Source organism: Nyctereutes procyonoides, unplaced genomic scaffold, assembly GCF_905146905.1.
Source record: "Nyctereutes procyonoides isolate TBG_1078 unplaced genomic scaffold, NYPRO_anot_genome, whole genome shotgun sequence".
Lineage (NCBI taxonomy): Eukaryota > Metazoa > Chordata > Mammalia > Carnivora > Canidae > Nyctereutes > Nyctereutes procyonoides.
Window position 1 is genome coordinate 48681844 of NW_026575131.1, and position 139635 is coordinate 48821478.

At 52.3% G+C, this 139635-nt stretch overlaps 5 protein-coding genes and 1 long non-coding RNA gene across 7 annotated transcripts; 1 reads left to right on the forward strand and 5 right to left on the reverse strand.

Moving 5' to 3' along the window:
- Positions 1 to 987: 987 nt before the first annotated feature.
- On the reverse strand, positions 988 to 4035 carry NANOS3 (nanos C2HC-type zinc finger 3). Its single transcript, XM_055344626.1, has 2 exons — positions 3352 to 4035; positions 988 to 1312 (listed from the first exon to the last, which is right to left on the reverse strand). The coding sequence occupies exons 1-2, from the start codon at positions 3803 to 3805 to the stop codon at positions 1242 to 1244; spliced, it is 525 nt and encodes a 174-aa protein (XP_055200601.1). The 5' UTR covers positions 3806 to 4035; the 3' UTR covers positions 988 to 1241.
- A 23689-nt stretch (positions 4036 to 27724) lies between these two features.
- On the forward strand, positions 27725 to 34141 carry LOC129521804 (uncharacterized). Its single transcript, XR_008666862.1, has 2 exons — positions 27725 to 27836; positions 32885 to 34141. It is a non-coding gene; the product is annotated as an uncharacterized LOC129521804 (long non-coding RNA).
- A 1699-nt stretch (positions 34142 to 35840) lies between these two features.
- Positions 35841 to 54528, reverse strand: ZSWIM4 (zinc finger SWIM-type containing 4). The gene is made up of 14 exons (XM_055343625.1): positions 54205 to 54528; positions 52009 to 52210; positions 49637 to 49993; positions 48847 to 48995; positions 48576 to 48726; positions 47347 to 47514; positions 46327 to 46686; positions 44651 to 44788; positions 44076 to 44330; positions 43333 to 43468; positions 40711 to 40865; positions 39302 to 39465; positions 38253 to 38334; positions 35841 to 37869 (listed from the first exon to the last, which is right to left on the reverse strand). Exons 1-14 carry the CDS (start codon positions 54355 to 54357, stop codon positions 37010 to 37012), a joined length of 3330 nt encoding a protein of 1109 aa, XP_055199600.1. The 5' UTR covers positions 54358 to 54528; the 3' UTR covers positions 35841 to 37009.
- Positions 54529 to 61986: 7458 nt separating this feature from the next.
- Positions 61987 to 64686, reverse strand: CUNH19orf53 (chromosome unknown C19orf53 homolog). Its single transcript, XM_055344395.1, has 3 exons — positions 64492 to 64686; positions 64359 to 64414; positions 61987 to 62438 (listed from the first exon to the last, which is right to left on the reverse strand). The coding sequence occupies exons 1-3, from the start codon at positions 64592 to 64594 to the stop codon at positions 62295 to 62297; spliced, it is 303 nt and encodes a 100-aa protein (XP_055200370.1). The 5' UTR covers positions 64595 to 64686; the 3' UTR covers positions 61987 to 62294.
- On the reverse strand, positions 62396 to 71123 carry MRI1 (methylthioribose-1-phosphate isomerase 1). Its single transcript, XM_055344394.1, has 8 exons — positions 70909 to 71123; positions 70590 to 70828; positions 69613 to 69788; positions 68152 to 68328; positions 67850 to 68074; positions 66081 to 66210; positions 64359 to 64414; positions 62396 to 62438 (listed from the first exon to the last, which is right to left on the reverse strand). Exons 1-6 carry the CDS (start codon positions 71038 to 71040, stop codon positions 66083 to 66085), a joined length of 1077 nt encoding a protein of 358 aa, XP_055200369.1. The 5' UTR covers positions 71041 to 71123; the 3' UTR covers positions 62396 to 62438; positions 64359 to 64414; positions 66081 to 66082.
- Positions 71124 to 72332: 1209 nt separating this feature from the next.
- On the reverse strand, positions 72333 to 84808 carry YJU2B (YJU2 splicing factor homolog B). Of its 2 annotated transcripts, XM_055344785.1 has the most exons (11): positions 84751 to 84808; positions 82279 to 82366; positions 81995 to 82200; positions 80501 to 80554; positions 79304 to 79386; positions 77847 to 77902; positions 76512 to 76572; positions 75596 to 75738; positions 75341 to 75513; positions 73165 to 73303; positions 72333 to 73034 (listed from the first exon to the last, which is right to left on the reverse strand). In XM_055344785.1, the coding sequence occupies exons 3-11, from the start codon at positions 81995 to 81997 to the stop codon at positions 72553 to 72555; spliced, it is 1194 nt and encodes a 397-aa protein (XP_055200760.1). In that variant the 5' UTR covers positions 81998 to 82200; positions 82279 to 82366; positions 84751 to 84808; the 3' UTR covers positions 72333 to 72552. The 2 variants fall into 2 exon arrangements, with proteins under 2 accessions (XP_055200760.1, XP_055200761.1); XM_055344786.1 differs by lacking the exon at positions 82279 to 82366 and having other exon boundaries at positions 84751 to 84795.
- Between the last annotated feature and the right edge of the window lie 54827 nt (positions 84809 to 139635).

Sequence of the window (139635 nt, forward strand, 5' to 3'; positions counted from 1 at the left end):
GTTCAAGTCCAAAACACCAAGGGCAGAGGGGACCTGCAAAGTCCAAATCCTGCTTCCACCCAACTTTGGAAGACAGTGTGGGCTACTAGGGATGGAACCCAGGGTCCCCAGGCCAGCCCTTTGCTTGGCAGAGAGAATTTGGACAGACACTTGCCACCTGCTGCCCTCTGGGAACAGGGATTCCCACAACCACAGCCCTGGCCCAGGAGAACTGGATAACACTACCTGGGTGGTGATGGAGCTCCATCTCCCTCCCATTTCTGCCCAAGCAGAGCCAAGGTCTTGGCTGGCCCAACCCCCCAGGACATATTCCCACTTTGCCTAGCCCTGCTCCCCTCCTATGCCCAACCCTCTAGGCCTTCCCTTGCTCTGAATGGTTGGACATGTGACTCCATGGCCCTGGTTGTTTGGGCATTTGTGAGGACTTTAATTCACTGAGGGCCTGCTTGGTCAGGATGATTTGAGGGAGGGGGAGGGAGGGCTTAGTCTAATTGTGTCTCAGTTCCCCTCTCCCATCAGGCCCCCACCTCCAGTGTGGAGGCTTCTACCCATTTGGTATATACTGTGTGAGAGATGGTGGAAGGGAGTTTGAAAATACCAGACATCACAGAAATGGCTTCATGGTGCTAACCTGGCAGTGGGTGCCCTGCCCAGAAGTGCTAGGGCTGGGGTAACCCCTCAAAACCCTATAGTTCACCCTGTGGTACCCACCTCTATTTCTTGGCATAAAGCAGCTCAACTAGTGCTCCAGTATAAACCAAAATCCAAGTAACAGGTGGGGAATGTGCGGGTCAGAGTAATATGTGGAGGCTAATGGACACAGCCAGGATAGAAAAGAGGTTCCCCCCCAAAAAAAATAAAATAAAATAAAAATAAATAAATAAATTAAAAAGAAAAGAAAAGAGGTTCCTCAGCTCCTCTGGAGCTGTTCCCACTACATCATCCCAAGACCCGGCCTTTCACGCTGATCCATTCGTAAGCATTTATTGAGCGCTGACTGGGTGCCCAGTGCTGGATAGGGAGGGCCAGGGTGCCTGAGGGCCACCTCCATCCTCATGGGGTCTCTTTCAGCTGTACTCTCAGGCCCTGCTCTCTTACCAGGCCTCCAGGCTGGGGCAAGGGTCCAGAGGCAGGTCCTTGGCAAGGTGGGATCTTCCCCCAAAATACATCCTCCATAGAGCTTGGGTCCCCACACCCAGGGGAAGGCAGCATCTCCATCCTTCCTGCACCAGCCTCCTCTCTTAGGCCGAAGTGGAAGGACAGAAGGAAGAGGGTGAAGGTCCAGAAGACTTCCCAGCACCTTTGGAACCTGGATTTTTAAAGCAGGGGGGAAAGGAGAAAAATAATAGGGTATGATTCAGTGCTCCCAAAGTAGTTTCAAACTTCAGGACTGTTGGGGCTCTGGCGCCACCTGGGGGCTGCTCCTGGAATAGCATCCTTGTGATACTCCGGGCCAGGCCAGCCCAGGGTGGGACCCTGACCCGGACACAAAGCGCAATCTCTAACTCTGGCTGGCTGTGCTGCCCCCTTGCGGCCACAGGGCACCGGGGACCCCAGATTTGTTATACCCAAAATGTTACAGGAGGCTGGCCTTTCTGCCAGGATTGTGGTGAAGGCTGCTCCACCTCATCCTCCACGCCTAGGGAAGGGAGCGCTCCTGTTCCCTCCAACTTAGAACAAAAGATTCTGAGACCATCATCTCTATGTCCCCTCAGCTTCCCCCATCTGCCAGGTAGAATCTTTTGGGGGAATCGGATCTACTCATGGAGGCACACAATTCTTCTAACAAATGTTCACTGCACAGCTGCCAGGGGTGAGGATGGGGTAGTCCTGCCCAGTCTCTGCCTCTCTCTGTGTCTCTCATAAATAAAAGCTTTAAAAATAAGTAAAACCCCACAGAAGCTGAGGCCCTTCACATCTATAGTAACAACTGCTGCCATGTGAGCTCGAGCTACTCAAAGCCTGTATGCAGCCTGCCTGGTCCTTAGCCTTCTCACAGGGCTGGGAGCTAGTTAGAATGCAGGCAGAATTAGAATCCACATTTGATGAGACAGGAGTGACCCCATGTGGTGGGCCAAGCAGTGTGGGGAGAGCCATTTTATTTTATTTTATTTTGCTTTATTTAAGATTTATTTATTCATGAGAGACCCAGAGAGGCAGACACAGGCAGAGGGAGAAGCAGGCTCCATGCAGGGAGCCCAATGTGGAACTCGATCCCAGGTCTCCAGGATCAGGCTCTGGGCTGAAGGCAGGAGCCAAACCTCTGAGCCACCTGGGTTGCCCAGGGAGAGCCATTTTAGACCTCAGGGAGGCTTCGGCTAAAGATCTCTAAGTTTTCACCCCAGGTGCCCTCCTGAGCTGATCCACACACCGCAAACTCACCATGTTCCTCCTCCATCCTGTTCCTCTCCATCCTGAGTGCCAAGACTCTCTCCCTCCTTGCTGCCAAGGCCACTTCTGGCTGGAGGACTAGTGCACTGCCTTCCAACACTCATATCTGTCCCCACAGTCAGTCAGGCTTGATCTAACACACTTTAACACACAGACTTGGTCTTGCCCCTTCTGTGGCTCTCTAGTACCCAAGTCCAAGACCTATAGGCCCTTCCACTGTCCCACAAATATCTGACACCTCCTTCTCTACTACATATATGCACACACATATTATCCCAGATACACTGCACTTCACTAAGTTCCTGAATGAGCCCTAGTGCCTGGGCCATACTTCTAGCACTCCATCAAACTGAATTAGATTCCCAGAAGTCACTTCCTCCAGGAAGCCCTCCTGGACCCCTTCATCTGGATCAGGTGCTTGCCACAGACTCCCTCATTCAGCACTCATCACACTGTTTTAATTGCCGTTCTCCCTTCTACCTTTTTCCATTGCTGGTACAGCCCAGTGCTTGGCACAAAACAGTCATACATGCTACTTGGCAAATGAGGGAACAAAGGAGGAGCGTGAGGAACCTGGGGTTCAGAGAGACTGAGAACTTTTCTCAGGCTACACAGCTCCTAAGTGCCAAACAGGACTGGAGCCCCTGCCGTACCTAACTGCAGATCCCGTCACTAGTCCCCGCACTTTCTCTGTGGGCCCAGAGAGGTCCCCTGCCCAAGGCCACAAATTAATCCCAGCCCCACTTTATTCACACCGGGCAACCCTTGTAGAATATCCTTCTAAATTTTCCACCCTATCTCCCCACCCCCAACCCTCTAAAGTGGGCACTGGGGTTAATCCCATTTCACAAGGGCCCTGAGGGCTGAGCCATAAGCCTAGGGTAGCCCCCCCCCATAGCGGGTCCCCCCAGCCACCTGTGCAGGCTGCTGCTCCTCCTGCTGCTGCTGCTCCCGCTGCTCCTGTTCCTGCTCCTCCACGGCGATGCCCTGAGTCCTGCATCCTTGCCTTGTCAGGCCGGGACACTCTCTTGCCAGCGGAGTTGCGGGTGGTGTAGCTGTAGACAGAGGTGTAGCCCTGGCCAGTGAGCGGGCAGAAACGGCGAGTGTGGGCACGCTCGCGCGTGGCACCGCACTGGGGGCACACGTAGTCACGAAGGATGGGACACAGCACCCGGCCCGCCTCATCCTTGAGCACATGGGACTGGTAGATGGCCCGAGACTCGCCGTTGTGTTTGCAGAAAGAGCACAGGCGTTCAGGAGCTGGTGAAGATTCCGGGCTGGGCCTCTGACCCCCTGGTCCTGGAGCTGGCTGTGGCTGGGGGTCCAGCCTGGTTTCGGACTCCTCTTCCCCACGCAGCGCCCCCACCAGGCGTGCCAAACCCAGGTAATCTGTCCACAGGTCGAAGGTTCCCATAGCTGGGCAGTGTATGCCAGGCAGAGAAGCAGAGAGAATAACCCTGCCTGCCCAAAGCTCGTCTTTCTACCCCTTCCCTCTCTGTCCCTCCCTCCCTTCCCCTCTCTGGAGCCTAGGAGTCTAGGCTGTCAGTTCTCTCCTTATACCTCCAAGGGGGTGTGAAGGGAGGAGCAGGCTGTGGGAGGTTTCTTATTGTCACAGGGGGGCTTGCTGCCTCTCCCCCATAAATGCACCTGCGGGGGGGAGGGGGGTTGCATGGTCTGTGGGTGGGCTGGGGCCAATGGGGGGGTGAAAGGGCACAGGCTGCAGGGGGCACCCACAACTGGGAGGCATCCCCCCAGAGGGCATTGGGAGGGCTACCCCCGCCTACCCCTCCTTGGAAGAGGTCTGGGAGGCTTGCCACTCCTGCCCCACAGGGTGATGGGTGGGGGTGTGGAAGCCCCGCCCCAAAGACTAGTATTGATCTACTCAGTAATTTAGTAACTTCTTTCTTCCTTCCCTTGGCCTGGGGGAGGAGTCAGGTGCCCCTGGGCTCTTTGGGGGAATGGGTGAGCTGCTGATGCTCCAGTAGTCTCTGGAAAGGGGGATGGTGCCTGGCTCATGGGGTTCGGGAAGGGACATGGATTAAGGCTCCTAGCTCAGGTCTCCCTCAGGGAGCTTTCACACCCATTATCTCAGTGGAACCCCCATTTAATGGATGAACTCACCAGGTAGAAGGCCTCCTACCCATACTTACCCACAAACACAAAAGCCTGTCTCCCCCACCCAGTTACTGTAGCTCTCAAGGCTAGGTGCTGACCTGACTGTGTGTAGGGGGGAACGACAGGAGGTGAGACAAAGCATTATGGGGAGAGCAGAGGTACAGGTTAGGCTAATGGGGGGTACCCCCAGCACTCAGCAGTGCCTCAATCCCATCCCCTCAAATGAAACCTCCAGGAGTTACCCAGGTGGGGCAGAGACTGGCAGATGGAGGATCAGCCCGCACCAAGGCGCTGAGTGGGCAGTCGAGGGTAAAGCAGGGGTCTGCGGGTGCTGGGCAAGAAGAGGGAGAAAAGCTGGGCCCAGGACTTGGACATGGAGAAGAGGAGCTATGCTGACTGCCCACCCCATTCATTCATTCATTCATTCAAGAAACCTTTACTAAGCCCTCTGGGAACAGGGATCACCATTTCCTCGGAAAGGTTTTTCAGGTGCCCAGCCCTGAGCCAGTGATCTGTACCCCCAAGTCCTCCCTGCCACCCAAGGATTTATTCCCCAAATCAGGCGCCTGTGCATCAGGATCCCAGATGCCAGCTCTCCCCAAGGGGTGAGAGGCTGAGGTCAGGCATTGTGTGAGTGGGTCTTGTCCCCTAGCCGATTCCCCTCAGGCTGTGTCTGGCCCAGCCACAGTGACATTCATCCCTCGGTGGGTCTGGCCTCCGTCCTCACAACCCACCGACAACAATGAATGTTGATTGTGACCTTCGCTGCGGCCTAATGGAGAGGACGCTCAGGTCGGATCTGGGAGATACCCTGGCCCCAGATCTGGAACGTAGGGGTCCTGACGGGTGGATGGCAGTTCCAGGCCTCGGGGTCCACTCAACGGTCGATGGTTTGCCTGAGCTGCCCAAACTCACCGACAGGTTGAATGTTCCCCCAAACCCTTGGCAACTTCTCCAGGGGCCAGGACTGGGGGTGGGGTGGGGGTAGGGGGCAGAAAACACAGATATCCTGGGGGAGGAGAGAGAAGGGAGGGGGGAGGGCCCTATTGACTCAGTAAGTCAGCAAACAGGACCTGTCTGCTCCAGGACCTGGAAAAAGCACAAGATAAATATAAATAATAATAATAACTGCAGATATTTATGTAGCCTTTGCTACACAGATGTAGACCAGTACTGGGCGCTGGGCTTGCTTCTTGTCACATTTGCTCAAGTCCTCTTCAAAAGGGCCCTAGAAGGTGCAGATTACTCCGATTTGTCAGTTTGGGAGTCCAGGCCAAAGGGCACGCTAGAGAGAGACAGAGGAGGGATTCCTCGTGGCCCCAAGGCTGCCAGGGGGTTATTGCCCCCAGGGACACTGATGCAACAAAGAGATAAACAAGTCATTTTAATACAATGTAATACCTTCCGTGAGCTTCACCGTGTTCCTGGCAGGATTGTTTATGAATCACAACAACCCCGGGGGTTGTTCTCCTTTGCAAATGCGGGGCCAGCTGTGGGGCCATGGCCAGGTCCACTCGCCCAAGGAGGGTGAGAGTCCAAAGGACTAGAGGGGGCACGCCCTGGCTGCCGGAGCGCCTCAAGACTTCTGAATTCAGGCCCTTCTGAGGTGAGTGCCCCCGCACACGCGGGGCTGCCCCCTTGATGTGGGGGTGCAGAGTCGCTCACCTTGGGGCTTCAAAACAGGCAGCGGTCAAAACCCTGCTCCAACTCCGACTATGCCAAGATACTGCCCCTCCCCATTCCCTTACCTGTAAAACGGGGGGGGGGGGCGCCCAGTCCGTCCTCCTAGGGCCCGCCGATTTGGACGCCCGTCCTCTGGACTCCGCTCCCCCGCCCCTACGCAGTCTCAGGATAAGGCCGCCCCCAACTTGGGCCTGGGGACCTCCGGGACTGCCTGGGGAGGGGCTTTCGCATTTCCAGTCCCTTTCCACTTCACTGAGGAATATCAAGCCCTAGAGGAACCCCCTGGGGTAACCCCAAAGCGGATCAGGCATCCCAAGCGTGCTGAGCTTAAGTGAACCCCAGAACCCCCCCTGGCGGCGGCGGACTGAACCAGCACAACTCTCCAGGCCTGGTCCACGAGACCCGCCCTTCGCAAGCCACTGACCCAGGCCCCTCCTTAAAACCTGCCCCTGAACCCGCACCCACAGGTGGCCCGCTCTGAGGACCCTCCTCTGAAGCCCGCCCCGAAACTCAACCCTTATAAAACCGCCCTCTGAGCCCATCTTCCAAAAGCCCAGCTCCCCTAAAGCCTGCCCCAGGCCTTAGGAGTCCCCCAGAACACTAGGCCCCGCCCCTCAGGACCCGGCTCTAAAGCTAGCCTGCCCAGACCCCCCACCAGACCCACGTCCCTACAGAGGCCCCAGAGCCACTCCCATGAAGCCCAAGCCCCCTAAGGTCAGCTACGACAGGACCTGTCCCCAAGTCGGAACCCCTGGAGCCGGACCTCTGAAAACACTTGCCCCCCTGTGGAATTCCCCTAGCTCAAGCCCCTTCCCTAGAGCCCTCTCTTCCCCTGGGCAGGGGTCCAGCCAGGTTCCCACACTTCCCCAGAGTTCAGGGTGGGCAGCGCTCCCCCATCGACCATCAACCCTGCCAAAGGACCCCATTCAGGGATGGGGTGAGGGTTCCCCTTTGCCAGGCTTAGGAGATGTAGGTCCTTCTAAGGGAGCATGTGGGGTCTCCTGCCTTGAAGATCAAAGTCCTAAAGAGCAGAATGCCTAGAACTCTTGGGGAGAAGGGAGATTTGGGAGGGCAGGGTTATAATAATAATGCTTTACATACATCCCTCTATTATCAGGACACCCATGTAATCGATGAGGATAGTGAGGCTCTGAGAGTTTGGAACAGAACTCACCCAGGTTCCTCAAAAGCTTTGCTTGTGATGACTGTGGAGCTAGAATGAGGGGTCATCAGGCATGAGGTACTGGCCACATTGGTGGGGGACTCCTCCAGATACACTTTTCCTCCTGCGCCTCTTCTCTGTCTTGCTTCCTTGAGGGCTCTGACCTTGACCTCAAGACAAGGGAAGGGCCATCAGAGGGTGCCTGGTCTGGAGGGTCAGGACTAGGACAGGAAGGGGAGGTTTCCAGCTGAAGGACGGGGTGGGAGGAAACCTATGGCATAGGGGCTGCCTGCAGCCTGCCCTGGGTCTGCCAGTCTCCCGTTGTCTGTGGCGGTCGGTGCAGGCTCCTGCCCTTGCCCTTGGTGTCTGTCTGGGTCTGACTGTCCCTCATGGCAGTATTTGTCTGGGTCTCCGGCTCTGAGTGTGCTCCTGTTTCTGGCTGTCTGGGTCTGCCTTCGTGTGTCTGCCTCTTTACACCTGATATGTGTCTGTAGCCTGTCCCCTCCATGTCTAGGGCTGGCCCTTGGCGAGGGGTGGCCTCTGCTCTGTCGGCATCTCACTGTCCAGACTTGGGGCCCTTGGGGAGGTGGGAGGGGGATGCTGACCGTTCTTCCCATCGAGCATCCTACTCGCCTTCTGGAGTGCCAACTGGGCTTCCATCTGACTTTGAAGCCCAGCACAGTGGAGATGAGGAGCCATCTCCTCCTACCCCCAACCCCAGGCCTTGGTGCAAGGAAGGGGCACTCTTCAGAGCCTTTTAGGCCTAGTCTGCCTCTTCCTGGTCCTTAGTCCTGGCACAGCCCCCCTTCCCCCCGCCCCCCCACATACACACTCTGTCACATCCCAGCTGAGAGGATTTGTCTAGGCAGGGGGTTGGGAGTGATGGGGTAAGGGGAGCCATCCAGAAGCCACACTGACCCACCCCACCCCACCCCCACCCTCATCCTGAGCTCCAGGAAGGCAAGGCAGCTGGCATGGGGTCAGAGCTGGAGGCGAGAGGTCCCAGTGGAGCCAGATGGGGAGACGATGGATGGAGGCAGCTCTGCTGTCAAGTTGAAGAACAGGGGGCAGGGGCATGAGGTGAGAGACACAGAGCTTCCAGAGGGTGTCTGGCAGCCTGGGTGTCCCTGTATATATGTCCATGCATGTGTTCCTGCTGGCATGCCCCTGTATATGTGTCTCCGTATGTGTGTGTCCCCTTGTGTGTGCCCTTGTGTGTGTGGACAGACGGGGGGGGCGGCATGCAGGAGGAGCTGGTCAGGGCCTGGCAGATAAAGAGACCATTATGGAGTGAGCAGCAGAAGTGCACTTGGGGGTCCCCAAGTGGGGTCCCATTGATGGTCCAGGCTGTGTAGGGGAGGGGGTTCCTCATTCCCCTGATACTTCCATGGCCTCTCAGGTTCCTACCTGCCCTCCCCTTGTGATCTTCCTGGCTTCCTCTCCAGCTGCCTGGCCTTTCAGGTGGGGTCTTCAGCCAAAGGATTCATCTGTCCCACCAAGACCTGGGGGCCCCCAGTGGGCCGGGAGCCTGAGCTTCTGTCCCAGGACCGCCAGCCATGGGGCCAGGGGTGGGGGAGGCAAGAAGTCTCTGGCTTCTCTAGGGCTTGGGTTGGGGCTTGTGGAGAGGCCTAGGGCAGGTTGATGGGAAATTCAGACATTTCTGCTGAGGTTCATGGTGCAAGGTGACCCTGGGTCTAGCTCAGGGTGGCCTCCATCTGCCAGCAGCTACCGATGGACCTATTACCAGAGGGGCTGCAGTGGACGTGGGTTCCAAGCTACTCTGGTGGGCTATTTTGGGGGGTTCTGTGGGTGTGTGCTATAGCGGGTGCCTGTCTCTATGCCAGTGGTGTCTTGGTGTTGGCACATGTGTTGGCACTCCCGTGGGCTTCTGTTTGTGTGTGGATGTCAGTGTGACTGTGGGTGTGTGTCAGGCTAATTGTGGGTAATTGCAGGTCGACGTGTGAGCCAAGGTGTGTGGGTGTCTGGCGTCTGTCAGTGTCACTGTGGGTGAGTGTAGTCTGTGTTGTCAGATTATGGTGCCCCCCATTCCTCTCACTAAAATGTCAGCTCCAGGAGGGCAGGGATTTTGATCCCTTGCATCCCCAGTGCTAAGAACAGTGCCCCAGCACATAAAAGATGCTCAATAAACAAGTGGTGGATTCATAGCCATCCAGGTGACTATGGATTTCTGCCTGTCTCCGTGTCATTTTCCTGTGGGTCTGTGTGCCATTGTGCATATGTTATTCCACCTGTCTGTGTGTAGGTAGGATTGGAGGTGTCCAAGTGTATAATCAAGTGTCAGGGTGACAACAGGTATAGGTACTGTTGGAGTGTTCATATCTGTTTGTGGGTGACTGTGTCATAATGCGTGTCTAAGAGGTCAGTTTTACCACAAACCAAAAATGTGTCCGCACGTGCAGCTGTGTTATGGACAGTCTGTATGCCACGATTACGATGACCTGAGGTCAGTATCTATATAGGTCTTGTACCTACCATCTCTGTGTACGTGTGTCCAGTTGCCTGGGTGGCTGTGGTGACTGTAGGGCCTTGCTTGGGCAGGCGCGTGGATGCCAGTTCTTGTGGATAATGGTATCTATTTGTACCCATGGCTGGGCCTTTAATATATTTGTGGTAGTTGTGGTTACTTTGGGTGCCGGTGCAACAGTGAGTGTTCTGTTTGTGCAGTAGAGAGCTATGTGTGTGTCAGTGTTACATGCAAAGCTGTGTCCACGCTGTGGCCACCGTCAGTGGTGGCTGGCTTTTTCAGTGTAGCAATGTTTTCCAACTGTCAGCCCTGGATGTCCTCATCATTATGGGTGATGCGTGTGCCCACGTGGCAGTATTATTGTGAGTGACTGTGTGAATGTATGAGCATTCCTGCAGGTGATGTAATCATGGGGATGATATCTGTCCACGTATAAAGTGTGGACTGGGAGACTGTCAGGGATTTGGAAATATCTAACTATGGCTCTGCAAATGTCTCTGTGAGTAGTCCAGGGCAGTGGGAAACGGGTGGGAAAGGAGATGGGGGGGACTGAAATGCACGGGGGTGCGGCGGAGGGGGCATTTCCCAGCTCCTATCAGCCAATGAAAGATCTTCATCGCCCCCCCCACCCTCAGCATGCCCTCCAGGGTAAGTCCCTGTGAAAGGGGTCCTGTCGCTTTAAAAGGGCTCCCCAGCAATGGGGATTCTGGGCCATTTTTCCCTTCTATGGCCAGTTTTGGAGGGCGTGTTCCTGTTAGCAAACCTTGGCCCCCGTAAATACCCTGCAGCCGCCGCGGGTAATGACAGGCCGGCGGGGAGCCCGCGGAGCGCGCCGGGGCTCAGGCAGGCGGCGCCGCCGCGGCCCCGGGGCCCCGCCGGGATCGACCTCCGCAGGGCTCGCGCGGGCCCGCGCGCCCGTGAACTTGGCCGGGGGCGCCTCCCCGAACGCGCGCGCCGGGCCGGAGCCTCTCCCAGCCCTGGATGCCCAAGCCCCCACCCGCTCCGGCCCCCAAGAACAAAGCTCGCCGCCGCCGGGCCTTGGGGCCTCCCCGTGGTCAGGTGTCGGGCGGCCTGTGCTCCGCTGCCCCTGCGCCCCCCATCGTGCGTCCCCGCCCCGCGGGGGCACCTCGGCCCGCCGTCCCCCACCCCCACCCCCAAGGCGCAGGCTCGGGGACTTGAGGGCCTGTCCTGCCTGGGGGGGTCTGGCCTTCCCGGCGCCCCTTCTCCGAGAGGACGAGACGCAGAGATGCCGCTGGGCCCTCCCCGCCCCCCTTCTCCAGCCTCCGCAACAATGGAGGGCCGGGCCGCAGAGGCCGGGGCGCCGGCCCCCCGGCCGCGAGCAGGTGCGCGAGGGGGCCGCAGCCGGGTCCCGCCGCCGCCCCGCCCCGCCGCGCCCCCTCCCCGCGGGCGGCGCCCCCGCCTGCCCGGCGCCCGCGCTCACCTCGTTTTGGGCCGCCGCCGCGTTGCCCCTCTTCTTTCCAAACCAGCCCGGAAAAGCCCCCTGAGTCGAGGCGCCTGCACGGGAAATTGCATTTCGGCGGCCTCGGGGCTGGGCGGGGGCCCCCCAGGCCGCGGGCCGGGGGAGGGGGCCGCGGGGCTCCGGCGCCGGCTCGAACCCGCGGCCGCCGCCTCCCGCCCGCCCGCCCGCCCGCCTGTCTGTCTCGGTGACGTGCCCGCGCTCCCCGCCGCCGCCGCCCCCTCCCTCCTCCCCGCGCCGTGCCGGGCGGTGGGTCCGGCGGCGGCCGCGTGTGCCCCGGGGCCTCCCGCCGGGCGCCCCGGGACGCACGCGGGGATGCCCACGGGGCGTCAGGACGCAGCTCCCGGGGCCCGCGCGGGGGACACGGGGGCGCGAGCGGGCACACGCAGGGACCCAGACGCACGTAGACCTCAAAGGCGCACGGGGAGCACAGGCGCACAAAGGCACGCGGACCACAAACACAGGGAAGGGTGTGCAAAGGGTTTCCAGGCACATACCCACGGGAGCGGATGTCGGGACACGTTGGGACACTGGGGTACCGGCCACGCGAGGATGTCCATAAAACCGAGCTACACACATACACCCAGGGAGCACCCAGACGCATGCAGAATACAGACACATCACTTCCACAGGACAGGAGGATCAGGATCGTCCTCAGAACTGAAATATGCCTAGAGGGGAGTCCGGGGCACACACACAAGATACTGATAGGCACGTACACAGACTTCACCTCGCAGGCACGGCCACAGAACACACCCCCCACACAAGAACACACACAAGATACACAGATAGACGGAAATACACAGAGAACCGACAAACCTCCCCACCCACCGGGTGCACGGTCATGGGAACACCCGGACACACATGGAGCTATACATAGAATAGAAAAACGCCAGGCACACACTCTCAGGGGCACACAAACACACAAAGTTCACAGACACACAAATATGTGTACAATTATTCCTGTACAAAGGGCAGAGGCACGCTAGAATTCATAGAACAGACACTCAAACCCACAGACACTGCCCCCCCCCCAGGCAGGGCCACAGGGCCACAGGGTTCTATAAGGACACAGGAAATACAGGGACACTTGGGGACACGTGTACCTGCGACCATCTGGCATAGGCACACACACAAGCCAGACACACAGGCCACATACAGGAGGTAGACTGAGAAGTTGTACACAGGTCGGGCTCCCCTGATCTCCTGGAGATGCTTACACGGAGCCCCCCCCCATTCCCTTACACACACACACACACACACACACACACACACACACACACACCAGGTACACAGGCATGCTCAGCAGGAAACGGACATTTGCAAGGCTCCCTCCAGGGATCTCTCTGGGGACCCCACCAATTCCCCAACACGTACATAGTCCCTGTCCCTGTCTGCTGTGGCCGAGGTGGCTGGTGGAAGGTCACCTCAGGGCAGACTGTGGAGCCAGGTGGCCTCCCATTGGCCAGGGCTGAGCTGACAGATTTCTCATTCTGTTTATTTATCCATCCCCCATCCCAGACTGACAGGGGGCCGAGAAACCTTCCTACACCCCACTCAGACCCAGGCTTTAACCCTTGTCGGGCCATGGCCCTGCTCCACCTGGCCCTGCCCCTCCCCATCGGCTCTCTCACCACAGCCCTGCCTGGGTTGTCCCTGGACAGGTCCACTTGCCCATACCTGGCCCCCTTCCTCAGAGAAAGCCAAGCTCTAGCTGGCCCAGGCAGGCGGATGTCCCTAGGACACCCCCACCCCCACCCCGCCCCCGCAAAAAGAAGCTGCTAGGATTCAGCCCTGCTCTATCCCCAACTCCCCCTAAATGCCTGGTGATTGCTGGAGAGAGAGGGCAAGCAAGGAAGAGGATGGGAGGAAACAGTAAGGGGGCCTTTGTGGGTGGAGTCATCTCCCATGCCCACCCCTCCCCTAACTGAAAACCGGGAGAGGGTCGCTCTGGAATAAACAACATTCATTTCATTCATTCATTCGTTCATTGACAATCATCTCAGACTCTCCCCCGCAAGCCCACGAAGTGACTATTGTCCTTTTTACAGACGGGCAAGTGAGGCCCAGAGAGGGTCGGCCCCTTGCGCCAGATGGCATAGCCTGGAGCCAGCAGAGCTGGAATTCTGTGCGAGGCCTTTCCCCTCCTCCTTCCTGCCGGGTTGGCCTGAAGAAGCGCTCCAACGACCTCTCCGGCCCGCCGAGCTTTCCCCAGGCCACCAGCAGGGGGCAGCAGACTCCAGAGCCCTCCTCTGCGAGGGCGGGCTGGGAGCTCCGCTCGGGAGGCCTCCCACACCCCCTGCTTCTCCGCAGCTGGGGGCTCCGCCTGCACCCCCCAGGCTGGAACCTCCACTGCCAAAATGCAGAGGCCCCAGAAGCAAGGAGCTCTTCTTAAATAGAAGCCCCCAAACCGAGGTCCCCACTAATGCCTCACTTACACGTGGTCCCTCTTAATGGCTAACTCTATGCCTTCTTGCTGCAACACGTTTGTTGGGCCCGCAGCCTCTGCATTCCTGAACTGGGTCAGACTCAGAGAGGGTTCCTGGAGCCAAGTCCAGTGGTCAGTACCCCCCCTTCCCCACTTCCTCCCCCCCCTCCCCAGAGTCCTCTGAATATCCCCTAGAGACCAGCACAGGATGGGAGAGGCAGTGGGGGAAGCCCCAGTGCCCCAACCGCCTGGTTCCTCTGGGCGTGGGAACTGCCCTCCCCACCCCATCCCCCAACCCCCAGTTCCTGGGGCCCCTGCCAGTGCTGACTCATAGGGGACCCATGGCTGTGACTCAGCAGCGGCTTTTCTTGAACCTCTCCCTGAGAGACTTCCCACCCCATGTCACCTTCTGTCCCCTCAAGGGTCTCCTTAGAGACCCAGATGTTGGCCAGGTGGGTGTGTGAGCCAGAAGGCCCTTCTCAGCAACGAGGGCTCAGAGCCCCAACCCCAAGAGGTCCCCAAGGTTGTGGCCACTAGTGCACCAGCCTGGTCAACAGGAGTCTTGGGTGCTGGCCGCCTGTGCCCACTTGGGTGTGTAGCTTGCACGCTCAGGAGCCAGCCAAGAGAGAAGCTCCAGAAGGCAAGGCCCAGGCCATGAGGACACCTTCCTTTGCACTCCAGCAGAGTCTGGACAGGGACAGTCTGGAGGAGGCCCCCAGGTGGGACCTTGCTCCCTCCAACTACAAACCGACTCCTCCAGCCATCTTCTCAGTCCCCGGAAATGGCAGCTCTATCCTTCCAGCTGCTCGGGCCGCAACCTTTCCTAACACAGTGCAGCCCATTAATAAATTCAGTTACCTTCCCTCCTAAATGCATCAGACTCCTACCTGTTCTGGGGTCCCCACCAGGTCTCCCCCTGGCCCAGTGCAGTCACTGACCTCCCTGCTCTCCTGCTCCAGCTTCACACAGTCCGTTCCACCCCCAGCAGCCCGAGGGCGCCGAGAACACGGGAATCAGGTCGTGCCCCTCCTCTGCTCAGAATTCTCCATGGCTCCCTTTGCACTCAGACCAAGCTCACATGCTCCCCACAGCCCTGCATACCTGCATACTCTATCCTGTCCCATCCGGGTCCTCACCTCCTCCACTCCCCACTGCTCGCTCTGCTCAGTGTACATGGGTCTCTTCACTGTTCCTCAAACACCCCAGGCATAGTCCAGTCTCAGGGTTTTTGCACTGGTTGTTGCTCCCTCTGCTAGGGACTCTCTTCTCCCAGATAGCCACGAGGCTGCCTCCCTCAGGTCTCTGCAAGATAGCACCTCCTCGGGGTACCTGGGTGGCTCAGTGGTTGAGCGGCTGCCTTGGCTCAGGTCAGGATCCCAGGGTCCTGGGATCGAGTCCTGCATCAGGCTCTCCGCAGCAAGCCTGCTTCTCCCTCTGCCTATGTCTCTGTAGTCTCTGTATCTCTCATGAATAAATAAAATCTTAAAAAAAAAAAAGCACCTCCTCAGTGACACCTACCCTGACTGTTTAAAATCACACCCCCCTGCTTCATCCTTCCCAGCCTGTTTAAAATCACACCCCCTTGCTTCATCCTTCCCTGCCTGTTTAAAATCACACCCCCTTGCTTCATCCTGCCCTATTTTTTTTTTCATCACCCTATCACCTTTGACCACACTGTATGTTATACTGCATATCTCATTTCTTGTCTGTCTCCTGTACTCACGTGTCCATTCCTTCAGGGCAGGAAGCTTTGTCTCGATCCTTGTGGCACTCGAGCAGAGCCTCAGACGATATCTGTGGCATCGATGTATTGATAATCACCACGCTTCTGGCGTGCTGGGGAACAATACAGACATGGCACCTCCCTGCCCCTGTCTGGTGGGAGGACAGTCACATAGCTAGCTGACCTAACGAGGAGTCTTCAGTGCTGAGATCTGAGGCACCAGTGAGTACAGAAGAGGCATGGGGGCCAGCCTGCAGGCCAGGATGCAATCAGGAAAGGCTTCTGGAGGAGGCGGGGCCATGCAGGGCCTTGATGGCCAGTGAGGAGTTTGGATCTAAGTAAGACAGGAAGATTTGGAGGGTTTTTATTTTTAGCTTGGTTTATTGAGGTAGAATTTACAGAGTAAAATTCAGCCTTTATACAAACGATGAGCTTTGATAAATAAATATAGCTGTGCAGCCACTGTCTGAATCACGAAAAAGCAGAGTCTTTGGGAGGTTTTAAGCAAGAATATGAGGTCACGTGCACCAGGCCATGCACCCTGCCAAGGGTACAAGGTTGGAAGCAGAGGGCCTGTGGGGAGACCAGTGTGGCTGTCCTGGAGAAAGGTCTAGGGAGCGGGGTTGGGAATGGGCAGTGTCAGGAACTGGGGCCAACAGGGCAGAGGGATGGACCAGGTGTGGGGGTGAGGAACCAAGGAGGACAGGTGGGGGCCCACTGGGGCAGGGTGAGTCAGAGGCACCTGTGGGGCACTCGGAGGAGGTGTTCAGAGGAGGAGTCCTCAATATACAGTGACCAAAGCTGTGCCTGGGGAGCATAGCCCTCGGGAGGCATTTGACAAAAGCAATTGAAGAGGAGGAGGGACACTAGGAGAAAGCAGGGTCCTGAGGCCAAAGGCAGAAAAGAGCAAAGATGACAAGAGATGGAGGACAGTGATGACTGGGGAAGTTGGTTTGACTGGCCAACCTGGTGTCAGTGGTGTGACCAGGCAGCTGCTGGAGAAGTCCACGAGAGGGAAGGAAACAGGCAGCCAGTCCAGTGGAGCTCTCTCCAGTAGCAGGCTACGGCAAACCACAAATGCAAGCTGCCACTCGTGTAACTTTAAAAACTTTTAGTGGCCCCATTTAAAAAAAAAAAAGGGATCCCTGGGTGGCGCAGCGGTTTGGCGCCTGCCTTTGGCCCAGGGTGCGATCCTGGAGACCCGGGATCGAATCCCACGTCGGGCTCCCGGTGCATGGAGCCTGCTTCTCCCTCTGCCTGTGTCTCTGCCTCTCTCTCTCTCTCTCTCTCTCTGTGACTATCATAAATAAAAGAAAAAAAAAGTAAGAGGGAGGGGCACCTGGGCGGCTCAGTTGGTTAAGCATCTTCCTTCAGCTCAGATCATGATCTCAGGGTCCTGGGATGGAGCCCGGCATCCATCCACCAAGCTACCTACTGGGGTGGGGGGTGGAATCTGCTTCTTCTCCCTCTGCCTCCCCCCCCACTGCTCATGCTCTTGCTCTCTCTCTCAAATAAATCTAAAAAGAAAAAAAGGAACGAGTGAAATGAATGTTAATAATATATTTCATCTACCCCAATACATCCAAAATAGTATAATTTCAACATGTAATCAAATTAAAAACAAAGAGAGGGATCCCTGGGTGGCGCAGCGGTTTGGCGCCTGCCTTTGGCCCAGGGCGCGATCCTGGAGACCCGGGATCGAATCCCACATCGGGCTCCCGGTGCATGGAGCCTGCTTCTCCCTCTGCCTGTGTCTCTGCCTCTCTCTCTCTCTCTCTCTCTGTGTGACTATCATAAATAAATAAAATAAAAAAAAAAATTAAAAACAAAGAGATTGTTTACATTCTTTTTTAAGTCATCTCTACGCCCAACATGGGTGTCGAACTCACAACCTTGAGATCAAGAGTCATGTGCTCTATCAACTGAGCCAGCCCAGGCACTCCTGTTTACATTCTTTAAGAAAAAGCAAAAATCCACACTTAAGACATATCTCAATAGCCCTGTGTGACCAGTGGTAACCTCCCTGGAAGGCTCAGGTCTAGGCAAGACCTGATTTTGCCCACTTATGACTCACCTCTCTCACATTTCCCTAATCCCAGCCCTATCAGATCCTGTCTTTATTTAAAATGTTGATATTAAAAATATAATAATAATAAAAATAAAATGTTGATATTTGGAGGGCACCTGGGTGGCTCAGTCAGTGGAGTGGGTGACTTATGATCTTAAGGTCATGAGTTTGAGCCCCATGTTGGGTGTAGAGATTACTTAGAAATAAAATCTTTTTTAAAATTAAATAAAATATTGATATTTTGTTCGTTGTGGATTTTTTGCATTGATTTTAATTTTGATTTTCAAAAATATTGCACTCAGGGGCTGCCTGGCTGGCTCAGTTGATAGAGCATGCAACTCCTGATCTTGGGGTGGTGAGTTCAAGCCCCAAGTGGATAGTAGAGTTTACTTAAAAAATAGGGACACCAAAAAAAAAAAAAATAGGGACACCTGGGTGGCTCAGTGGTTGAGTGTCTGCTTTTGTTTTTTTTTTTTTTTTTTTTTTTGAGTGTCTGCTTTTGGCTCAGGTCATGATTCCAGGGTCCTGGGATCAAGTCCCACATCAGGTTCCCCACACGGAGCCTGCTTCTGCCTCTGCCTGTGTCTCTGCTTCTCTCTCTGTGTCTCTCACGAGTAAATAAGTAAAGTCTTTAAAAATAAATAAATAGGGATCCCTAGGTGGCGCAGCGGTTTGGTGCCTGCCTTTGGCCCAGGGCGTGATCCTGGAGACCCGGGATCGAATGCCACGTCGGGTTCCCAGTGCATGAAGCCTGCTTCTCCCTCTGCCTGTGTCTCTGCCTCTCTCTCTCTCTCTCTCTCTCTCTCTCTCTCTGTGTGACTATCATAAATAAATAAAAATTTAAAAAATCTTTAAAAAAATAAATAAATAAAATAAAAATAAATAAATAAATAAATAATGCTCTAGGGGCACCTGAGTGGCTCAGTCAGTTAAGCATCTGCCTTTGGCTCAGGGCATGATCCCAGGGTCTTGGGATTGGCCTGTACAGCAAAGAGCTTGCTTCTCCTCCTCCAGGCTTGTCACTCTGTTTCTCTCTCTCTCTCAAGTAAAATCTTAAAAAATATATATTGGGACGTCTGGGTGGGTCAGTGGTTGAGCGTCTGCCTTTGGCTTGGTGCATGATCCGGGATCCCTGTATTGAGTCCCACATTGGGCTCCCTGCCGGTAGCCTGCTTCCCAGTCTGCCTGTGTCTCTGATGAATAAATAAATAAATAAATCTTTTTAAAAAACATATTGCTCTCAAATCTTATTCAATCTCTGCCACAAAACGTGTACAGAATGTTCACAGCAGCATAATTCATAACAGCTCCAAAGTGCAAACAACCCAAATGTCCATCCACTGATCGATGGACAAAGAATATGTGATGTATCCACACCACATACTATTCGGCAATAAAAAGTCATGAAGTAGTGATATGTGCTCTGACAAGAAAAAGCCATGAAGGCAGTGCCAAGTCACAGTGTATGAATCCATTCATACAGAAAATTGATTAGGGGTGCCGGGGGGCTAGGGAGGGTGAAGGAGAAATGGGAAGTGACTGCTGATGGGTACCGGGGTTTCATTTTAGGGGTATGAAAATGTTTTAAAATTGATTGTAGTGGTGGTTGCACAACTCAGTGAATATGCTAAAAACACTGAATTGTATACTTTATTATTTAGTATTATTATTTTTATATTTTTAGTAAAGATTTTATTTATTTATTCACGAGAGAGGCAGACACAGGCAGAGGGAGAACCAGGCACCCTGAGGGGAGCCCGATACGGGACTTATCCCAGGACCCCAGGATCATGACCTGAGCCAAAGGCAGATGCTCAACCACAGAGCACCCCAGGGGTTTCCCGAAATGTATACTTTAAACTGGTTAGTTGTATGAATGTGAATTTTATCTGAATAAAGCTGTTATAAAAAATGTTTCGGGGTGCCTGGCTGGCTCAGTCAGTAGAGCATGTGGCTCTTCATCTTGGGGTTTTATGTTCAAGCCCCATGTTAGGTGTAGAGATTAGTTAAAAATAAAATCTTAGGGGCCCCTGGGTGGCTCAGCCAGTTAGGCATCTGCCTTGGCCACAGGTCATGATCCCGGGGTCCTGGAACAGAGCCCCCCATCAGGCTCCCTGCTTGGCGGGGAGGCTGCTTCTCCCTCTCCCTCTGTCTGCTGCTCCCTTTGCTTGTGCTCCTTCTCCCTCTCTCTCTCCCTTTGCTTGTCTCTCTCTCTCTCTCTCTCTCTCTCTCTCTCTCTCTCTCTCTCCCCCTTTGTGCTCCTTCTCTCTCCGTTAAATGAACAAATAAAATATTTAAAAGAAAAAGAAAGTCTTAAAAAGTTTCCTCTTGATTCCTGAGTGTTTGGGTGGCCCTGTGGGTTCTGGGACACAGCCCTGCAGTGTGCCCCACTCCAGCGCGGGAGCAGCAGGGCCGCTCCTCCCACAGCAAGCTCAAGGACAGCTAAGGTGGGGAGAAGGCCCGCCGCTGGGCAAGAAGGGAGGCCTGGGCAGAGAGGTGGTAAAGCCAGGGGAGACGTGACCAGATGTGCCCACCGCACCCCGTTTCCTGCCAGAAGCCATGGGCTTCTGAGCGGCAGGTTCCCAAGCACAAAGCCTGAGTCCAAGGGCCCCCTGCCTGCCCTCCTTACCAGACAGCCTGACTCAGTTTGTCCACTGTGTGCATGTGACCCACTGCAGTCCCCGGAGTGACTCAGGCGGCCTGGAAGCCCCTTCCCGGGGGGACGCCAGGCTGCCCACGGTGACTTCTCACAGACATGGCGGAAACAGGCTGTGGCCTCCAGGCCCAGGCACAGTTCCCATTTCCAGGGGGGAGCCCATCAGGGTCTTGGCCCCACGTCCCACCCTCCGGAGGGCCTAAGGACTGTAGGAGGGGGTGGGGAACTCTTCTCAAAGGGCCTTTGTGGGAGCGGCTGGGGGGGCTGCCGGGGGACCCCGCCCTGGGTGACTCACGCCTCATTGCTGGGCGGTGACTCACGCCCAGGCCCCCCTCTGGCCCGCCTGCAGCAGGTGCTGCCAGCTTGGGCTTCGGGATGGGGGCCTCTGCAGCCGCCTCATGCCATCCTACCCGGGGCCTGTGACCCGCACCCATTTCCACGGGCACCTGCCCGGCGCCCACCTCCCTGCCCTACAGGGAGAGAGCTCAGACCACTGAGAAAACTCCCCCCCCTTCCTTGGTTGGGGGCAGAGCCCCCTGGTACTGAGATGTGCCAGCCGTCGTCTCACTATTGATTCACTGATCCTCAAACCACCCAAGAGGTAGGGAATTCCTGCCGCCTCCTTTTACCAGATGGGGAAACTGAGGCTCCGTGAGATTATGGAGTTTGCCCAAAGACACGGGAGATGGAACCGAGTCGGGGCATACGCAGACCGCTGCCCGGGAGTGTACGTGGGTGACAATCCCCGCTGCCCTGTGCACCAGTGGAGGGTCACCGCATCCTGCAAGGTCGCCTCCATTTTACGGATGAGCAAACCGAGGCAAGGGGCACGAAAGCCACAGACCAAGAGAGACAGGCTGGGCCAGGGTTCGAACCGACCCGAGAGCTGGGGCCCGGCTCGGCCGCTTCCCCACGGGCCTCGGGCACCCACAGGGGGGAGCTGGGACGCCCCCGCCGCCGGGCCCCTCCGGCCGCGGGGGCCGCCAGAAGCCGGGCCGCCCGCCAGGCTGCTGGGCCCGCTGCCCGGCCGCATCACGCCGCTGTGAGTCACCGCGCGCGCCGGCCCCGCCCCCCCGCGCTAACAAACAGCGCGTTGCCGGGCAACCGGCGCCGGGGCCCCGCCCCGTCCGCACGCGAGATCCGGGTTCGAGCCTCCCGCCGGGTGGACGCCGCGCCGGGCTCTGGCCCTCGCGGCCCGGCCGCGATTAAGGACTCGGATCAGGCGTGCAGTCCTGGTGGGCGCAGACCTGAGGGCGCAGCGACAACTGTGGTTCCCCGGGGGTCGGGGGACAGAGGGTGCGTCCCCGCAAGCCAGGCGCTTGCCCTGCTCCTCTGGAGGCCGGTGCCAGGGTCAGGTGGTGGCACGGTGTACTCGCTGTGGGGTGAGAAGAGCCCTGTGGAGCCGGGCCAGAGCCGTGGCCCAAGGGGTCGAAACCATTCCTGGAGAGGGTCTTAGGGCGCCTGCCTGGGGTGGGGAATCAGGAGGGCTATAGTGCGGGATTTTGGTTTGTCCAATTAACACCGCCCCAAAGGAGCCAACGCTCAGTGGATACATTCTGTGTGCCAAGCTGGTCTACACACGTGTGTACCTACCTATATTAACTAACTTAGTGTTCATCATGGCCCTCTGACAGTTCCCAGGTATTATTCCCATTTTGCAGATGAGGAAACAGAGGCGCGGGGAAGGCAAAACTCTTTGCCAGAAGATGCAGAGCTCCAAGTTTGAATCCCAAGCAGGGTGACGTGGGCTCCCCTGCTTCCCTCAGCCAGGTGCATGCCCCACCGTGGCAGTGGTCCTCACTGGGGGAGTCTGGAGCATAGGTATGAGTGCCAAGTCCACCTTGGAGTTTGGGTGGGACATGACAGGGTGTGTTGGGGGCTGTGGACAAGACGGCTGAAGCCCTTGCCCTCCCAGGCTCCCTCCCAGACTGCCAGGCTATGTGAGGGCAGGGAGGTTTCCAGAAGCCAGTATCACTCCACTCTGGCTCCCCAGGACCTCATAACAGGTACCAGCAAGCTGCCCACAGGACCCCTAAAGGGTGGGAAAAAGAACAGGTACCAGCGCAGAGCAGGGTGGGCTGGCACACGGGCCTCTCCCTCACCTCCACTGGGAAGTGACCATCTGTCTGGAAAATGATCATCTCTGCCTCATTTAAGAAATATATATATATATATATTTACTCAAACAATTGAATAAATTGCTCAAATAGTTAAGTGGGGAAACAGAAGACTACAGGGTTCCCGGAGAGTCTAAAGTCAGAAGGTCATGGTGGGAGGTGAGGAGGACTTCCCGGAAGAGGTAATGCCCTAGGATCTGCAGGCTGCTCACGAGTGGGCAGGTGCGCGTGAACGGCTGGGGAGAAGTGGGCATCTGACAAGCAGGGCCTGTGGTCAGCAGAGGTGGGGACCCTGGAGGAACTTTTTGCGGTGTATGGTAGCAGGAAGATGCTATTCGATTGTCTCTGGCGAAGGGATGGAAGGGGTAAGGCCAGAAGCGAGGAGACCAGGGAGGTGTCTGCCAGAGACTATGGTTGCCAGATTTAGCAAATAAAAATACAGGAGACCCAGTTCAATTTGATTTTCGGATGTAGAAACAATTTCTTTTTTTTTTCTTTTTTTTAAAGTATAAAGATGTCCCAAGTATTGCGCGGGACATAACATACTAAAAAATGATTCCTTGTTTATCTGAAAATCAAATTTAACTGGGCGTCTTGGGTTTTATCTGGCGAGAGTACTTGAAGGTCCCGAGCTTCCGCAGGGGATAGCTAGCGACGTGGAGCCAACGCACTTTGAGGCGAATACTATGGTCCCATTTTACGGATTGGTAAACTGAGGCCCAGAGGGTTTTTTGTTTGTTTGTTTGTTGGTTTGCTTGCTTGCTTGTTTGTTGGTAAGCCGTCTCCGTAGTTAGCGAGTGGCCCCGCCTGGCACGCAGACGCGTGGGCTGCAGTCCCCGCAGTCCTCCACGCGGCGGGGGCCGGGCCGGGCCACTCAGGTTTCTGGCGGCCCCGTCCGGCCGCCGGGATCTGTGCCACCCCCACCCCCGCCTCGCGCCCCTCCTCCCAGGACACCGAGGCAGTGGGAGGGACGGCGGGCGGCCTCAGGGGGGCTCCTCTCCCCGCCGCGGCTCGGCCTCGCCCTCCTCCGGGCCGGGAGGATCCGCCGTCTGCGCCGCCGGCAGGGGGAGGGGGAGGGTTATTTTTACCTCCCTCCAGGCGGCCGGGGCGACAGGAAGTGAGCGCGCGGCCCGCCAGATGTGGGGAGCCAGGCAGCTGGGAGCAGCCACAGCTGGACTGGCGGCCGGCCGGGGTCGGGGGAGGGGGAGGCGGGGGGCGCGGAGGGCGGGTCCCAGGCCTCAGGTCCCCCCTTTGTTCCCCGCCGCCCTAGCCTCGCGGCCGAGGCCCCCGAGGCCCCCAATCCCCCCCCCATCCTCCCGGTCGTGGCCTCGCGGGGCCCCCATCCGGGCGCCGGTGCCCTCGGGGCTCGCGGGTCCCGGGCGGGGGACCCCCGGGTCTCCGCGGAGTGAGGGGCGGGAGGGGGAGACGGCCCCCGTGGGCCCCGCCTGCCACCGCCATTGTTTACCGGTCGGCTGCCTCCTAGGAAACTTAACCCGCCCGCGGTGATTTTATTTGGGAACTTCGGGCCAGTTGCCATAGCAACCCCCAGTGACGTCAGAGGGGCTGGGGCCCGAAATCCCCGGGAAAGGGGGGGATGGGATGACGGGGGGGGGGGGGAGACCCCCAGGAGGGCCCCACCTTAACCCTGCGCCTGCCAGGCCCCGGTCGGAGGGGAGAAGGCAGCCAGATGTGACACCTCTTGGGCGCCCCCATTCTGGCACGGTGCCAAGTGAGGGTGGCCGGCCAGGCCCTGATGTCATCCGGTGCTGGGTGGGTGGTGAGTCAGTCCCGGGTGGGGGCTGGGCCAGGCCTGGGGGCTATTCCTGTCTGACTCACCCCTCCAGTGCCCCTGAGCAACGCCCAGACCCTGCCCTAGGGATTTCGGGTGCCAGGCTGGGGGGTCCCCGCAGGTCCCCGGAGCCTCTGCTTGTCTGGAACCTAGGTGGGTAGGCAAGGGCTTTCCTGGTGCTCCCACTCGGGTCCAGGGTGGCTGCATGGAAGTGTTAGCCGCCAGGGACTGGGGCCACCTCATAATGTCCTTCCCCGGATGTGGGGATCGGCTGGAGCCCCAGGGAGGGGGCAGGTGGTGGGATCCTGCCACTCCATAACACTGTCTGTCACCAGGGCGATGGGAGGCAGGGGCCCTGACTGGCAAGGAGGAGCACACACGCCAGGGGGGCTGGGCTGGGAGGAGCCACCCTAACCACAGTGACGTGGGACTTCCTCGGCAGGGCCTGTTTGATGTCTCTGTGTGCAGCGTTGCCATGGGGCCCGGCAGGCAGCCCTGCGTGTGAGCTGGGGTGACCTACGGGGCGGCTGGGTCTAACAGGGTCCCTTGACCCAGCACCCCCATCCCGGACCTACATGACTGCCTAGACCTGGTACACCTCTGCGCACAGGCTTATCCAACTTTCACCCCACCCCAGGCCCTGGGCCAGGACATTTCTCATCTCATCTCAGAGCCTTGTGACAGCTGCAAACTGTGGGTTTTTGAGATAAAGAAACTGAGGTTCAGGGAGGTGTGATCACTCGGCCAAAGATACTCAGCTAGAAAGTTGGGGAGCAAGGATTTGAAACTCAGTTCTTTTTTTTTTTTTTTTAAATATTTTATGTATTTATTCATGAGAGACAGAGACAGAGAGAGGCACAGACAAGGCAGAGGGAGAAGCAGGCTCCATGCAGGGAGCCCGATGTGGGACTCGATCCCGGGTCTCCAGGATCACGCCCTGGGCTGAAGGCAGGTACTAAACCACTGAGCCACCCGGGCTGCCCCTGAAACTCGGTTCTTCTACTCTGCTCCTCTCCTCCCTCCATTTTTTCTCAGATACCCCGGCAGGTCCCTGCTCCCTGCCTCGGGACCTTTGCACTGGCTGTTCCCTCTACCTGGACTTTTCCTCCAGAAGTCTGCATGCCTTCTCCTTCCCTTCCTACAAGTCTTTGTTCAAATGTCACCTCTTCGTCATGTCATGTAGCCTTTCCCGACCTGGCCCCCACCCGCTCCATACTCATCTCCTTTGCCCCCTTCTGTTCTCCCTTAGCACCTATCACCCAACAACACAGTCTATCTTTATACTTACTATCTGTTTTTGTGTGTGTTTGTTTCCTCTCCAGATGTTAGTCCCAAGAGGCAAAGATTTTTTTTTTTCTAGCTTGCTCTGTGCTATATCCCCAGCGCCCAGAACAGTGCCTGGCACACAGCAGGCACTCAATGAATGTTGGAAGAATAAACAAATGGGCGTGTGTTTGATCCCTGTGCCACTTGACCACTTAACCTGGCCTCACCCTGGCGCTGTCCCCCTACCCCTCCCTGTCATGACAAAGGATCAGTTGGCCAGTTTGGAGAGCTCCTATCCCTGTTGGCTGCTATCCCTGGGTAAATTGGCCAGCCCCAGGTCCAGGGCATGTGGGGCAAATGTCGGGGGGACCCAGGGGGAGGGCTGGTGGCACTGGGAGGTCCCGTCAAGCTTGTGCTGAGGGATGCTTGGTGAGCTGGGGGCGGTCTGAGCCATGTACAGGTAATGGCTCATACGGGGCTTTGGGGCTTTGGCACAGGTATCCCTAGAGAACAGCGTGGAGGAGGCTTTTCTCCTAAATGTGCGCCCAACTGGACTACTGACAAGAGAGGGATGGTTCTGGATGGGAGGCCTTGCTCTGGGGTCTGAAGAAAGCGTTCTGGAGGCGCAGTGTGGACGGGGTACTCTGTTGTCATTTGGTCACTTTCTATTTCTACAAAGACGAGCCTGTGCGTGTGTCTCCACAGGGAGACCCTGGACCCCGAGAACTCCATTCCCCTTTGTAGCTGCTCAGGAGGCCATGTGGCAAGTGCCCCACCCCTCTCTGGGCCCCGCCCTGAGTTGGGGAATTCTGTGCCACCCCAAATCTTCCCCCAGGGCCCCACAGGCTGCTCTGCCCCCTCCTGCCCCAACCTGCCAGATCCTGCAACTTGGGCCAGCCTGCCCCTTGGGCCCCACAGAGAAGAAAGACCCAGAAACCCCCCAGGCTGGGTCCCATGGGATGGGAGCTAGGTGTGGCTTCCACCCGCCTCTCCCCATTCCCACTGAGATCCAAGGTGGGAGTCTGCTGAGCCGAACCAAGGAAATGGAGGACTCTGGAGGAATTCTAGGGTGCAAGGTGACCCAGAGGCATCCAACCAGCCCCCTCTGGTCCCCTGCCTGGGCCTGCTGCTGGGTTCCCCACGCCCCAGCATTACTCTTACTTCCCAGGATGGTGAAGAATGTGGCCCCCAATCCCAAATATATGATGTCAGAAATGTTAGGAGTGGGCAGAGAAAAATGTTCCCCCAAAACAATGCCCATATGCGTCTGAGAAGGGTCCTTTGGCCCCAGAACCCCACCCGCAGAGGTAGTGGTGGTGCTGGTGGTGGTGGTGGTGGTGGCGGCGGCGGCGGCTGCGGCGGTGGTCTGGCAGCCATCAGCTCCTGTCCCATCTTGTAGAGGGCAAAGTGGCAGTCAGGCATGCCCAAGGAGGCTGTCTTGGCGGCAGAGGGCACCCCGCCCCTCCTTTGCTTAGTTTTGTTCCTGGCCCCCCACCTGGGCACAAGGCCAGGCCCCAAGGCAGGGCCCCGTCCTGGGGAACAATGCAGCCGTGTTTCTCCGGGTGGAGGGGAGGTCGGTGGAGGATGTGGTGGGAAAGACGCAGGCAGGGAAGTAGGGAGGGATCCAGGGAGGGACTCTATCCCAGGGATACTCCAGGAGCTGGAGCTGGGGAGTTTCCCAGAGCCTCTGGGTAGGTGGGGGGTGGGGATGCTGGGAAGCCAGAGTGGGGAAGGAGCCTTGCTCCAGGGGGTCAGAGTCTTCAATGGCAGCAGGAGAGGGTTGGGTGGGATAAAAGGAGGGACTTCCTGGGGTTGAGGAAGGCATGGGGGGAAGAACTGCAGGAAGTGGGGATGGGTGTCGGGCAGGAACCCAGAATACCCAGGCCCCTGCCCTCCCAGGGAAGGGTACACAGTCCCGGTAGGGCCTGGTCAGGCGCCGAGCCTCCCACCCCTCATCCCCCTCGCCGGGGCGAGGCCCCCTGGGCTCCTCTTCTTGCCCTTGCGCAGGACTTTGCCAAGAGGGGTTTGGGGGTGCGAGGGGGGATTAAGCCCCCTGCTTCTGTCCTTCCCCCCGCAGGGAGAGCCTTCGCTTAAAATCTGGGGCTGCTTCCAGGGCCCAGGACCGGCAGGGGGAGGCCAGGCTGGGTTCGGGGGCCCCAGGTAGAGTCGGGACAAGGAGGGAGAAAGTTGGGGCTGAGTTGGGGGACGGAGAGAGAAAGTGGGGGCGGACCGGCTCCGGGGGCACATGACGGCGGCGCCCGCCCGCCCGCCCCGCGCCCGCCCCCTGTCCGGCCGAGGGGAGGAGACGCGAAGGTTTTAAAAGCGATTCGGCCCCGCGGCGGGCCGGCCAGTGAGTGGGATGGAGCGCGGCCGGCGACCGACCCCGGCCCGTCCCGGGCCCGCCGCCCGCCCGCGTCTCTGCCGCCGGGCCCGGGGCGGCGGCCGGAGCCCCGAGCGCCGCTCCCCTCCCCCGCGGGTGAGTCGGGAGGGAACCGGGAGGGAGGCGGCGGCGCCGCGGCGGCGGCGGCAACTTTTCCGCGCCGGACTCGTGGGCGGAGTGGGGGTGCGCCCGGCGGGTCCGCGGCCCTCTGCGAGGGGGTGGGCGCCGCCCCGCCGCCGGCGGCTGGGGGGGCAGCGGGGATCGTGCATCTGGTGGCGGCGGCGGCAGAGTCCCGGGGCGCCCCCTACGGAGCGGGGGAAGGGCGGCCCAACCCTTATCCCCTCCCCGGGGGCCCACTGGGGACCCCTAGCCACTCCCCCCCACCGGAGACCCCGAGACCCATGAGAGCTGGCGGGGAGGGCGGGTCCCCCAGAGACTGGGGCAGGTCAAGGTGGGCAGGGTGGGAAGGGGGAGGGCATATGCCCGGCTTGGGGTTAGGAGGGATGGATACGCGGTGTCTGGGCTCCTGGGGTGCCTATCTCGCCTTTGGTGGGGATGGGGCAGGAGGAGCGGGTGCAGGGGTCTCCCCGAGTTCCATGGATCGCGGGTGACACAGTGGTTCAACTTCTCGACATGTCAGCCAATGAGTGGAGGGGAGGCCTTCCAGTGAGGAGATCGAGGGGGGTCCCAGCAGCTAGCCCCAGCTTGGTGGAGACTGGGGGACCCATCTCTTCCCTCATGGCTCCCTCTGGCCCGGACAGAAGAGCTCATTCCGGGTTGCTTAGAAAGGGGGCCGGGTTTGGGAGATTCCTGGGAGTAGCTGAGATTCCTGGGAGTAGCTGCGGTCCTCGTGCCCTTGGGCTGCAGGAGGGTGGAAGGGCCCAGACTAAAAACCTGAACCTTGCATTCTCGCCCGGCACTGACCTCTGACCCCAGCACTGGACTTGACTGCCACCAAAGCCCCCAGCCCTACACTGACTAGCCTATCCCGCCCAGCCAGGCCCAGCCAGGCCCCACGGCCTCCTGAATGCCTTGAAAGTGTAGCTGGCTCTGTGTCACCGCCCCCTCCCTGTCCCAGCCCTAACCAGCTGCCCACTCCTGACTCCTGACTCCTGACGGCTGGTGTATGCGGGTAGGGCTGGGGGGGGGCGGTGCGGGACTCCTGGCATGAAGGGTGTCCTCTGGCAGCCCTGCCCATGCCAGCCGGAGCTGGAGGGCAGTACCCAACAGGTGCCCCGGCTTAGAGAGGCGAGGTGATGTGGGACACACCCTGTCCGCTCGCCCACGCACCCTGCCCGGGCCAGCCCGTGCGCATGTGTTCACACGCCACCGCCGTCCTGGGAAGGCACGGGCCCCAGGGCCTGGTGCCAGCTCTGTCCTAGCTCCCAGAAGGGCACCCATCGCCCTCTGCCCTTGCGGGATGTCCTCTGGGAGCTCCTTCAAGACCCCAACTGGCAGGCCTCGTCTGTGGGCCTAAGAGGGGGCCCTAAAATAGCTGCCGGCCTGGCCCAGGGCTGGCACGCGGAGCACAGGCGTGACAGGGCGTGTCCAGGGGGGGGGGTCGGGCCTGTCGGTGCTGGCCCGGCCTCCAAGTCTCCGCAGACCCTTGCTCACTGGAGAGAGCGGAGGCGGATGCTCCAGGGGTCCTCGCGGGGACCCCCGTACCCACCCCTGCCTGTTGTAAGTGGAGGCCAGATGTTCTGCGCGTGCTAGGCAGATCCCTGTCCCGGCTGCCGACCCGGGGTATCTGGCCCTACGCTCAGGGTGGGTACAGTTGGGGCGACCCGCTTGCTAGGGGCCCAGGTGGCGCTTTGATAGGTCTTAAGGCGTTTTTCAGAGTGTGCCCTTCACCTTGGGAAGCCGGTGGAGGGGTCTGTGCGCGCCGTGAGGGGTACGGCCCGGAGCCCTGGGTGGTCTTGAGCAGCCCCCCTCTGGCCGCCCTCGCTGGGCTGCTGGCCGGCCAGCCCCTCCTCACGGTGGATGCACTTTCTGCCAGGAGTAGACCTGGCTTTTCCTTAGATTTGCTGCATGCCCTTGGGCCTGGCTCCGAATTCCTCTGGGCCTCGGTTTCTCCATCTGTAAATGGGGAGCGTCGGGAAGCGAGCGGAGAGACGGCGTACCTCGCCTCCCCGTGGCGGGCCCTTGCCTTCTGGGGCACTGTGGGCACCGTGTCTCCTGCCTTCGGGTGTCCTGGGTGGACGAGGAGGTGTGTCTGCAGAGGGCTGGTCACCTGGGAAGGACGGCCGTGGAGGGCAGTGGGCGTGGGCGAATGGGAACCCTTGCGCAGAGAAGGGCGCCGCCATGCTGGGCACGGCTGAGTCATGCTCGAGCGGCGCCTTGCCCCAGGGTGCTGGTGCTGGCGCCACCCTGGGTGTGGTCACTGAGCTGTGGCCCTGGGCAGAGTGGGCCTGGGTGGTCTGGGATGGGGGCTCCGGGGGGCGAGCGGCCACGAAGCTGACTTCTGAGACTCTAAGACCCTTGGCCTTCCCCTGGCCTGGGTCTGGCATCTCCAGCCAGGACTGTGGTCACCCACACCCTTAGAATGCCTTGGCGATCCTGGGGGCCCTGAGCCTTGGGCTTGGGAATGTGGGGGGGCGCTAAAGGAAGGGGGACGGGACCCAGAAGCCAGCGCCAGGCCTTGAGGCCAGCAGCCCCCCAACACGCAGGCCAGGGCCAGGACGTGGAGCTGGGAGGACGCGGCAGGAGGTGGACATGGTAGAAGGGTGTGCCCGTCGGTGGAGGGCTCTCAGTGTGGCTGTTGGGGGCCCCTGGGAATTCTATGGCTGACCCTATGGGGATTAAAGTCGAAAGCAGGGGCTGGAGTTTGGTGTGGTGTGGCTGGGCGCAATGGGGGCTGGGATGTGACTTGCCTGGTTCCCCTATTTATAACAAGTGATTCAGTGCTCACTTACTCACCCCTTCCTGGGCCTGTGTCCCCCCTCCCCCCCAGCCCCGGGTGGGCAGCGGGGGCCCACCCACTTGCCACCGTCCAGCTCTTGCCTCCACCCAGGTGCCAGTCTCTGAGGGCCGCCCATGGGGACGGTCGTTTCGGTCGCTGTGTTGGGGCTGGGGTAGCGGATTGGGGGGGCTGGTGGTCAGGCGGCACTTGGCTGGGCGGCCCAGGTTGGCGGCTGGCTCTGGGCCCGGGCCGGGGAGCCTCTGCGGAGAGTCTGGGCCCATTAGGCAAAGCGTTAGTGACAGGCTGGGAGGGCGGGCGGTGGCGGGCAGGGCGGGGCCTGCAGCCCTTGGTATTTTCCGATCCCAGCTGCTCCGAGAGGGTGGAAAGTATTTGGGGACCAGGCTTGGGGGCGCGGTGGTGGTGGCGCCCCCGGCGGAAGCTGCCCCTGATTCATTCTTGGAGCACGGGGTGGGGGGGGGCAGTACTCCTGCCGGCTTGCCTCCTGCCCCCACGCCCTGTCTGCAGAGCGCACTCCGGCTCACACGCGTACATCCATCCATCCGTCCATCCGTCCGTGTGGCTTGGGGCCTGCTTTGCTCCCTCGGCCCAGGGGCCCATCTTCTCCCCACGCCTCCAGCTGCCAAGAACTTGGCCTTCCCTGGACACCATCTCCTGTGGGCCCGAGGGGCGCACCATTGGTAACGGGGGTCCTGGCTCCGGGGCACCTGCGTGGCAGTGCCCCATCCATGAGAGACCCGGGCCTTTTGTGCCTTTGGGGATGGGGAGTGGCCTTGGCCCCGGCCCGGGGCTCTGTGCAGGGGAAACCCCACAGGAAACGGGCCTGGCCAAATGGCCGCCCTTCCCGTTCTCGTCCCTGGGACACGAATGTGCTGTCTCACTTCCGGAGGCGGCCCAGGGAGGCCGGCCGCCCTGCAGGGCCTTGTCTGCTCCCGGTTGGTGCCCCCAGACCCCGAGGGGACAGGGTTGGGCTGGAGCCTGATGGGAGAGCGGGTGGCCAGTGTCTGTGTTTGTGTGTATGGGAGGGATCGGGGGAATGGAGCTGGACCCCTCGCTCCACCTGTCTCCCAGTGGTGGGCGCCACCAGCTCTGGGCACTGGGGTCCCACCAGTGTTCGGAGTCTTCGTTTCCACCATCTTTTCTGTTTCTGTGTGATGACAGCGTAGCCCCGTCCTGAGTACACGTATCACTTCTGAGATCCTTACCACGACATTATCCCCGCTTTGCGAACGAGGAAAGGGAGACCCAGAGAGGCTGAGTGACTTTGTAGGAGTCCCCCAGCTACAGAGCTACAGAGCCAGGGTTCAGATCTGCCCAAACTGGCTTCAGAGTTGGGGTGTCCTAGCCACAGGGCTCTTACCGTTACGGAGATCTCCATTTACTGAACATAGAGCAGCTTCATGGCCTTGTAATGTGCAGCTCACAGGGTCTCTCCTGCTCAGAAGGACCTGAAGCTTGGATTAATGCTCTGCTTCAGCCTCTTGACATTCTTAGCTTGGGAAGGGGCCCCACAGTTGCATTTTGCACTGAGTCCTGGAAGTTCTGGAAGGTGGTCCTGGTGCTGGGCACTTGCTAAATGACACATATGCTCTTGGCCAAACCTCCCCGTGATATGCAGTTGAGGCCCTTGGCTCTGTCTTACAGAGGGGGAAACTGAGGCTTGGAAGGCATTTGGGAGATGGCCGAGTGGGGATTTGCACCTTAAGCCCAGTCTGATGCTCTGCGGTTGTGTGTGCCCAAGGGAAGAGCGGGGCACCCACTGCTGGTGTCCGCTCTGGTGGGGTGCAGACTGAGGCCTGGCCACTGAGGAGACCAGGCCACGGGGGGGAGGCCCTGGTGGTTTCCTCCTGCCCTTCAGGCTTCTAGGAAGTGGCGCCAGCTGGGGTGAGATCACTTCCTCACCCGCCTGCCCGCCACCCCCTCGACTTCCTCTCCTCATGGCCCCATTTAGCCCGACCAGGGCTCGCTGGTGGGGGGGAAGGGGGGGACCTGGCTCTGGGAGTCCCTGCAGCCTTCTTAGCCCAAAGGGATCCTTTGGGCATCTCTACGTCTTCGGGCCTGGGACTGAGTGCATGGCCGTGTCGGGGACGTCCAGTCTGGTGGTACAGCGTTCCCTGCGTGTGGTTCTGGAGAAGAGCTTCCCTCAGTGGGCAGCGGCAGGCAGGTGACCTGGAGGACAGATGTCTTCAAATCTCATTACCTCCTTTGCTCTCTCTTTCTCCCCCAGGTGCCAGCTGCTGGCCCCACCCGGTGCCCCCCCACCCCTGTGCCATGGCCGGCTGGGGTTCCTGGGGATGGGATTTGCTGCCTGTCACAAATCACATTGCCAGGGATTTCCAACCGACCCTGAGCCCTGCCTCTGGGGCTGCCACCACCACCACCACCACCACTACCACTGCTGCCGCCACTGCTGAGGACACTGCCTGGGGATGGGGATGAGGCTGGGGTGGGGGTGGATGGCAGAGAGGCCCCTGCTGTCTTCGTCTGGCCTGGGGAGCAGGGCTTAGCTGCTTGTGAGCAGAGTCCACACCAAGTCGTGTTCACAGTGGCTAAGTTCCGCCCCCCGGGACCCCGCCTCCTCTGGCTCTGCCGCTGCGCCTGTCTGGGCCTCCCTGGGCTCTGCCTCCCGTGCCTACTGAGCTGAAACACAGTTGATTTGTGCAGACTGGCTCAGTTCAGCAGGAACAGGAGTCGAGCCCCCTCGGAGCTTGTGGCGCCGGCCTTCCTTGGGTGGGCCGCTGCCTGGGGGAACGATGAGGACCCTGACCCAGACCTGTGTCTGGAGGCGGGACTTGCGGGGAGGGATGTAGCTTGGGATGAGGTAGGCGGGCCCAGCTGTCTGCTGCAGCCTTCCACCCCTGTGCAGTCCTACCTATCCCTGGATCTACCCTGGGCAGAATATACAGGTGGGTGGTTGGCCCTTCCATGGGAAAGGAAAATCAGCTGTATCTGCCCCCGCCCAACCCCCCATCCGCCAGATAGACCTCCCCTCCCAGCCTGGAGCCTTGGCACTTTCTCCCCCAGGCCTGGTGGGGCATGGGCCAGGCCTATACCTTCCCGGCAGCCAGTTACCCAAGAGGAAGCTGCCTTGGCCCCCAGACCGTTAAATGCCAACTCCAGCTTCCGGAACCAGGCTGGCCTGACCTGAGTGTGCCTGGCCCCTTCTCCCCGAGCCCAGCAGCTTCCTAACTTGGGGGTTGGAGCTGTGACGTGCTCCTGGCACGTAGGGCAGGGAGCAAGGTCCCTGTGGGCCCAGAAAAAACACAAATCACATCCTGGGGTGTTTAAGAGTTGAGGCTCTGTCCCATGTCAGATGGGATGGGCTCTTTTTAGAGGGAGACTGGGGAAGCAGAAAGAAGCCCCCTAGGCTGTCAGGGGTGGCCCACCCAGGGTGGGGGCAGACACAAGCTTGGGGCAGGGTCTGTATTGTGTGTGGCTCCTGTTGTCCAGTTAAATAAAAGCTGCTCCCTGCCTCATTCCTGAAGGTCTGGTAGTTTATGGTTTACTCCTTCCTCCCATCCCTGCAGTTTTGGGTGGGGAGGGTGGGTGGTCCTCATTTTACTGTTCTGCAGCCTGACCTTCTGACCTCACAGATCCTCATCCCTGTCCCACCTGTTCTGAGGAAAGGCCACCGTTTAGTCATGTGGGCAGAGAAGGCTGGAAAGGTGACCCTGAGGGAAATCCTTACTTTCAGGGCAGATGCAATGACAGGTAGCACTGTTCTGGGAAAGACCCCAGACAGAGGCCATATGAGGAATGTCCCAAGCCCAGGGCTGAGGGGGATTGAACCCAACCCAACCTGGCAGTGGTGGCAGTCGAGGGTGACCCTGAGGGAAACGCTGGGCATTCAGAGATGGCTGGGACCTGAGGATGTTGAGCTAGGGATAGCTGGGGGTGGCTGAGACTCAAGGGACAGCTCGGGGTGCTGGTATCTGAGAATCCTGGCGGGGAACTTGGGTTCGAGCTGTGCCTGTGTCCCGAGAGAATCCCTAGGCCCAAGGGGGACGTGTTTTGGAGGACTTTGAGAGCAGAGGGGCACAGTTAATGGGGGGACCCCCTGAAGCCCGAGGACCGCGTCTGCAGGCAGCTCAGACAAGGGTGAAGGAAATGCCAAGCGCTCCGCGCCCGCCGCCTCCACTCGGTCAGGCCTCTAGGCGGCGCTACGGAGCTCGCCGGCCAGCTGGAGTCCGCCGGCACATACCTGCGGGCACAGGCGAGGCGGGGCAGATGGGCCCGCCTCCAATTGGCCCTCTAGGGCGGAGGGCGGCGCCACCAGCCAATCGCTGTGGCCAGCGCTGCCGACGCCCCGCCCGCGAGTGCGCGCGCCGCCTCGGCTCCCGCTAGCGGCCGGCCCCGCCCCTCCGGGAAGCCTGTCCTCGCCTGCCCCGGCCCGGAGAGTGACCCAGACACGCTTTGTTCGCCCAGCCGTCACTCCAGAGGCAGGCAGGTCCCCGGGGAAGGCAGGCAGCCGAGGGCCTCCTCCGCAGCCCCCAGGGCCTCGCTCGCCGCGCCCAGTTTGGGGGCTGGAAGGCCCCCGGTGCGGCGGAGCCCCGCCGCGCCCGGACCGCGCCCTCCCCGACCACGCCCGCCCGCCTTCTCGCCGGAGCCCGCCCACCAAGGCCTAGCCCCAGCCCAAGCCCCGCGTCCGGTGAGCGTGTGGTGGTGGCGGAGGAGGGGGCGTCTTCCCCACCAGGTGCACCCAGCACCTGACACGGCCTCCGGTGCTCAGCAGCTTGGACGCAAGCACCCCCAAGAGCGGCGCCTGGACCCAGGTCGCCCCCTAGTGGCCATTCCCAGCAGTGCGGGGGCCGTGGCTCCCGCACAGCTCTGCCTCTTCCTAAAACGGGTAGCTTTTCCTTACACTTTGGCACCTGTCTTCTCGTCTGTAAAAAGGAAAGGATGGCCTCCCGTCTTGTAGGGCCGTTGGGACGGGTGTTGTACCAGGTGGCAGGTATAAAGCGCTCCTCTTGGGGTTTGCCCTTCGTGCTAATGTCTACGCTACCGCCACTGGGGGAAACCAGCTGCTCCCATTCCACCCCTCGCTTGGAGTTATGCCGTGAGCAGCTGAGGCTGGAGGTTTTCTATGGAGGGACCAGAGGGTCCTGGTCTGGGGTCGGGACACACCTCATTCTCAAAAGCCATGTTCAGTATTAAAAAAAAAAAAAAAAAAAGGAAAAAGGAAATACAATATACGGTTCAATAAATAGAAAAAAAAAGTTACAAAATGACAATGATTTTGTCCTTAATTACAAGAGAAGAAAAGACAGGGGGGTGATGGGGGTGGGACACTCCCTCCTCCCCGGGCCAACACAGGGCAAGGGAGACGCGAGAGACAGCAGCTGATATTCAGAGCCACAAATAGAAAGGAAAAATAGAGGGAAATCCCGGAAGAGAGAGTAAGATGAAGGGGTGGATCAGGGACACAAAGGAGGAAAAAGAGCCAGAGCCAGAGCCAGCCAAGATGCCGACCTCTCTTCTTTCCAGATCTGGGCTGGGGGTCCCTGGCTCTCCTGGGCTTGTCTCCCCCAACACCAGGTTTGAGGACAGCATGAGCCCGGCTCAGTTCCTGAGCTGTATGTCCAGTGACTAGCAGGTAGGGGGTGGGACAGCAGTGACCCCTCGAGGCTGCCCTGGGACCCTGGCATCCTCAGGATTGGGAGTCCTGGCCGGACGGGGTGGGGGTAGGGGGGTGAGGTATGTGGCTGAGGCCTGAGGCCTCTTTAGATCCTTCAGTGGGGATGAGCCATCGGTACCAGCTGGGCAGCCTGGCTCGGGCACAGGGCTGCGGAATGGGGCCCCTGAGGCAGTGAGGGGAGGGTATAAAAGGAGATGTAGGCGCCCTAACCAAGTCCCTAACCAAGTCCGTGGGCCACTCAGAGTGGGGCGTGGGGAGGGTCTGCTAAACTGACTTTTAAGAGCCAGTTTCTGGAGAGTCCTGCCTCGCAGCCCCCACCCTCAGCCCCAGTCCAAGCCAGGCCTGTGAATTTGGGGAGGGAGAGCCTGCCTATTGCTTTTGGGGTGCCCAAGGCGGGGTCATACCGGCTGCCCAAGCACACACTCCCTTCCAGGCCTCTGGGTGGTGGTATGGCTTCTGATCCTTGCGTCTCGCACACTCGCTCGCACACTCCTAGGCACGCACGTGGCAGGACGCGTCACCCCCCCACCCCATGTCCCCTCCTCCAGCAGGGCTTGGGGGGACAGCAGGCAAGACCACCTAGCTCCGGCCGAGCCCCTTCCCTGACTTAATACTGAAATGCCACACAGGCCTCCAGCGGTGAGGCCCCTGATGGAGAGAGCTGGTGCCACAGGAGCAGGGGCGAAGGGGGTCCCCGCCGCTGCCGCCCGCGGCCCCTCAGCCGAAACGCTCCCGTACCAGGAGCATGAGCTTCTTCTTGCCCTTGTAGGTCTGTTTCAGGTTCTCCAAGAACTGGGCGAACTGCAGGTGCCCATCAGGCGCCAGCAGGAAGGTCTCACGGGCCTGGCCCAGGAACTCGATGAAGTCGCCATAGTGCCGCGGGCTGATGTGCGTGAGGCGGGAGTGGCTGGTGGCGATGTAGGCCGCCACCGCGGCGTCCAGGAGCTGACAGAGCGGCGCCCGGTCGGCGCCCAGCGGCTTGGCGGCCCGGCGCGCCCCCAGGGGCCCCAGGCCAGGTGCTGAGAGGGTCCAGCGGCGCAGGATGTCGGAGAGCATGGGGGCGCAGTGGATGCTGCGGATGATGAGGGGGACGATGGCCGAGAGCTCGTGGCGGCCCAGCGAGTGGCTGAGCGAGCAGGCCCAGAGCACGTCATTGACGGCGGGGTGGCTGTCCTGGTTGAAGGCGATGCTGAGCTGCGCCAGGGCCAGCGTGGCCAGCTTGTAGGCCCGCAGCGGTAAGCCGCGGTGCTCCATGTAGCGGGCCACGGTGAAGAGGTGGGCATGGCCCAGGCCGCCGGCCGCAGCGTCCAGCACGATCTGGTAGGCTGCCTCGAAGGCCGCGTGGTTCTTCTCGCAGAGGGTGAGGGCGGGCAGGGCGCAGTTCTGCGGGTCTTTCATGGCGCACTGCAAGGCCAGGGTGCGCGCACAGGCCCAGAGCTCCTCCCGCCGAGGAGCATCCAGCTGCAGCCGCGACAGCGTGGCATGTGTGGTGCCCGTCACCGCCACGATGGTGGCAGCCTCCACTGGTGTGAATAAGGAGTACCAGTTCTGCATGATATTCATCAGGGCTTGTGGGCCTGGGGGAGGCAGGAGGACAAAGCTGGCCTGGGGACCGCATGGGTGTGCACGGGTTTGTCCCTCCCACCGCCATCCCCACCAGCCAGGGCTGAAGACATCACCCCGCCGCTTCCACCCCAGGCCTGACAAAAACTGCACTTCACCTTGCCAAAGGAGCAGGGGGCAGCTGGGAGGGGTGGGAAGAGCATGCATGGGACTACACTTCAGGGTGACTGTCCCTTCTCCAAGCCACTTCAGCCTGGTCAGCCTCCAGGCCTCTGTCCAGCTGTCCCCGCAACCTGCAGCCCTGCCAGCCTAGCCCTGAGCACGGGCCCGAGCCAGGGCAAAGGCCCTGCTTCTCTCTCGTGCCTGCCTGCTTCCAGGGTCACTCGGGGACTCTCACCGATCTCTGTGGCGCAGCTGACCAGCCAACGCACCATCTCCCTCCGCCGCCAGGTCATGGTGTTCAGGGTCATCCTCATTACCTGCAGGACGGAAGGGAAGAGAGAAGGGCGTTACCCCAGAACCTTGTGCTGGCCATCGGAGGGGGATCGGAGGGGGATCGCCATCGGAGGGAGATCGGGGATCCCAAGGGGCCCAGGAGACTAGGAAGTTAAAGCCATGTGATCTGGATAAGTGGCCCCACCTCCTGGGACTGCAATTTCCTCCTCTGTAAAATGGGGATTAAGAGCCTCTACCTCCAGGCTCTTCTAGGAAATGAGTGCAGTTTTTCAGGTAAAGAGCCTGCACAGTACCTGCTGTTCCATGCTTCGTGTCAGCAGATTCCCTCGTGGCCCCAAACAAGACACCTGCCCTACAGGCCCCACCTTCTTCGGGTCCCACCCCCAACAAGCCCCTTCCCTACTTGCTCCCCCAGACCCCCTCCCCAGGTCCTGTCTGGTGGACTCTGCCTTCTGGAAGCTCCTAAGGAGGAATGGGTCACCTCTCTAAAGGACCCCTCCCTTGTCTCGCCTCCCACATACGCCTGAGGATGGTTCCACGCCCCCACAGGAGGTTCTTTGGGAGGAACTCCCTAATTCCACCTTCTGCAGGTCCCCTGCCTGCCGGTTCTCCCTGGGCAGGTCCCACCCCATCCTGCAAGCCTGCCCCAAACTGTTCTCCCTTCTCTTCCTTCACTTTGGCCTCACTTGGAGGTCCCGCCCCCTCCGGGTCCCACACCCCGAGGCCGATGCCCCACCTACAGGCAGCACCCGTGCTGGTCTCTGACTTGTCCCAGCAGGAGAGCCCTTGCCTGGGCCCTGAGGATGGCCCCAGCTCGCAGGCCCTGCCTCAAGGACTTGCAACCACAGACCTGGTCCACAGAGGTGGCTTCAGAGCACCCCCCGCCTCCGCCCGCCGCCCCCCTGCCAGCAGCACCCTTTCCTAGGACCTTTCCCTTCTAGGCCGGTTCCTGGGCAGCATCCCCCCTCCCGTCCTCCCTCTGTCCCTCACCTGCAGGCCCAGCTCCAGCGCAATGCCCAGCAGCGTGGTGTCGGGAGGCACGCTGGCCGGGGTGGCCGTTTTGCAGGCGTCCTGCGCCAGCTTGAAGAGCAGGGCAGGCGAGTGGATGTTCTGCTGGATGGAGCCCAATACCGCATGCAGCCACTTGGGGTCTCCTGGGGTGCAGGGAGGGAGGAGGGCTCGGTCAGCACCCCTGGCGCCAGCCCCTGCTGCTGCCTGACCTGTTCACACAGGTTCCTCCACCCAGGTGTGCACGTGTGAGGCGGAGGCACCCGGCAGTGGTTCTGGGAAGATCCAGACCACTCTTGGCACTCCCTCTCTTCCCTCCTCTCCCCACCACCCAGTGGAGAAGGCCACCTGGGGACCCCTCACTGTTAAGGGCAGTGATTCTGGACCCAGAACACCGGGATTCAATCACTAGCTATGTGATGGCTAGCTGCCCCATCTGTAAAATGGGTTATACTGATGCAACGGTGCCTGCCTCACAGGGCCTCAAGTATGAGCCCATACTTGAAAGGCTTTAATGTGCCAAGAGCTATAGAAATGTGAACTTTTCTTGCTATTATCACTGGCTCAGATCCTACAATTATCACTTCAGCCACACAGGCTTTCCTCTGTTCCTCAAACGTACAAGGCACAATCCAGCCTCAGGGTCTTTGCACTGGCTCTTCCCTCTGCCTGGAAGGCTCTCCTAGCCTGGACTGAACCCTCCCCAAAGTCATGGGAAGCCCTAATCCCCAGCAGGGTGGTATTCAGAGGTGGGGACTCTAGGAGGCTTTTGGGTTTGGGCGGGGTCATGAGGGTAGGGCACCACGATGGCATTAGTGTCCTCCTGAGACGAGGAAGAAATCGGGAGCTCTCTCTTCCTCTGCATTGTGAAGACATGACAGGAGGGTGGCTGTCTGCAAGCCAGGAAGAGAGTCCTCCCTGGAAACCCACCATGCTGGCACCCTGACCTCGGACTTCCAGCCTTCAGAGCTGTGAGAAAATAAATGTCTGTTGCTTAAGCCACGTGGTCCACAGTGCTTTTATGGTGGCTCAGGGTGACTGGATGCCAGACCTTGGCAACAGCTCTGCTCTCTTGGCTCAAGCCAAGCTTGCTTCTCCCCCTCCGTGGCCCTTGTTTCCTCCTTGCCTACTGCGTGACATCACTAAGTGTTTGACCTCGTTTAGGGTCTGTCTGCCTCCCCCTAGAATGAAATGCCACAGGGCAGCATGGAACCTGGAACAGTGTTGTTCAGTCCTCAACACCTGGGACAGTGCCTGGCTCATCTAGAAAGTGCTCAAGGAAAACTGAAACTTGCTGAAAGGATGAAAAGAAGAGGAAGGGATGAGGGAGAGAAGGAAGGAGAAGGTAGAGGAGGATGGTGGGGGAGAGAAGGGGCAGCCTCCGTCCTCACCCTTGGCAGCTGTCAGCATGGCAGAGGCCAGCTCACACTGGCGTGTCTCCAGATGGCCAAGGATGAACCAGCGGGGGAAGCGGTTGCTCATGATGGAGTCCAGTGGGTTGGGGTGAGGTTCTCCAGCTGGAAATGCTGTCTCCAGTACAGGCAGCCTGGTGGGGGCAGAGGAGGGAGAAGCAAGCCCATGGTGACAGGAGGTTGGGGTCTCCTGCCTCAACTCTGCTTGGGCAAGCCAACCCGCAGGCATCCAGGAAGGTGGAAGATGTGTGTGCAAGATGTTCACTGGAGTACTGTTTGTGCTTATCACTTGGAGGTTGATTAAATAAACAGTGCTCTATCCATGCATCAAGGACTGATAAAAATGTGAGGAGACTGCTTGGGTCCTGATGCAGCCCCCTAGTGGTCCTTCTGTCACCCCCACTTTCCTTTCTTCCTCTGCTCCAGCCACTGTTCCCCTCAATGTCCCTCAAATACAACCCGGCACTCCTACCACAGGGCCTTTGTTATTTATTTATTTATTTATTTATTTATTTATTTATTTGTTTGTTTATTTATTTATTTATTTATGATAGTCACACACATAGAGAGAGAGAGAGGCAGAGACACGGGCAGAGGGAGAAGCAGGCTCCATGCACCGGGAGCCCGACGTGGGATTCGATCCCGGGTCTCCAGGATCGCGCCCTGGGCCAAAGGCAGGCGCCAAACTGCTGCGCCACCCAGGGATCCCCAGGGCCTTTGCATATGCCTGGAACCCCCTTCCTCAGACATCCTTGCAGCTTTTCCCTCACCTCCCTCAGGTCTTTACTCAAATGTTTTTCAGTGGGTTCTTCCTGGCACTCCCACCTGTGAAATTCCCACCCCCCAACTCTTCCCACACCTTTTTTTGTTGTAGGTCACCACCTGACACACAATAGTTTACCTATTAGTGAATTTATTTAATAATTATTTAAAATCATTTATTATTTTATCTCCCTTACTAAAATATCAGCTCCACGAGGGCAGGCATTTGTGACAAGTTTGTTCACTGCTTCATCTCCAGCAGCCAGAACAATGCCCAGTACACAACGGGTGGTAGGACAACAAATGTTTTTGGAATGACTTTACATGCCCGCTAGGGTATGTTGCTAAACGGCTCAACTCTACATATGTATTTTGTATTTAGTAAGTTCCTCAAATTCGTTAGATATGATCAACAGCATTCAATTAGCAGCAAGACTATTCTGGTTTCAAATATTATCGAAATCTCTTCGACATGTGACTTTGGACACACCTTAAGCGCATCTATGTGTAAAATGAGGGCAAACATGTTTATTTCTCTAGGTTGGTAAGGTTACACAAGGTAATGTGAGTCATAGATTTGGACCAGGGGTCAGCACCATTTTAAAAATTTTTTGCACCGGTTCAGACAGTTAATATTTTTGGCTTTTCGGGCCCATTTGGTCTCTGTCACAATCACTCAACTTTGCCATTACCACGCAAAAGTAGACAATACATAAATGAATGTGCGTGGCTGTGTGCTGATAAAACTTTATTGCTGGACACTGAAAGTTGAATTTCATATACTTTCCATGTGTCACAAAATAGTCTTTTATTTTTTATTTTTTTAAATTTTTATTTATTTATGATAGTCACACAGAATGAGAGAGAGAGGCAGAGACACAGGCAGAGGGAGAAGCAGGCTCCATGCACCGGGAGCCCGACGTGGGATTCAATCCCGGGTCTCCAGGATCGCGCCCTGGGCCAAAGGCAGGCGCCAAACCGCTGCGCCACCCAGGGATCCCAGTCTTTTATTTTCAAACACTTTATATAAAAAGCCACTCTTATCTAAAGGGGTAGCAAGTGCCAAATCTGGCCCATGTGCTGTTATGGGCTGGTGCCTACCTGCTTTAGAAATTGGAGCTCTTCACAGATTACTCTTTCTAAATATTCTGGAATGATGTACTCTAAGTGGTTAATAGAGATCTCTGGGTGATGAGATCAGAGACTGGGGACAGAATTCACCTTATTTGTTGGGCATGGTGTACTACCCAGAGGGCCTTTTAAAATTTTGCTTCTGTGATCCGTTGGTATAAATGAGAAACTATAAGTTTATTCACTGCAATATTTTTGGGAAATAGCATCAATTGTCTATCAACTCTAAATTGGTTCTTTATGGTACATCCTAACAACTGTTCACATGCTGTGCAATACAACCAAGCCTTTAAGATGCCACATTCAGTGAAAATAATGTGCAAGACAGACACAGAATGTATCATGGGTGTAAAAGGGAGACCAGCCTTCAATTTCCAGATTACAGGTTTGCAGAAATCTTGATTCTTATGGGATAGATAAGAAGACAGTGGTGATACTGCTTGTCTTTAGAGAGATTTGGCTAGGTTGGACAAAAGTGTTTGGAGAATAACTCTGAATTCTGTGCCATGTGGCGCTCTCTCAAATTCAAAATAACAATACTCGTGTATATTTAATAATCAAAAGCACGGGGCAACTTGGAATGCCAGCCTGAGGGCGACTGAAGTAACCAAGTTGTGGGTTCAGGTGGGAGGATGGGGCTCCAAGGGCGACTCTCTCCCTCCAGTGCTGCCCATTCCCAGGGCCAGGTTCCCAGCTGCACATTCTTACCTCATGGCTCGCAGGGCCAGGCGGTAGGCCAGGTCGGGGTCGTGGGGCAGCAGCGCGGTGAACAGGTAGCGGGCACAGGTGTGCATGGGGACGCTCTCTCGGAACAGCACCTCACCGAAGCCGCTGAAGGGACCCCCTGCAGGGGCATGCTGAGCTCAGCCCCCAGGTGAGAGCTCATCTCCACCCCTCCCAGAGTCTCCTGACGCCCCACGCCGAGTAGAGGATGGGCTGGCCCCGGGATAGAGCGGCTAGGGCTAGGGGCTAGGGAGCTCCCGGAGGGTGAGGGGCTGGGACAGAAAAGCGCTGGAAAATCCTTAGGAGACCCCTTGGTGGCGGACAGGACACAGAAACAAGGAGGACCGGAAGGCGGAGGAGGGGCTACACTTGCTCCAGTGGTGGGGCCTCACAAGGACTAGGCTCCTTGACTCCAAGGGGGGCAAGAGGCGGGGCCTCTTCCCAGCCAACAGTATTGGCTGCCAGCACTTTCTAGGGAGCGGAGCCAAGGGCTGATCTCATCTGTCAGGCACTGCCAAAGTAGCAGCGAATTGTAAGGACCAGGAGACGAAGCCTCCGGAATCCAGCAGCCACCGGCCACCAGAGGAAGGGGCAGACCCCGCCCCCTGGAGAGCCAGCCCCGCCCCCTGGAGAGCCAGCCCCGCCCTCCCGGAGAGAGAGCCAGCCCCGCCCCCGGGGAGAGCCAGGCCCGCCCCCGGGGAGAGCCAGGCCCGGGGGCAGGCCCTCACCTTCCAGCAGCAGCCCCGCCTGCTTGCGCAGCACCTGCACCAGCCGCTCGTCCAGCTCCACCTCCTCCAGCAGGACCAGCAGCTGCTCCTCGCTGCGCACCACCTTGTCTTGGGCGTACAGCCCCTCCGGCAGGGCCCGCTGCTGCCCCAGGCCCAGCAGAGCCACCTCGAGGGCCAGCGCCAAGTAGGACTCCCCAGGGCTCCCGGGCACCGGCACGTGCTGGTAGGCCGCCTTCCGCTTCTCGGGGCCTGAGTCTGTGGGAAATGGGTACCAGGGCTGCTGGAGGGGGATGCTGCCTCCTTCTGGGGACCCCCAGCAGCTCTTCGACTCAAACGTGGATTTGGGGGAACCCAGCAACTCCCAGGACTGACCAGACCCCTTCTACCAGGCAGATAGGTGGACAAGCGAAGTCTGTCGGCTCCTGGCACTGGTCAGGCCTCTGTGAGGCCAAATGTAGGGATGTGACCAAGGGTAAGAGTGTGGCCCCACTTTCTATTCTTGGGGCACTGGGCTGGGGTGGGGGAGGGGGAGGGGGAGATGTCCCATGTCCACCCAGGGGCCCCAATGTGGGTACCTGGGTAAAGGGCGAGGGTCTCCTCCTCTAGCCGGCAGGCTTCCAGCAGCGCCCTGCAGAGGCAGCCGATGGGGTCCAGGGGGTGGCCCACCCATCCTTCCGTGTTGGTGATGCAGGTGTTACCTTTCTGCAGCAGCTCTGCAGCCAGTATGAAGGGCTCAGTGCCTGCCCACCCCCAAGTCTGGGGCGGGGGGGCTTCTCTCCTTGAACCTAGCCCAGCCTCCCAGCACCCGCCCAATGCCCATCACCCAACCACCCACCCAGCAGCCATCCTGCCTGCCCCGGTAAACTGTAGCAGCCCTCACCTCCACAGCCTTGGCCTCCTGTCCCACAGCCAGACCTCGGGCGGGCAGGATACAAGAGTAAAACTGGGTGCTTTCTACAACATCCCCCCAGTGCCATTCTCTTCCTAATCCCTTCCATCTCTCCCCAGTGCTAGCAGCTTTCAGGGTACCATGTGTCCACCTGTCCCTCTCTGAAAGCCCCATTCTCCAATCTCCTCCCATAAGCCATGCTCTCTCCTGCCTCTGGGCTCCTGCCTCTGCTGTTCCTTCTACCTGGAACACTGTTCCACCCTCCCCTTCTTCTATGAGAAACTCCTATACATCTGTAAGATCTCAGCATAGCTCTCACCTGCTCTGGGGGCAGGGGGACTTTCCCTGTACCTGTAGGCCAGGACAGGACTCTGCTGGGGTCCCAGGTCCCCCAGGGTTAATTTCCTGACTACTGACCTATCAGCCCAACCCATCACCCTGACCATGAAACTGGTGGCCTCCTTCCTGCCTCCCCATAGCTAGTCCACAAAGATTTTTTTTTCCTAATACAAATTTGAATTTGTTGCTCATGTTTAAAAATGAGTAAATTGCACATCACCTAATCCAGATTTCTGACCTGTCTGGAAAACTTGGAAGATCTGGCCAGACTGGGTTCCTGAAAGACTCGTGATTGGCACCCGCCCTGTACCTCAGGTCTGGAAGCCTAGAAACTGCGAGTCCCAGGCCCCTTTGTGGGAGGCCGGGAGGCTGGGATAGGATGAGGCCCTGATTCTCCTGCAGCCTCTGTGAGCAGGTGTGTGGCTGTCTGCAGGGCACAGACATGAGGTTTTGCCAACAGGTTCTGAGTGCCCTCTTGGGAGTGGCCCCCCAGTGGGGGCTGCAGCCTGCTGAGCTCACTGGCGCTCCAATCCCTGTACTTCTGAGCTTCAGGCTCCTGAACCTGAACAGTGGCTTCCCTAACTTTCAATCCCCCAGCCCTTCTGGTACTTTTGTGAGCCCTCAATCTCCTGTATTAAACATTATTTTTAGGCACACCTGGGTGGCTCAGGGGTTGAGCATTTGCCTTTGGCTCAGGTTATAATCCTAGGGTCCTGGGATTGAGCCCCACATTGGGCTCCGTGTTCAGTGGGGAGCCTGCTTCTCCCTCTCCCTCTGCCCCTGCTTGTATTCTCTCTCTCGCTTGCTCTCTCTTAAATAAATAAATAAATAAATAAATAAATAAATAAATAAATAAATAAAATCTTAAAAAAAAAATCTTTTTGGCTCAAGACTTCTTCAGGTAGTCTGGTTTTCCTGGTGGGACCCCAAGAGGAACCCACAGATGCCAGGGTTGCCACAGTGCCCCACAATCAGCATCGGTGTCTACAGCCCCGGGGAGAATAGGACAGTCGTGGCACCCACCTTTTTTTTGCTGCTTGTAGCTCTCAAGCTGATGCCGCCGCTGGAGCCGGAGTGTGTTGACGATGGCACCTGCCAGCCGCAGGGCCTGGCGGGGGTATCCGTGGGCACGCAGGGTGTCCACTCGGGCGCAGGCAGTGGGGAAGGGCTCGCCCAGCCACAGTGGACGGCCCTGGGGATCAAAGGTTGGCTTTTCACCACTGATGGTGCCCGTGAGACTGGGGCCGTACGAGTCGCTGGCCAGGATCCTCTGCAGGTGGGCGTCACTCCAGTGCAATGACCCCGCCTGCAGGGCGCGGCCGAAGACAGTGTGGCGGGAACCTGTGGCCACCGCCTCCTCCTCTTCCTCCTCTTCCTCTGGGCCTGCAGGAGAGGCGCCCACATGGCCTGGTGAGGGGGCTCTGGCACCCAGGCTGAGGCAGGCTCCCCTTGACCGAGCGCCAGCTTGGGACTGGACTCTGGGTACAGCAATGGGGGGGTATCATCTCCCTAAATCCTTTAAACAGCCCTCCAAAGATGTGTGTTCACATATGCGAATGTGTTGGGGTAGCTATTGTAGCCCTTTGTGCCAATGGACCATGGAGGGTGAATAACTGTCCGTGTCTCTCTGTCCATCTTGCCCCCTCCCCAGACTCTATTCCTCTTTTCCTCCCTCAGTCTCTGTCCCCATCTCCCATCCCTCTTTCTCCTGTCTGTGTCTTTCCCTTTCCCCATCTCTGCCTCTCTCTTCTTGATATCTTTTTCTTTTTCTCTCATTCCCTCCCCCCCACTCCAACCCCACCCCCACCTCCATGGCCAGGAGGAGGCTGAGTCAGGAGACCAGCCCAGAATTACAAGGCGTAAATCTTAAGCATTTCACTTCATGTGCTTCACACTGCCCATGGCCCCTGCCTGGGCACTCCCTCTCTCCCGGTGGGGAGGACAGGCAAGGGCTGGGGGCTGTCTGCTCTCCCCTAGAGCACCATGATGGTAGGTGAGGCCGTAGGCTAGTATTCTGGGGAGATGGCAGGGACCCTCTCCTACCTGGGCTGACGGCCACGGTGGGCTGCAGGCTGGGTCCGTCGAAAGAGTAGTTCCCCTCTTCCAGCGGGCACACATCCAGCTTGTCCCACTTGCCAAGCAGCTGGAGCCAGCTTGCCCGTTCCTCTGGTTTGCAGTGGGGGCTCAGGACGACACACACCCACAGGGCCCCTGGAGAGGGAGGAGGCTCAACAGTCATTCCAACAGTAGCCGCACACACTCGAGGAGTGCCTACCAAGTGCTGGCAACTGGTCTCTGCTTAGCCCTCATCTCTAGTCTCTGAGGTTGCAACTGATAGTCTCTTCACTTTACGGCACAGAGAAGTAAAAGCAGTTGCTCAAGGTCACACAGCTGGAAAGTGGGAAGCCAGGATTCGAACCCAGGCTGCCAGACTCCTCTTGCTATTTTTCCCCCTATAGCACTCACCACCCTGTCATTACAGGGGTCAGTAGACCCCTACCCGTGGATAAAATTGAACCTGCCACCTGGTTTTGAATTCCCTGAAAGCTAAGACTTTTGCATTTTTATTTTATTTATTTATTTATTTATTTATTTATTTATTTATTTATTTATCCATTCATTCATTCATTCATTCATGAGAGACAGAGAGGCAGAGACACAGGCAGAGGGAGAAGCAGGCTCCATGCAGGGAGCCTGATGTGGGACTCGATCCCAGGACTCCAGGATCACGCCCTGGGCTGAAGGCAGCACTAAACTGCTGAGCCACTCGGGCTGCCCATTACTTCTGCATTTTTAAATGGTGGGGGAAAAATACATCAGAGGAATAGTTTGTGACCTGTGAAAATTATATGAACTTTCCATAAATAATGTCTGTAAATATAATTTTATTGGAATGCTGCCCTGCCCAGCTGGTGGCATGTCTGTGGCTGCTTTTCTGCGGCAAGGGACAAGATTGAGAGGCCGTGACGGAGACCAGGGGCCCACAAAGCCAGAGTGACTAGAGGCCATTACAGAGAAGGCAATAGGACCTCTGGACTAATGTGTCTGTATTTTTTTTTTTTTTTGTCTGTGTCCCCTACTGGAGTGTCAGCTCCACAAGGGCAGGGTTTTAATCTCCCATTTCCTGAAGCCCCGCACCCAGGACAGCACCTCCTGCATCCGAGGTGCTAATGACCACAGGAAGGATCCAGGGGCCGACGCTAATGTCGCGGTGAGCACAACCCGGTAGCCAGAGCCCCCAGGTCCACTGTGCGCCCCGGGCCCGGCCTTACCCAGCTCATCCCATAGCTGCCGGCACTTGTCGGTCATGCCCGCGCCCTGCTGCCGCCACAGGGCCAGGCGCGGGTCCTGCAGGAACTGCTCCGTCATGAGGATCAGCATGCGCGCCCCGTTGGAGTCCCGCATCCGCAGCATCTCCCGCACCTGTGCCGGGAGGGGACGGGGACAGGGGTGGTGAGGAGGCGGCGGGGCGCCGCGCCAGGGCCTTAGGTCCCTGGCCCGCGTGCCCGCTGTGCCCGCTGTGCCCGCTGAGCCTCGCAGCACCTTGCAGAACATGGAGCGCAGCTGCTGGCTGGCGCCGTAGTAGCCGCCGTTGGACAACAGCTGCTTCACCTGCTCCTGGATCTGCTCCTCGTCCAGGTGCCAGCAGTTGGCGTCCTCGATGCCCGCGCCCGCCGTGGGGTCTGGGGCGCCTGCGCGGAGGGAGGAAGCGGGAGGCTGGGGTTTCCCCTCTCCCAGCAGCCCCATCTGCCCCCAGCAGTGGGGTCCACCTCGGTCCCAGTCAAAGCCCCTCCCACTCGACCCAGCGGTCAATTACCGTCAAGGTCAATTACCGCCAACTCCACATTCACCCGCCGCCCTACTTAGCCATCCATCGGCTCACCCCATCCACCTTCCCACACCAGCAGTTCACCTCAACACCCCATCATCCACCCATCGCCATCCTCAACTATCCATCCGTGCCACCCACCGCCCCCACTTCCATCCTGCCCCATCCTCCCACAGCCTCTTAGAGCTCCAAACCCTCCCAAGAGCTCACACCACCTCCCGGATTATCACCCACCTGTACCCCACCCCTGACACCCACCAACATCCACACATACCCTTCATGCCCTCCCCACCTACACTCCTGTGCTCTTGGGGAACCCCCACCCAGTGGATGATTTCCGAACATTCATCTGCCAGGGGCCAGGTCAGGTCCAGGATTTGCCACTTGGTAGGTGTGACCTTGACTTCAGGCAATGGCTTTCCCCCCACCCCCCCACTCAAGGATCAAGGTGCCCTGAGGATTCCAAGACGGATGCCCCGTGCTCAGGCCCCCGGGTGCCCTTACCGTGCACCAGGTTGATCTCAGAGCCCAGCAGGAGGATCTCGTCTGCCAGGCGCTGGGCGGTGGGCAGCACCTCGGTGTGGTGGGCGCTGATGAGGTACTGCACGAACTTCTGCAGCTGGTCTCTGTTCATCTGGGACAGCGTCTCGGAGATGGGCAGCCGCAGCTCCACCTGGCGGGCGTGCCGAATTCGGTACAGCGACAGGGCCACCACATGGGCACAGTAGAAGAGGTCACGGTTGTCGCAGCCACAGCTCACAGACGTGATCTTGCAGCGGTCAAAGCTGATGGAGACGTGGTAGAGGCGCTCCGGCTCTCCGGGGCCCCCCAGCTCCCGGATGTTTCCGCTCAGATGGAACCCTAAGACCAAAGCCAAACCAGTCGCCGCTGTGTCAGCCCAGAGACGGGTGCTCGTCCACAGTGCGCGGCAAGACCCAGGTGCAAATCCCATGGAGTAACCTGGCGCAAGCCGCTTAACCTCTGTCCAATGTGAACCAATAGTGACATCTTCCTCATGCGTTTGTAAAGGATTAAATGAGCTAACATTTGGTAAGTGCTTAGAGCCCTGCAGGCATACAGTAAGTCTTAAATAAATGGTTATTCCTGCTCTAATTCTGAAGAATATCACAGTGAAAGGGGCACCTGGGTGGCTCAGTTGGTTGAGCATTTGGCTCAGATCATGATCCCGGGGTCTTAGGATCTAGTCCCGCATCTGGCTTCCTGCAGGAAGCCTGCTTCTCCCTCTGCTTGTGCCTCTGCCTCTCTGTGTCTCTCATGAATAAATAAATAAAATCTTTTTTTTTAATTTTTTTATTTATTTTATGTTAGTCACACACACACACACACACACAGAGAGAGAGAGAGAGAGAGAGAGAGAGAGAGAGAGAGAGGCAGAGACATAGGCAGAGGGAGAAGCAGGCTCCATGCACTGAGAGCCCGACGTGGGATTCGATCCCGGGTCTCCAGGATTGCGCCCTGGGCCAAAGGCAGGCGCCAAACCGCTGCGCCACCCAGGGATCCCTAAATAAATAAAATCTTAAAAAAAAAAAAAAAAGAAATCACAGTGATGTTGTTGAAGGTGGTATTCTCAGCCCTGGGGTTACCATGGATAGGGCCTGGGCTCTAGGAGCCCCGTAACTTCCTGGGAAGATGCCCAAGGCCTATGACACTTGCAGGTGAGGGGCTGATGTGGCAGGCGAGGGGCCAGGCCATCCCATCACCCCCTGCCCCTCCCTGGCCCCTGGGGAGCCCAGATGCCAGGCTTATCCAACTGGTTGGGCAGCTCAGGCCCCAGCCGGCCCTGGCTGCGTCATGCCGAGAGACGGTGGCTTCCTCATACCGGTCGAAGATGGCCAAGCCTGTGGCGGGCTGGGCCATGTCCAGGCAAAGGGGGCCCCCAGGCTGACAAGGTTCAGAGAGGGTCATCTTGGCCAAGCCCCTGCCTCCAGCTAGGAGACGTGGCATTTCCACATGGGAGGTGTAGTGTTCCCTGTTTTCTGGCGCAATCTTGACATGTCCCCTCCTGAGCCCCACTACCTGAGGTCTAGAATCATCTTTCACCTCTAGCTCCACACCTCTGCCCCCTACCCTCATTTGGACACCACTGCTTGAGGTCTAAGATCACCCCTCACCCTGATCCAAACTTCTGCTCGAGGCTCCCACCTACACCTCGTTGCTTTAGGTGTGAGACCATCCCTAAACGTCTGATCCCAACTTCTACCTGAAATTCTCTGCCTGAGGTCTAAGACTCCTTCTCATCTCTGGCTCTAAATCTTTGCCTCCAACCCTCCCCTAGGCCCCTGCTTCCCAAGGTCTGGGGTCATTTACCTCTGGCTCTCGACCTTGGTCCCATAGCATCCCTGGGTCCCTCTGCCTAAGGTCTGAAATCTCCTCTTGCTTCTGGTTTGCAACCACTCCTCGGTGCTGCTTCAGACCTGCCCTCCTCCATGTCACCACCTCTTCTCCCACCCACCAGTCCTAACTGTCCAAGGACTCTAGGACCACCTCTGCCTTTACCTCAGAATCCTGTACCCAACCCCCATAGTGGCCCTCCACCTCAGATCTAGAAGTAACTTAAGTCCTCCACCCTTCCCTGGTCCCTGCCTCCTAAATTCTGGAACCTCCTCTCCCCTGCTTTCTGGTTCACCATCCTTCCCCCTGCACCCCGTCCCCAGCCCCATTTAAGTCCGCTGCCTGAGGTCTAGGCAGATCTCTGATCCTAGGCTCACAATATCTTGTAAAATCTGGGCATGGACGCCAGAGGTCTGGGACGTCCCCTGACCCTGGCCCAGGCCCTCCTTTACTCCCTCCTCCTCCAAGCCTGCTCTGGACCTCCTGACCTCCGTGGCCGGTAGGGGTGGGGGGCGAGCACTCACCCACTTGCAGCACGCGGTCCACAGCCCCGCTCTGAAGCAGGTGCAGCCCTCGGGTGAAGGGCACCCGGGCATCATGCTCGCCCTCCGGGGGTTGGTAGCCCAGCGACGAGTACATACAGATCTCCCGTTCGCTGCGTGGGAATGACCAGAACACAATGCGCTTCTGGACCGGCTCTGGCACCCGGGAGAACCGCTCCTCAACCTGCGGGGAGGGCGGTGGGTTAGAAACCCGGCTTGAATCCTAGCTTTGCCAATTAGAGGCAGTGTGACTTTGAGCAAGTCACTTTGCCTCTCTGAGCTTGTTTTTTTTCAAGTGTGAGGTGGGGATTGTTAACAGCACCCGCCTCCGGAGTATCATGAGGATTAAATATGCATTAATATACATAAAGCGCTTACAATAACACCTGGCCTGTACTTAGTGTTCTAGAACTTTCTGTGACTTCCCTCCTGGATGTCAGGTCCCAGGGTCCTGGTATAATGTAGCCCCACTTCCTGGGCTTTGAGGGGGCAGGAGAAAAGGAGACAAAGTGGTAAGAACAGTGATCAGGCCTCTATACTCTCAGCCTACACAATGCTAAATGCTTTGAGCCTGTGATTTCCCATAATTTTCATAGCAACATCTCAGTAATACTAGTTATCACCCCATTTTGCAGCCCGGAGACTCTGAGGCTCAGAAGTGGGGTGAATCCACTTGCTTAGTCTCACAGCTGCTGAGCTCCAACTCCCAAGACAGGCTTCGTTCTCAGCTTCCAAGGGCCTGCAGGAAGGGAGGGTGTCCTCCTGTCCTCACCAACCCTGTGGGCTTCGAGCAGTAAACCAAGCTGATTGAACCTATGTTCCAATCAGCTTGCTACTCACTGGCTGAGTGACCTTAGGCAAGTTACTCAACCTCTCTGTGCTCTAGTTTCTTCAAAGTGGGAGGGATAACAACAACTCCAAAGGACCCCAGAGGATTCTGTGAGCTTCTGAGGAGCAAGAGCTGTCTGTCCTAGCACCAGGCCTGATCGGTGCAGGTACATGGGAACCATCAGAGATGGTTTTAGGATTATGCTGGGTGTCTCACACCACAATAAAGGGGCAGTGACCTCCCAGAACTTCCAGTCCTGAGTTTCTGGGGGAAGTGGGAGGACCAGTGACTACTGGCTCAGGCCTCAGGGACAGTTGGCAGATGACTAAGGAGGGATTTTCCAGGCCATGAATCAGAGCCTGCCCCATCCACACTTGGCCCAGACTCATCAGTCCCGGCAGACTTCCTAACTCTGGAGAAGCCAGGGAGCAAAGACACCCCCTCAAAGCTAGACAGAGGTAGAGCCTATGGGGACTGCAGAGGGCTTGGTCCGGGCCAAGCCACATCTTTACTCCTCAGAAGTCCACTCTGAGGCTGGAAGAGGGGATTCTAACCACCCCAGCCCTGGGGCATTGGGACAGAACCCCCAGAAACTACAGAAGTAGGTTCCAGGTGCACCTGTCCAGGTACTATGACCCAGGCCTTGCCCTTGCTGTGGACCTATGGAAGGACTGGAATGGCTGGGGGGCAGAGAGAGGATGAACATTGGGGGAAATGGGGAATGTGAGAAGTACCCTGACACTGGAGGGGTTGGGCAGTCTCAGGTGGGAGGTGGTCCCAGAAGTACTGAGGGAGGGGAGCAGGACTCCAGGGAAGGATCTGGGGTGAGGAGGTTCCCCAGGGAATAGGTGGGTTCTGGAGGCACACATCAGGGACAGAAAGGAGTATTTTGAGGCTGGGATCTGTAGAAATGGGGGAGTTAGGTCTCTACTGGGGGTGTGGGGCAGAGATCTAGAGTCGCTAGGGGATGAGACCTGGGGTGTCCCCCAAGTGGGGGCGGCTTGTAGGAGTGAGGACTGAATGGGGTGCCTTAATTGGGAGCTGAGGATGAGGTGGTAAAAGAGGGTACCCAGGGTTGTGAGAGGAGGAAGTGTCCTGAGCTGGGATCTAGGGAGCCGAGGGCATCCCTGTGTCTTGTGGGCTGGAGGGCAGAGATGGCAGGAGGAATGGGGGAGTGAAATGGGAGGATAAGGGGGTGTTTCAGGGCGGACTTAAGGACCCCGGAGATCTCTGGGAGTGTCTCGTATGGGGGCAGGTTCCGAGGCCCGGGGTTGGGCAGGGGAGGAGAAGGCAGGTCGGGAAGGGGCTGGGGGTGCGTCCCTCCCCCACCTCCCCTCACCGCTCGTCACCTGCTCGAAGGCCCAGCTCTCGGCTACTCGCTTGGCGCTGAGGTCCAGCAGCGCCTCGGGCCGGCCCCGGCCGCGCACGGCCCCGGCCCCGGCATCGCGCTCCTCCGGTCCCGCGGGGCAGCCCCGGCTCCGCTTGGCCGCGGGGGGGTCCATCGGCCGGGCCGGGGCCGGGGCGGGGCCTGATCGGGGGTCGGTCCGAGGCCCGCTTGGCTTCGCCGGCTCCCGCGCCCCCTACCCGCCTTCCAGTTCGTCTTCTGCGCTCTGCCGCCCCGGGACCCCAGCCGCACCCACCCCCGCCCCGCGCCGGGCCGGCCGGGTGATGCGGCCCCTTTAAGACTCTTCACAACAATGAAGCTGCCTCAGTCGCCGCTTTATCCTCCGCCGTCGTCCCGCCCCCGTCGCCCGTCCCCATTGGCCCCCCCCTCGGCCTCCGAGGCTCTCCTCCACTATTGGCTGCACCTCCAGACTCGTCAGCAAGCTCTCGTTTTTCACTGGTCGGAGGTGCTGCCTGTCTTACGGCGGAAGCCCAATCAGAGTGCTCATCGGGCTGCGCTGTCCATCATGGGGCGCCAGTGGCCAATCAGGACGGGAGGACCCCCGCGGCGCAGGCCTTATGCGGAGTTTCGGGGCGGGCCCTGGGTTCATTCACAACATTCCTTTCCCGCCCCCCTCCGGCTGGACAGCGCGCCCGGGGCAGCTGGGGCTGCGCCCACACACGGCTTTGTTTACTGAGGGTCGCTTCCGGGCTCCGCGAGGGGACAATCAACACGGCTCGGCCGGGGAGCGAGACTGAGCGGCGGGATTCCAAGGCAGCAGCTCAGCCCCTCCTCCCTTGGGCTGTGTGCGGCGAGAAACCCTCTCAGCGTCTCTGGGCGCGGAGTCCAGTTTTGTTGTTTGGGGGGGGTGGGTGGAGGGATCACAGACCCCCTCGGTAGGGCTCTTGGGGGCTGCAGACCTCTTCTCTAGAAACGGAGCCTCACCCAAGCCCCAAGCTAATAAACCCTTCATCCATTCTATGCCCTGGATACTACGTTGAATCATAGGAAATTGCTGATTTTCGACCTACTAAAATTTGAGGCAATTTCCTAAGATTCAACTAATAGTTGTCAAATCCGATCAGCTCCGATTGTTTTCCTGACCCATTTCGTCCAGGCCACCCTCTCTGGCCCGGAAGCCGCCCGTGGTCTCGATCGGCGGCCACGCCCCCCGCCCCCTCCCGCCCCGCTACCCACGCCATCCTTCCTCTCCACTGTCCTTAGAAAACCCCACATTTCCCCTTCGCCATACTTTTCTCCGTGATCACATTTCTTTATCGAGTTCAGCAGTTGCTTAATATCTGTCCCTTCCCCTCTCCACCGAGACCCCCAGTGGCAGTAGTTTGTGTAACTGGTGGAGGCCGTGGGCGCCAGCACAGGAGCAGCATCAGGCATACAGCAGTCGCTCAATCCGTAAACAGGAGCAGCACCAGGCATACAGCAGTCACTCAGCCCGTAACTTACTGCCTGAACCAACTCGTCCGCAGCTCCCACCCCGCGGAAATGTCTACAAAGCAGGAACAACCCAAGCTGGTCCCTAAGTGGCCTGATTGCTGCTCCCAGTCTCCCCACGGCATCTGGGAACTCCGGCTTTTTCCTTCCAGGAATTTCCAGCTGCACTTTCTGGCTGGTCCCCAGCCCACCACTCAGTAAACTGCCTCCAACCTGTGCTGTCCAGTAGGGTCACCACTGACCACAAGTGGCCTTTGAGTCCTTGAAATGTGGCTGGGTGGAATTGGGTTATGTTGCCAATATAATTTTCAAGGACTTAGCAGGGGAAAAAAAGGGAAAATAGCTCATTAAGAATTTTTAATATTAAGGGCTGCTTGGGTGCCTCAGTTGGTTGAGCCTCTGCCTTGGGCTCAGGTCATATCTCCCGGTCCTGGGATCCAGCCCCACATGGAGCTCCCTGATGAGTGGAGAGCCTGCTTCTCCCTCTAAGTCTGCTGCTCTATTGGCTTGTGCTCTCTTGCTCTCTCTCTCTCTCTGTCAAATAAATAAATAAAATATTTAAGACAATTTTTAATATTAAAAAAAGAAAATTTTGTGTGGATTACATGTCAAGATGATAATATTTTAGGGAAGTTTGAGTTTACATTATCAAATTAATTCCACTTGTTTTGTTTATTTTTTTTATTTTTAAAGATTTATTTATTCATGAGAGAGAGAGAGGCAGAGACACAGACAGAGGGAGAAGCAGGCTCCATTCAGGGAAGCCCTATGTGGGATTCGATCCCAGGACTCCAGGATCAAACACCCTGGGCCCAAGGCAGGCGCTAAACCGCTGAGCCACCCAGGGATCCCCCTATGTTTTATATTTTATGTGGTATCAGGATATTTAAAGTTAGAGACGTGACTTGCACTGTAACTTCTATTAGACAACAGAGGTGTTAGAAACCACAGCCTGCCACAGTGACAGCAGCAGAAAGGACACAGATAATAGCCCACTGACTACCTTCGAGGTGCTCTGGTGGTTCCCGCGCATTATCACGCTTAAGCCTTCCAAACCAGTGCTGCAAAGTGGGGATCGTGGTCCCCATTTCTCAGATGAGGAAACTGAGGCTTTGAGAAGGAAGTGCTTGCCTGAAGTCACCCAGACTGGGAAGCCCTAGACTTATTGCTGCGTGGCTTTAAAAGACAGACTGGGGACGCCTGGGTGGCTCAGGGTTAAGTGTCTGCCCTTGGCTCAGGGCTTGATCCTGTGGACCCAGGATCGAGTCCCACATTGGGCTCCCTGTATGGAGCCTGCTTGTCCCTCTGTGTCTCTGCCTCTCTCTCTCTCTCTCTCTCTCTCATGAATAAACGAATAATTAAAAGACAGACTGATGGGGAAGGAGTAACTGGGGTGTGGGGAGAGGCCAGGAGGACTTCAGCAAGGCCTGTGTGTCAGGTGCTCCCCCTCGCAAACTGGACCCTGGGGGCGCCCTTACCATCAGTGCTCCTCGGCATCTGGTGTATGGCTGTGCCAGCTAAGCCTGGGTCCCGGTCCCCGGAGCATGCTTCAGTGGGTGTCCTGAGATGTTGAAGTCGCTCTAGACTGTTCTAGTTCAGTGACTACTTGTCGGAGGAACCGAGAATGGGTGATAACAAACACAGTGAGGATGTTTATTGTCCAACAATAGATACTAACATCGTCATCATGCCCATCTCATGGGTGAAGACACAGGCACAGGAAGGTCAGGTGAGGGGCACCTGGGTGGCTCAGCATTGTGTGTCTGCTTTTGGCTCAGGTCGAGATCCCAGGGTCCTGGCATTAGGCTCCCGGTGGGGAGCCTGCTTCTCCCTCTGCCTGTGTCTCTGCCTCTCTCATGAATAAATAAAATCTTAAAAAAAAAAAAAAAGTGACTTGCCCAAGGCCCCCTGCGGGGAAGGGTAGGGCCAGCATTCAAGCCCGGTGGGCAGGCTGGTTCTGCCGCCTTGGCTGGGGATCAAACGCACAGAGTTTGGGAAGCACCAACATTCTATTCCATTTTCCTGATTTTAAGGATGAGGGGAATGAGGCCCGGAGAAAGAAAGCTGCCCAAGGCCACCCAGTGATCTCAGGAGAATATGTGAGGTCAGAAAGGCCCTGGGAGTCTCTCAGCCTGCTCTGCCTTAGCAACACTTTGAGGAGAGGTTGGGAGCGGGGTTCCAGCCATACATACGTCCTCCTGTCCTCCCTCCTCGCAGCCAGGGAGCTTGGGCTTCAAGGAGATGGAAGCCACATTTATCCACCAGGCCGCTGTGAGCTCACTGTCTAGGCATCCACAGCTCCTGACCCCAAACCCACATGTCCTCGAGACCCATGGGAAATAGGGTGGCCCTGGAGGCTCAGTTGGAAGGGGATAGGGCCCCTGGCTCTGTGGCCACCCCCCAACCTTCCAGGGTCCTCGGTGGCTGCCAGCCCCTTGCACAGCCCCTACCCTTGCTGACTCAGGCGGGAAACCAGCCGGGGCAGTTTCACTTCCCGGTTCTGATGCAGCCCCTCTGGCCTGCCCAACTGGCAAGCTTTACTTCTGACATGTCTTTTCTTCCCTTTTGGAACACACTTAACGGGCTCAGTGTCAGGGCCCCCCCCCGGGACGAGTGGGCATTCAGGCCGAGGGGGATGGTGGAAGCAGGAGGGGAAGGCATAATTGTGTCTGAAAAGGCGCATTTAGTGACTGCTCCAGCCCTGCAGAGAGGGCAGGGTGAGAAGCAAGAGAGGCCAGGCTGAGGGGCTAGTCTGGGGCTCCACTCTTTGAACAAAGGCAGCTCTCCTAGCCCTCATGTTCCAGAATTCTCCATGCTGAGTGAGGGGTGTCAGGATCCCCATTTAATAGATGGGCAAACAGAGGCTCAGAGAGGTGACAGGACTCGCTGAAGGTCCCATAGCCAGAAAGTGGCACTGAACTCAAGGTGTAGGTATTTTCCAAAGTCTGGGGCTCTTGGCTTCAGCACCAGTGGTGGGCTTCTAAGTGGGCAGGGAGGCAGGGGGGCGGGGGGGGGGGGAACAGGCATAGAGGGAAAAGTCATGTGGGATGGTGAGGCTATTTGGGGAGGCCAAGGTGTGGGGGGGGAGGGGGAACAAGTGGGTTGACATTCCAGACCTCATACCTGTTGCGCCTGAATGCCTTTCCTCGCCCCTGGGGTCCTCCTCAAAAGGGCTGGCGTCAGAGGGACAAAGACGGCTGGTTTACTGGAGTCCCTGGCCCGCCTGGGCGCCGCCGGCCTCAGTGGGGTTGGCCTGGGTTCCAGGTGCCTCCTGGTGGCCGAGGGAGGGACCAGGAGGCACTGGGAGCCTACCCTCTCCCAGTCCTCGCCCTCCTTAAAATTCTAGATGAAGATTAACAAGGGATTTCCAAAAAACAAAACAAAACAAAACAACACCAAAAACAAAACAAACAAACAAAAAAACCCCAAGGGATTTCCAGAACAGGGAGAAATCATGATTCTCGCAGACACACAAAGATGGACACGTATTAACATTTTTATTGAACTCATGTGGGAACCAGGCAGATGTTATAGGCGATTCAAAGGAGTCTGGAGAGCAGGCACTTTCACATTATCAGACTGTTTGCACAAACAAACGTGCAGATGGGGGCAACTTGTTTTTTCCATAGGGGAGGAGGGTTGTCAACGAAACCTCTGCTGGCCGGGATGGAATTTGCATGTCTACAGATAAGTGGTTTTATATTGCTAGCAGTTGCTTACAAATCTCCAGAGCTGAGAGTTCAAAGACAATGCTATGAATCAGATAACCCGGAAGGGTGTGTTGTATAGAGATGATGCACTGAATAATCAGAACTGATTCATTGAAATGCAAACTTTTCCTTGCAAAAAAGGGAAAACAATTCATTACTGCCTTCATTCAACGAACACCTGTTCATTAAGCACCTCCTGCGCACTGTCCTAGGTGTGGGGAGACACAGCAGTGAACAAAGACGCAAAGGAGAAAAGTCTATAGAGTGGTGCCAGCCGAGTGACCACTCCTGGGGTGGAAGTGCGGGAGGGCAGAGGAAGGCTCTCCGGGGTCACATCCGGGAGGGGAGGGAACCACAGCAGGAGGTAGGACACAGAGGATGGGGGGGTGATCCGGAGGGGGCAGACTGGGCTCTCCTGGGTTTCCCCCACTAGAATGCCAGTTCTCAGCTCTACCTAGCAGGTGGAGTATAAATGCCCAGTGGGCAAAGTGGCTCCGGCTCAAAAGGCAGAAGCCACTTGCTGTCTTAGGGGAGACACTGCTGTGCTGTGGGCCGATGGCAGGGAAGTCTGGGATGCCGGGGGGGGGGGGGGGCTCAAGGAAGTGTGCACACCGTGTGCGTGTGCATGAGACACCACTGAACTAGACCTGCCCTCCCACCCCATCTCCCTGGCCCCTAAGCGTGAGCATTGGGGCTGGGGAAACCCCAAACCAGTCTTTCCATCAAATTTGGGCTCTGCTGCCACAACTTCCGACTTTAAGATGTAAATTAGGAGGGTTTTTTTTTGTGTGTGTGTGTGAAATTGCTTACACATTAAATCCACCGTTTAAAAGCATACATTCAGAAGCACCTGGGTGGCTCAGTTGGTTGAGCATTTGACACTTGATTTCCGTTTGGGTCATGACCTCAGGGTCCTGGGCTCCAGCCCTGCATGGGTCTCCAAGCCTGGTGGGGGGAGGGGTGTATGTGTCTGCTTGGGATTCTTCCTCTGCCCCAGCCCCTGCATGCTCTTTATTAAATAAGTCTCTATTTTATTTATTTCTAAAAGATTTTACTTATTTATTCATGAGAGACACACAGAGAGAGGCAGAGACACAGGCAGAGGGAGAAGCAGGCTCCATGCAAGGAGCCTAATGTGGGACTCGATCCCAGGTCTCCAGGATCAGGCCCTGGGCTGAAGGCGGCGCTAAACCGCTGAGCCACCGGGCTGCCCCTAAGTAAGTCTTTAAAAATACATTTTTAAAAGAGTACAGTTTACTGGTATTTAGTATTCACACTGTTCTGCAACCACTTGGGTCTAGTTCCAAAACTTACTCCAAAAGAGGACTCCAGCATCCATTACCAATCACCCCCTCCCCGACCCCACTCCCTCAAAACACTGGTCTGCTCGCTGGCTCCCCGTGGATTTGCCTGTCTTGGACATTTCACACAAATGGAGTCCTACACCACACGGCCGACTTCTTCCATTCAGCTTGCTTTTGAGGTTCATCCACGGTGTAGCGTGCGGGCGCATCGTACCTTTTGATGGCAGGGGCATACTCCCCTGCACAGGTACACATGCTTCCTGCCGTCTGTTGACGGATACCTGGGTTGTGTCTCTTTAGGGGACTGTAACTAGCACCGCTGTGAACATTCATGGACAAAGCTGTTGGTCGAATCCGTTTTCAATCCTTTTGGGCATGAGATTGGGTCACGTGATCTTTCTAGGCTGAACTGAGGAGCACCAAACTGTTTTCCATAGTGGCTGCCCCCTACTTTGTAGGAAAATTTTAGTAGTTTTAAGGACTTTTCACCACCACTGTGCGGGACCAAAAAAAGCTGTCTGGGGTGGGTTCGGCTGGCTGGGGAAGGGGAGGCCAGCAGGGGATCAGGGTGCAGGTGTCTGTACCCACAGGTGCCACTGCGTCCCCCAAAGGTGGCAGTTCAGTGCACCCAGAGTGCAGCCCTGTTTCCGGAGCTGCGACCTGCTCCTCACACCCCAGTAGGGGTAGGGCAGGAAGGCTGTCAGGGTCTTGGCTGATTCACAGGCACTGTCCAGTCCAGCTGACTGCAGACAATGATGGAGGGGCCAGGAGGGAGCAGGAGAGAGGCTCTACAACATGACCTAACCAGGGCATTGCAGGGGCTGAGGTGGTGTGGAAAGCACTAGAACAGTGCCTGCACCACTGGCAGTACTACATAAATACAAGCTGTTAGGACTTTGAAGATCAAGCCCCCCCCCCCCCCCCAGCAGTTCGGAAGTGCATTCTGGTTTAGTTGGCACTCAGATCAGGTGGTGTCAGCATCTGTCATATGGATGGGAAAGTAGCTCCCTAAGACGCCTGGCTCATCTCTGGTAAAGGTGGTGATCTGGGCATCCTTTGGAGGGTGTGCAGGCAAGTTAGGAGGCTGATGGGATCACCTGGGGCCGGAGGGGCAGGAGACTCTCCTCTGGCTCCTGGGCTGGAGGTACAGATGCCCATTCATCATTCCTCTCAGGGCAGGCACATTGGTCTCTGATGAAAAGTGCTGGGACTCACCTGGTTGGGGCACACCTGGTCTGCAGCCCCAGCACTGGCCCACTCACAGGAGCATGGGAACGCAAGAAGAATCACAGTCAGGTTTATTGCTCTGGGTTAAACCAGGGGAGACAAGACCTGAGGGGGGGAGGGGAAAGCAGGAAGTAGGCAAACATTTCCTTCCCTTCTGGAGTCCTCGGCACCCTGACAAGCTGACCAGTGCCTTCCAGATCTGCTGATCACCTGCTCACGGGCTTGGCCTCCAATGAAATCTGAGGTGCGTGCCACCTGAAGCTCTGGAGAGCACGGCCTCTCCTTGCAGTGCCACCTGTGGGGCCACCTGCAGAGGTCTAAGCACGGAGGCTGTGGCGATGGCCTCCAATGGGCCAGTGCCCTTAGGAAGGTGTCTTGGTGGAGGAAGAAGAGGCTGCCTCCTTCTTGGCGGTGGCCTTCAGCAGCGCCAGCTTCTTGGGCAGGCTGCTGTTGGCCTTCATTACAACGTCATGTTCAATCTTCTTCCGGATGCTGACCTCCAGATCCTGAGGGGGCAACCGCAGGGCAATGAGACTGGGACCTGAGGTGGGGGGTGGGATGAGCAACTCCCCCTGTAACAGCCCGAGAGTCTGGGGTTTATGTCTTTCTTCTGCCCTGCACTCTTTGGGGTGTTACACACAAAAAATCCTGTTCTTGTCTCTGGACCTCAGCTTCTAAACCTCTGCTCATCCCCATTTTACAGATGAGGACACAGGTTCCTGCAGTGAGGAGGCACCTGTCCAGGGTTCCCCCAACAGGTGAGGGATGGGAGACTAGAACCTGGCACCTGGCATGCCCAGAGCCTTTGGTCCCAGCTTCCAGGGAGCAGTCCTCTCCTGGCCCCTGCCATTTCCACTTGGCCTAGGGCGAACTGGGGTCCCAAGACACAGAGACGTGAGCAAGCAGAGGCACAGGGATTTGGGTCCAAATTTTAATCAAATTTCCCAAACTGCCCTGTCCTACATGACTTCCAACAATCATGACCACCGTGACTATCACACACCTAGAGGCAGGGGACACAACAACAAGACACAGACAACATTTGCCCCCAGGGAGCTAGCACTCAGCATGTGTGTGGTTTACAGATGACATAAACGCCCGTGACCCACTAGGTTTAAGTGAAGGTAAGCGCTGCTATTGATGAAAAAACATGGGACGTGTGAGGGGTAGATGTTATTGGGGACAGCCAGAGGCACTGCCTGCTGTCAGACTAGACCCTGAGAAACGGAGCCGTGTGGACTTCTGGGAGAAGAATCTGGGCAGAGGAAACAGCCAGTGCAAAAATGCTACGGTGGCATAAGGAGCAGTTAAGGGGCCAGTGAGCAAGGAGGAGAGTGGGAGATGGCAAGGACAGATCACGCAGTGCCGCCCTGGGGAGGATTTGGGGTTTTCCTGAGGTGGGAAGACACTGAAGGCTGGAGCAGAGGATGGAACAGCCCAGACTCGGTTGCTCACTGGCGCCCTCTGGCTGCTGTGGGGAGAGACAGGAGATGAGGAAGGAGGTGACTGCACTGGTGCAGGTGGTAGTTGATGGGATGGGACCCGGTGGGGAGGGTCATCGGAGGTGGGAAATGAGTGGATTCTAGATTGATACTAAAAGCAATAAAGGATGGGATTAGACCCGGATGAGAGAGAAGGGGGAATCAAGAATGATCCCAAGTCTCTGGAGTCTTCCTGAATCAAGACTGTGGAAGGGTTGTGTCCGGGAGGGAGAGGGGAGGATCAGGAGCTTGGTTTGGGATATGCTGAGTCTGAGATGCCCAAGAGGCAGTCTGCCTCCCGCTGCCGGTGAAGGTATGAAGACCACTGGGTGCCCAGGTCTCAGAAAACCGACATTCTCGGGAACCTAAACAAGTTGCTCAAGATTATACGCATTAATTAGCGTGGAGTACAATTTGAACTCAAGTCAGACTCCAGTAAAACCAGTTTCAGATCTCTTTAAACTTCTTAATAAATTCTACGCCATCCACTTCTGTAAAGAAGCTGCATGTAGACACAACCACAAAAACGACGAGCAACGCAGCTAACGTTTCCTTGTGTCCCGTGCTGCTCTCAGCGCAGGGCGTTAAGTCCTTACACTTCTGGGAGAAAGGTGCTGGCACTACGACCATTTTACAGGTAAGAGACGCAGGGGGAAGAACTACTAGCTGCTGATGGGAGCTGCGAGCGCACGCAGCGCTGCCTCTCCGCAAAGCCGGCGTTTCCACTTCCCGACTCCTACTAACGCTGAACACCGAGACCGGCTGAGGTGCGTGCTCGACACTTTGCACGTCAGGCCTTGCTGCTGCGAGGCCTGGGGAACGGTACGTGACGTGCGGGTATCCACGGCGCAGGGGCCGAAGCGGAGGCCCACCGGGTCCGGGCGCCAGCCTCCGCCCCTCACCCCCTCCAGGCCCCTTCCCTCGCCGCTCGCACGCCCCACTCACCTTCTTGAGCTTTTGCTGCTGCACGATGCGCGCCTTCTTGGGGGCGATCACACGACCTGGGAAGAGACGCGCTCGCGTGAGGCCGGGGAGCCCCAGGCCCCCCTCGCCCCCCAAACCCTTGATAGCTCCTCACCACCCTTCCTGGGGCCCCGGTTCCGCTCCGAGGCCGCCGCCGCCGCCGCCGCCTTGCTCTTCCCCGGCTTCCGCGCCTGGAACTTGCGTTGCCCCTGCGCCATGATCGGGGATGCGCCGGAAAAGGCGGGGCTGTGAGCAATGGCAGCCGGAGGGCGAGGGGCACGATGGGACACAGCGAGGCGGCGGAGCGCAAAGACTCACGGGACACAACGTGGCAAAGCGTTAAAGAGACAGACGCCCCAAGAAGGCGCGGATCGTAGGCAGCGCTTTGCAAAAACTTCAATGTTGTAATGTAAGAGAATATATACAGGGCGCTCACTTGTTTTGTAAGACTTAGTTTTATGGGCAGCCCGAGTGGCTCAGCGGTTTAGCACTGCCTTTACCCCAGAGCGTGATCCTGGAGACCAGGGATCGAGTCCCACATCGGGCTCCCTGCATGGAGCCTGCTTCTCCCTCTGCCTGGGTCTCTGCCTCTTTCTCTCATGAATAAATAAATAAAATCTTAAAAAAAAAAAAGACTTCGCTTCATCCTTTGTACATAAAATTTAGTCTAGCACTAGGGTGAGACGAGTGAGGCACTCACTGGTGCAAATTTTAAGGGTGCCTAAAATTCCGTAATCAGTATTAATAGTATTTTCAACATTTAAAAATAAAATTTCAGGGGTGCCTGGCTGCTTCAGTCAGCAGAACACGTCGTGATCCTTGGTCCCAGGGCTGTGAATTTGATACTCACGTTGGTTGCAGAGATTACTTTAAAAAATCAGTATTAAAATATAAAATTATGGGGACCTGGGTGTCTCAGTCGGTTACGTTTCCACCTGATTTCAGCACAGTCAGGTCATGATCTCAGAGTCGTGAGATCTAGCCGCATGTCGAGCTCCATGCTGACAGTGGAGTCAATTTGGGATTCTCTCTCCCCTCTCCCTCTGCCCTGACCCCCAAGTTGCACTCTCACTCTTTCTCTGCCTGTCTCAAAGAAGAGCCAGCTATAGCCTACGGACCAGCTGCCTAATACTTTAAACAGGGTTTTATTGGAACAAGGGCCAGTGTCAGGGGTTAGGTAAGGTCAATTCGTGCAAAGGCAAGTGTCCAGTCCGTTTAATATCTTGATCTTTTGTTCATCATGGATATCGTTTTGCATTTTTGCATTAATTTTTAGTTTTAAAAAATATTCCATGAAGCTATTATTTATCTTGATTACTGAGCTTTTCAGTGTCCCATTGAAAATTCTGTATCCCACACACCACCCTGGTTCTAGCCCTGAAGCAACCTAAGAGGGCAGTACTAATAATATCCGTGTTTTATAAATGAGAAGCATGGGAAGGCAAAGTGGCTTGGCCAAGATCACACTGCAGAGAAAGTGGCCGAGCTGGGTTCTGAACTTGGGCACATTGGCTCCTGTTACAGGGCCCCTAAGAGCCATGCAAAGGTCCTGTGTGCCCCCCCTGGTTTGGGGAAGGAGTATTTGGGGGTACAGGTAAGTTTGGGGGCAAGCCATTCAATAAGTTTATTATAAACCCTAAGAGGATGGGGGCTGGATATGGAGAGTCAGGTTGATTACTTCTGGGGTCCGTATAGGGTCCCTACCCTCAGGAGGTGGTGGTGCTTAGGGCTGCCTGGAGGTCTTCAGGAGCAAAGACGCCCAGCTCTGTGATGATGCCGCCAGTGATGAGGTCATGGGGGGTGACATCGAAGGCAGGATTCCAAACCCCAATCCCTGAAGGAGAGAGAGGGGAGGCAAGAAGGCAGGTATGTGGCTCTGTGGAGGTTCTCAAGCTGTTGTCACCTCTCTCCCCCGTGGTGGTCCTTGAGAGTCTGGGGGTGCTCATTCTCTAAGTGCGTGAAAGCATGGGCTTTGGCACCTAGTAACGAGTTTAGACCCCGCATGCTCCCCCCCATTCCTGGGCTGTCATCATCCAAGAAGGCTCAGGAATCTTATGTACATATACCCCACTTTTGCTGGCTCTGAGGGTCTCTGTAAGAAGCTAAGAGCTTAGAGCCTTTGCATGGGCAGTTCCCTCTGCCTCTGGTGGGCACATGACTCACTGTTTCCTTTCCTTTGGATCTTTGCTCAAATGTCACCTTCTCGGCAAGGACTTCCACTCTGTCCACATCTCCCTGCGTGGACACTCCCCATGCCCATCCTTGTCTTGTTTCTTTCTCCTCAGCTCCCACCTGCTTCTAACATACACTGTGATTTTGTTATTTGTCTCATTTGTTTCCCGTCGCCCCTGCTGGATCGTCAGCCCCACGAGCCCAGGGATGTTCATGTCTTTTTCACTCCTGTATCCTCAGCGCCTTAGCATTGGTCAGGTACTCTAAAATATTTGCCGAATGACAAACAACTTTTTACACCAGAGGTGGCAAACGGGTGGCCTGTTTTCTCTGCTCACAGGTCTTTGAAGACCACTGAATTAGCTGCCAGCTTTCAAAATGTAGATGTTGGAAAAATCAGAATACCCATCCCCCAGGTTTTGCATTCCCGTGACCACTGGCTGGAGCAGACTGTACATGGCCTGTGTCTCTCATCCTTGTTACCCTGCAGTCCCTAGTTTTATTTCAGGGGATGGGCAGGTGTTGTCAGTCTTAGGGATTTTGGCTAGTGCTCCCTCTGCCTCCGGGAAAGCAGGGATACAAAAAAAAAAAAAAAAAAAAGGAAAAATATTTTGTATCTGTTTTTTAAAAGCTGTAAGGAATTGGCAGCACAGAACAATGTGGACTGTTAGGATGTCCCTCTGTGTAGTTGTATAGCATGATTTTTACCTTGGCTCCATACCTGGGACTCTGGGGTGGCAGCCCCATAGTACTTTCAGAGCCTAGGGATTTTAATGGGATCCCTTTTATAAAATATTGTCAATCATAATTGTTACTATCTAATGAGCACTAAGCAAGGGTCAGGCACTATCTTCCACGTCACATGGGTGAATTTACTGGTCACCCTGGGGTTTGTCAGGTGGATTGTAGAGAGGGCTCTTCTTACAGATGCAAACAACTGGGGTCCTGGGGGTGGGGAGGGAACCCAGGCATCTGGCTCACAGCAGCCAGGTGGAGTGGAGAAGCTGAGAACATCAGTGTCTCTTCATAGGCACTAGGTAAAGCAGTATTCTTATTTTTTCTTCAAGGGAGGAAACCCAGATAGAGACTAGCAGGACAACTTGCCCTAAGTCCCCTAACTCTGACCTTGAATCTGACCTTCAGGATGCTTCCGTTCCAAGAAATGGCTTGAAGGAGCTGCTTATGCCCCAGAAGGCTGGTTCTACCCTAAACCTAAATCCACTTGCCTCTGTGATAGGGTCAGGGTGCCTAAAGGGAGGTGCCTGGGCACTCTGGTGCCTGTCCTTAAGGGGATGGCTTACCGGGGGCTGCAATCCTGACCCCGTTGATATCTGTCAGCTCCTGCCCTGGGCGCTCCTCAATGACGATCTCCTTTCCTGTCTCCAGACGGAGGTCACACGAGGAGCTGGGGGCAGCCACGTAGAAGGGGATGCCATGGTGCTTGGCAGCAATGGCCAGTTGGTAGGTGCCCACCTTGTTGGCCGTGTCACCGTTGGCAACCACTCGGTCGGCTCCCACGACGACAGCTGGGGAGCAAGATGCTGGGGTCATAACCTGGCCCTGGACGTCTGGAGCCCTGCCCACTGGCACCGCACCTGCTGACCTGACACGCCCCGGTGGGCCATGGCAGCTGCCGCCATGCTATCGGCGATGAGGGTGGCGGGGATCTGCTCGTAGACCAGCTCGAAGGCTGTCAGCCGGGCTCCCTGGTTGTAGGGCCGGGTCTCCGTGCAGAAGGCATGATCCAGACGGCCCAGGGTGTGCAGTGAGCGGATCACACCTGTGGGGCCCGGCGAACCAGAAGGTCAGGATGAGACAGAAAGTGACACATGGGCAGGGTGGCTTGTTGTTTAGGAGCACGGCTCAGGGGTGCCTGTGTGGCTCAGTCAGTTGGGTGTCCAACTCTTGATTTAGGCTCAGGCTATGATCTCGGGATCGTGGGATCAAGTCCTGTATCGGGTTCTGTACTGAGCATGGAGCCTGCTTGGGGTTCTCTCTCGTCCTCTGCCTCTGCCTGTCTTGCCCTCTCTCTCAAAAAAAAAAAAAAAAAAGTATAGCTCACCAAAGGCTTACCAGGCACAGTGCCATTTCCCCAGGCCCTTGCAGTGATGGTCCCCTCTGCCAGGCACATGTGTGCAGAGAACACCTTCCCCGCAAGGCCTTCCCTGATCCTGATCTCTCATAGCAAGCCCCCACACCTCTGACCCCTTCCTGGCTCTTTCTCTTTAGAACTCATTACCTCGGGACCCAGCATACGTACTTATGGATTGGTTGTGTTTGTTTCTCCTGCTTTCCTGTTCCTCAGGGCAGAGATTTTTGTCTACTGTGTTCAGTGGTGGGTCTCCAGTGCAGGACTGTGCCTGGCACACGGCAGGGGCTCAGCAAGTGTTGAATGAATAAAGGAATGCACGTCTGCAGGAATGGTGGGGCTGTCGAATTCTTAATTGATGTTTGTTGAGTGAATAAATCGGTGTCTTGCCATCAAGGCCTCAGTCCCCAGGCACAAGGGCAGGGCCCAGGCAGGTAGGCAGATCTCCTGGGGAATTCAGGGTCAAGAGGAATCTGTTTCCTTGACCCCCAGGACCTCTTCCCCACTCTCCTGGTCACAGCTACCCCAGTCTTTCTTTTGGAGGGCCGCTCCCTTCTGAGCCCTTTTGGAGTTCACATCCTGCCATTTCTCTAGGCACATGGCTTGGGCTGGGCCCACTGACTAATTGATCCTGGATAGGCAAGTGACCCTATCAGAGCCCCTGAGATACAAGGAGACTTTTCTGGCACTGTCAGCAGAGACTCTTGGCTCTTTTCCTCATGATCTGAACCCTAGAAGCCTTCCTACTAGCCTGTGGGGCATGAGAACGATGCCACCATGGAGGACAGAACTGAGGAACAGGGACAGGTGGATCCTGATGTCACTCTTTGACCCCTGGATCCAGCCATACCTGAAGCTAACACCCTAAGCACTTCTGTACAAGAATACATTCATATCTTTTTGGCCGGTAAAGTGGTTAGGGTTTCTCTAGTGTTCAAAAAGGGCCCTTCCCCGTTCCCATGGATGCCCACTCACCCAGAGCTGTGCCATAGCCAGCAGTGGCCAGTGCACCGGTGTTACAGTGGGTCAGCACGGTTACCTTGCCGCCCCCAGGAGCTGCCCGCTCCAGGAGGTGGCGGGCTCCTAGGTCCCCAATGCTTCGGTTGTCCTTGAGGTCTTTCTCCAGCATGTCCTCGGCGCAGCGGATCACTCTGGGGCCAACAAGGGGCTCTCAGCCACCAGGCTTTGGGCCCAGGCTAGCCCCTCCTCCCTAGCCAACAGCACTGTACAAGAGCCCTCCTGCTCAAAGCCTCTCCAGGCTGTGGGGCCTACACTCTTCTGCCACTGTCACCCGTCACACCACTGGCTCACACAGCACATTTACCTCACATGTGTGGGAGAGCACGGCAATAAACAGGACAAAAATCTGGCCCTGTGGAGCTCACAATGGAGTGGGGGAGACAGGTGGTGCACAGTTAATGAAGGAGAAGGCAGCAGAGTCAGGGGACAGAGAATGGGGGATGAGCTGTGTTACCTGAGGGGGTGGGGAAAGCAGGTATCTGAAACCTGATGGGGAGAGTTAGCTCTGTGGAGAGCTGGCCTGCAGAGAGCACGTGCAAAGGCCCTGAGGCAGGAGTAAGCTTCCTTGCATCAAGGAACACGGCAAGCATCGACATAGCTGCAGCGCAGAGGAGTGTAAGAACCAAAGGGCAGGGGCGGGATGAGGACAGGAAACAAAATTTCTCAAAAGCAAAACCCAGGAGAAAGCGGTGGCTCTGAAAAGGACCTCCAAGGTAGGTGGGGCTGTATACGGTCTGGGGAGGCAGACAAGGGATTGAGAGCAAGGATCTTGGGGTGGTCTCCAGCTGCCCCGGGGTGGGCTCTCAGTCCTGCTTGTGTGGTTTGGGGCTGATGCGCCGTGCCTCAGTTTCCCTATATGTCAAAGAGGTCACTCTGCGAAAAAGTAAACTCCCAGCGTCCCCATGGGGCAGCGCAGGGCACAGGCCGCCTACCTCTCCCGGACCGCCTCCTCCGTGGCGCCGTCGCGCTCGGCCTCCAGGGCTGCGGCGTCGGCCAGGTGGCGGGCAGCGCGGGCCATGTTGACGGCGGTGGGCCGAGCGGTGACCAGGAAGCTCAGCGCGTCGCGCACGAAAGCCACCAGCGCGGCGGGTCCCGGTCCCCCCGCGCCCGCCTGCAGCTCCACGGCGAGGCTGAGGCAGCCCACGAGCGCGATGGCCGGGGCGCCGCGCACCTGGGGTCGGGGTGGGCCGCGGCGTCAGGCGGGGGCGCCCTCCTCCCACCCGGCCCCGCCGCTCGGCCGCGCGGCCCCACCTTCATGGCGCGGATGGCCTCCCAGGCCTGGCGCACGGAGCCCACTGGCTCGTAGCGGCTGCGCTGGGGCAGCAGCAGCTGGTCGAGGATCTCCAGGGAGCCCCGGGAGTAGCGGATCGCCTCGAGGGCCATGGGGCCGCCGCCTCGCCCGCCGCCGCTCAGGAGCCGCGGGGTCCAGCCGCGCACGCGGGCCCGCTCGGAACGCGGAGGGGCGGGGCCGGGGCCGGCCCCGGCCCCCGGAGGCGCATGCGCACAGCAATCCCGCAGGACCGGCGGCCCGCGGGGCTACCGCGCTTTACTTGCCCCGTTAATCTGGGCAGTTGATCGCCTCCCGGAAGCCAGATGGCACCGTTTATGGGACAACTATTGGATTCTGGGCCCTGTGTTTAGCGTTCGGCTGAGCAGAATTAGGGCCTCATCGCATGACCCCCAAATATCCGGAGGGCTCCCTTTGGCGCCTGAGTTCAGCCAGAGCCAGTGCTGAAGGTGGTCTGAAGTAGAGAAAGGCCCGAATTGGGGGTCCCAAAGACTAAGGAAGGCGTCTTACTGTTTGTTGCCTTGAAACCTTCCCATCCCTGCAGGGAGCAAAGACTGGTGACGCCCGCCCCCCACCCCCAGGGCCAAGTAAGAATTTGGCCAGGACCTCAGTCCCTAGAGGGCCCGGGTCTGTCTGGCTCACGGCTGTATCCCCAGGGGCTAGACTAGTGCCTGGCATACTGCAAATACTCCCATCAATATTTGTGAAATGGGGGGACGCCTGGGTGGCTCAGCAGTTCAGCATCTGCCCTTGGCTCAGGGGGTGATGCTGTAGTCCGGGATCGAGTCCCGCATCGGGCTCCCTGCATGGAGCCTGCTTCTCCCGCTGCCTGTGTCTCTGCCTCTCTCATGAATAAATAAAATCTTAAAAAATATATATTTGTAAAAAATAAAAAATATATATTTGTGAAATGATCTTCCTTTTCCGCAGTTTAGGGGGAGGTGGCCGGCTGGGTCTCTGGGTGGATGCCCTGCTGTTTCTGAGCCATTTTCTACTCGGTTTACCAGTTCCCTTCAAAAGATGCATCAGGACAGGGAAGGAGGGGAGCTCTTCCACGACCTTCCGGGGCATCCCCACACATGCACGCTCCAGGCCCAGCTGCTTCGCGCACCTCCTATGTTCCCAGCCGGGCCTGCCCTTTGTGGATCCTGCCGCCTGGTTCCCTTTCCACCCTTCACATGCAGCCTGCATTGCCTCCTCTGGGAAATCTGCTCTGACTGCAGACCAACCTGAGCCACCACCCTGAAACCCTCCTCATGCTGGGTGGGGATCATGGCTGGGGCCACAGCTGTGGCAGCATCACACTGGCTGCTGAGTGTCCAAGGAAACAGTGGGTTGGGGGTGGGGGAGTCAGCCCCTGGGCCCATCTAGCAACCTGAGGCAGGGACAAAGCAGCAGGGCTTTAATATTGGGATGTTGTCCCACAAGGCACAAACACCCTCTCCAGGACCAAATAAATAACTCCACCGTCGCAGGAAGGCGAGGTCTGGGGAGGGGCGGCGTCTGAGCTCTCCCAGGGGTGGTGGGCAAACAGGGCTGCAGTCTGAGGGGCCTCCTGGGGGGGGGGGGGGCGCAGCCTCTGGAGCAGGTCTGGTCCCCAGAGCTGCTCATTCACTCTCTGAGTCGGAGTAATCAGCCACAAGAGAGGAGCTGAAGGTGCATGGCTGTGGTGTGTCCTGGGGGGTGGCTGCCTCCTGGGAGGAGCCTGGTGGGGACTGGGGCCTGTCCTGACATTTCCCCTCCTGCCTTGGAGGCCCCCTGCTTTTGGGGGTCTCAGCTGTCTCTGCAGAGCAGTCTTGGGGGGATGCGGGCCCGTCCTGGGTGTTCCTCTCTGGCACCCATGGCTCCCCAGACATGGGGGTCTCTGTTGTGGGCTGGGGGCTCTCTGAGACCTCCCGGGATCTCCGCCGCACGATGCCCAGATCCCCTACAGTGATGGGAGAGCTGGCAGGTGCAGATCGGCGGTTCTGGGCCAACTTCTTCAGGACGCTGCCCGCTTTGCTGCTGCTGGTGGCAGGTCCCGGGGTAGAGGGGAACCAGGAGCGGCTGATGATCTCTGACCGCTTGAGTCTCTGCTTGTCCTCGTAGGCTGGGGGTTGGGAGGGAAGAGAGGAAAGGTTCAAAGCTGTTCTTTGCCTGGGCCTGGCACAGCCTCCGCAAGGCTGGGGGCCCCCATCTCTGCCCACCCAGTCCCCCATGCCCGCTAGCTCCCCACGCACAGTCCAGGGTGTGGAACTTGAGCAGGGCGGCCAGCCTGCGGTCGTCTTCCGTCTCAGGTACCAGTGGGATGGTCAGGCTTGCCTTAGCCTGCAGCGCCTGGTCCCTCTCTTCCTCCTCCTGCATGGCTTTTTTCTTTTCCTGTGTGGTGGGGGACAGGAAGGGGGGGAAGGCATGGTGGGTGTCAAAGACCTGCCTCTTTCTTGCCTGCTACCCCGGGGTGTGTCACTCCACTCAGCTTCCTCCTCTTCGAGCCTGTTTGAGGGAAGGGCCTCACACAGTGCCCAGGACACAGAAGTCACTCAGCAAATGCAAGATGCAAGTGTCATTCATACGTGTGCTGTTCAGTCCTCTGTTGGTTCATTCCATGAATATTTACACAATGGTCAGCTTGTACCAGGCTTTGTTCTAGACACTGGGGACGCAGCAGTGAGTAGACACAAACCCTTGCCCTCATGGAGCTGACATTCTAGTAGGTTAGAGAGACAGAGTAGTGAGGAGCAAAAGAATGCAGGGAAGGGGATAGGGAGTGAGTGAGGGGTTCGACTGTAAATGTGGTGCAGAAGGGAGGGAAGGGGCAGGCAAGGTCTCCCTGAAAAGGCCACATTTGAGAAAGGACATCTGAGTGAAGGAGTCAAGTGAGCATCTGGTGGAAAAACATTCCAAGGTAGAGGAAACAGCCTGTGCAAAGGCCCAGAAGCAAGTGTGCTTGGAGTGGTGGAGGAAGTGAGGAAGCCAGTGTGGCTAGAACAGAGAGAGTGAGGGGAAGGTGGAGACAGTGGGGAGGGGGAAGGTGAATCATTTGGGCTGTGGGCCATGGAGAGGACTTTGGGTTCTATTTTAAGTAGGAACCATGGAGTGTTCTGAGCAGAGATGTGAAATGACTCAGGTATTCCCACGTGCCTCCTGGTGGCCACGTGGGGAACAGATGAGGGGACGTGGGAGCCTGGAGACCAGGGCAGAGGGATTGTGTTGGTCCAGGCTGGAGATGATGGAGGCTGTGGGAGTGGTAGGACCCCAAAAATTTGCCAATGGGAGACAGGGATGAGGGGGAGTCAAGGTCGACTCCAGGTTTCGGGGCCTGAGTCCCTGCAAGGACAGAGATGCCTCCATTGCAAGAAGGGGAAGATGCAAGTGGGTAGCTTAGCGACACACGGGGGCTTGTGGGGGTGTTAGGCTTGAGTGTCCTTAGGCACCTCATGGGGAGATGCCCAGAAAGCAGGGGACACACAGTTCAGGGCACAGGCACAGCTGGAGGCATATGTTTTTGGTTATGAATAATTAGTGAGAAAACTAGCAGTTTTAGTCCTAATAATGACCACAGAATGATCAGAAAAGGAAGCAGAAAGGGACAGGAGCTGTGGGATGGTGACAGCTTGTGTCCCATGGGGGTAGCTGGGGAAGTTTCTGCCTGTCGAGAGTGGGAACAAGGCACAGGCACTCATATGACCCTGGGCCCCGACTCCCTGTGACGTGTGGCTCCACCGGGTATCTTTCAGAAGCCACTGCAGTCACTGACAGCAGTGTCCCTGGGGACAGGGCTCAGCGTTTGCACCTGGACCCTCAGTGATGCTCCATGCCAGGGCAAGTGTCTCGCTCAGGCATTCCTAAATATGGCTTACTTTTCTTTTTTTTTCTTTAAGGTTTTATTTATTTAATCGAGAGACAGAGAGAGAGAGAGAGAGAGACAGAGACAGAAGCAGGTTCCATGCAGGGAGCCTGACGTGGGACTCGATCCCCGGTCTCCAGGATCACGGCCCTGGGCTGTAGGCGGCGCTAAACCGCTGAGCCACCCGGGCTGCCCGCATGATTACTTTTCATTGTAGGTGACTTTCCCTTTCAATTTTTGTTTTCTTCTAACCACAGGGCACTGCAGAGAGGGTTTTGGCAATTATGTAGGGGTGCGTTGATGATCTCTGGACTTCATTTTAGGATGGTTGAGTGGACCTATGAGGTGTGTGTTAGGAGCTGAGCAGCAGAGGGGTGCCTGGTGAGCTGGGGCTCCCCAGGAGACAGAGGCTACTCCTGAGGTAGGGATGTGGTCAAACTGAGGCTCAGAGGGCCAGATGGCCCACCTGCAGATAGGACATGGTGGGGAGAGGGCTGGCCCTGCATGCTGCCCCCCTTGTCAGCGACCCCCTCTTTGAGGTCCTGACACTCCCCCCATGCCCTGCTCACCCGGAACCTCTTCCGCAGCATGCTATTGAGTGCGAAGTCATCCTTCCAGGCGCTCTGGGCCTCCTGGATGTGGCTCAGGGTGGGGAGGGCCTTCTTCAGTGTGCTCCGGTCGGCCTCGCCATGCTCCAGGCGGAACATGGCATCCGTCTCCAGCTTTTGCTTCTTCTCGTGCTCTGCAACAGCCAGAATGCGGCAGGGCTGGCAGGCTCCCGCTCAGGGCCGGGGTTGGCCTTGGGGTCCACCCTCCACGCTCACCTGTCGTCAGCACCTGCTCATTGTCCGCCATGTCCCAGCGCTCCTCCTTGCGCTGGGCGCCACTCACAATCACATAGTCACAGTTGGCGGGGTCCGTCTGCATCTCGATGTAGTTGACGCAGAGGTGGCATTTCATCCGGAACCTGGGTGGGCAGAGGGTGGAAGTCAGGACAGCGTGGTGGCCCTAGTCCACCCGTCACCCCTGCTTCCTTCCCTTTGTGTGTGTGTCACTTGACAGGTGTTCACTAAGCACCAACGACACACCAAACTCTGTATCTGGGGTTATGAATGTGGGGGGAGACAGACTCTGTCCCGTCACCCCAGAACTGACTATCTTCTATCTGTTCTCTGTTCATTTGTTCACTCATGTATTCAACATGTCTTGCTCTCTGTGGCAGGCTTGGCAGCAGCTGGGGACACAGCAGTGAAGAATGCCAGCCTGCTCTCAGGGGGACTGACATTCCAGCAGGGGCCATACTGGCAGCAAATGCACAAGTGACCACTGTCAGGTGGTGAGCGCTGCTTTGGAACAGGCCTGAGAGGTGGTGTTGGAGCAGAAACCCAAGGAGGGAGAGGGAGCCTTATAGATATCTGAGAAGAGCGTTCTAGGCTGAGAGCATCGAGGCCTTCCTGGGGTGTGTGAGGGACCTTGAGGGGGAGACTGGGAGGAGGTGAGGACAGGGAGAGGAGAGCGTGCAAGGCCTGGTGGCCATGGGGAGGGCTCAGGAAGTGGGAGCCATGGAGTGTTCTAGGCAAAGGGATGTGCCCTGATTGACAGATCGGGGCCATTTCGAGGACAGGACTGAGGACGTGGCCATCAAGGAATGGCTGCCCTTCCACTCAGACTCCTTTGTGGCCCTCTCACCCTGCAGCTACCTGATGTGTCCCTCTGAGACACCCACCGGGCTGCCTATACCTGTAGATTGGGGTTGTGTAGTAATTGCCAACCTTCTTCTTTTCTGCATTGTAGCGAACACCTAGAAGGAGAGGGAGAAGATGGGGGCTCAATGTCTTTTCCCTGGGTGGAGGGTGGACAAGGGTGGTATTCCATCTCCCCAGAGGGGAGACACTTCTGGAGGGCCCTAAAACTCAATGTGGGAAAGAGCCGTGTGCACGCTCCATGACAGGTCCTCAAGCCACAGAGGAGGGTGGGCAGCAGGAGGGCCCAGGTTCAAATCCTGACTCCACCACATTCCAGCTACAAGACCTTAGGTTGGCTACTCTGGCCATCTGGGCCTCAGTTTCCCCATCTGTTCAATAGGGATGACTACAATGCCTACCATGCAGCGCTGATATGAGGACCACAGGAGCTAACTACATACACAGATCACTTAGCACAGGGCCTGGGATGTGGCAAGTGCTCAAGGGTCGGCTTTTATTATTTACATCTGTGTTTTTTGTTTTTTCACTGATAGGTGATAGTCTTGATCTGTTTAATCTTGCTCACTGATGCTGTGGCCTGAGTTTTCCTTTCCTGGTGGCTACTTCAGTTCCTGGCCTTGAGGGTGCCCTGCTTTCTGTCCCCTGAGGACCTGGTGGCCCCAGATGCCCCTGACTGGGTCTGATCAGGGGGACCTACTGGTGGGGAGTGTGTGTGTGTGTGAGACTCATCCTCCTCAGAAGTGGGGTGGCCCAGCTCCTCCTTCCTACTCTTCCATGGCCTCTGTGGGAGGGGCCCGACCATCGTGCCAAGAGCTACCACTCCGGTTTACAGAATGGGCTGCTACCTGGGGCCAGGTGCTGCATGAAGAGCTGAGTGTCCCTGGTGTCACGGAGTTGGAAACGGAAGCCAGGCGCGTCAAGTCACCTGCCTGAGTCTCAGAGCTGCCCATGGGACCACGGGCCCCTATCTGTCTGTCTGTCCATCTGTGGCAGGCACAGGGGTCCAAACGCTAAAAGTTACAGCAGTTTGGAGTTTATAAGCCTTCACGTGCTACATAATTTGTATGTTACACAGGTGGGAACTCATAACATCTGAATTTTATGGATGGGTAAACTAAGGCCCATAGAGACTAAGTCACCTGCTGTAGGTGACCCAGCTCAGGAAGTGGCAAAGCCACGCCTCCTGACTGCTCTGCTGTGAGGTGTCCACAACCCACTAGTCACTGGGGGTGCCTGTCTGCTCTCTGATTCCTGATCAGGGGCCGGTGGTGGAGACAGCTTCTCACAGGCCCAGCAGTTAAGGGTTCACCATCTGCGAGGCTGAAGGGTCGGGGATGGGATGAGGAGCAGAAGGGCAGGTGAAGCTCACCCATGCCGATGTGGTTCTTACAGCCGTCACACCAGATGTTATAAGGCATCTCAAACCTATGCAAACAGAAAATGGTTTATTGGCGCCCATCTGCTTGGGCTCTCCCTGGATCTGCATGCCCATGCCTCCAGCCACAGCCACGCTGCAAAGGGCATGTGCGTGGGGAGGATAGAGTGGTGGGCATTCTTACAGCCAGGCCAGTCCTGTCATCCTGCTCTCCCACGGGCTCACCCTATCTGGGTGAGTCCTCGCTGGTGCTGCCCCATCTTCACGTCTCACTTATCAGCTACACAAACTAGCGTGGAGGAAGTGAGCTGAGGGGAGCAGTGGCCCAGCTAGAGTTTAGGAGAGGTGCTGTACTATTACTACATTTCTTTTCTGTGGTTCTATTCGGGACATGTGATCTGGCTGTCCACGTGCAGGAGTGACAAAGCTTCTGTCTGAAAATACCATTAAGTGATGAATAGTGCGGTGAAGTAAAGACGCTCTCCATACGAGCCGAGGGCTCTGCAGAGTGGGAAGGGGTGGTGTGCACAGGCCTGGTGGCGGAGCGGGGTCGGGCTCTGGAGCTGGAGGTACGGGGTGGGGTGTTTCCAGGTGACTTTCAGTTCTGTGCTTCCTAAGGCGGGGACTCAGATCTTGATTCTTTTTCCACAGATGTTTTTGCCCCTTGTGATTGGCACTGGATTCTCTGCTCAGGCCCAGGTTGGACCGCAGAGACAGGTCAGAGTCCACGAAGCAGAGAGGGGATTGTCCTTCTGAGGCAATGCAGGCTGGCTTCTGCTTCCTGTCGTGGCTGACCCACTGGGGCGTGGGCCACAAACAAAAGGGGAGCCCTGCAGGTAGAGCCACTGTCCTGGCTCAATGGCAGTCATGGCTGGGATTCTTTATCCTCTCTAAACCCGTGCCCTTTGCCCTGTGACTCTGCAATGCTGCCTGCCAAGAGGTGGGATAAATACCCTCCCAGCTCCCTGCAACATGACTGGCTTTGGGCAATCAGTGAGACAGAAGTGACAGTGTGCCGGCTCTGGGTCTTGGCCTCAAGGGTCCTTGCCTGCCTATGCTCATTCTCTTCTGGAACCTGGGTGCTGTCACCTGAACCAGCCCGGTATAGCCTACTGGAGGAAGAGACACCTGTGGAGTGGAGTCCAATCGTACCAGCTCAGCCAGTCCCTGGGGACCAGCCAGTCCCCAGGTGACCCTCGAACATGCCAGAGAGCCCAAGCCCAGGTACAGCCAAGCCCAAGTATGGCCAGCTGAGCTGCAGAACTGTGAACAGCACACAATACATGTTTATCATTTTGTTACATGGCAAAAGCTGACTGATACGGCAACTTCCTGATTTCTGGAATTAAGACCCTGTGACACTGGGCAATATCAGGGGCATTGAATTCTCCCAAAGACCCATGCCAGGTAGCACAAAGTGCAGGGGTCCTCAGGTGGTGCCAGGGCCTTACCTGATGATGAGGATTCCTTGTGACAACTTCCGAGCCCGCTCCCGTAGCGGGTGGCTGTTGTGGTAGCGGTTAAGTGAGCCATGCTGTCGGAAAGGACAAGGGAGCAGGTGAGCACAGCCATGCCGGCTCCCCCAGATTGAGAGGCCGCTTGCTCACGTCCTGCGGGGGGGTGCTAACAGCAAACTGCAAGGCACTAAAGGTCTTGGGGCAACAAGTGGGGTTGGAATCAAAAATACAGAAGTCTGAATCTATGCTCTTCCATTTAGAATATGCGAGAGCTGAAAGAGCTGAGTGCCCCTGGGGAGTGACATCACTTTTTGTCTGCTGAGCCTGGTGTCCCCCAACCGTCCACCAAGGACGGTGACTGTAATGGCCTCTGGTGATGGGGGGAAGACAAGGTGAGGGGGCAGCACTGGTCAGATTACTGGGTACTCCATGTGCCTCCTCTTGTTTTTTTCATTTCATTTTATTTATTTATTTTTTAAAAAGATTTTATTTGTTTATTCATGAGAGACAGAGAAGCAGAGACACAGGCAGAGGGAGAAGCAGGCTCCATGCAGGGAGCCCGACGTTGGACTCGATCCCAGGCCTCCAGGGTCACACCCTGGGCCGAAGGCGGAGCTAAACTGCTGAGCCACCCAGGCTGCCCTGTTTTTTTTTTTTTTTTTTTTTTTTCATTTTAAAGGTTATTTTGAGATTTTAAGTCATCTCTATGCCCAGCATGGGGCTTGAACTCACAACTCTGAGATCAAGAGTCACAGCTCTACCTACTGAGTCAGCCAGGTGCCTGCATCATCTTGTTTTAATCCCTCCAGGCCCCTGGAACGTTGAGGCGTTTTTTTATTTCCTCCTTTTGACATATGAGGAAACTGTGGCACAGTGAGGCCAGTCATGTGCCCGGGACCGTGTAGCTGGGATGCATCGCTTTGTTCCTAGGCCCTTACGGAGTGCCTACAGTGTGGGCCACAGAGTACGGAGTGCCACAGTGGTGAATGAGAAAGATGGACATCTCTGCCCTCAGGCAGATGTTCTAGATGGGGAGATGGGCAACATCCAAACAAATGGATGGCGCATCAGGGAGTTACAGGGCGACAAATAAAAATAACATGCTAGGTGATGTGACAGAGAATGAGACAGTGGTCAGGGAGGCCCTCTGTGGGGAGAGATCCAAAGAAAGGCAGTGCCCACTGCCCTTACCTTTTCTGGATTGAAATCTGGAGGGTAGTACTTGTTTACACCTTTCCTTTCGCCCTGGGAAGAAGAGAGAAGTGACTCAGAGAGGATGTCCTGGAGGAGACCCTGTTGCCCAGCCTTGCAGGGTGGGACCCAGATGAGGGAGCCTGGGGGACATCCTAGAGAGGCCCTGGGCTCAGAGGGTCTGAATGGGGACAGACACTTGGGGACTGGAAAACCACTGTTTTCACTCTGGAAAACTCCATGAGAATCAGACTCTCCTGAAGCAATGGCTTTCAGTGTTTTGGGGACTATGACAGACAGTAAGATGCATTTAACACCTGCCACTGCAAATGCACACATAATAGAGCTGAAACATGGCACAGGTTTCATGAAAGAACACTCACCCTAGCTGTGAGAGTCTTGGTTTTTATTTATTTATGTTTTAAAGATTTTATTATTTATTAGCGAGCAAGAGACAGAGTGGGCATGAGCAGTGGGGAGAAGGGCAGAGGAAAAGGGAGAAGCAGGCTCTCCACCTAGCAGGGAGCCTGATCCCAGGACCCTGGGATCATGACCTGAGCTGAAGGCAGACACTTAACCACCTGAGCCAGCGAGGCACCCTGGGTCTTGCTTTTTCAATGCTGGCAGCCACCCAATAAACTGAAATAATGACCCACCAAAGGAGTGGGTCTCAGACTTGGCTGAATGTTACATCCACCTGAGGAGTCTCCAAAACACTGATGCCTGGGCCCCACCCCCAGAAGTTCCCCTGACAGGGTCTGCTCTGGGGTGTGGTGCCTGGACTTTTAAAAGGCATTGTGCAAAACAGGTGTTTGAACAAATCCTTGTGCATGCGTGTTCATGGCAACACTAGTCACAACAGCCAGATGGTGGAAACAGCTCAAGTGTTCACGAGTGGATGAACAGATACACAGAATATAGCAGATCCAGCCGGGGGAATATTATTCAGCAATAACAATGAATGGAGTTCTGATGCCTGCTACAAGTTGGATGAACCTCAAAAACATTATGCTCAGTGGAAGAAGGAACCCACAAAAGGCCATGTATTGTATGATTCCACTTATATGGAATGTCCCCAACAGGCAAGTCCATGTAGGCAGGAAGCAGGTTGGTGGCTGCCAGGGGCCAGGGGAGAGGGGCTGGGGAGTGACCACTCGAGGGGACAGGATTTCCTTTTTGGGGCGATGGAAATGCTTTGGAGCTAGATAGAAGTGCTGGCTGTGCCACACTTAGTATGAAAATACTAAGTGTCATTAAATCGCACACTCTACAACAGTTAATGAATTTCACTTCCTTAAAAAAAAGAAAAGAAAAAAGCTGCCTAGGTGATTTTAGCACATGGCAAAGTTTGAGAACCACTGCACCAAAAAGATCATGATCCAGAGTTTGAAAATACCACCTATCAGGTTGGGGGTGGGGAGGGGTGGGGGGAAGGGCTCCTTCCCTGACACAGACCAGAAGAGAAACCCAATAAGCACAACGCTGTCCACTCACCATCTTGGGAGTTGCCTACCGGTCCTCTCCTTCAACACGGCTGGACTGAAAAGACGGTAAGACACAGACTGTGCAATGTTAACTACCCTGGCCAGTCCTGCCCTCCTGGGCAGCCTGGTGGAGGGGACCACGGCTTTCCGGTGAAGATTCCGTGGGCTATGTGCAGTGGCAGTGGCTCAGACGATCCTCCCAAGAGCGGTGTTTGTCTGTTTAGAAAGACAGTATCCTCTTCACTCTCCATCCAACATATATCTCATCTTTCTGCAGCCCTCATTATCTCTTACCTGGACCAGCACAGCTGCCTCCTCCCTGGTCTCCTGGCTTGCCCTTGACTGCCACGCTCGGTTTTTTCCACAGGAACCAGGAAGAGATCTTAAAATATAAATCTGAAATACTGTTCTGCCTAAACCCCTCCATCGATTGCCACTGGTTTGAGAAACAAGTCCAACCCCTCCCCATAGCCTGTGGGGCCCCCACCTGCCTCTCCAAGCCCGCCTCTTACCCCTCTCCCTCTCCCTCACTCTGTTCCAGTCATGTTGACTCCCTGGATGCGTTCAAAGGCTCGGCAGGTGCAGGCCAACTGCCTTGAATGCTCTTCCACCAGCTGTCTGTTCTTTGTCACTGGTCTCAGCTCAAACATCATCTCTGTCAGAGGCCTCATCTGACTACCCGATCTAGTCACTTCTTCCCTGGGGTTCCTATCACACTGCCCTGTGTCAGCTGACTTGTCTACAGTCTGACTCCTCTGCCAGGTCACACTGTGCTGTATCTCCAGCACCTGGGATAGTGCCTAGCCCCTGATAAATGCTGACTGCACAAACCACTCATAACTGATTAAAGTTTCCTAAGAATTAGTGCAGGTGACACAGGTATCAAATCCAAGTCTCCTTAAGCTGGCAGTGGGCGACCTCCCTCCTCTTGTATGTTTGGAGGAGAGACTTTCAGGTCAAACAAAAGGAAGTTCTACTTGACACCAAAGAGAGACGCTACGAGACACTGAAGTATATTCTAGAATGGAGATTGGCAGATTTTCTCTATCGGGGACCAGAGAGTAAATATTTCTGGCTATGGGGACCAAACTGTCTCTGTCCCAATGACTCAACTCTGTTGTCATAGGTAGAAAGCAGCTGCAGGCAATATGTGAGCGTTGGCTGCATTTCATCAAAACTTTATTTATGGGCACTGAAATTTGAATTTCACATGGTTCTCACCTATCACAAAATATTATACTTGTTTTTGTTTTTTTCCAACCGTTTATAAAGTCAAAACCATTCTCAGCTGGCAGGCTGTACAAAATCAGGCAGTTGCCTGGTTTTGACCTGTGGGGGTGGCCTGCTGGCTCCCTGTGCTAGAGTCAGGAAGCATCTAATGGTTTCTGCCAACTTAGCTGTGCACTCTCTACCAATTACTGCGCGCCAGGTGTGTACCCAGTCTAACATCACTGCCTCGTTCGCTCTGTATTATGTTACTATGATCTCTAGTTGATGAACGAGAACACAGGGGTTCAAGCAACTCGCTCAGGGTCAGAGGCAAGCTGAGGTGCAAAGCTCCAGATGTAAACCGTTCCGCCATGACCTTGAACATCTCTTCACCTCAGATCCTCCATTTTTTTTTAAAGATTTTATTTATTTATTCATTAGAGACACACACACAGAGAGAGAGAGAGAGAGAGAGAGAGGCAGAGACACAGGCAGAGGGAGAAGCAGGCTCCACGCAGGGAGCCCGACGTGGGACTCGATCCCGGGACTCTAGGATCACACCCCAGGCTGAAGGCAGGCGCTAAACCGCTGAGCCACGGGGCTGCCCAGATCCTCCATTTTTAAAGTATGCCCCTGGACCAGATTTTCCCAAAGTGGTTTCCAACCTAAAAACGCTTTTGCTAACGAAACAGCTAAGTGCCTACTTAGGCTCTGGGGCACAGTTCTGGCCTGCATCCCAGCTCCACTCCTTCCTCACTGGGCGACTTCAGCCAGCGTCTGAGCTTCCCTGAACTTCTATTTCCTCACCTGTAGAGAGTATATGTTGGCAACAGGACTTCCTGGGGTTGCTGGGAATAAAATAAGACATGGGGAAGTGTTTGCAGGGCACCCCATTTACAGGAGCTGGGGCTCTTACAGGGGTTTTACCAGCCCAGTGACTGGCACTGGTGTGGGGCTATAGGATGAATGTACAGAAATCTCTAGTCCTTGGTGTCAGGAGTAATGATAAATCCCACTGGCTTAGGGCATCGTGCTCGGTTTGCAACCTGACTGCTTGCTAGCGTTTTGACTTTGGCAAAGCATATCTCTCTGAGCCTCAGTTCTCTCATCTATAAAGAGGGTTTATAAAAAGTATCAATCTGATAAGGTTGTCGTCAAAACTCAGTGAGCTGAAGCATAATCCAGCGCCCGACGCAGAGTTAATTATCTCTCATGCTAGAGCGTTTTACAAGCATTAAAATCTTCACCATAATCCAATTAGGTAGGGGCTCACTAGTCCCATTTTTCAGATGAAGCCCAAGGGCCCTTCAGGCAATAATATGGCCCGGGGTGGAGGGGGGGCGCCGCTGGGACTGAGGTCGCGGCTGGGGCCGGGGGATTCCAATCAGGGGTCGCGGCTGGGACCGGAGCCGGCTCCGGACATGGGCCCACAGCCGCAGAGCCCCGCGGCCCTCAGCGAACTCGTCCCCCATCGGGCCGCTCCGAGGTCGGGGGAAGCAACGACCAGACCCCCGGCCCTCTGCGGGCCTGACCGCCCCTCCGCCCGCGCGTACTTACCTGCCCTCCTCCTGACGTCACGCCGTGCCAGTGCCCGGAAGTGAGGGCTGGGCGCGCAAGGGGGCGTGGCGCACTCGGCGCGAACGCGGACGCTGGCGCGAGGCGGAGCTAAGCGGCACCGCTGCGCTGATTTGATTGGCTGAATGCCAAAAGGAGTAGACCAATCCGGGCTTTCTCTTCCCAACTGTGGGGCGGCCCCGCTCTTCCATGGCCCCGCCCACTCCGCCCGGCCCAATCCCAGGCCCGCTTCCCCGGGGGCGCTGGCTGGCTGGGTGCCGCGGCAGCGCGAGGGTGTGTCCACTGCAGCCTGCCGGCCAAATCAAACCCGCTCCCTGCCTTTGGACGGCTACCGATCTAAGACTTATTTTTCCATTTTTATTTATTTATTCAAGAGAGAGCAAGAGGTGGGGGGAAGGGAGAGAGACAAGCAGACTCCTCGCTGAGCACAGAGCCCCAAGCGGTATTCGATCTCATGACTCTGAGTCAGGACTGGCTGAAATGAAGAGTCCCACGCTTAACTGAGCTACCCCGGTGCCCCTATTTTTCCATTTTTGAATGGTTGTGGCGGAAAAAAAAAATCTAAAGAATTACCTTTTGTGACCTGTGAAAATACTATGAAGTTAAAATTTTAATGCCCATGAATAAAATATTGGAAGACAGCCATGCCCATTCATTTACCCAATTGTCCATGGCTGCTTTCCCACTACAAGAGCAGAGTTGAATGGTTACAATAGGGAGCGTGTGACCCATACAGCCTAAAAATCAGTATCTGGAGGATAGTCAAGTGGGCTGGCCCTTCCCTTGGAGTCTTCAGGCCAGCCTGGATGTGCCTTTTGCACAGGGGAGTGGCTTTTGAGTTTACGTTCATGCTCTGTAGGATCCATCAATCTGTTTCTTCATTTGGTTATTCAACAGCCCTTTAAATAGGTGTTCTGCTGATGAGACTCAGAGAGCAAACGACACACCCTTTCCTCTGATGTGGCAGATGCTTCAACTGGCAATTTACCAAGGGCAGTGTGAGAAATGCTGACAATACTACTACTACTACTACATTATTCGCTGCCAGGCCTTGTTTTAAAGCCCACACAAGTTGGCTGTCATGTAATCATGTTGCTGGATACTGAGTGCTCTTAACTCTCCAGGCATCCATTCATCAGCGCTCACCGCTCATATGTATCATCTCAGGGAATGCTGCTCCTAGGAAATGAAGACTATATTTTACCCATTTTACAGGTGAGGGGACAGGCCCACAGCTGTTAAGTAAGTGGTCCAAAGTCACACAGTGACTTTGTGAGGGGGTGGAGGATTTGACCTCCATCTGCTGATGCTACACCTTGTTCCTTTAAGCTCTGAACTATGCTGCTTTGGGTTGTATGCCTTAAACCTAAGGGCCTTGGGAACCCAGAAGAGTCTTTAACAAGAGTGGAGTGTTTGGGAGTGGGCAGGAGTGAGGCAAGACCACTGGGAAGGGTGACTCCTGAGCTGGACGAAAAGGAAAGAGGCAGGGAAGGGAGAATAGGGAAGAGTAATGCTCATAGATCCTTTATTTTTTTCTTTCCTCTCACAGATCCTGATGGACAAGATGGAACTGAGGAGCAGCATTCGACCCCAGGAATCTTGCTTACCACATCTGGATTTTGCTTGAATCCTTGTCTTGCACCTGAATGAAGAGATACATTGGAAAAGCCACAAAATGCTGCCTTGTGAGTTATATTTAGAGGAGGGGAGGTATGAGAATCTTTGGCTATCAAGGGACATGAAGAGCCTCTTATCATTCACACACAAGGCAGATGATGGAACCCACACATCAGCCCGAGATATGAAGAGATTGTTCTATAAAGATGTCAAACACAGGCCAGTTCCTGTGGGGCCTAGGGAACCGACTTAGGGAGAGGAAGGTAATTATCCAGTCTGGGCAGAGTGGCAGTAAGGGACCTGAATTCTAGCTCTGGGGATCTCATCTCTGTTTGCTCAAATGTAAAGTGGAATATCTTGGCTCTGCCCATGGGAATGAATGCAATAAATGCTTATAAATGTATTTGCAAAACATTTTGAGTAAGAAGAGAACACTGTGGGCTGGGAAAGGCATTCCAGAATCGTGATGCAGCTTTTGGGGACAAGGGCAGAATGCCTGCGGAGGAGGCAGGCTCTAAGTTAACAGAAAGTTCTTGACATTAAAGCTGAAGCTCTGAGCAGCCCGGGTGGCTCAGCAGTTTAGCGCTGCCCGGGCCCTGATCCTGAAGACCTGGGATCGAGTCCCATGTCGTGCTCCCTGCATGGAGCCTGCTTCTCCCTCTGCCTGTGTCTCTGCTTCTCTCTCTCTCTCTGTATCTCTCATGAATAAATAAATAAAATCTTAAAAAAAAAAGCTGAAGCCCATTTCCCTGCTATTGGCACCCACCAGCTCTATTTCTAAGGTCAAGGGCCACAGAGAACCTCTTAGTTTTGGGAGTGGGGACAAGTTGTTAACTACTGTGTGGCCAATTTCATTATCCAAAGATGGAGATAATGATCTTTAATTGGTTAGAGAGGTTTCATGGGATAACATTGGGAATGCACTTAGCATGATGCCTGGTCCTTCATCTAGATTCTGTGGATGTTGAATTGGAGGAAGTCTTTGGCTCAGCAAACAGGCTCCCCCCACACCTTTCCCATTGTATAAATTAATTGATGTTTATCAAAGTTTAAATGAGAAGACCAGCAGTTTTAACTTTCGGTCTTCTTCTTTTTTTTTAAAGATTTCATTTATTCATTCATGAGAGACACAGAGGCAGAGGGAGAAGTAGGCTTCTAGCAAGGAGCCCAATGCGGTACTTGATTCCAGACCCCAGGATCATGCCCTGAGCCAAAGGCAGATGCTCAACTGCTGAGCCACCCAGGCGTCCCTAACTTTTGGGCTTCTGCATCGAGGACACCTTGAGGTTGAGTCAGTGCATGAATTCATGATTGTAAACATTGGTCTGTAGGAGAAATGACCTCAGAGAAAAGAATTGTTTCCAGGTTATCACCAGGGACATACTAAAAATCTTTTGAAAATGTATGGGAGTTTGATATAGGTTTGATATAACTGTTACATTCAGGCAATTAAAATTGGAAAGGAATGGAGTGGAATCTCCCTACCTGTATCACCCCCTGTGCCAAATACAGATTTTTACTACAGATGGTTCTTCTTAAGAAGTGGTTGTCCAAAAGAAATGAATACTGTTGACAAGTTTTTTAAAAAGATTTTTGTTTATTTATTGATGAGAGACACAAGGAGAGGCAGAGACATAGACAGAGGGAGAAGCAGACTCCCTGAGGGGAACCTGATGTGCGACTCAATCTCAGGACCCCAGGATCACAACCTGAGCCAAAGGCAGACACTTAGCCACTGAGCCACCCAGGCACCCCACTATTGACAATTTTTAAGAGGAAGTCTATCCCTTTGTTGCTTCTGTGATGGATTCTTTTTTTTTTAAGATTTTATTTATTTATTAATGAGAGACACAGAGAGAGGCAGAGACATAGGCAGAGGGAGAAACAGGATCCTGTGGGGAGCCCAATGCGGGACTTGATCCCAGGACCCCAGGATCAAGACCTGAACCAAAGGCAGATGCTCAACCACTGAGCCACCCAGGTGCCCCTCTGTGATGCAGTCTAATAAATCATGAAGATGCTAAGAAATAGAATCAGAACCCTTGGGATAGAAAGCCTCAGCACGAAGTTCACTTTTAAGTTCCATTTCCTACTGACATTTCTTCATTGCGTCCACCTGTTCTGAATTGTCTGTGTTCAGGTGATGTTACCAAAAAGCAAACTAAAGCATACAGAACAAACTTCTGGGATAAGATGAGATGAAACATGACGAGGGCGGGGTGCAGGAATCAGGTTTCGGGACCACAGAACAGCCCCCACTCCCACCCCAGCTCCACGTAATAAATCCCTTCTGCTACCAGCAGCACATAAATAAGCACCCTCCAGAAAGGTGCTGCTCATGAAGAGCGGACCCAGTGAGGAAGGAGATGCTTTATTAAATGAGATCACTGGTGATGGTAACAGACAGAAAAAGGTGTGAAATGGGACGCTTGGGTGGCTCAGGGGTTGAGTGTCTGTCTGCCTTTGGCTCAGGGCGTGATCCTCGGGTTCAGTATTGAATCCCACATCGGGGTCCTGTGAGGAGCCTGCTTCTCCCACAGCCTATGTCTCTGCCCCTCTCTGTGTGTCTTTCATGAATAAATTAAAAAAATCTTTAAAAAAGAAAAAGGCGTGAAATGAAGGGAAAGGGAGAAAAGAGAGGGAAACTCTAGTACACTGATACTTTCTAGAACATGATCTCACACTCCAAGCAAAAATGTGTAGATCGCCTTTATTCATTACTTATCCAAATAAGCCAGGTTCTCTTCCTTCCTTCCTTCATTCAACATGTATTTATTGAGTGCTACTAGATTTTATTTATTTATTTACCTATTTATTTATTTATTTCTGCTAGATTTCTAACATTGTTCTAAACGGTGAGGATGTAGCCATATGCAAGTCAGTCTTTTTTTCTCTTGAGCTTACATTCTAGTGGGTTCAGGCTGGATTGTCCTGGGCAGACCAGTCTCAGGGAACAGGATCTCAATTCCTTATCTCAAGTTCCTGTTCTTTGAAGAGAGGACATAGAATCTTCTGACCCATTACCCCAACCCAGCAACTGCATTGTACACAGAAATGTACAAGAGAATTAACTAAAGGGATGATCTATGACTTTTCCTATGAACACAAGCTAGGTCAGAATAATTTATGTGGATGCTTGGGACATTCCTATAATTTAGCTCCACATCATGGAGCATTTTACAAGGCTGGTGTTTAATTTCATTTTATTTTTCCTCACGGAAACACCAGGGTGTCTTGTGCTTAAATACCGCAATTTCCCACAAACAAGCCCCTGCCACTGCTGTGTTAAACACCACCATAATTTACTTGTTAGAATCTGGAATAATAATGAATTTGTCTGAGTGGTAACAACAGCCTGGAAAAATTGACTCTGAAAGACGTGTCTGAGGGACCGGGCCAGGAGGCTGAGAGAAGTAACAAAAGACATTTGGAGGTGAAGAGGACACCCGGAGGGAGGTGGGGGCTTTAATAACCCCAAAAGGCCAGGGGAGAGGGAGGATCTTGTCAGAATCTGAGCACTACCAGGGGTGCCTCGGTGGCTCAGTTGGTTAAGCATCAGCCTCTTAATTTCAATTTTGGCTCAGGTCATGATCTCGGGGTTCTGGGATGGAGCGCTGCATCATGTTTTGCACTCAGCAGGGAGTCTGCTTGTTCCTCTGCCCCTCTCCCCAGCTCATGCTTATGCGCCCTAAATAAATAAAACCTTAAAGAAAAAAAAAAGAATCTGAGCACTTCCAGATCCTTAGAAATCATCTCATTATTTTCATCTGACAGAGGGGAAAAAGGAGTCCAGGGAGGTTAAGTGACAAGGCCATAGGGCCTGTGATGGCAGAAATGGGGACAGACCCAAGGTTTTCTGTCTTGGCCAATGCTTGGTCCACTCTGTGACAATCACCTCTTGTTTCATAAACTCCAACTGGACTAGTTTCCAGAAAACCGGCTATTTTAAGAATCTGCTTATAATTTAGAGAGAGAATTAATATAGCAAATACTTTGGAGCACAGAACAATGGTGAGAGAATTTAAAATCTATTTAGTGATAACTGCTTTTAATTTTCGGCTCTGGTCAGTGGTTTTCAACTGGCTTCTTGCCCCCCCAGGGAGCATTTGGCCATGTCTGGAAATATTTTTTGGTTGTGAGATCTTGAGGATTGTAGCGTTCATGGCATCTAGTGAGTAGAGGCTGGATATGCTTACAGTACACAGGACAGCCCCCCGCCCCCCCCCCCCCCCCCCGAGAATGATCTGGCCTCAAATGCCACTGGTACTGTTGTTGAGAGACTCTGCAGTAGAGGCACAAAACCCAAAATGGGAGCTCAGGTTGGAAGCTCAGGTGGGTTGTCTTGATCATGGTGGGGGATGCCAAGTGGGCTGAAGAATTTACCAGCAAAGGCACTGTTTCAAAGGTCAGTATCTTTGGGCCTAATTCTCATCCTGATTATGGTCCACACGGTGTCCAGTGCATTCCGGGCTGCTATTTCCTGCTCTCCTCCCCCACCCCTGCCAAACCACAATGGCTCACCCCACCCCCAGATTCTCCATGGGGGTTACCCCAAGATGGGCACCTTTTCCTCCTAGTCCTGCTAGGCACTAGCCGAATCCCTTGGGCAGGTCCTTTCACTTCTCTCGGCCTCAGTTAACTTCCCTGTAAAAATAGGGAGAATGATGCCACCCACCTCCTAAGGCTGTTTGGGGAGGGCCCTTCACCCCATCACTCCTGCCACAAGGGCCTCCCGAGCGCTCCCCACGGAGCCCGTCTTGCTTTCAGTTTTCTAATTCTTCGGCTTCTGGGATAGGGGCTGTGAACTTATGTTCTACAAATGGGGGAAACTGAGGCCGGAGGGGCCAAGAGAACTGGACCACAGTCTTGCAGCTCTGAAAGAAGGGGCTGGCCTGAAAAGGGGGGGGGTCTTCTCCAGAGCTCCCGGAAGGGCGCCCAGCACCCCACGGGCGCCCAGACGAGTTTCTCCCTCCAGCGCCTCTGCGATCCCATCTCCCCGCTCCCCAAGGCTCCCGGCGGCGGGGGCGGGAACAGCCTAGCCCGGAGCTAGGGGCCCGTGGCTGGCTCCGAGACGCATGCGCGCGCGCTCGCGGCTCCGCCCTGACGCTGGCGCGGTTGCCCGGGCAACCGGGGCGGGGCGAGAAGGCGACCAGTCGCCTCTATTCGTTCTTTTGGCGGAACTCCGCGGACTTTGGCCTAAACTCCGTGAAGCTTCTCCGGGTTGTTCCTCGTCCCTTCGTTCATCCACTTCCAATTGGACAACAGCTGATTTCCTGTCTCCAGGAGTCCCTACGGTTAATTAAATGCCCACCACGGGCGGGCGGATCCCGGACGGCCACGATTCGGTGCAGGTGGCGACCACTTTGAAGAACCAGCGCCAGTCCATCCCCTTCACCTTCATACGTCCCTTTTTCTTTCCTCTTTTGCCTTTGAGTACTCTATAATTTATTAACGGCATCTATAATTTATCTGACTTCTCCGGCCAGATCTTGCTTAGTCCAAATCACGAATCCGAATTTTGCAGAAATGACTCAGGGGTGACTAATTCCATTAGAAAAGCAGTCTCTGCTCTGCAAAGGAGCTCGTAGCAGAATTTCTTTAAATAGAAAACGTCCTCAGTGCACTGACAGCTATTCACTTTATGGAAAATTCATTTAGATACAAGACCTACCTCCCCCCCCACACCAGCTTTTAAAGATTTTTATGAGTTTATTCATGAGAGGCACACACAGAGAGAGGCAGAGACTTAGGCAGAGGGAGAAGCAAGTCGTCCCTCTCCCCTTTTTTTTGCATTTAGACATAACCACTGTGTATAGTTGGCTGAGCAGTTGTGCCTGGCTGAGGGCATGGGAATCCCTCAGAATTTCAGGGGCTGAAATCTGCATTGCTGTGTCCCCAAGTTGGAGGACAATGCACTTTCTAGTTTGTCAGAGGGGGTGCCTTTTTCTATTTGCATGAAGTTGGGAAGTTTCCGTGTGTGCCTTACTGCACATAATTTAACAGTAACCAGTTGCATGGCTTTGGGCTTTATAGAATGCTTATAACAAGCTTTTTTAGTGTGTCATTCCATTTAATGAATGTCACATATCATGTGGACCCAAGTCTTTGGTTAAAATTAAACATAGTGCAAAGAAAGTCATGTAGGAGTGGGTATTAATTCTCTTTCTGGGCTCCCTCAGGTCATCTGGGGCCTTAGATTCCTTTCATCTTGTTGTTCCTTTGTCCCCTAGGCGTTGTCCTCACCTATATGGTAAGAGCTTGCTCGCCTCCATTTCTAAGTTCCAACCAGCAGGAAGAGGGAAGAGGAAGTTAGGGCAAGTAGCTTGTGTTTAAGAAGATGACCTCCAAATTTTCTCTCATGTTTGCTGGGATTCTATTGACCCAAACATAGTCCCGTAGCTACACCTGGCTGCAAGTTTTCCTGGGAAATATACTTAGAGCTGGGGGCTATGTGTACCCCCTTCCCCTAAAATTCAGGAGGTTCTATTACTAAAAGGAATAAGGAGAGAGTGGATTGAAGATGAGGACTGGGTCATCACATTTTTTTGAAGAAACACAGCAGACATATGGTGCTTGGCTTTTGGTTGATGAAGAGTCTTGTTATATTTCATAAGCAGCACTGCATAATGGAGAAGCCAGGATTCAAACCTTGCCTGTGCCCCTTATGACTGTGTGATCCCAAATTATGTTACCACTCAGCCTCAGTTTTTCTAATCTGCAAAATGGCTCACACACTTTTCACAAGGTACATTGAGGGTAAATGGGAGAAACATGTGAAGCTCTTAGCACAGTGCTCAGAACTTGTGACGCCCCCTCCCTCAACCTGTAGCTAAGGTAAAAATATCTTACCTCTTGCTTCACAAATCACTACTATTTCCAGGAAGCTGCACAAAAGTATATAGCCAAAGAAAAAAGAAGCGAGAGTGTAGAAATGTTAGTGTCAATACCTTATTGCTGTTAGAAAAATATGTGAAAGCATGCCTATCATTTAACCTGTTATGAGCAAGAGACAGTTAATTTTAAAGGAAATAAAATTTAAATGCTATTATAAAAATTGATACAAACATCAAACAAATCAACTTGAGGGACATTCTACAAAATATATCACCAATATTTTTTTAAAGATATTATTTATTTGAGAGAGAGAGCGAGAGAGGGAGAGAGAATGAGCTGGGGAGGGGCAGAGGGAGAAGCAGACTCCCCGCTGAGCAGAGAGCCAGGCGTGGGACCCGTTCCTGGGACTATGGGATCATGACTTGAGCTGAAGGCAGATGCATGACTGACTGAGCCACCCAGGCACCCCAGGCACCCCAGTCACTAGTAATCTTAAGAGAAAAATCAAGGAACTGCCACGGATTGGAGGAGACTCTCAGTATTTTCTGGGCACTATTCTGCAAATCTAGTTATTCAAAATTAAAAAAAAATTAAAAAGTGATCCACAAATTTGAATTTATTCAATTATTGCCTTTTTAACCCTTAGTGGTAAAGATGGCAGCTATCTTCCAAAAATCTGTTTTTGTTTGCTTTGCTTCCACAGCAGTGGTGCTGTTGCTGCTTACCTGGCAGCCCATCTGGAGGCCACCTTCCCTTCCGTTGCCCAGGGGTGGCCATGGGACACTGTCTTTCTGGTGGAAAATGAGCAATGGTGAATGAGGTGTGGCATTTTGGAGTGTGAACTTCAAAACACCAGATATAATGCTCCTCTGTGCTTTCTTCCAGTTTCCTGGAGCTAGAACGTGGATATCCCTCCAGCCCAGCACCAATCCTGCAGTGGGGACAATGCCCAATAGGTGACAGCTATTATGTGTTGTGTCTTTCAAAAAGATTTGTTGAAGTCCTAACCCCTAGTACCCATGAATGTGACTGTGATTTTGTGATCCAAAGATATTTGGATATCCAAGATATTTGGTCTTTGTCCCCAGTCCCTGGCACAGAGCTTCTAAAGCCCTTATGATTTCCTGAGTGATTGGGGTGATAGGAGCATCTTTTGTTACAATATTTGATTTTAGTCCCTTGTTCCTGACACCAGACCTATCTAAGAACCTGTGGAATCTCCAGAATGATGAATATCTTTTGTAATCTAATGAGATAACTGGTGGTGGGGGCTCCTAGGTAGCTTCAGGATGGGTGCTGGTTGCCAGAAAGACCAAGGCATGATGACAGGGTTGGAACTTTCAGCTGTATTCCCCTGACCTCTGGAGAAGGAAGAGGGACTGGAGGTTGAGGCATCACTAATGGCCAATGCTTTAATCCATTATACCTATGTCATGAAACGTCCATAAAACCCCTTAAATTATGGGGTTTGAAGATCTTCTGGGTTCGGGAGCACAAGCATGTGTCAGAAGGGTGGTATACCCCAACTCCACAGGACATAAGTTCCTGCCCTTGGGAACCTTCTGGACTTCACCCTGTGTACCTCTTCATCTGGGACCATTTGTATCCCCCATAATATCATTTATAGTAAACCAATAATAGTAACTAAATCATTTTCCCCAAGTTATGTGAGCTGTTCCAGCAAATAACTGAACACAAGAAGGGGATGACAGGAACTCCTAGATTTCTAGACAGATAGTCAGAAGTATGGGAGGCTCGGGACTTGCGGTTGACATCTAAAGTGTGGACAGAAAAATTAAAAAAAAAAAAAAAAAGGGATCCCTGGGTGGCACAGCGGTTTAGCGCCTGCCTTTGGCCCAGGGCGCGATCCTGGAGACCCGGGATCGAATCCCACATCGGGCTCCCAGTGCATGGAGCCTGCTTCTCCCTCTGCCTGTGTCTCTGCCTCTCTCTCTCTCTCTGTGACTATCATAAGTAAATAATAAAAAAAAAAAATTAAAAAAAAAATAAAGTGTGGACAGCCCTTAACCCATGGGGTCTGATGCAAACTCTGGGTAATTAGCGTCAGAATTCAGTTGAATTCTCGGACACCCAATTGATGCCTGAAGAATTAGAAAATTGGTTGTTGGTGTGGGAAAATGCCCACCTGCAATTTGGTGTCTAAAGTGTTGTAAGTAAAACTATTTCAGTAGTTTGGAATTAGGGTCTTTGCAGGTATCATTGAGTTAAGATGAAGTCTTTAAGAGAGTGCTCTAATCCGATATGACTGGAGTTCTTATAAGAAGACACTACAGAGAGAAACAGAGAGAACAAAGCCATACGAAACCCGAGGTAGAGGTTGAAGTAGATGTGGCCACAGGCCAAGGAACCCCAGGAGCTGGAAGAGTGCAGGAAGGATCCTCTCCTAGAGCTTTTGGAGGGAGCACAGCCCTGCTGACACCTTGACTTCAGACTCTTGGCCTCCAAGACTTTGAGGGAAGAAATTCCTGATGTTTTAAGCCACCTAGCATGTGGCCATCTGATACAAAAGCCCTAGGAATTGAACATAGTAGCAGATCAAGAAAATGGAAAGAATATGGATCCCGCAGGACCAGAGGGGCTCTGTACGCACATCCTCTGACATATGCATACTTTTAGGTTCTTTAAACTGCTACATTTTGGGGATGTCTGTTATACCAACTTAGCTTTTCTTTCTTTCCTCCCTCCCTTCCTTTCTTTTTTGGCTTATTAGTGAACTTCATAACACTGAACATGCAAGTTTCCTTCTCCATCTTTTTTAAAAAATTTATTTATGAGGGATCCCTGGGTGGCGCAGCGGTTTGGCGCCTGCCTTTGGCCCAGGGCGTGATCCCGGAGACCTGGGATCGAATCCCACGTTGGGCTCCCGGTGCGTGGAGCCTGCTTCTCCCTCTGCCTGTGTCTCTGCCTCTCTCTCTCTCTGTGACTATCATAAATAAATAAAAATTAAAAAAAAATTTTTTTAATTTATTTATGAGAGAGAGAAAGAGAGGCAGAGACACAGGCAGAGGGAGAAGCAGGCTCCATGCAGAGAGCCCGATGCCGGAATTGATCCCGAGACTCCAGGATGACGTCCTGGGCCGAAAGCAGGCGCTAAACTGCTGAGCCACCCAGGCGTCCCTTTTTCTCCAACTTTTTTAGAAAGTGAACTTTCTCCTTTCTTGGAATTTCCCTCATTTACTACTCTAGCTTTGCCGCTGACTGCTTCTGAGTGTTGCTTTCGAGGGAGAATTGTAGAAGTTGTAAGAGATAGATGTGACAAAGTTGGCATCCTGTAACACCAATCAGATTATCCTTTTTTTTTTTTTTTTCCTGGGAAGGTCTTGTAGAAAACAGCATGAATCAACCTCAATTATTTGTAAGTAAAATTAGAATAGTTTCAAGCTGTCACTTTTCTCTGCCTTACACACGTTATTCAAATAAGTTGGCAGAAGAATGTTGTTTGGGTTTGTATCAGGGAGTTATGGGGATGTGATTCTGCGTCTAAGTCGGTGAAATTTAAAATAGAAAATCCTTTAACTCTTAGAGGTGGGATAGTGGGGTCATCGAGAGGGCACATGCTGCTGCTGGGCCATCTGGTTGGTGCTCTCTCTCTTCCATTTCCTGGCTGTGTGCCCTTGGGAGAGCTCCTTAACTTCTCTGTGCCTTGTTTTCTTCATTTGTTAAATGGGGTTTAGCTTAGTTCGGGTTCCACTGACACAAGAACTTGGTTCAGGTTTTTTATTTTGGAGCTGCCAAGGAAAAGTCACATGGGGCGATGTTAAACAGGCAAGGAAGACGTTATTTGAGATTATTGCAATCAGGGAGGGAGAGAGATTGAACTTGACTCCTGATGCAGAGGAACTGCTAGGGATTTATAGCCAATGGGCAGCATGGGGAATCTGTGGGTGGTCAGTTATTAGCAGGAACTCGGTTAGGTGTCAAGGGTGGGGGATTCTTATTAAACTGGGCTCAGCAGGCCAAGGGCAAGGCCTAGTTGGGAGAGAGAGTGCAGAGAAGCCTCACTATGGTTTGGTTGGGGAGTGGTCCTCTTTAGAGGTGACCCCGGGAGCGGAAGTGAGAGAGTTGGGAAACTGTGACCAAGAAGGAGGAAAATCCAAGGGAAGGTGTGTCACCAGGGTCACTGCTGTGGGTCACAGGATAAAGATTTCTCCCAACAGCGTCTGCTTGAAAGCTGGAGGTGCGGACATTTATCCAGTGGGTGGAGGGTCGAAACCTGGAGTCTTTCTTTTTAAACTTTCGGTTCTGAAATAATTTTAGATTTATGGGAAAGGTACAAGGAGGGTCCAGAGAGATCAGCATGCCCTTTAACCCAGTCGCCCACATGTTAACGTCTTATGTAACCAGAGGATGGTTATTGAAACTAAGAAATCAACGTGGTATAACACAACTAACTAAACTATGGACTTTAGAAAATATTTTATTTATTTATTCATGAGAGACATAGAGAGAGGCAGAGACATAGGCAGAGGGAGAAGTAGGCTCCCTGTGGGGACCCCGATGTGGGACTCAATCCCAGGACCCTGGGATCACGCCCTGAGCCAAACGGAGATGCTCAACCACTGAAGCACCCAGATGCCTCAGCTATGGACCTTCTTAAGAATTCACCAGGTTTCCTACTAGTTTCCTCTGTCTCCTTCATCTGGTCCGGGAGCCCATCCAGGACATGACGTTCCACTTCGTTATCACACGTGCTCATCTCTGCCAGTCCATGAAAGTCCCTCAGGCTTTACGTGATCTTAACATCTTTGAAGAATTCTGACCAGGTTTTTTTTTTTTTAAGATTTTATTTATTTATTCATAGAGACAGAGAGAGAGAGAGAGAGGCAGAGACACAGGCAGAGGGAGAAGCAGGCTCCATGCAGAGAGCCTGACGTGGGACTTGATCCAGGGTCTCCAGGATCATGCCCTGGGCTGCAGGCAGCGCTAAACCGCTGTGCCACCGGGGCTGCCCCTGACCAGGTTTTTTGTAGAATGTCCTTCTTGATGTTATTTCACAATTATATTGAAGTTATGCTCCTTTTTTTTTTTTAACTCAGTTGTTTGCAGAAATATGACTCTAGTTTTATACCTGGAAAATCCGTTTTAAAAATTGTGATAAGATAGACAGAATATAAAATTGACCATTTAAATAATTTTTAAGTGTCCAGTTCAGCAACATTAAGTACATTTTGGGGAGACACATCATCCAGTGTACAGCAGTCTATTTGAAGGTCTCCTATTACGGGACATGCTTTATGTTGATTTTTTTTTTTTTTCAAACACACAAGGGTTTATTTACAAGCTCGAGCTTGGGTCCAAGTATACCCGGCACAGCAGAGCAGGGACTTGGACCGCTTTATGTTGATATTATCTGTGATCATCACACCCACATTCTTTAGCCTCACCCTTTTGGGCTGCCCTGTGGAGTTGGCAGGGGTGGAGGAACTGGATATACGTGTGGTACAGGCTTGGGATGTGATACTGTCAACAAGAGGGGACTCAGAGCTTGTAGGAACTGTGCTCCTGCACTGAAACCAGAGGGAACTTAGGGGGAGGGACATGGGCCACCAGAGAGGGTCTGCTGCAACAGAGATAATGATGAAACAGCCCATCAGCTCATGATGTGGTCAAGGTGAAATGCATTCATGTGATGCTTGGTATAGAGCAAGTGCTCCGTGAGGGTTAGCCAGTGCTACGAGATTCCAACATCGGGCAGTACCTGTCTCAGATCCTCAAACTGTGGACCCCACCAGCTTGCCCACGGGCACCACCTTTATTTCTTGGCAATTCCAGAGACCAAGGAAGCTAAGCAGTTGCAGTAACACGCCGACCAAACATTTTGTGTCCCTCAAGAAATAATTCATCAATAACAGACCAGGAGTAAAATGATAGAAGCCCCACGATCTAGGAACCTCCAATCTCCTCTTGCCTGGTAGTATAGTCTATTCCCCATACAGCAGCCAGAGGGAGCCTTTGTTTTTCCTTTTCAGCAAAGTTTTCAAATTTGTAGGTGACTTTTTTTTCCCCCGCTTTAAAAATAGAAAAGCAAGAATTCGCAAAACATAAAATTAACCAGTTTAAGATGAACAATCCAGTGGCATTTAGGACGTTCACGGTGTTGTGCAACTACTGCCTCTATCTAGTTCCAGAACATTTTCATCACCCCAAAAGAAAACCCTGCACTCAGGAAACATGTTGAATGCAGTAACCAGCACTCCTATAGTTTGGGGGCTACCTGGAAGGTGTTGTATGCATAGGGTTGGAGTTGCATTTTTTTTGCCACACCCTTATACTACTACTTAACTTTGCTTTTCTTCCACTTCTCACTTAGGTGCAAGCTGAGCAAATAATTAATTAAATCACCCATTGATTTGTTATGGACAATCATTTATTTTGTGCAGGCATCAGACCAGATGGTGAAGACACAGGGATGGAAAAACTTGCCCTTGCCCTCAAGGTAGTTACACTTGGTAGAGGAGACAGATGAAGCAATTAAAACATGGTATAATATACCAGAGGCCTGCAAACTATGGCCCCAGGGCCAAATCTGGCCCCCCACCTGTGCTTGTAAATAAAGTTTTATTGGAACACAGCCACGCTCATTTGTTTATGTATTGTCTGGTTACTTTCACACTACAAGGGCAGAGTTGAATCACTGTGGTGGAGACCATCTGGCCCCCAAAGCTGAAAATATTTATTCCCTGGACCTTTAAAGAAAAAAGCTTGCCAACTCTTGGTATATATAATCATGGCAAATTTAAGAGTGGACAGAAAGCTTTGGACACTGAAGAGGGGCAGTTAGCTGGAGGTGGAAAGAATCTCAGGGGTAGAAAAAGCTTGCAGTGCTAAACTGTAGGTCCATAAATACATAAATCTTAAGCATAGCTCTTGATGAATTTTTACACATTGTATTTACCCACATAACCACCACCAGGATCAAAACAGAGGGTTATGTGGAGCCTCCAGGAAGCTCTCTAAACCATTCGTGTAAACCACATTGTGCTGTAAGTCGCCTGTATCATCCAGCCTTTCACTCTCTGCTGCTGTGTGGGCCCAGCTTCCTCGCCCTCCTGCTGCCTGGAATCGCACCGCTGGATCAGATGCTCCCGCCTCAAAAGGCTCAGAGCCCCTGTGGTTCTCACCAGGCGGACTCAGAGCCATGCTGGGACTCTAGCTCATGGTGCCCACAGGAGGGCACAGGAGATCTGTCGTGGCAGCTGGATTTTTAGACATTGCTTCAGAAGAAAACCTTTTACTTACCCCTTCCTTTTAATTTCCTCCATAAGTGTGATTTTATACACCAACCCTACCTGGATAATGACAAAGACGATGATTTTACATTTTATTTGGAAGTGATCTCAAGACTTACAAAAACGTTGTAAAAATAGTACAAGGAATTCCGTTCATGGGGTATATACCTCACAAAGTTGGAAACAAGTATATTGGCAACAAAAACTGGTATGCAAATGTTCACAGCAGCGTTATTCAAGGTCGCTGAAAGGTGGAAATGTCCATAAATGGATGAGCAAAATGTGGGAGATCATACAGTGGAGGGGGGGGTAAAGGAAGTCAGACATTAAAAACTCACATATTCTAGGATTCTCTCTCTCTTTTAAAGATTTTATTTATTTATTCATGGGAGACACACAGAGAGAGGCAGAGACATAGGCAGGGGGAGAAGTAGGCTCCTTGCGGGGACCCAGATGTGGGACTCCTGAGCCAAAGGCAGATGCTTAACCCCTGAGCCACTCAGGTGCCCTTGTAGGATTCTCTAGATGAAATGTCCACAGTAGGAAAATCTATAGAGACAGGGGCAGGGAGAGAAGGGGGATGGGCATGGAGTTTCTTTCTTTTCTTTTCTTTTCTTTTTTTTTTTTGGCACAGGGTTTCTCTTTGGGGGATGGAAATGTTCTGGAACAAGATGGAGGCATTGATTGCACAACATTGTGAATGTACTGTATGAATTGTGTACTTTGAACAGGTTAATTTTATGTTATGTGAATTTCCCCTCAATAAGATTAAAAAACATAGCACAAAGAATTCTCATATATCATTCACCTCGATTTCTCAAATGGTAACCCCTTATAAAACTAGAGTATGAGGACCAAAATCAGGAAATTAATATTGATGAGATACTCATACTTAGTGGACAGACTGGTTTAATTCCAATATTATCTAAAAGAGCTGCAACAGAGAGGTCAAGGTGGTGGTTACTAGGTGTCTTCACTGTGTAGTTAGTAATATATTACTGGTCCAGTGGAGGGGGAGAGATGCTTTGAGATTTTGCAAATATCTCATTTCTTATTACACTTTTGATCACTAATTTTAGCATCTACTTATGGTTCTTGCCTGAAACAATTTCTTTCTACCTGGATTTTTAAAAAAATATTTATTTATTTATTTGAGAGGGAGGGAGGAGGGGACAGAGGGAGAGGGAGAGAATCCCAAGCAGAGTGCTTTGAGCATGGAGCCGACATGGGGTTCCATCCCATGACCCCAAAATCATGACCTTAACCAAAAACCAAGAGTCAATTGCTCAATTGACTGAACCACCTAGGTGACTCTCGGTTTATTATTATTATTATTATTGTTGTTGTTGTTGTTGTTGTTGTAGTAAAATATCATAACATAGAATATACCATTGAAACCATTTTTAATGGGCACTTAGGAGGCTCAGCGGTTGAGCGTCTACCTTTGGCTCAGGTCGTGATCCTGGGGTCCTGGGATCGATCGAGTCTCATATCGGGCTCCCTGCGTGGAGCCTGCTTCTCTCTCTGCCTGTGTCTCTGCCTCTCTCTGAATAAATGTGTCTGTCATGAATAAATAAATAAAATCTGTCTGATGTGTCTCTCATAAATAAATAAATAAAAGTCTTTTTAAAAAAAGAAACCATTTTTAAGTGTACAGTTCAGTAGCATCGAAGTATGCTCATGTCATGCAACCATCACCATTATCCACCTCCAGAACTTTTCCATCTTCCAGACTGAAGCACTGTCCCTGTGAAACACTGACTCCCCTTCCCCTCTCCCTGTGCCTGGCACCTGCCATCCTCCCTTCTGCCTGTATGAATTTGACCCCTCTAGGGCCCTCATGTAAGTGGTATGATGCAACATTTGTCCTTTTGTGTCTGGCTTATTTTTCTTAACATAATGTACCTGGATTTTTTTTTTTTTAGCAGAGAAATTGTATTTTTATTCCCTGCCTTAGAATAAGCACAGGTGGGATGGGCTGGCCCCTAGGTACGAATTCTTATCATGAAGATTTCTCACGTTTTTTCATGTCTCCTTAGCAACTCTGTTCTCTTCATTATCTCTAATACCTCTACCCACATGCTGGAAGACAGAAAAGACAGGTAGAAATACAGGGAGCACATTCATTTGCTCTCTATAAATTTGAATTAGTGCACTATTTTCAGAATAGAATTAAACACTTCTCCTTTTGCCCTGGAATGTTTTAAGGATTTGAAATGACTTTCTTCCCCGCCCCCCATTTTTTTTTGCTTGTTTCGTCATGATCATTATTTGTGATCTGTCTACAGCATTTAACCTTATGATCACTCTTTGCCTTTAAAAGTGTTCTCTTCTACAGCATGGAGGTTCCTCAAAAAATGAATAATAGAACTACCTTCAGATAAGTAATCATAGTGCTGGGCATTTAACCAAAGAATACAGAAGTACTAAATGAACTGGATACATGTACCCTGAGGTTTATGCCATATTATTTACAATAGCCAAGTTATGGAAGCAAGTGTCCATCAACTGATGAAAGGATAAAGAAGATGTGGTACACATGTGGTATACACAACGGAATATTACTCGGCCATAAAAAAGAATGAAATCTGCCATTTGCAACAACATGGATGGGCCTAGGGGGTATAATGCTAAGTGAAATGAGCCAATTGGAGAAAGATAAATACCATATGATTTCATTTATATGTGGAATTTAAGAAACAGAACAAATGAACAAAGGGGAAAAAAAGAGGGACAAACCAAAAAACAAACTCTTAACTCTAGAGAACAAAGTGGTGGTTACAAGTGGGGGAGGATGTGTGATATATGTGATATAGGTGAAGAGGTTTAAGAGTACAGTCGCCACGATGAGAGCTGAGTAATGTATGGAAGTATTGGACCCCTATATTGTACACCCAAAACTAGTATTACACTGTATGTTACCTACACTGGATTGAAAATAAAAAATATAAAAACAAAACAAAACAAAAGCGTTTTCCTCTATTGTGTCTTACTTTTCTTTTTCTGACAGTTTATCTGGCAAGTTGTTTCAGGAAGCAGCAGCAGGGATCCCTGGGTGGCGCAGCGGTTTGGCGCCTGCCTTTGGCCCAGGGCACGATCCTGGAGACCCGGGATCAAATCCCACATCAGGCTCCTGGTGCATGGAGCCTGCTTCTCCCTCTGCCTGTGTCTCTGCCTCTCTCTCTCTCTGTGACTATCATAAATAAATAAAAAATAATAATAATAAAAAAAATAAAATGTTTAAAAAAAAAAAAAAAAAAAGGAAGCAGCAGCAGAGGAGTTGAGAGAGAGAGGCGCAGATTGGGAGGGAAAGTCAATACAGGGTGCATTATTGAGTTGGCCCCCACTGGGGTAGTTGGTGAGGACACACTTCACGATGGCTCTCAGGGGAATGGGACAGAGTCTAATTCCTTGACTCTCATTCTCTGCTGGCTCTGTGTTTCCTCCTGGGGTTTTGATCCCCTCTGTACCCTGGCTGCACCCACTTAGAGAATAGCCTTCTGATGCTTCAGAAAAGCTTTGAGGCAGAAAAGATGAGTTACCGTGGAGTTTACCTGAGGCAGGAGGCATTGTGGTTGTAGATGCACAGAACTTCCATGGTGACGCTGTCATTTCTGTGCTGAAATTGGAGGTGAGCCAAAAAGACAGGACACAGGCCAAAAGGTGCCTCATCTTTTCAACTTGGTATCTCTACAGGGTCGAATGGTGTCCCCTCAAAAATCACATCCACCTGGAACCTCAGCGTGTGACCTTACTCAGAAACAAGGTCTTTGCAGGTGTAATAAGCTAAAATGAAGCCCTCCTGGACCAGGATAGGCCTCATACTCATCCCAGTTCTCTGGAGAAACAACTGGTAAGACCTCTGTCCATATCTATCCCTACTTCTCTCTATATATACATATCGACAAATATCTGTATCTACCTAGGAAGAGATGTAGCATAAGGTGGTGTCTCACATGATTAGGGAGGCTGAGAAGTCCATGATCTGCCATCTGCAAGCTGCAGACCCAGGAGCTCTCCAGGTGGTGTAGTTCCAACCTGAGAGCCAAGAACTACTGTCTGTGTTCCAGTCTGGGGCTGAGGGCCTGAGAACCAGCAGCACCGAGGGCAGATGTCACAGCTCAAATGACCAGGCAGAGAGAAGGAAAGAACAAGTGAATCCTCCCTTAACTCCATTTTTGGGGGGTGGGACTTGGCTACTGCAGTTGGGGGGCCAAGGGCTGGTCTGGATCCACGCTTAAGCTTCTCTCCACAATTGGGTTTGTATTTACTCTGCCTGTGTCTATTCTGGGTTGTGGGCCAAAGAGTAGCCATGGCTGGGGAGCAGAGGTCTCCCCAAGATGATGATGGAGACAAGAGGGCAGGTGGAAACTCCTGTCTAGAGGTGTAAGCTAAAAGTGACACAGAGATTCTTTTACTACATTTCATTGACCAAAGCTGGTCATGTGGCCCAATTTCAGAGCATACTAGCCAGGTCTTCTAGGGGCGCCTGGGTGGCTCAGTTGGTTAAGCCTTCGGCTCAGGTCATGATCCCAGGGTCCTGGAATACAGCCCCAAGTCCCATAGAGCTCCCTGCTCAGCGGGGAGTCTGCTTCTCCCTCTGCCCCTTCCCCTGCTCATGCTCTCTGTCTCAAATAAATAAATAAAATCTAAAAAAAAAACCCAAAACACCATGTCTTTTATTTTCTGTATGGTGATGCTCAGACATTTGGTGCCTTGCTGACCAGGGAGGGACTGCCCCTCCCAGGCTTAGCCAATTCCTGGAGATAGTAAACAACTTGCACCCAAGTGCACCTTTCATATGCAAACCAACAAGCCACCCAGACCCACATCTTAGCCCCCTCCTCTGTTGGGTTCTCACACTCTGGGTCCCTGATCCCCTGCCCTAATCACCCAGGACCAGGTATCAGACAAGTAGGGGCAGCCTGGATGCCCCACAGCCTGCTGAAATTATTTAAACCTGCCGATCCCCAACCTGCTTTCTCTGCCTCACCTGGTGCTTCCCAGAGAGACCACAAGAGAGGCTCCTGCCCATACTCTCCATCCCTCTGTCTCCTGGCTGGCCCTGGTGCTTCCCCCGTGGGTGGCCCTGCATAGCAGGCATGCCCTCTCTTCTTGGAAACTTTGGGTAATAAACCATCTTGTTAATGGGAATCATCTTCTGATCTATTGGACTTACTATATGTTAAGCTTCCTCTTTTTTTTTTTTTAAGGCTTTTTATTTCTTTTATTTGAGAGAGAGAGAGCGTGAGCTCACCTATGAGCAGGGGAGAGGGGCAGAGGGTGAGGGAGAAGTAGGCTCCCTGCTCGATTCCAGGACCCTGAGATCACGCATTAGCCCAAGGGAGACACTTAACCAACTGAGCCACCCAGACACCCCTAAGCCTAGTCTAAATATGCTATATATGACAACACAAGGGGCAGGGCCTCTGCCTCTAGTGGTTGACAACAAAAGCCTGTGATGCAGGGTGTGGGTCAGGGGGAGGGATGAAGAAATGAGACCAACAATTCAATCTACTGCATTGGTCACTAGTTCTCTTTCCCTCGCTGGACAGGAACCAGGAGAAGCCACTGTGTTTTCCAAAACTTAGCGTAACACCCAGAGCATAAGCACTCTACAAATGTATACCAAACAAATCAATTAATAATAGGAAGCCCGACTGCCTTTGGCGCCCTGATAGACTTGGATCAGGTGCTGGAGCTTCGCAGACAGCTGAGAAAAATGGCTTGATCCCCCAGCTGGGTGTTTTGACCCAGATATGGGAAGAGAGGAAAGGGTATGTTTTCTTGCATAGCTTCTGCTCCCTCTCATTTTCTGTCTCCACTTGACATTCAATCACTCTGGGATGTCACAGTCCCCACCCGGCATTTGTCTGGCGTGCTGTGAAAGGGCACTCTGAACAGCTCTATTTTGGGATGTTGGCAGCATTGCTTCCCAACCCATCCACTCCCTCCACTCAATCTGTTCTCACAGGAGCAGAGAAGTTTCCACTTGTCACGGGTGTTGTCCAGGGCCCCTGTTTTGTCTTGCAGATGCCTCCGCGTGGACATCCTGTTTTACTTCATTTTTTTTTTCTCGCCAGCTTCAAAATATTTGAACAGCCCACGTTCCAAGATTCACGTCTGTGCTAAGGTTCCCTGGCTCCAAAGTGTCTTATGCAAATCTTGAAGGAGTTCCTGCTTTCAGAGGAGGAAGACAGCTCTCTGTTCTGGAGCACACAACAGTTGTGGAATAGATGCTTGCAGGTAGAGATGAAACAGGTGGGTCGTCCATGGCTCATGTGTAGCAGTAACCAAATATTTTCTAGCAGTCTCAAATTTTTCTTTCTTTTCTTTTTTGTAAAAAAGATTTTATTTATTTATTCATGAGACAGAGAGCGAGAGAGAGGCAGAGACACAGGCAGAGGTAGAAGCAGGCTCCATGCAGGGAGCCCAACATGGGATTTGATCCTGGGTCTCTAGGATCACACCCTGGGCTGACGGCGGCACTAAACTGCTGAGCCACCCAAGGATCCCCCTTTATTTTCTTTATTAGGCTCTAATAAGTTGGGCTTTTTAAAAAATATTTTATCCATTCATTCATGAGAGACACACAGAGAGAGGAGGCAGAGGGAGAAACAGGCTCTCTGCAGGGAGCCCAGCGCAGGACTCCATCCCAGGATCCAGGGATCACAACCTGAGCCAAAGGCAGACACTCAACCACTGAGCCACCCAGGTGCCCCTCAAGTATTTTATATTGAATATGTTTAGATCCATAGGAAAATGACAAGAACAGTACAAGAAATACCCACAAACCTTTGCCTAGAGTCCCCAGTTGTTAATATTTCTCATGCTGGGGTCATCTCTCTCTCTGTCTCTGGCCATCTCACCGTCTCTTTGTTTCTGTCTCTCTTTCCCTCTCTCTATACTCATACATATATGTATGTCCATATACACATATATAACACTACTACTACTAATTATTATTGTGATGATGATGATTATTTTCCTGGGCCCTTTGAGAGCTACAGACACCCTGACCCTCTGTTCCCAAATACTTTACCATACATCTCCTAAGGACAAGGACATTCTCTTACATAACCACAATATAACTATCAACTTCAGGAAATTTAGAATAAAAAGAAAAGTATTCATTTCAGAGAGAGAAAGAGACAGAGCAGCAGGGAGGGGCAGAGAGAGAATCTCAAGCAGACTCTGTGCTGAGCATGGGGCCAACAACAGGGCTCGAGTTCATGACCCTGACATCAAGACCTGAGCTGAAATCATGAGTTGGTTGCTTAACCGACTGAGCCACCCAGTCATCCCCAGGAAATTTATTATTGATTTAATTCTATTATCTAATAGCCCATATTCAAATTTTGCCAAGTGCCTGGGTGGTTTTTTAAAAAAGATTTTATTTATTTATTTGGCTCAGAGAGAGAGCACAAGCAGGGGAGTGGCAGAGGGAGAAGGAGAAGCAAGCTCCCCCCTGAGCAAGGAACCCGACGTAGGGCTTGATTCCAGGACCCTGTAATCATGACCTGAGCTCAAGGCAGATATTGAACTGACTGAGCCACCCAGGTGCCCCATGACTGGGTGATTTTTTTAAAAAGGTAAAGTGTGTAACATCTGTAAAGGTTGCAGAAAAAGCACACAGAGCAAACACTCCCTTCACCAGCAGTCCCAATGGCCAGCACTTTTAAGCTGTTTGAGAGCTCACTGCAGACACAATGCCTGTTACTGTGTAACACTGCAGGCTGGGTTTTGACATCCAAGAACACTGTCCTGCAAAACCATTGCATGACTATCAAAATCAGGAGGGCGGGCAGCCCGGGTGGCTCAGCGGTTTAGCGCTGCCTTCAGTCCAGGGCCTGATCCTGGAGACCTGGGATCAAGTCCCACGTCAGGCTCCCTGCATGGAGCCTGCTTCTCCCTCTGCCTGTGTCTCTGCCTCGCTCTCACTCTCTCTCTGTGTCTCTCATGAATAAATAAATAAAATCTTAAAAAAAAAATCAGGAGGGCAAGTGTGCACCAGTATGACCATCAAAAGCCCAGGCTCATTCCCATTTCAACAGTGGTCCCAACAATCAGGGTCATGTGTCGCATGTAGGTGTTGGGTCCCTTTCACCACTTTTGGCCTCGGATGATCCCCAAATCTCTCCTCATCTTCCATGACATTGATTCTCTTGAACAGTGAAGATCAATATTTCGTAGAATGCCCCTCAGTTTGGGTTTGTCTGATGTTTCCTCCTAATTTATGTATTTCTGGCAGGAATGTCATAGGAGTGGTGCTGTGCTGGCCTCTGGGCATGGGTGGAGGCTTGTCGCTCCTGCGCACTCTTGGGTTTTGTCTGAAATGGGTATAAATGAAGAGAGTGCTAGTTTAGCTATGACTCCAAAGAGTCCTAAGGGACTCCCTTACTGGGATGGGGGTTTGGTAACCTGGGAGGGACATTTCACTCAGTTGTTCTCAACCTGGATTGGCTTTCCTCCTGGGGACATTGGGCAAAGTCCAGAGACATTTTTATATTATTTTTAATTTTTAAAGATTTATTTATTTGTCAGATAGAGAGAGAGGGTGCTAAGAGTAAGCACAAGCAGGGGGAGTGGCCGGCAGAGGGAGAAGGCTCCCTGCTGAGCAGGGGACTCAATCCCAGGACCCCGAAATCATTACTTGAGCCAAGGCAGATGCTTAACCAACTGAGCCACCCAGGCACCCCTTGAGACATTTTTAATTGCCAGGAATGGGGGCACAGGAGGAGGTACTGGCCCTCCTGTGTAGAGTAGAGGCCAGGGATGCTGTGAACATCCTATAATGCACAGGCTGGCCCCTGCTGCAGAGAATGATCTGGAAGGATCTGTGCCAAGGCTGAGAAATCCTGGTCTCTGATTGTATGAAACTTACCCCCAGGAAGGCCCCGGTGTGAGTACTATTCCATGAGGTTCAGTTTTAGTAAAAATAAGAAGGTTGGAGAGTGAGGTCTGAGGATGGAGAGAATTCTAGAGCACAGAGGAATGGGGTTTGAGCTCAAACAGGATACAGCAGAGAGTAAAAAAGAAATGGAAACCTATTCAAAAGTAAAACCGCCAATTTTGAGAGATTCCAAAGTTAGATATTCTAAAGTAGGTCTTTAATTCATTTGTTCATTCATTCCTTCAACTGCTGTGTGCCTCTTAGGGGCCTGAGATACAAGGGGTGAATAAACAAAGCTCCTAGCCTCATGGGGCTTCAATCTGAATGAGAAGGGATGGATTATAGTAAGTATAAGTATGTTAAAAAGGTGGCAAGTGCTATGAGAAAAAGAATCTAAAACTGGGTAAATTAAAAAAACAAAAATAAAAATAAAACTGGGTAAAGGGGTCAGGGTGTTTGGGGGGAGTAGGTTGCAGCTTCAAATGGGGTGGTCAGGGTGGACTTCGGTGAGAATGTGAGACCTGAGTAAACTTGATGCTGGTGAGGGAGGAAACTGGGAGCAAGAGCTTTCTAGGTAGTGGGAACAGCAAGGGCAAAGGTGCTGAGGCAGGACCGTGCCTGGCAGGTTTGAGCAACAGTGAGGCCACTATGGCTGTGGAATGAGCCTGGGGAGAAGGAGGTGATTAGGGCAGGATGGTGAGGGGGGCGATGGTGCAGGACCTTGTGAACCATGGGAATGACGTTAGCCTTTACCCCAAGTGAAGTGGGAGCTACGGAAAGTTCTGAACAAGAGAAGGATGTGACTTGACTCAGGTGCTCACAGCATCTTCTGGCTGCTTCAGGGGGAGCAGACTAGGGAGTCCAGGGTAGGAGCCAGGAGATCTGGGCAGAAACAAGGCACCAGCCCCAGGGGGTGGGGGTGGAGCATGATGGAAGCTCAGACCAGAGTGTTAGCATGTGTTTGGATTATTTTAGATCACTGCTGTTCACATTTTACACTTTAGTATAATAGCTGCATTTTTATGCACCACAAATTTATTGGAATGGTTTGGGCAAATGAAATCATGTACTCAGAGAAAACCAGGCAGTTAAAATGAAGTCCAATGTTACTAAATTTAATATATGGAGAACTTTAGGACTGTGCCTGAGCTGTTATAATTATTTTTCTTTTGCAAAAGTTTTTTTTCTTTCTTATTCTGCCCCAGGCACTTAGGCATTTACATGAAATGTTTGCCTGACAACCTCTCCTATTCTAATTTGATGAATGTGACCCTTCAAACTGAGGACACAACAGCAGACAGGAGAGCAAAGACTCGAAGTAAATTTGGATATAATCAGTTATGTGCACGGAACCATTCCCGTACTGAGGACTGACCAAACATAAGCAAACAGGCCATTTATTAATTTCAGTGAGTTTTTTGGCAGAAAGAGGCTTGAGGGTGTTGCCAATACCTCTGCCAAGTTTAAATTTAGGACAGCAGGTTCCCTAGGAGTGGAGAGATTTTTTAGAATCCTTGCTCCCATTCACACTATAACCTTTTCCTGATCTTCAGGGATTGCTACGTGAACGGAAATTATCCCCAAGTTTCCTTTCTGCTCTCCTGTCCCAAATTATCCAGACAGAAATTACGATCAAGAGATTTTTTTCTTTGATGAAAGAATGGATTGCAGAGATTTTTCCATCTAGCCTTCCAAATGGGGAAACTGAGGCCCAGAATAGCAAAGTGACTTATGTGTATCACTCCTACGAGAGGCTCTTAGCTATATCCCCCTTTAAAGAGATTCCTTGGGGAAAAATTAGAGCGGGAGACGAACAATGAGAGACTCCTAACTCTGGGAAACAAAGGGTTGTGGAAGGGGAGGTGGGTGGGAGTTGGAGGGACTGGGTGATGGGCAGTGAGGAGGGGACTTGATGGGATGAGCACTGGGTGTTATACTATATGTTGGCAAATTGAGTTTAAATAAAAAATGTAGGGCAGCCTCGGTGGCTCAGCGGTTTAGCACCTCCTTCAGCCCGGGGTGTGATCCTGGAGTCCCGGGATCGAGTCCTACGTTGGGCTCCCTGCATGGAGCCTGCTTTTCCCTCTGCCTGTGTCTCTGCCTCTCTCTCTCTGTGTCTCTCATGGATAACTAAATAAAAATCTAAATAAATAAATAAATAAAGCAAAAAAAAAGAAATAACACATGGCGATGTGGCATATAGCATAGGAAATACAGTCAATAATATAAAAATGTTGAATGGTGACAGATGGTAAATTTATGTTTAGTGGTGATCATTTCATAATATATATAGGTATTGAGTCACTATGTTGTACACCTGAAAATAATATAATATTATGTGTCAATTTATACTTCAATAAAAAAGAAATATAAAAAAATAAAATAAAGAGATCCCTCGGTGGTCACTGTGTAATAAATGACTTTCCATGGAAATAAATGACTCTCTCATCGAAACAAATGGGATCAGCAAACTGCTGCCCACTGATCTTGGTTCTTCACTAAGTTCTGTGAGTTTTTCTTGCAGAATGAATTATACAAGCTGTGGCTGTGGAAAATGAAATATAATGTCTCCAAAATGTCCTCAAGAATTCTTCCTTGGTCCAGAAAGTAGACTCGAGAGTCAGCCAAAGGCTCCACTCAGTGGCCATAACAAACAAACTGGAAACTTCAGTGGTTTCCCCCAGGACCCATTTCTGTAAAGCTGGTTAGCAGGGCTCACCTCCTAGCAGTGACTCAGAGAACCAACCTTCCTCCCCTGTGCACCAGCACCACCTCCCACGTGGCTCACCTAGCCACATCCCGACAGGTGCATCTGCTCTTTACTGCCTCCACCCGGTACTGATAATCTATTGGCTAGAATGAGTCACATTGGGCCAGTTCCAAAGGCAAGGGAGTCTGGGAAATGTATGAGAACATAGGGGTGAGCATCAAATATGGCTTATTCTTTCTATTAGAGAAAAGAGGGACCTGCCTTTTATTATCTTTAATATGGCAAGGGAATTGTGTTTGGATGCCTCCAGGGTAATAAAAAGGGTCAGAACCCGTTCCCTTTTGAAAAGCAGACATCTAGAAATGCCACTGTTCTTGACTTTCCATAGCAGGCAAGCCCTGCGACTTTCACAAGACCAAGTAAGTCACATTTGTTTGAGGACTGTGTTCTGCTTAGATATTTGAAACACAGGATAAACACAGTGAAGGCAAGTCAGTCATGATAGGCTGAGTATTAGGGGCTTGAAAACAGCAAAAGTTTGCTTCTCTCCTATATGACCTGTTACAGTTATCTACAGCTGAGTAAGAAACTGTCCTCAAACTTACTGACTCAGAGCAATCACGATTGTTATTCCTTGAGATGCTGTGGTTGACTGGGCTCAGCCAGGCAAGGACATTATGTGGAGTGAAAAAAGCCAATCACAGAGGGATATATATTGTGTGATTCCATTTATATAACATTTGTGATATAATTACAGAGATGGAGGACTGATTAGTGGCTTGAGAGTAGCAAGACAGAGTCTTGTAGTGATGGTAGAGTTAAGTATCTTAATTGTACTGGTGGTTACACAAAGCTGTACATGACAAAATTGTATAGAGCTACACATACCCCAGATACACACACACACACACACACACACCAGTCATACACACATTCATGAATGTGTAGGTAACTGATGAGATCAGAATAAGCTTCACCAATTGTAGAGGTACCAATGATGCCAATTTCTGGTTTGATGTTGCATTATAGTTATGCAAGATGTTACTCTTGGGAGAGGCTGGGTAAAGGGTGCACAGGCAACCTCCCTGTACTTTTCTTTGCAACTTCCTGGGCATCTGTGATTATTTCAAAATCAAAAAGTTAAAAATGTAGGCGGTTGGGTTCTGGAGTGAGTCCTTTTTTTTTTTTTTTTTTGTAAAGAATTTATTTATTTATTTGAGAGGGAGAGACAGAGAGAGAGAGAGAGTGAGCACAGGAGCAGAGGGAGGGAGAAGTAGACTCCCTGCTGAGCAGGGAGCCCGATGTTGATCCCAGACCCTGGGATCCTGACCTGAGCCCAAGGCAGATGCTTAACTGACTGAGCCATCCAGGCACCCTGAACTTGTCTTTTTCTGCAATGATGTAATCACAAGAGCCACATCTCACCACTAGCACCACAAAAACAAACAGAGAAAAAAAAAAAAAAAAAAAACAGAGCATGCTGAATGCCTGAATGCAGTGCCTGGAAGAAAGTTTGTCTGAAAAGAAGTTGACCTAGTAAGTGTAGAAGAAGCGTAATGAGGTTGTGGATGTTTTTCTTTTTACATTTTTTTGTTCTCCACCCTCCCACCCCCCAGCTTGAGTTCCTCCTAAAGCAGATTCCAAGACAGGGATTTGAGGTCAAGTGGTTTATTTGGGGTGAAGGAGAGGAAGATAGTGAAGGGTGTGTTTCAAGGAATTTCCTCTAGAGCAACTGAAGCTTTCTCCTGCTGGGAATGGGCATAGGGCACTGGGTGCCTCCAAGCTGTCCCCACTGAAGTGCGAGAGAGCTGGGGTATTTATCCACCAACTACTCCAGTTCCTGCTGGAGAGCTGCACCCTGGGGGCATTAATTCCATGGCCTCTGTGGGAAAGCAGGATTCAGCAACAAACAAAAGCCCCCAACTAGGGCAGTTGGAAGACAGGCTGGTGTGCACTGAGGGGTAAGGACAGGGGGCATGGGATAGAATCTCTGCAAGAAGTAAAAGCCAGAAAGAAAATGCAGCGTGTGTAGTGTGCAGAGACTGCTTGCTTACTACATCCACAGTATCCATCCTCTTTTCAGCAGAAACCCTCTCACCCCACGCAGGCATTTGTTGAGGATGACAAAGTGCTCCGCTAAAAAAACAAAACAAACCAAAAACAAGAAACGAAAACTGAACTAAAATCTACATTTCCCAACCTTTAATGCAGATAGCAGCGGCCCCATGAAATATAAATGGAAGCTATTGAGAGGGGCTTCTAGCAAGCCTTTAAAGGTGATGCCTCAGTTGGGAGATGTGACCTAGCCCTCTTCCTCTTAATAGTGCCACAACATGGGTGTGATGGCTGGAGCTGTAGCATCCATTTTGTAGCTATGAGACACATTCTTGAGGTGGAAGCCCAGCATGAGAGAGCAGAAAGTTAGAAGACCTTTAGGTCCGTGGCAACTGTGGAGCTGCTCTACCAGCTGTGAGCTGCCTACTGCTGCAAACCTACGTGAGAGAAAAGCATGCCTCTTTTTTGTTTAGCCACTGTTTGAGTTTTCTGATCTATGCAGCAGAATTAAATTCTAATTGGTAAACTTATTCACATAATGAAAGGGGAAATGATTACTAGTAGAATCCTTCCTTCTCCCTCCTCCTCCTATGTCTTTGCTTAGATGTGCTTTGAAGGGTCTGAAGGCTCAGTTGCTTCTTCTGTGAGACACTGTTGATTGGTATCTGCCTTGCTGGGTTGTGGCTAAGATTAAGTGAGATACTCTACCCAAAGTACCTAGAACAATGTCTGGTACATAGAAAGGACCCAGAAATCATCATCCCTTACTATTCCAAAGTGGAGTAAGTCAATCAGAAATTACACTGCCTGGCAATAAAACACTTCTTTAGGGTGCTGTGCTCCATGTTTTGATTAACGTGTGGTTCAGCATGACTATCCCAGAGGAAATGATGCACCATTTTGCTTTTCATAAATCCCTAGGGAGTGCCTGGGTGGCTCAGTGAATTAAGCATCTGCCTTTGGCTCAGATCATGATCCCAGGGTCCTGGGATCAAGGCTGCATCATGCTCCCTGTTCCAGGAGAGTTTACTTCTCTCTTTCCCTCTGCCTGCCACTCTGGCTACTTGTGTTCTCTGTGTGTGTGTGTCAAATAAATAAATAAATAAATAAATAAATAAATAAATAAAATCTTAAAAGATCCCTGGTATTAGCTATTTTTCTTATTGTATGAAACAGTCCATTATTTAGTCGCTCTGATTAGAGCTGAAAGAAATTGCATTTAAGTAAGGTTTTTAACTAACAGAGTAGAATGTTATCCAAATTTTGACAAGTGGAAGTTCCTTCAGTCTAGTTCATGTGTTCTTTTGACAAGATTTTGAAAATCCCTTCCTTGCTTTCTGACACAAGTAAATATTCTAAGCTCTTCTTGTTAGTGCCCGGAACAAGGTCTGACACCAAATGAATGAATGAATGCATTTTACTCATTCCTCTGCTTCTTCCCTCATAACTCTCTCTTTTTAAAAGTTTTATTTATTTAAGTAATCTCTACATCCCACATGGAGCTTGAACACACAGCCTCAAAATCAAGAGTCCCATGCTCCTCCAACTGAGCCAGCCAGGCACCCTCCTGATAACTTTCAATTTACATCATCTATCAAGTCAGAAATTGGAAGTTTCACATTATAGGGATGCTCAAAAACCTCTCTGAGGTGATACCTCCCACAGACATCCCTTCGCTGTAGCTAAGCCCAGTCTGGTCACAACTCCTGGATCTGTTAAAAATAGCTCAATGCAGCCTCAACTGCTCCCAGTATCCTGGCTATTTTTAGGACAGAGGAGGGGGTGAAGGAAAAATATGACCAAGAGTCACTTCCAGGGAGAAGCATCCCCTTTCACTGGCTCAGGATGAGGGGTCTTACCCACTGCCCAGAGATGCCCACTCCCGTGAATGACTCAAGTCTGGGAAGTAGATGGTCACATGACATGGTTTCCCTCAAAACTGTTTTCTGAATGCCCGGGAGATTTCCCGCTCTGATGGGGTTGCAAAAAAACACAGTGCTCCAGGGTCAAATCGGTGAGGCCACTAAAATTCTATGCAGGCTCTGAACTTCTGAACTGCTGAAGAGTGGTCAATCTGTAACTCAAGGAATATATGGATCAGTTCATTGTCGTAAGTGCTGTTCTAGGTTCTGGTCTCCCAGCAGGGACTGAAACTGATAAACATTCCTGCCTTGACTGGGTTCCAGCCAGGATCCCAGTCAGGGACTCAGATAAGATAATAAAGAACTAAACTATACAGTATGCCAGCTAATGGGTATGGAGAAAAATGATGCAGGAAAGGGGCTTGGGCAGTGCTGGGATGGGGGTTTAGATGAACCATGGTTCTGATACTCTGACACTGGGGGCCTGGCTGAGCCTAGGAACACTGTCCCTCACAGGTTTAGCCAATTCCTAGAGCTAGTAAAGGGGTCTAATCCAGATTCCACATCCCAACTATCTCTTTTACTGGCTCTCATTCTCTGGGCCACTCTCCACCTGCCTTAGGGCCCAATGTCAGACAAGTAGACACAGTTCTTATGCTCTAGAACCTACTGAAATTATTCAGACTAGTCAATTCTGATCCTGCCCACCCTGCCTCATGTGTCCCTTTCTTCAGGAACCACAGTAAAGTCTCCCACCCATGTCTCTCTTTGCTTTCTTTGCCTCCTGACGGGCCCTGGTGGGCTCCCTGGGTGGCCCTGCATGGCACTGTGTGCCCCCTCCTCATGGGAACTGAGAACTGAGAATAATAACTATCTTTTTTGTAGTGGTCATCTCCTGATCTGTTGGCCTCACCATACCTGATAATAAAACCCACATTTAAAAACCAGGGTTTGTGCAATTTTAGGTGGGGTAGCTTGGTATGGCTTCACGGACATTGAAGAGATGAAGTAAGCTGCATGAATCTCTGGGAAAGAACATTCCAGGCAGAGGGAGCAGCAAGTGCAAAGGCCCAAAGGCTAGATCGGGCCTATCTTGTTTGTGAAACAGTGAAGAGGTCAGCGTGGCTGGATCAGAGTGGATGAGGGGAGCAGCAGGAGAGGTGATGGCAGGGATGTGAGGAAGCAGAGTGTGCATGGCTTTGTGGTGAATAGGGAGGGTTTTAGCTTTTGCTTTGAGGAGGTGGGAGCCATGGAGTGTTCTGAGGAGAGGAGGGACATGATCCAATTCAAGTGCTCTCAAGCGCCCCCGGCTGCTGTGGCTGGAAGAGGCAGGAGGAGTGGTGCTGGGAGCCCAGAGCCCAGAAAGGGGACTGTGCTGGACCAGGCAGGAGATAGTGGGGGCTGGATCAGGGCGACAACAGTTAATCAGGGACTGTGAACATGAATATGAGGGCTGTCCCAGTAGCCTGGGTACAAATATTTTTTCCTTTAAATTTCTTGTTACTTTGAAAATTGTCTTTGGGAGAAAATAAATTAAATGCCCAGTTGTATTATTTACAGATTATTTCACTCCGAATGTGGGCTGGCAGAGTAAAGCAGTCAGGGTTTTTGTTTGCGTGCTGCAGTAATGGGCTCGCTGGGTCTCAATTTAAAGGATGGGTGATATAGAAATAATATCAGAGATGCTCAGAATTGACCAGAAGCTGGAGATGCAGGCTTGGAGAAAGGAGAGAAACCCAAGGAGCTCTGGGAGGTACAGTGAGGGTTGTGCACTGCCAATGATAATGGTGCATGGCCGTAACCCTCAGTAGATACTCCTGGCTGCCAGTGTCTGCATCTTTTTGCCCAAGGGCCTTGTTTAAAGTTGCCAAGGCTGGAAGTGCCTGTGAACAAACAGGTATATCCCACCCCTGCCACCATCAGCAGCCCTCAGCCAATGACTAACAGCAGCTGGTGAATCAATGCCCCAGCTCCCTCGGCCTCAGGTGGGATGGCTCTGAGGGGTGTGAACTATGCAGTCCCACATCATTCCCCAGCAAAACTGAGCCCCAGTGGCCTGTGGGGGTAACTGGTTTATCAGTGCACTTGTATGGACTGCCCTTCCATTTCTGTCTCCCATCCCCAATCTGGGACTGGCATTTCCTGGGGTCACTTCCCAAATAAACAATTTACCCATGAGTCCTTGGGTCAGGGTCTACTTCTGTGGGGAGCCCAAGTGAAGACACTTGCATGGACAGAAGTGTCCAGACCCAGGAATTTAGAATCTACATTGAAAGGTAAGGGCTGAGAAGTGGTATTAATATCGGTATCTAGAAATTTATCCCAAATTTCCCAGTTGCCTGGAGACAGCAGCCCCTGAAACAGGAGCTGGGCACAGTGGGTTTCCCCAGGTCTGGGAGCACAGCTCTTTTCAGAATTCTTTTCTTTCTGTTAGTACCCAGCTAACAATGGACATTGTGGGGAGCGGGTGGGGAGCTCCTGGCCAGGGCCCAGTGCAGCCCTTCTCCTGGTCATGTATGTATTATCACAGAATGCCGGTGCGCATTCTGGCTGGATAAAAATGTTTGTAGGGGGATCCCTGGGTGGCGCAGCGGTTTGGCGCCTGCCTTTGGCCCGGGGCGCGATCCTGGAGACCTGGGGTCGAATCCCACGTCAGGCTCCCTGCATGGAGCCTGCTTCTCCCTCTGCCTGTGTCTCTGCCTCTCTGTCTCTCTCTGTGTGACTATCATGAATAAATAAATAAAATCTTTAAAAAAAATGTTTGTAGGAAGTTTATCCTCAGCATGGCTGTGTTAGACAAGTCTTCCTTGGGGGCCAGCAAGAGGATTCAGAACCCAGGTCACATGGACGACAACTCTGGCCACATGCTACCCCATCTCTGTCCTTTAGACATTCCCAAATGACCCTGGGCCACTCACCCTGGAGTCAAAGCAATGAGTCGGAGCAGGGGTTGGCCAAGCGTGGATCCCATGCCTGCTCCAGGAGGAGACGCTGGTGTTGGAACAGCTCTTGTGCGAAGACGACTCTCAGAGGGGAATCCCCCCTCCCAGCCCCCGCTGAAAGGGAAAAAGGGGTGTTGATAAGAAGGCAGAAGGCTAGGTGCTGGAGAGCCAGAAATACAGCCAATGTCAGCTCTCCAGAGGGAATGAGGCGCTGTCATCTTTGTGATTTCTCTGTTGCACTTACAACAATTTTACAGAGATAGCAAAAAAGAAAGAAAAAAAAGAAAGAAAGAAAGAAAGAAAGAAAGAAAGAAAGAAAGAAAGAAAGAAAGAAGAAAGAAAATTGTATCCTGTTCCACCAGATGTTACTGGTGTCCTCCCACCTTGGACCACCCTGGAGGTCACTTGCAAGCAGCTCCCTCTTACACCAACAACTGCCTTCAGCCCTCTGGATCAGTTTCCTAGGTCTGTTGTAACAATGGACCAGAAATAGTGGCTTTAAAAACAGAAACTAAGTTCTGGAACCCAGAAGTCCCAAATCAAGTTGTTGGCAATGTTAGTTCTTTCTGGACACTGAGGGAGAACTCATCCCATGCCTCTCTCCTGGCCTCTGGTGGTTTCCAAAAATCCTTGGCATGTCTCGGCTCGTGGCCATGTCATTCCAATCTCTGCCTCTGTCATCACGTGGCTTTCTTCTCCGCACATGTCTCTGTGTGTTACTCCTCTTCTCAGGAGGGCAATCATTGGATTTAGGGTTTACCTGAAATCTGGGATGATCTCATCTCGAGATCCTTAATTACATCCTTTTTCCAAATGAGGTCTTCACAGGTTCTGGGGTTGGGGGACGTGGACATTCAGGCCATGGTCCTCAGCCTGTGTGGGTATTATGGTCTGAATGTGTCCATCCAAAGTTCATATGTTAAAATCCTAACCCCCAATGGGATGGCATTTGGAGGTGAGAATTTAGGGTGTAATTAGGTCATGAGAGTAGAGCCCTCTTTAATGGGATTAGTACCCTTATGAAAGAAACCCCTGAGACCTCTCTCTTTTATACCAACAGCTCCCCTCTGCACCAACAACTGCCTTCGGCTCTGACTATATTAGTTCAAGTGGAGATAGAGCAGGGAGTCGCTGTCTGCAATCTGGAAGAGGGTCTCACCAGGACTGGATCATGCTGGCACCCTGATCTTGGACTTCTAACCTCCTGTTGTTTATAAGCCACCCAGTTTATGGCAATTTGTTATATCAACCTAAATGACTAAGAGCGGAGGCTAGTCAGAAATGCTGTAAAAGTAATGCCTCCCAGTGGCCCTCAAACAATATGGGACAGGTGTTGAGGGATAGATGTTCCTTACTTCTCAGTGGGACAATTCTGAGGGGTCTACTACATAGACCTTCAGAGTGTCCTGACAGGATTGAGCCCTCATTCCTAAGGGAGGGGAATGTACTTGGGGCACATTGACTCTAAGATGGTCCCTAAAGGTGTCTGCCTCTTAGTATTCACATCTCATGCAATCCCCTTCCCTGTAGGGTGGTTGATTATACTGCCTTCTAACCAACAGGCTGGGGCAAAGGTGATGGAATGTCAGTTCTGTGGTTATGCTACCTAGATGGTTACTTCACTAGTGGGCTCTCTCTGGTGGCTTTGATGAAACAGTCACTACGATGGGGACGGCCGCGTGGCAAGGAACTGAGGACAATGCTAGTCAAACACCAGGAGGGAACCGAAGTCCTCAGTCTAGCAGCCTGCAAAGAACTGAATCTGGCCAGCCACTAGATGATCTTGGAAGTGGATCCTCAGCCAATCAAACCTTTGGTTGCAACTGCAGTGCTGGTTGACATCTTTGCAGACCCTGATGCAGAGGGCCCACCCAAGATATTCCTGGATTTGTGACCCTCAGAAACTGTTAGATAATAAAGTGTGTTTTATTTTTGTCATTGTTTATTTTATTTTAGAGGAGGTGGCAAAGGGAGAGAGAGGGAGAATCCTAAGCAGACTCTGCATTGAGCAAGGAGCCCAATGCGGGGCTTGATCCTGCGACCCTGAGATCATGAGCTGAGCTGAAACTAAGAGTCAGATGCTTAACCGACTGAGCCACCCAGGTGCTCCTAAAGTGTGCTATTTTGTTTTTTTATTATTATTTTTAATAGTTTTTTATTATTGGTTTATTATTATTTTTAATTATTTTTTATTATTTTAATAGTTTATTATTTTTTTTAATAGTTTTTAAGATTTTATTTATTTATTCATGAGGGACACAGAGACAGAGAGAGAGGCAGAGACACAGGCAGAGGGAGAAGCAGGCTCCATGCAGGGAGACTGATGTGGTACTCGATCCAGGGTCTCCAGGATCATGCCCTGGGCTGAAGGCAGGCGCTAAACCTCTGAGCCACTGGGGCTGCCCTAAGTGTGCTATTTTAAATCGCTAGTTTTGGGTAATTGTTATGCAGCAATAGCTAAACAATACCATGCTCATCATCACAACTTTTATTGACTTCGCTTCTGTATCTTGCTTCTCCACTCCTTTACCCTGCTAGTTACTCCCCAGTAAACTACTTGCACTGAGATACTTATCTCCAGGGCTGCTCTTGAGGAGATCCAGACTAAGACGCCTGTCATTAGGATTATGGGCCATCTACTTTTGTTTATAGAAAACGCAGTGCATGTTGGAAAATGTCAAAGAACAGAACGTGTCCTAAAGGTTTTACTAGTGTTCAGTTAGGTGGATTCACACCCAGCATCCATCCCAATGTCCTTCTGAGATATCTTCTTATAATGCAGAGGCTGGACAGCAAAACATGGCACCTTAAAGAATCCCTTGCATCTAGAATGCTGGAGGTGAATTGCGTCCAACCAACTGGAAGCACACTAAGTTTAGAAGGTGTGGTGAGCTGGAGGCCAGCTTTTCAGAGCTTCAGCTTACTACTACTAATAAGGATGATTGGTGAGACCTTGGTTTTCCATTTTTATTTTCTAGCAGAATTCTGATACCCAGGGCCTAGCTTTGGGAGTTTCAAAGGAAGTTTTGGTTCAGCTTCCTGTCTCAGAATCATGACCCTAGGACTGTGGCTTTGCAGTTAACATTTTGGGAAGTGGCCTCCAGTAGATACCCTTCTGTGTTAATTAAGGTAACAGAAGTTGCTATTACAGCTGGGTTTTAGGGCATCAGGAGGATGATTTTTGCTCATGTGAAGTCAGCAGAGTGTTTGGCAAATGGTTTCCCCTGTGGTTCTGAGACATCCAAGATGCCGAGGTCAAGATAAAATTAACCATGTGAGAGATTTGTTAGGGATGGTGATGGTGTGGGGGAATTGAGGATGAAGCCAGGAGGCTGGGAGAGCCATGTGTAGCAGGAAGAGGGTGAAGCAGGGGGGGTAGGAAGGAAGGTAGAATGGGAGCAAATTAGGTGGCAGGGTAGGTCTGAGAGATCTGGCCAGGACTTTGAGTTCATTTTCCTGTCCCAGAAGAGTCCTATATCTCCCAGGACCTGGTCTGCCTTAGTGTCGCTATTCTACTCAGTAACTGGTAGGAAGCAGCCCATGGGAAGCATGGCCTTGGCAGTGGTAGACTCCAGAATCCAGCTGCAGGGGTCTCATTTTTTCTCCAAAAAGTGCTGAGAGCAGGGTTAATCTTAATCGCTGAGAGGTGGAAGCAACCCACGTGTCCATCAGTGGAGGAATGGATAAACAACATGTGGGGTGCACACACAGTGGAATTTTATTCAGCCTTAAAAAGAAATGAGTCGTGACACCTGCTACAACATGGGTGAACCTTGGCAACATTGTGCTGAGTGAAACAATATGCCAGACAAAGAAAGACAAATACTACATGATCCCACTTCTGTGAGGTCCCCAGAGGAGTGACATTCATAGAGACAGGAAGTAAAACGGTAGGTGCCAGGGGCTGGAGGAAATGGACAGGGAGTTAGTGTTCAATAGTGACAGAGTCTCAGTTTTGCACAATGAAAAGAGTTCTGAAAATGGACAGTGTTGGTAGCTGCACAAGAATGTGAAAGTACTTCATGCCACTGAAACGTACACCTAAAAGAGTTCAGATGGTAAATCTTTTGCATGTGTGTCACAATTTTAAAAGGGGGGATTTTTTTTTCTCCTGTAGCTTACCCTGCCTGATTCATGGAATCTTTCGGTTTTACATGCTTCATTCAACTGATGGGTAACAAAAGCTTCATGTGGCTTCTATGGCAAGATTCTCATCCTCAGAAGATTGAGGTCATGTGTTTCCCCCTTTCCTCGACATTCTAGTGAGTACTGACCTGGCTTTCTCTCCTGGGGAGCTTTCCCTTGCAGCCAGAGGATGTTTTGTCTGGACTATGGCAGCTGGAAATGCCTGGGAATCAAAGTCCCCTTTTAGTAATGCCTGACAGAAGGTGGTGGGTCAATACCCCAGCTCCCTCACCCCTCAGGTGGGCATACTCTCAGGGGCATGTTCTGCACTGGCTCCTGGGCTTCCCCAGAGAGTGATCCCCTCTAGTTACCCACGTGGTAGATCTCTGGCCAATGCATCCTTTCCTGGGTGCCTTCTTTATCCATCTTACTTCCCTATTCTCCAGTGATGCGTCCTGTGGGCTGCTTCCTAAACACTTGACTTATCCTCAAATCCTGGTCTCAGGGTTGACTTCTGGGGGAATTCAAATTAAGATACTCTCAAAATAGACTGAACATGTTAAGTCTATCCAACCTGAACTTGTGTGTGTGTGTGTGTGTGTGTGTGTGTGAAGAAAGCACAATTTGGAAAGGCAAACATCTTACAAAGAGTTGGCACTGCCCCAATACAAGACTGTCTTGATGTCTCCCATACCCAGAACAGAACCCCCAGTAGAGCCATGTGTCCTAGAAATGATTGAGTTGGTTTGTGATCTGAAGTGAGGTGAGAAAACTCAAGAATTGCATTTGCTATCAGCTCAGAATTGCTAACTGTTCCTTTTATATTTTGAAGTGGGTCGAGGAGGCGTTGGCAGCGCCCCATTTCCCCTCTCAGCATGCAGCTGGATAGCACTGCAGACACTTCTGAGTGCAAAGAGCAAACGTACACCCATTATGTGCCCACTGACACCATCCAAGAATTTCCATTTTCTGACCCCACTTGGAAAATGACAAGGCTGTCAATATCTGTAAAAGCCTGAACAATTTCTTTGCTAAACACAACTTCAACTGGAAGAAAACCATAGATTTTCTTCCAGCTCAGGAGCACCTGCCATACTTGGCACCACACCTGGCGTGGCTGCTCTGAGGGATAATGGAGGGCTGCCTGGCCTCCTGAGTCACAGCCTCTCCGTAGGCACACACCATCGTCAGAGACTGCCAGCCTGCTGATAGGAGTCTCATTGCCCATGTGCCAACCACCGACTTCCACAGAACCCAAGTCTTGAATCACCGCTCCTTCATGGGGGTTGGTCAAGAAATAGAAGCAGAAAACGGATTCTTTTTTATTGTACAGAAGTTGGCTGGTTTTCAAGGCAAATGCTTTTAAGACAAATGCTTGATTGGGCTTTGGGTAGAACTTTCTCGTGTTTTTGCTCACTTTCAGAGATCAACCAGGTGTTGGCAGGACTTTGGGACCATCTGAATGAGGGGGAAGTCAAAGCCCTGTGGTCACCATTACGGATTTTGTGAAAAACCTGAGAACTTTTTTGGTCAAATTGCCAGGCTGTGAGAGATCAGAGACTAACTCTGTGGAAATTTTTGACTCTAGCAGAAGACTTTTGCAGCCTGGGGTGGAATGATAGCAATCTGCAGATACATAATTAAAATTTACTTTCCTCAGGGGCACCTGAGTGGCTCAGTCTGTTAAGCAGCTGCCTTCAGCTCAGGTCATGATCTCAGGGTTCTGGGATCCAGCCCCACATTGCACTCCATGCTCAGTGGGGAGTCTGCTTCTCCCTCTCCCTCTGCTCCTCTCATCTCCCCCTCCAACTGGCCCCGCTTGTGCTAGTGCTCATACCCTCTCTCTCAAACAAATAAATAAAATCTTAAAAAAATTTACTTCCAGGCAGCCCCAGTAGCTCAGTGGTTTAGCACCGCCTGTAACCCGGGGCGTGATCCTAGAGACCCGGGATTGAGTCCCAGGTCAGGCTCCCGGCACGGAACCTGCTTCTCCTTCGGCCTGTGTCTCTGCCTCTCTCTCTCTCTCTCACTGTGTCTCTCATGAATAAATAAATAAAATCTTAAAAAAAAAAAAAAAGAAATTAGTAAAAAAAGAAAAGAATGTAGGCTCTTTAAAAAAATAAAAAATTTACTTCCCCCATTAAAAGAGATTTATAAGGTGTTTCTTCTTCTTATTATTTTTTTAGGTGTTTCTTATTGATACAACTCCAGAGTAGCAGGAAATATTTGACCCCAGCTTTGTGTGCCCATCTCCCAGCTTCTTCAAGCTTACCTGCTATTTGCTTACACTGGTGACCTTCAGAGGGTCACTCATGGGCCCTGGAGCCAACTTGCTCATATAGGAGGGCCAGAAGTGCCTGGGAGTGTATATATCTCACCTTGCACCCGCATCCCAGGTGGCCAGTTGCTGTTGGATTTAGGAGGCTGTTATGGACAGAGTGTTTGTGTTCCTGCAAAATTCATGTGTTGAAGCCTTAACCCCAATGTGACTGTATTTGGAGATAGGGCCTTTATGAGGTAGTTAAGATGATGAGGTATTAAAGATGAGACCCTGGTCAGATAGGATCAGTGTCCTTATAAGAAGAGAAAGAGAAACTAGAGCTCTCTCTCATTATGCATGTACGGAGGAAAGGTCATGTGAGCATACTGAGGGAAAGCAGCCATTACAACCCAACACAGGAACCCTCGATAGACTTCCAACCAGTTGGCACCTTGATCATGGACTTCCAGTCCCTCCCCACCCCGTCTCATTACATGGTACCTTGTTATTGCAGCCCTAACAGATGAATATAGGGTTCCAAAGCCAAGCTCCCTTGCCTGAGGTGTAACTTATGCCCTAGAACTCTCTGCTGGATCAGTCTGAGGTCAGAGCTGCACTTGGCATTGAATACTTGTGTTGCTCCCTCCCTTTGCCTGTTCTGATCCCCACCCTCCCTTCGTGGTTATCTGGGAGTGCTGCTGCTTCTTCTCCTGCTTCTTCTCCTTCTCCTCCTTCTCCTCCTCTTCCTCCTCCTCCCTTTCTCTCCTTTTCCTCCTCCTCTTTTTTCACAGGGAGCAAAGGGAGGGGCAGAGGGAGAAAATTTTTGTTTTTAAAGATTTTATTTATTTATTCATGAGATACAGAGAGAGAAACAGAGACACAGGCAGAGGGAGAAGCAGGCTCCCCGTGGGGAGCCCGATGTGGGACTCCATCCCAGGACCCTTGGATCACGACCTGAGCCAAAGGCAGACACTCAATCACTGAGCCACCCAGGCATCCCAGAAGAGAGAATCTTAAGCAGGCTCTATGTCCACCTCGGAGCCGAATGTGGGACTCCATCTCAGGACCCTGAGTTCATGACCTGAGCCAAAATCAGGAGTTGGCACTTAACTGACAGTGCCACCCAGGTGCCCTGAGTACTTCTTAATAAATCATTTGTATCTGAATTCTTGTCTCAAGTTCTACTTCTGGGAATATTTGACCTAAGAAATTAAGTGATGCAGAACTTCACCAAAGGTAACCTGAGTACTGAGTTGAGGACACAGAAGCTGCTGGGAAATGAATCCCACTTGCAGAGATTTGATAATTTCTATTAGTGGGAGTTCCTTGGCTATTAGTCAGATTAAGCAATGTCAGCTGCTACAGTAGGCAATTCCTGAAATCTCAGTGCCTTTAAACAACAAAGGTTTATTTCTCACTCACATGCAGTCTGAGGTAGGTTGGGCAGCCCCATCTTCCATCTTATAGCTGTACCAAATGGAATGCATAGTTTCTGAGGTTATTGGGTAGAGGAGAAACACCAGTTCTTAACTGCTTTTGTCTGGAAATGACATGCATCATTTTTGCTCACAGTTCTTTGGTTGAAACTAGTCATCTGATCCTAATCAAAATGCAAGGGATAGGGGCACCCAGGTGGCTGAGTCAGTTAAGCATCTGACTCTTGGTTTTGGCTCAGGTCATGGTCTCAGGGTTGTGAGATTAAGCCCCATGTTGGGCTCTGTGCTCAGCATAGAGTCTGCTTGAACTTCTCTCTCCCTCTCTTTCTGCCCCTCCTCCTGCTCTCTCTCTCTCTCTCTCTCTCTAAATTAATAAATAAAATCTTTAAAAAATGCAAGGAGTATTAGGAAATGTAGAGAGGCACACAGGCTTTTTGGGGAATCACAGTTTGTTCTTATAGTGGAGTTGCATCTTATATGATGATTAGGTTCTGAAGACAGAAAGGCAAGAGCTGCATGTGACCCACATTACCTTTGAAAATCTTTTAGGAAGGCAACATCAACATGATTTGTAGGCTCATATTGTCTTTCATTACAGAAAATAATAACAGAAAATGTGTTTCTTCTGCATTTGCAGGCAAAAATTAATAAATGCTTCTATGGGATGCCTGGGTGGCTCAGAGGTTGAATGTCTGCCTTTGGCTCAGGATGTGATCCCAGATTCCCAGGATCAAGTCCCGCATTGGGCTTTTTGCACGGAGCCGGCCTCTCCTCCCTCTGCCTGTATCCCTGCCTTTCTTTCTGTGTCTCTCATGAATAAGTAAGTAAAATCTTTTTTAAAAATTAATATATTAAAAAAATTAATAAATGCTTCTAAAGTTTTTGAAATTTTGCTAATTAAACTAAAATTTGAACGTACTTGTGAATTTCAATGATAAGGCATATGGTTTCTGCTTGAATAAGAAGCTGGGCTAAACCCCAAAAACATGAACCATAAAATGTTGACAAGTTAGACTTCATCAAGATTAAGAAATTTTCTTCAACAAAAGAGCCCATTGAGAGAACACAAAGTCAAGTCCTGCGCTTGAAGAAGTATCTGCATTGCATATACTTGTCTCAAAGGACTCATATTCAGCATATAGAAAGAATTCCTGCAAACTTGTAAGACAGGTACATGAATAGCAAAATAGGCAAAAGCCTTGAACAGGCTGGGTGATTCTGCTTCAGGTTGTGTATTATTTGGGTTTAGTTGGTGTCGAGGACTGGGTTTACTCTTCTCCAGGGGAAGCAACTCCCTGGGGTATGCTCTTCTCCTGATGAAAGAATGGAATGCAAGAGCTAAATTAAATCATACAGGAATATTTAAAACCTTTGTTCACATCTGCTAACCTCCGTTGGCCAAAGCAAGTCGTCTGAACAAGCCTAGTGTCAGTGAATTGGGGAAATATACTCCACCCACAGTGGGAGGGCGTTGTACAATCACACGAAAAGAGTGTGGGTGTACTGCATTTCTAGAAGTGCAATCCCATTGATCATAGCTGTCATGGTTAGGTTATAGGAGGAAAAGAGGTCCTTACCCAATGGACAACAGATGTGAGAGATAGTGTGAGTTCTTCTTCTTCTTCTTCTTCTTCTTCTTCTTCTTCTTCTTCTTCTTCTTCTTCTTCTTCTTTTTAAGATTTTATCTATTTATTCATAGACACACACACAGAGAGAGAGGCAGAGACACAGGCAGAGGGAGAAGCAGGCTCAATGTAGGGAGCCTGATGTAGGACTCGATCCTGGGACTCCAGGATCATGCCCTGGGCCGAAGCAGCCACTAAACCACTGAGCCACCCAGGGATTCCCAAGTTCTAATGACATCTTTGGCAGCCCTGGATCCAGTCATGCTTGCAGCTGGATTCAACTTTGGCCTTCCCAGAATCACCAATTGATATATCCCCCGGCTGCTTCCCTTTATGATAAAGCTATTTTGGATCAGGATCCTGTCACCTACAACCACATGATTCCTAACATACACTCTCCTTCACAGTAAATTCAAGTGTTCATTTCTTCTCACCAACAACAGCACTAGGTGTTAATATTCTTTTTCAGTTTTTGCCAAATTTCCGGTATTATTTGCCAGTAATATCAAATACCTTCATATACTGACTGACCATTTGTATTTCTCCTTTGTAAACTGAATTTGGCTTACTTTTGGGATGTGCTGATTCTTCAAACTGGAGTTGGGTTTGGAGTTGGGATACATTTCCCAAGCGTTTTGGGTACTGAAATGGTTTTGCTGTTGATTATAATATCCCCCAGGCTGAGAATGTTTCTACCCTTATGTAGCCAATGTCTCTTGTTGAAATGAGCACGGAATGACTTGTGTCACCTTTTCCTAACAGCCTCAATGAATGTTATTTTGGGTTAGAGAGCAAGACAGAAGGTGAGACAGCTGTCACAAGTCCCCGAAAGTGGTATCATATATCACAATTTCATGGTGACTGGTCTTTGGAAGCATGACACTTTCCTAGGACAAATCTAATGCTTGAAAGAGAATGTGCTATTCAAAAAAACAAAAACAAAAAACAAACAAACAAACACCCCCCCCAAAAAAAACAAAACAAAACCCTGAATATATGAATCCAACTAATTTCGGGAAGAGGGGAACAGCACAGAAAGGGGAACATTGTTTAGGAAACAATTCATTGTCATGTGAGATCTGAGACTAGAATTTGGGAATCTCAAGGCTTAGCTCCTAATTCTTAGGGGGAGCCAGGGGTGTGAACTGGTTGAAATCCTTGCTCCACAAAGTGTGTTCCATGGCTTAGCAGCACCAGTAACACATGGGTACTTTCTAGAACTGCAAATCTCCACCTCTGCCCTGGATTCCTGAATCAGAACTTCCTGCATGGGCTTTGGAGCATGATCAACTAGAGTGAATTCCAGCCTCTGTTATGCATCATTTTTACTGCGATATTTCTCAGTCCAGAGACACTTTCAACCTGAAATCTAGCCACACAGATTGTGATAGATCACAGGTTGTGACATATCATTGCCTCTGCTGTTTGCCCAAGGTGGTTATCCCGTTCTTTCTAATTGGTCAGCGGGGAGATGGATAGTACTGCAGTCACCATGGGATTTAGCAGCAGTGGTGTATTTAGAGCACTTCCCCATGTGTGGGAGGCTGATTAGCTACATTTGCTAAGTACCTAACAGCTGCTATTAGCCTTTAATGATCTTAATTCCCAAAGTAGCTTGGTAGCAAAAAGAGCCGTTCTCAGATTTTTCCCTGCCAAGGTTCCCAGGGGACAGACATTTGCTTTCAGCATCTGTGTGTTAGAGACCCGAATGGAACATTCTCTGGATCCTGAAGATTTCTAGCCAAGGGGGTTAGTAACAAAGCCCATATTTGGCAGAGGGATGAAACCCTGGTATTGAAATTGCTTTGACTTTATCCCATGGGCGAACAGAGTATGTTCTCTCAAAGTGTTTGCCTTTAGAGATGAACTAGAAAGAAGGTTTTTGTTCTCTGTTCAAGAGCAGTTTGCCTTCTTTGTACTAAATTGCCAGTCAGGTGTTTTGTGAGCTTTCTTGTTCACAGTTCTGGGAATGCCTTTGGCATCCCTCCAAATAATTACTTTGCAGGTAAATGCAAAGTCACCTTTTTGAAAATGGATTTTTGGCTAAAGTTTTAAAACTCCAGCTGTACCACTTACTAGCTGTGTGTAACTGGCCACATCACTTAGTCTTTCTATATCTTAATTTTCTCATTTATAGAACGAGATTAATACTAGTAACTATAACAATAATAGGATTAAGTGGATTAATGCAGGTAAAGTACTTAGAATAGCGCCTGGCATATCATATGTAAACGTTAGCTATTAGTGCGAACAATTGTCAAGTCACATCATGCTCTTCCTTACCCCTGCCCTCCATGGCAGGTGTTGTCATCTCCCCCCAGGAATCCCTCCCCTGTTCATACTTTTGGTAATAGAATGCCCTTGAGTTTTGGCAGAGGACATGGTTATTCAGCTTCTCTTGCGGCTGGATATATAAGGCCATGAGACCAAAATCCCAGCAATAGAACATAGTAACAGCAATACATAAATCTCTGTGTTGCCTCCTTAAAAGGAAATGCTTGTCCTCTGCTTTTCTTCCCCCCACCCTCACGACAGCTGGAATAAGGACATGGTGATAGGCCAGGTTGGGCATGTGGTTAAAGACATATGCTAGGGGTACCTGAGTGGCTCAGTGGTTGAGTGTCTGCCTTTGACTTAGGTCGTGATCCCAGGGTCCCGGGATTTAAAGTTTATTGGTCAGTTAGTAGACCCTAAGGAAGTGGGTCTGGTCCCATCTAGCCTGTGGACATAGATGAGGCCACATTAACATAAGTGCCTGAATTTCAATAACTCCTTATTTTCTGACTGTAGTACCTCATTATCTCTTCTCCCACATTGTGTTGGAAAATTCTTTTTTTTTTTTTTTTTTTTAGATTTTATTCATTTATTCATGAGAGACACACAGAGAGAGGCAGAGACACAGGCAGAGGGAGAAGCAGGCTCCATGTAGAGAGCCCGATGTGGGACTTTCTCTGGGACTCCGGGATCACTCCCTGAGCTGAAGGCAGACGCCCAACTGCTGAGCTACCCAGGTGTCCCTGTGTTGCAAAATTCTGAGGGATTAATTTGTATCCAGGTAAAGGTCTATTCACAACAGGTTTGTTGCTGTTAAAGTCCCAATGACAGCCACTTTGTTACCTTCTCTAGTACTTTCCATGGGTGCCCTGCTTTTCTGGATGCTAGGGCCCATGATCCTTGTTAATGGCCTTCTTGGCTCTCATGGCACCCAAGTTGCCAAGGTCCCTTGGGGGGAATGGTTTTTCCTTTAAAGCTGTCAAGATTACATTTCAGTGTGGTGGGCCTTCGATCACTGCTGTTGGAAAGTCTGCTAATTAACCCTGACGTTCCTTTGTAGGTAAGGTGTACTCTGGCTGCTTTAATGATCTTTCTGTCTTTGGTGTTTACAGTTTCACCAAGATGCATCTAGGCATCCATTTATTTGTTTTATCTTGCTTGGGATAGGTTATGCTTCTTCAATTAGTGGACTTTACATTTTTCATAAGTCTTCAAAAATTTGCAGTTCTTATCTTTGAGTTTTGCCTTTCCTCTATTTTCTCTATTATTTATCCTCCTGGGTCTTTGATTAGATGTCCTCAAATCAGCTAGGATGAAGTTTCCACCACCTCACAGGATGGATGTTTGAACTAGTAATGAAATTGTTCCAAAAAAATGAAATTACATCTTCTCTTAGGTATCTACATGGGGAACTGAAATTCACACTTGCAACATCCTCAGGGGTTCAACCGAAGTAAGTCCAAATTCCTGAACCAGGAGTTGGCAAACTATGGCCCACCAACCAGATTTGCTGGCTGCCTGTGTTTGTAATTAAAGTTTTGTTGGCACACATTAAGTTTATTGGCCATGCCCACTCACCTACATATGATCTATGACTGCTTTTGTACTACAATGCCAGAGTTGCAATATAGATGGGATAGCCTGAAAACAAACAAAATAATTTATTATCTGATTCCATTTTTTTTTTAAGATTTTATCTATTTATTCATAGCACACAGAGAGAGGCAGAGACACAGGCAGAGGGAGAAGCAGGCTCCATGCAGGGAGCCTGATGTGGGACTCAATCCCGGGTCTCCAGGATCACACCCCAGGCTGCAGGCAGCACCAAACCGCTGCGCCACCGGGGCTGCCCTATTATCTGGTTCTATACAGGACTTTGCCAACCCCTCTATAGATCAAGCTTTTAGTCCTTCCACAATTTAAGAGCAGTTTTTCAAATATATACCCCACTACTCCACCACATAAACTTTCTGGCTAATTAAAACTGGTATGTACAAAGTCCACTAAGTCATTAGCTCTAATTTTTTTTTGTCCCCACTACAATTAAGGGGGAACGAAGACCCCACCTGTTCCCAGTTTTCAGTGGAAAACAATTGGGTGGTAAAAACAGTGTCATCCTAAAAATTGGAGAATTGTGGGAACATCTGCTTTAGCAATACACGTGTAGATGATTCCTATTTTCACTCAATGCATACATGACTTAAAGTCTACTTATTGAAAAATTATAGACCAAACATACTGCTGATGCAAATGAGTGTTATTAAGCCCTGTAGGATTTGCCAAACACCCCACAACAAATTATATTGACAATAACAAGCTAAACCCACCACGATTTATCATTAGCTAAGCAAAAAGAACAGCATTTGAAAACCATGGCCAACTCGGGATGCCTAGGGGGTTCAGTTGGTTAATTGTTAGCTCAGGTCATGATCTCAGGTCATGAGATTGAGCCCTGGGTTGGGCTACACGCTGGCTGTGGAGCCTGCTTAAGATTATCTCTCTCGCTTTCTCCTTCTACTCCTTCTCCCCTCCCTCCCCTAAAAAATAATGGTCTGGGGCTTTTTTTTTTTTTTTTTTTTTTTTTTAAGTAGGCTGCACACCCAGTATGGAGCCCAACATGGGGCTTGAACTCATGATCCTGAGACCAAGACCTGAGCTGAGATCAAGATTGGCATGCTCAACCAACTGAGCCACACAGGCACCCCCACCCCCCAAAAAGAAAGAATCATGGCCAACTCAAGATAACACAAAGACAAAACATTCCTTTAGAAAATTATGGAAATTCCTGCCATTGGTGTACATGTGTGTATAATGCCATGGAGTAATATTTGCAGAAAGACTTATAGGTGAAATACCACATTTAAGTGCTCAATAAACTATAGTGTTTCTCTCTCTCTTTTAATATTTATTTAAGAGAGAGAGAAAGAGAGAGTGCGAGAGAGTGCATGTGAGTGGGGGAAGGGGGAGAGGCAGAGGGAGAGAGAGAAACAGACTCCATGCTGAGCACAGAGCCTAATACAAGGCTCTATCCCATAACCCTGAGACCACCACTGGAGCCAAAATCAAGAGTTGGAAGCCCAACTGACTGAACCACCCAAGTGTCCCAGAGTGTCTATGTTTTGGGAGGTAACTTGACAGTGATTCCAATTGTTCTAAACTCTTCCATATAAGTTCTAGATAGGCCTTGGCAAACAAGTGCTTTCAATTCCTTGGGTGTTTGTGTTTGTTATCTGATGCTGTGCTGATCTAGGCAAGTGTTCATCAAAAAATTCATCTGTGAATGAACTCCTGGGTGGCTCAGCAGTTTAGTGTCTGCATTCAGCCCGGGAATTGATCCTGGAGTCCCGGGATCAGGTCCCGCATCAGGCTCTCTGCATGGAGCCTGCTTCTCCCTCTGCCTGTGTCTCTGCCTCTCTCTCTCTCTCTCTCTCTCTCTCTCTCTCTCTGTCTCTCATGAATAAATAACATTAAAAAAAATTCATCTGTGGATGAACACTTAGGTTGTTTCCAAGACCTGGCTCTTGTGAATAATGCTGCAGTGAACATGGGGGTACAGATAGGCCCTTGAGACATTGATTTCATTTCCTATGGCTATATACCCAGAAGTACAATTGCTGGTAGCTCTATTTTTAATATTTTAAGGAATCTCTATCCTGCTTTCTTTAGTGGCTGCCTCAATTTACATTCCCAGGGCTTACTTTTCTTCCACATCCTCACCAACATCTGTTATCTCTTGTCACTTTGATAAAAACCAGGCACCTTTCCTTGGTCTCAAACCATTTTGGAGCTGCTGGAGAGGCTGCCCCTGTTCTCCCTGGAGATCTCAATTATGTGAGTCATAGCTCTTTTTGTTTTTAATACCCTTCGGTATGTGGGTGCCACACTTTCATCGGCTTTATGATCAAAACCAAACTTGGAGCCAGGGTTCCTCTGCTCTCCAGGTGACCATAATATATGGAGAAGGAATGCTCAATTTTTTCTGAAGCAGCTTTGCTTTGCGTGGTTGAGAGAAAACAAAAAGAGAAAGATAACTAATCCACATAAAAGGGGAAAACACAAAATAGAGGTTTCCCAACCTCAAATTTTACCAAAGTTGAGCTGAGACTAGGTGGTGTCTTCCAACGTGGATATGACCCCTTGCCTTCTTTTCTTACCATCTGTCTTCTCCTGGACAAGGGGCCTGATTTTCCTGTGCCAGACGGCTCTGCATGCAGGCTTTGGGCTTTTGTGGGAGGAGAAGCTGTTAGGATTGATGGCTCTGGGAAGCAGAGAGGAAAGGGAGGAGTGGCATGGGTGCTGGTCCTAGGAATACCCTTGAACAGGTTCTGAGGCTACATGGATGAAGAAAAAGTGGTTTTCCTGAGACTTTGGGAGACCCAAAGGGCCCAGGCTACACTGCTCTGGGGTAAGATGACACAGAAGAATCACAATGTTGGGGAGGTGCTTCCTATTGCAGAAACAGATCTGGGAAAGGATGCATTTTTAGGAATGCTGTTGGTCCTACAAGATGTAAAGAACTTCCAAGGATCTCTCATTGCAGGAAAAAGAAGTGTGAACTGGGGCAGGAGAAGTCACTCATGGATGTGGATGTCACCAATGTGTCTGCTCTTGGGAAACTGAGCTTTGGTAGGGGTTGGGGAGTCTGAGACTCTTACTCAGAGATAAGGGGCTCAAAGGGAGGCCAAGTGGTCCCAGGTCACTGGTGGTTCTGGCTCCTGGCAGAAGCACAGGCAAACCCACTCTGGAGGGATGCTTCCCCAATCTCAGATTTATATCCACAAGACTCCTACTCAACAAGACTGAGGGATGGGACTTGTTAATAGTGTAAAGAACTGAATACCCAAGGAAGATTCCATGGCCGCATGGAGATCAGTATTGGAAAGAAGTGGGTGAGTGTCTTGGGAAGCATCTCTTATAAGTTAGGAACAAGGCTCTGGTGAGTTATTCTTTTTTTTTTTTTTAAAAAAAGATTATTTATTTATTCATGATAGACACAGAGAAAGAGAGAGAGAGAAGCAGGCTCCATGCAGGGAGCCCAATGTGGGACTCGATCCCAGGACTCCAGGATCACGCCCTGGGCCCAAGGCAGGCACTTAAACTGCTGAACTACCCAGACTTCCCGGTGAGTTATTCTGTTGTCATTTAGCACCTTATTATAGGATGAGCCATCATCCTGGCTTGCCATGGACTTTCCTAGTGTTAGCACCACAGTATGCCAGGAGCTCCTTCAGCTCAAGGAAAACCAGAATGGTTGGTTACTCTCTTCCTTAATGGTTTCATTAAATCGGAAACCACAGCAAGTCAGTAAGTGTGTGTATAAATTGATGAGTTCATTTGTTCTATAGATATGTACTGATTCTTGGTGTCTTCTGTTGGGGTCACAGCAATGAACAAAGACCACATGCTTTCTGACTCATCATGTTCACCTTCAGGGAGGACACAATGGTGTGTAATTGCCAGTGGTGAGTTTCTCTGATGGAGATGCTTAGGGAGTAGAATCAGGGGCCTGGTTCAGAATGAGGAGGTAGAGAAGGCCTCTCTCCAAAGAAACATTTTGATCCTGATGATTCCAATACCAATATCTATATGTGAGTTTCCTCCCCCACCACCAAGCAATTCTAGATGCCAGCTGGGTGTCCTATAATTCAACCCGATTCTGACACTCTCTACCTGAAGACAGCATTAGATTCCCCAGGTTAAGGGCTGAGGGCCATAAGATTGCCCTCACTCCAGACACCATTTGCAATCTCAGGTTGATACTTATGCTTCTGACCAATGGGTATAAATCAGGGGTTCCCATTACCCCCTCCTTTGATGAATTTGCTCAGAATTTGCTCAAGTGTCTCATAGCACTCAAGAAACTAGTTTACTCACTAGATTACTGGTTATTACAAAGAATATTAAATGGTATGAATCAAGAGCCAGATGAAGAGAGAGACATAGGGTGAGGTCCCAAATGAAAGAGCTTCTGTCCCCACGGAGTCTGGAAGCATTGTGGTTCACTACACCGGAAACTCTCCAAACCCCATTTTATGCATTTTATGGAAGCTGCATTACACAGGCATGATTGAATAAATCATTAGCCATTGGTGATTGAACTCAACTTCCAGCCTCTTCCTTCTGCGGAGGTTAGAGGGTGGGGCTGAAAGTTCAACCCCCTGATCACATGGTTGGCTGCCCTGGCAACCAGCCCTCATCCTTAAGTGTTTTCCAAAAGTCAATTCATTAACATAACAAAAGATACCTTTATCATGCTTATCACAGGAAATTCCAAGGGATTTAGGAGCTCTGAGCCAGAAAGTGGGACAAAGATCAAATATATTTTTCTTCTTATAAATCACAATATCACAGATCCTAAGATTCCCTCTCTGTTTGTCAGTCCCAGGAAATTCCCACGATTTCCTGCCTGTTGATCAAGTACCTGGAATCGCCACTGGCCAGGTGCCTTATCACCTCAGGAAATCCTCATGTTAACCCCCCCACTACTCCACAAGTGAGAAAATGGTCTCCTAGGCAGCGAGGTTAAAGTTCTCTCTGACTATAGATCACATCGCTGGGGGTTTATTCCCCCAGGACAAGGGAAGAAAAAATCCAGACACCGTATACTGATTTCTGTACAACTCCCAGCAATTGTGAACAGAACCCTCAGGGGAATGTTTCTTCCCTTTTGTTGCTCTGTAATAAATCCTCAAAAATATTGCCCTGAAGCAATGTGGTATAACGCCTAAAATTAAAGGTCAATATTATGGGCGTGGCAGCCTTACCATCCGGCAAAACTAGGAGGGGCCGAGATGGCCTGAACCCAGTTCTTCCCCTACCCCACTCCCACCCTGAAGGACCCCTGGCCAAACAATCCTCCTTATCAAACAGGCCAACCACAGTCCTCACCCTTGGAATTATTCAAACAAGCAATTACATCCTCCTGTGAACAGGAAGAGCCACCTCCACCTCTTATTACTATAAAACTTGTCTCCCATAGTTCCTGTTGTTCATTCTGCTCCCTAGAGCAACCCCCTTGCATGGCCTTCTTTCCCCAGGCTGTGAGTATATGTGATTAACCTACTGGTCTCATCTGTCCAGTGTCAGGTGTTGCATGCTCAGCCATCCCCTTACCCTAAGGCAGGAACCTCCCTCAGCAATGAGGTGCAGGGGAAGCGATTAAAACAAGCAGTGGGTTTTGTCCTTCCCTCTTCTTCGCATTCTCACCACTCAGCAAATCTAAGGGATACCACACACCCTTGTTAGAAATACTGTAGTTGTAGGCTGTGTTTAACAGGGATGGGGCTGCCCCATGCAGGGTGGATAGTTTTTGTAAGTAGGCACATGCAGGATTAAAAAGTCCCCCAGGTGGAATCCTATTAGGCCATAAAAAGGAACAAACCATGGACCCTCACAAGAACTTGCTCACAAGAACTTGCTCACAAGAACTTGGCAGGATTTCAAGGAATTATGCTGAGCGAAAAAAGCCAATCTCAAAAGGCCCCATGTGGTGTGATTTCATTTATATAAGGGTCTCGAGCTGACAAATTATAGAGATGGAGAATAGATTAGTGGTTGCCAAAGGTAAAGGAAGGGAAATTTGTGATTACAAAGGGTTAGCATGAGGGAATTCTTTTGGGGAGATGGAACAGTTCGTATCTTGATTGTGATGGTGGTTCTACAAGTCTATGCATGGGATAAAATTGTATGAAACACAGACACACACATGTGCACATACACACACATGCACACACGACCTTCCAGGCCATGTGCTTCCATCACCCCCAAGCCACAAAGCTTCTAATTTCCCAACTGCCCAATGTAAGATTGATTATACTCTTACTTATTTTGATTGAAAAAATCAATGGCTGCATTGTTTCTAACATCACTGTGGCTCTGCACTTTTACAAGGAGTAGAGAAATTCCATGTGATTAACCCCTCAGTCAACAAATATTTGTTGAGTACTTCACACTGCGTAGATTGTCCATACCTCCTTGGCTTTCAACTTTCTTATGCACATCAAGGCTTTTTGTCATCTGCAACTTTTTTTTTTTTTTTTTGTAATCTGCAACTTTGACTCAGCCTCAGGGCTTTCTCAGGCTGCAGGAATTTATGAGGATCACATAGGAGATTTGCTAGATTGTAGGGGAGTAAATAACCCAAAAGCAGCCTTCATCCAGTGATGCATGGAGCTGGAGGATAAATACCCCAGCTCTTTCACCCCTCTGGAGCAATAACTCTGAGGTGCATATTCTGCACTGTCACCCAAATTTTCCCAGTGGAATTGGTGGTCAGTGGTAACCTGTTCACTAACACACCTGCATTGACCTCCTTCCTTTTCCTGTTTCATGTCTCTACTAATGCATCTTGGGTCCACTGCTAAAATAAACTACTTGCTCTTTAATCCTTGTCTTAAGCTCTGCTTCCATGGGATCCCATTTAAGACAAGGCATCACACTTGGTACTGTGGTGCCTACTTGGTTAAACAGAGGGGAAGTCAGATATATGCACAACGGCAAAAGAAGGGTATTAAGTTACGTTGGGTCTTTGCCAGAGGCCAAGTGCTTTTACCTTTGTTTTTCTCACTTTTCCCCAGCGGCAGATCACCATGAAATGTCTGCTTCACGTGTGTTAAGAAATTGAAGAACAGAAGTGCCTGGCTAAGAAACCTGGGTCCTTGAGTGACACATTGAACAGAGCCACCCATGAACTAGGACTTCCCTCTCTGGACTGTTTGCAAAAGAGAAATAAACATGATTCTCATTAGGCCATTCTATTGTGGGGCCTCGTTGTTACAATAGCTTATCCTGGTATCCTAATAAATACATTATACGTAATGAGAGAATTAGAGGTGAGGGAAGATTTTCCCTTTCCTTTTGGAATTTTTTGTACTGTTTGAATTATGTAACTACACACACACACACACACACACACACACCAATGGGATTATCTAGAAGGTTATAGGTCAGCTTTCAGCTCCTCCAGCAAATGTTTTTTTCAAATG

Coding starts and splice junctions, on each gene's coding strand:
- NANOS3 (XM_055344626.1), bottom strand. CDS start 3,805: ATGGGAACCTTCGACCTGTGGACAGATTACCTGGGTTTGGCACGCCTG. Junction 1,313..3,351: donor CCGTGGAGGAGCAGGAACAG/GAGCAGCGGGAG, acceptor GCTTTAAAAATC/CAGGTTCCAAAGGTGCTGGG.
- ZSWIM4 (XM_055343625.1), bottom strand. CDS start 54,357: ATGGACCCCCCCGCGGCCAAGCGGAGCCGGGGCTGCCCCGCGGGACCG. Junction 44,789..46,326: donor CTACAAGCAGCAAAAAAAAG/GTGGGTGCCACG, acceptor TACTGGCTGCAG/AGCTGCTGCAGAAAGGTAAC. Junction 44,331..44,650: donor GACCCTCGCCCTTTACCCAG/GTACCCACATTG, acceptor CATTTCCCACAG/ACTCAGGCCCCGAGAAGCGG.
- CUNH19orf53 (XM_055344395.1), bottom strand. CDS start 64,594: ATGGCGCAGGGGCAACGCAAGTTCCAGGCGCGGAAGCCGGGGAAGAGC. Junction 64,415..64,491: donor CCGGGGCCCCAGGAAGGGTG/GTGAGGAGCTAT, acceptor GTCTCTTCCCAG/GTCGTGTGATCGCCCCCAAG. Junction 62,439..64,358: donor AGCAGCAAAAGCTCAAGAAG/GTGAGTGGGGCG, acceptor TTGCCCCCTCAG/GATCTGGAGGTCAGCATCCG.
- MRI1 (XM_055344394.1), bottom strand. CDS start 71,040: ATGGCCCTCGAGGCGATCCGCTACTCCCGGGGCTCCCTGGAGATCCTC. Junction 69,789..70,589: donor GAGGAGGCGGTCCGGGAGAG/GTAGGCGGCCTG, acceptor TGTTGGCCCCAG/AGTGATCCGCTGCGCCGAGG. Junction 68,075..68,151: donor GGCCCACCGGGGCGTGTCAG/GTCAGCAGGTGC, acceptor CTTGCTCCCCAG/CTGTCGTCGTGGGAGCCGAC.
- YJU2B (XM_055344785.1), bottom strand. Junction 76,573..77,846: donor TAAGAACCACATCGGCATGG/GTGAGCTTCACC, acceptor CTCTCCTTCTAG/GTGTTCGCTACAATGCAGAA. Junction 73,304..75,340: donor TGCTGCGGAAGAGGTTCCGG/GTGAGCAGGGCA, acceptor CCCACCACACAG/GAAAAGAAAAAAGCCATGCA.